We start from the raw sequence: 144179 nt of genomic DNA, 5'->3' as shown, positions 1-144179 counted from the left end.
ATTCAAGAGATCAGCAGGAAGTGGACAGACCTACACAAAAAGCATGATTTTATATTCTAGAAGTCAGAATTAAAGCCTATAAGGTGCCTTTTTTCTTCCTGATTTTAATGTTCTTTTTAGCCTCCTTGTATAGGTGATGAACATAGTAGCCAGAATGGACGAAAAGACATCTGCACAAGAGCTCACACTGAAATCCCGTAGTGCCGTAGCTACACAGAGGGGAGGTGTTCAGGTAGACATCTGTCACTTATTATGTGACAAAGAGCTACAGCTTGCTGGAATCAACATTAAAGCCTTCAAGTTCTCCTAGTCTGATGAAAAAGCATAAATACACCATTTCCAGTTTCAGATTGTTTTCCTCTAAAACGAGAGTCACATTTTTGGGTCATATTTGTGTCTCAGTGGAAACTGGGATGTACAGATATTCTGTAGCTTGCCCCTCATGATCCAGATAATTTTCCCCACTAATTCTTTAACAAACATTCTTGCCAAGTTTTATTCACCTCTATACTGACTTTGAACCAGTCAATATCATACTAGTGACGACTTTAAATAAAGAGGCTAAACAGTTGTAAGTTAAACATGCTTTCAAAAGCTACTAATAGTAGAGGGCCAGCTCATTGAAGAGATCATATTTGTATTTAAAGTTGCAACTAATATTTACCAATGAGAAAGCCATAGTCAAAACTATCATATTCATTCATGGCAATTAGATTGCAAATTAACAGCCCTCTTCTAAGCACATATTAAAAAAATATGGTAAGGAGGTGTGAATGGTTGCAATTAAACCGCCCAGGCACTCGATAACCTGCTCTCAAGTAGGGGGTTTTACATTTTAATACCCAGCAGAGGGCATCAGCTTACTGCAAACCCGACCATGAACATCTGGTGCGCCTCTTAGTTGCTGCACCCGCACCGTCTGAGCAGAGGGGGATTCATTATTAGGCAGGTTCAGGATAAGACGTTACCCACATCTGTGAGGTTGAAATAAAGCAGGCTCAGGTACAAGATTAGCACTTAAAATGAGAGAAATGGGTTTGTTTTTCACCCAGCCCCTCAAAAACCTTGCTGATTATTAGTTCTTTAATTAGAGATCAACACTATTTTTATACATACCTTTACAATTTACAGTGTTGACCATGAAACCCTGGTTTAGAGCTTCTGCCTGCACGCTCCCATAGAAATTCAGTATTTGGTAGCCAAGAAACACCCTCACAGCAGCGTCCTGCACTCATTAGCAGAACAGGGAACTTTCTGACATCCACAGTGGTGCTACAGCTAAGTAACCACGTGTCCTGTTTCCCAGACAATCAAGTGAAATACTTCGATACTATTTTACCAGGCTGCAACAATAGTAACTAGAAGAAGCCTAGTGTAAGCTGTGGTAGGCCATGGTGGGGTATGACAAGAGAGGCAGCCAGGGATGGGAAAAGGTTCCTTGGATCTCCTACTCTTACATTACTAAGCCGTGAAAAAGCTGCCCTAATTCTTCACTTTTCCCCCCACCTTTCTTTGGCATATGTACTCATCCGCAAATTATATCTCTAGAGCATACTAAATGACTTGCTCTTCTAGGCTCTAGTTAGGGCAATATTAACAATTTGAGTGCAATAAACTCAGCTCTCCATCTTGCCCACAGGTGACAGCGCTGTCTACTATAACCCCTGAGAGTAAAGAGTCATTTAGTGTCCACACAGAGACCCAGACTACAACTAGAAGTAAAAGCAATTCTTTTCTTGTTATTCTTCCCTTTGTTCTTGCATTTTCACTGGTAACTCTACAAACTTTAAAGCATTCATTCTGGCCACTGAATTAATACCATTAATTTTCATACTAAAAAAAAGGAATAAAGTACCAGCAATAACCAACTACCCATCCCAGGTGAGCTGCTTACCAGAACCATCAGCACTTAAGATCTTCTCAAAGACAAATCACTGGGAATTCAAAGATCCTACTCCATTCAAAGCTCTTAAGGCCTCATAAGTCATTTAAGAAACTAGAACTAAGGATTCCATTAGCACAATTACTTTGCTTAAAGGTAGAAAATCAGATTTTACAGACTTTCAGTAGCATAATGTCTCCTAAATTTCTTGTTCTATATCATCCTTCCCGAGAGTACCAGGTAATCCAGATGTATTGAAGAGAACAAGGTTTTACCGCTCTTCATCTATCTTCTATTGCAAGTTTGATGCACAAAAAGCCACTGACCAGCCAAAGATAAATCCCCACCAACAAAACCCCCAGCTGCTCCTTTCCTCCTGTTTTATAACCTGGTAGTTCTCTCACAGGGTGGCTCCATTGACAGTTTCCAGTCAGATGGGCTGGATCCTGCCAGCTGACTTCAGTGTTCCTGAAACCTTTCTCCTGACAACCAGTTCTCCTTCATAGTTAGAGTGATTATATTTCAGCTTAGTTTTCAGTTATTATTTTAGTGTTGCTTCCTGGCAGTTGCAGCTCAATCTCTAAGAAAAGAATAAAATCAGTTACTACTATGTTAAATGTGCTGTGTAGTATGCCTAAAGCCTCAGCGAGACTCCCCAAACTGTACAGGCTCTTCCTCTCATCACTGAGGGAAACCCAAATGTTGGGATCCCAAAATACAGTATTTGGGAAACATTTACAGGATTCCCAAATTATTGGGAATCTTATTCCCATCTTATTGGCTCCCTATAAAGACAAGACTCTGAGAAGCCTAAAGTTCCTAAAAAATGTTAAGCGCCAAATGTCTGTATCTGAATTTAAATATTTGGGCTTCCTGTTGGAGTTCAGAGATGGGGACAAGGCAGGTGAACATGCAGAGGATTTTCCTATGCTTTCTATTGGATGTGGTCTTAATAACCTAGCAGGGTAGAAAGCAGAGGGTAATTAATTTACAGTAATGAGAGTGGGTTATACCTCTAGGCAAACCAGAGTTTTATTTTTCTCAAGAGGAGGTATTCTTCCTGTTGTGTTGGGGGTTTGGTTTTGCTTCTAGTAAAAAAAAAACAAACAAAAAACAACAAAAAACAAACCAGAAAGGCACAATTTATTCAGCCTGGTCTGTGCCAACCACCTCCTCTTATGAGTCCCCTGTGTTGATTTCTTGCCTGTGAACTGCTGAGTCATTGAAGTAAAACACTGGGCTAGATCAGGTTTGGAGCAAATGAGAAACTAGGGCCACTGACAAAGGACATCCTAGAATAGCTGCAGAAGATGTCTGTGGTTTCTCCTCATCCAGTGTGAGGGAACTGCAGCACCCAGCTCTACATGCACAGCACGCCAACTGTGTACTCCCATCCCAAACTGGGGTAACAAGCTGAACCATGGTTTCCCTCACGTGATGCCTTAGCACATACTGATTCCTGAGTTTTAAGTGATATTTTTCCTCCAGGATGGCAGAACCTAACCCAGTAACTTTGTACCTGTAACTTATTTAACTTTAATCTACACAGTGCTCCAAATGGTCTAAGGATGGTTCAGATCCTGAACCATGTTGGGTAGTTTTTACTTCTTACAAGCCTCAGTAAATCTCCATGCATGTGTAAGTGCCTGTAGCACTGTATAAGCAGTTAAGCCAAGCAAACGAGTAGGAGTTGACCTCTCAGAAATACAAATGCAAATGACATGGTATAAGTTGCCACTCATCAGAGTGCTTTTGATTGAATCTGCCCGAGAAGGAAGTTGTAGAACCACTTTTCTGCTCACATGCATGTTCTGTCCTGGAGGGTATGATGAGTAAAGGGGACCTACTTTTCATTGACTTTTATCAGCCTTAACTATTAACTACTTATTCAGTAGTTAACTGGAAGGTTGGAAATTATCCTTCTGCATCTTCTGCTTCCATGTAATCTGAAAGACCCATTCATCACTCAGTTACAGCTGGTAGCTGTATTTTGGTACTACCACATGCAATGGAGATAGCTCCTGTAGCTCTTTCTCCCTTTACACCTCTCCCTTCTTCTGGCTCTGCCAGTTCCACAATTTTATTCTTTTTTAATGAGTTGAAACCCCTTGCCTACTACCCAGCACTAGCTGATGATGCTTCTCAGAAATGTCAGAAATTGCTACTGACATTTCAATTTTGCTTTTGTTTCCCCCTTTCTTAGATAGTATTCCAGAGAAGATTTGTATTTGAATAAAAAGCAAATAACACATCAGAATACGCATCAGGAAACATAAAATTGTTGGGTTTTTTACGATTACAACTTTATTTCAAATAGGGTAATGCAATTAAAGGATAATTACTAGAAGTGCAAAGCCAAGGTTATGATCAGAAATGGTTACCTTTTCACTTCCACGTCCTGTCTTACTAAATAAAACATTCCTGTTGCACCAGTTACTCTGCATATCTGCAGGTATCCAGAAGCAACTGAATGTCTGGCTCTACAGTTGGCTTTTTGTGTATAAACCACCACATTAGGAAAGGAGACAAGTATAGGTGGCTTTATCACTGATTAATGATGGTATAGACTCACTTCAGAATGAGATATTCATGAACAATATATTAGTAGTGTTTAACAAGCAGTATCATAACATGCTTTTACATAGGAGTCATGGGGATTTTCCTCCACAGTTCTGCTCTATCATACAAGGAGTGTTGTGGTGAGCCAGAAGTTGGTAAAAGCTTAGGATTCCTTTTTCAGAGCTGCTTTTGCCTCTGTGGGTAGAAATTCGGCGTTGCTGTTCTCTGGCTCATCACAGGGTCCATTCGATGGACAGAAGTCAAGCTGTGAGAACTACAGGGAGCTAAAAATGGTTTTCTTATGATGTGAGCATACACCACTAACTAGCATGAAGCATTAATTAGCGCTGCCCTTTTGTCATCCCCTGTGTCACTGCTGGTGCCACAGGGAATGGGGCTTTTTTATTCTTAGGGATAGTATCAGAGGATACTAAAGGGGGAATCTAAAAGCCGCTGATAACTGTGGGAGGGTTAGTTATAAAGGTGAGGGTGCTTCAAACTTTATTCAGATAGTCATGGGCTTCCACCCTTTAAAAGTCTGAATCTGGTGGAAAATCCTGCCTTATTGCAGGAGCTGGCTGGTATAAGGCTTGAGTGTCACAAACCATTAGTGAGGTTTTGCCAATCTGTTTTATCTAAGTGCATGAAATAAAACAGCAATCCTTTATTATTAGCTGCTTTATTTGACTGGTAATAGTGCCTAAAAGGGGCCAGGACTCCAATTTTCTCCACTTGGAACTGCTATTTGATGTGAGAGCGCATATTCTCATTTTCCCCATGAGTTCCAGTGCCACAGTGACTGAGTCATGATGGAGCAAGACTTATTTTAGTGAATGTCCAAAAACAGTGACACCACTTGGGTGACAAATGCTGGGTTTGTAACTGAGCACATCAGGTTTCTACTGCTGGACCCTGCAGCTCAGGGCTTCTCAGCAACTTGCTGCTGAGCCCTGGCCAGCTGCACACCTGAGGTAACCCTGCGGGGTTTTGACGACTGCCAGCCCGCTGTCACAGAGGATTAAATCAGCAGCTGCATGTTCTCTGGACAAAAAGAGAAACCCAGTAAGATGGCCAGGCAGGGGACTGCTCTTGTGGAAGCTGGAGCTGGTCAAGTGAAGGAGCAGCTCAAGAGGCGGCTGCCTGGAGGAGGAAGATGGTCCTCAGCAGGGCACAGCTCTGAATCCCCTTGTGCTCTTCTAATGAGAAACCAGGAGGTGAAGCTGAACACACAGAGAATTTGTTTCACAACATTAATATTTAAAACACTCCTATAAGCATAAATAAAAATAATATTTATAAATATTTGTTAATATTTATTAAATAATAAAATCAGCTTACTTCTAATGTCAGCCTTGCTTCCAGGACATTTATTGTGCCTGCATCCCACTGTACCTGAGGAAGACAAAGATGCTCCTCTGTGTACAAACCAGGTGAATGGGGCAGAATAGCAGATCGGGAAATAATGATCCCTATGGAACAAACAGCATAAAAGCAGCTGAGTTGTTAAAGCATTGCCCTTGTTCCCTCGAGATATGTCCTTTTCTCAATAATTGGAGGAATAGTAAATAAATAAATAATATGTCTTATTTGGCTGTGGTGATGGTGGAGGTCTTTGTCTGTAGCATAGTCAGGATAAAGTTTTGGATTGATCCAGAGTGCACAGGCCTATTTTCTATTAAAGTGTATTAATGCCAGATTCTGTGCAATTAGTGAAAAGTCAATTTCCATTACTAGTTAACACTATTGAGTATCTGCTTTCTTTAATAAAAAGCTATGTCCAGCATAAAGACTATAAATCGATAAGCAGCCACTTTCTAAATCCATTCTGTCTCCTCCGAAAACGCAGGAAGAGCACTGCCATTTGGAAGGCAGAATGGGTTTAGATGAAGAGATCCCTGCCCTCTGAGAGCTGACTTGCTTGCTGCAACCCCTGCCTTTGAACAGCCCTCCCAACGCTTCCTGCTGCTACTCAGCTTCTCTTTGGAAAAGCCTTTCCTGATTTCTAACTGTTGGAAAACAGTTTCTGCGTTGGCAGAAAGAAGTCATCTTGCATGTCTGACGCACATATATATGTGTGCTGATCCAGCAGCTGCTCTAAGTGCCCCGCCAAACTTGGGACAGACCTTGGAGGTATCTAACAGCCACATCTGGTAGCTGGTGTCTGTTCTGGACAAGCCCTTTTGAACACTGCCAGCGATGGGGCAGCCACAGCTTCTCTGGGCAACCTGTGCCAGGGCCTCACCACCCTCACAGGGAACAGCTTCTTCCTGATGCCTTATCTCAGTCTCCCCTCTGTCAGGTTAAAGCCATTCCCCCTTGTCCTGTCCCTACAGGCCCTTGTAAAAATCCCTCTCCAGGTTTCTTGCAGCCCCTTCAGGCACTGGAAGCTGCTCTAAGGTCTCCCAGGAGCCTTCTCTTCTCCAGGCTGAACAAGCCCAGCTCTCTCAGCTTGTCTCCAGAGCAGAGCTGCTCCAGCCCTCACAGCATCTCCATAGCCTCCTCTGGACTCACTCCAAGATCTCTGCACCCGTCTTGTATTCTTGCCCCAGAGCTGGATGCAGGACTGCAGGAGGGGGGAGTGTCTCACCAGAGCACAGTAGAACTCTCATAATGAAGAGCAGCCATTTATGCTCTAGCAGTGGAAGATCTGCAGTTCCTGTACAGCTGTCACCTGGTATTGCACAGTCACTGCGTGAAGTCCATAAATAATAATTACTTTTTGGTAGAACTCCATCTCCCATCGTAGGCTGTGCAGTGCTGGTGCTGGAAATGCTGCCCATGTGGCATGCATGTTTAATCCTCACGCTGTCTAGCAGAGCAGTCTGCAGGTTTCACACACAATTTGATCATGTTCAGTAGTTGCTTGGCAGACAGCTGAAAGTTAGCATATCATTATAGAGGAGCAGCAGAGAGAAACCTCTCCTAAGTGTGCTTTAGTAATGCTGTCTCCTAGCACAGATATTTGCCATCTTTGTGTATATATATCGGTTCTTATTTGAAGGTACATGTATTCAGTTCAGTAACAAAGAACCACCGGGGCAGCTCACCTCACAGAAACCACACAGCTTGACGAAATAATGCTGTACACACAAGTGGATTGTGTCTGATCGAATTTGGTCTTGGACTTGGGGCTAGTAGGCCACTGTCTTTCCAGGGGTAACAGGAAGAAATTGCATCCTAATGCCATGACAGAGATTCCTGAGTGCAAGGAGCACCTGAATGCTTAGCTGAAAATCAGGAGAGAAGAAGCAAAGGTTTGTTTGGCACTTGGTAAGCTTCTATGTGCAGGTTTCGTGTCTAGTTACCTCCCCCCCCCCCCCCCAAATGAGGAATATGATTAGAAATTAACAATAAATATAACTAAAAAGTGACGGGAAAAAATGTCCTGGATAAGAAACAAAGCAAGAAATGGAGAAAGAGTGAAAGAAGATTTATTGTTCTTCTCCTGATACCTGAGGTTTTACTTAGAATTGGTTTTCACTTGTGGCTCATGGATCTGCAGAAACCCAAAGGCTGCTTCTAAGAAGTTAATAAAAGCTGGCAAAAAGACTTCTGCTCTCAGTAGCCTTTTATTTGTTAATGACACCTGCAGAACAAGAGAAAAGGGGAAGAACTGGGTAGCAGAAGTTAAAGATTGCTAAAGGAATGGAAATGCACTTTCTTTCTTTACAGAGAAGCAAGGAAATAAAGCTTCTTTGCCACTTTTAATGATGACTTGCTAAACATCTGAGCTGTTGAATTGTTAGAATGAATGTAGATGGAATTCAGACATAGCCAAGGCTATTTGCAGAAATTTGATTTTTATAGACACATCGACAGTACTTTTCCCCAGAAGTAATACATTTTGACTTAGCTGAGGGAAAGAAATTATATGATGGGATTTAATTACACGTTTGTGACTAGCACACACACATAGTTACAAACACTGAGTAGTGGAAATGGAAGCAAAATGCAAGCTATCTGGTAGGTAAACATTTTCTTTTAAATCGTTGACTGAATTTGAAACATGAATAAATCGGAGGAAATTGCAATCTGCTTGTGGAAGTTCCAGAAAAAGGAGCTGAGCTCATGAGGTAAATTATTAATGCTGGTATATTCGCTTTGCTCCAGTTATTTGTAACGAAGGAAATGTGATTTGCGTGTGTATGGTGTTTTAATATTAACTCAGTTGCTGATCTAAAATAATGAGATGGATCCAAGTCTTTCATTGCCAGAGAAGAATTTTTTATGCAAGTGAAATCAAAATGGCAAAAGATTCTGCCCCAAAAAGGCTAAAAGCTGAGTTTAGCTGGACTGCCTGAGGACAAGAGGTTTTAGACCCTCCCTTTTCTTCCCCTGTGGTGTGACAGACACATGCACACATGGAAATTGCTCAGCAAGAGGATAAAGATGCGTGCTTTCACCTTGGCATTTGAATGCACGCTGAGATCTTATCATCTGCAGCAAGTTTCATTAGGAGCAACTATAACAGCATAAACAAGAGTAATAAAATAAATCATATACCTAGACACAGCTGAGCCAGAGTCAACAGCAGGTAAGAGTTAACATCCATGATGGAACGTTGCTGGGAAGCCTGTATTTCAGCAAGGATGTTGCACAACCTCTCTTCTTTCCATTTACAGCTCTTCTTTGTTATTCATAAATACAAATTTCCAGTCCCCTTTTTTACACTACCTATAAATAACTTCAATTACAACAAGGGCAGGAATAAAATCCTATGAAAGGGAATTGTAAATTACAGCTGCAGTTTTAGACTTGAGCTTTTTGTGAATTTGGATTCAGTGTTTCCAGAAACACTGTGATTTTAGTATTTGCAGCTGGTAACAGTGGCTTTGATCTGAGCCCCGAAGCCTCAGATTTATATCCCAGCATACACACAGACCCACTATTGCTTTTCAGGCTTGCTTTGCCCATGTGTCTCAGTCTGAGAAGGACCATCTTGGTCTAAGAAAGTTGTCTGGAGCTTCACAGACCCATCCAAATCCAGGCAAAGGAAAAACTGCTTTGTGTGTTGTTGAAGAATCATTGGCATCCTACTGGTTGTTCCATGTAATTACTGAAATCATCTTAGGGAGCAAATGGGAACGGCAGACTGGCTCATCTAGCTCTGAAGCTGCATAAAACAAGGAAAGAACACTGTCATTGTAAACCATGCACCTTGCTGGAGCTGATTGGTTTTTATTTTGAACTGGTGGCATTCTGCTAGTCTCCTTCTGGCATTGTTTAAACATTAATCGCCATGTGGTCTCTTTCTAACAAAATCTGAACATTCACATTTGACAGGTCTGCTGCTCCCAACAGGGATGGCAGAAAACAGTAGGGTCTGGAGGCTTCAGGTACCTGAGGTCGTTTTTCAAAGTGCAAAGCTTTGTGTTAAGCATTTCCATCAGCTGCAATGCATTTGCTCCTCAGCATAAGCCCCACGCCTGATGATGGTGAGAACATGCAGGGCTAAGCCACACTGGTACAGTCTCATGATGACTAATAGTAGCATGAGAATGAGCTAATACTTGTCTAGTCCAAAATATGGTCTCCCTGGGACATGTATGGCAGAAACAAGAGCGGGAGTTGGCTCTTTTTTTTGGTGACTTGTTCAAAGCTTGTGCCAAGCCCCCTGGCAAGATCATCTCCATGCTTAAAAGTGCGAAAATAACAGCGGTGTCAGGCAAAATCCAGGCCTAATTTTCATACCACAGAAAGAGAGCAACTCTTGTGGGGTTATATCCAGATAAAAATGCCTCTTTATTGAATTCAAAGGGTTCTGGACCTGAGGTGAAATCACCATGAAGTCTGGTCCAGCATCTTTCTCTTTTACAAGCCTGGCAGGGATGTACAGCTCGTATTGTCTTGGGGTGGATCCAGCTTTCAAACCAAGCTGATGTTCCCGAGTTGCCCTGAACAGAGGCCAGGAGTATGCTGGTTTCTTAAAGGCTCAGAAGTTTCCGCTCTCCGTATTTTCCACTGACTGTATTCCCCAGAGGCTCCTTTATGACAGCACTGACCACTGTCAAAAATTAAAAATAGGAAAGGACTGGAGGGAGGAGAGGAGGGAAGGGTATAACAACACATACCTGCAGCAGCCTTTGCAGTATATTCCCTCTGTGTCCCACCGACAGTGTCACGTGGAAGGGAAATTGTTCTATCAGTGACTATGTTAGATTCATGACCCTGCCACAACCTTGAATTGGCCTTTAGTTGTCGCTGGTGGGAACTGAAGAACAGCTCCTGTCGACATGATTGCTGCTCTCCAATGAATCAGAACGCGCAGGGCACAGAGCAGCACATTAAACTAGCAACAGAAATACATCACTGTACTTTTATATAGATGTATTGCTTTTGCCCAGGCATATAAATGATTGGGCTATCCACTTATTTTTTTTTTTCCAAGGATTATAAATTAAAAATAAGCTAAGGGTTTGGAAATTATGTTCTCTCTCTTCCCTCCTCCCTTCTGTCTCGTTTTCTTTTAAAGCTGGGTAGCTATTTTAGATCTACAGTAAAACATTTGAAAGGTAATCTTACTGCCTATGCCTACTTGAGCATCTTTTTTCTAAAAGAAATCTACCACTGCAGTTCTGTCTTCAGTGTGATCACAGTAACCATGTGCATCCCTGTGCTTCTTTTGCTGCTAATGAACATTTAAAAGGCTGTATCTTTTAATTTAGTAAGACAAGTATTTGAAATGGCAGAATCTATGCATGTCACGTGCTGTTCTTTTTCCCTAAAAAGTATTTCATAAAATAAGATTATTTCAATTACCCTAACCAAAGGTCACTTTGATTTGAAAGTCAGTTTGACATACAGCTGCATAATTTAACATAGTGCCTCAAAAAGGAAAATGTTACCATGAAACTACATTTAGTTTTTGCAACTTTGCTCACTAATTGAATCATCTTTAAAACCTGAATTTTAATTTTATTTCAGATTTAATTCAGAGATGGCATCACCACACTTGCAGAGATTGCAACAGGTTTTGGCCATTGCACGTTTCCAGCCCTTTGTAAACAATTTATCACTTACCAGCTTTGCAGCCAGATGTATAAGGAATAAGCAAGCTGCCTCCTTTACATTCTTCCTCCATCTCAGCTTTTTCTGGGACAAAATGCAGGACAAGAGCCTAGGAGTCCATTTGTTATGGCGTGAGGCCGAGGCAGGCAGGTATCGCAGCGCTTATTGCAGTGCAAAGCAACCAGCCCCACAGCTGATCTTTGGAAACCCTTGCACAGGCGAGTGGAACAACTGACCTTCATGAGGCAAGCTTTTCCTACTCGAATCTGCAGGACTGAGCCTCCCAGATTGCCTTCTGCTGGGTTTCCAAATGGGTTACAATGAGACCTAAGCTTTCTAAACTTTACTTTTCTTGGACCAGCTCCTGAAGAAGTTTGGTATTAACCACGTGTCTTTGCATCTGGTGGAATGAGTTTGCCGTCCACCAACATGTGACCTGGTCAAGGAAAATAAATGAGCTGGTTACAGCTATTTCCCCTCAACAGAGTCATAAACACCACAACAACAATTCCTACACATCTTTTCACCAAGTTTTGGATTATCAAACCTTACTGTATACCACTTGTTGTCAAAACTAGCAAGCTATAAATAAAAACCTGGCTGCAGTATCATCTTTTTAAAAGACCAGTGATTTCTAGATCTGATGATAATACGCTCACTCAACATTTTGAAGCTTTTAGCCAAACACTATCCAGAATAGGAGTGCTTCACCACACAACAGTGTTGACAATATTTAAAAATCACATCCTTTCTGGTCCTCTGAACAACAAGTGCCATACCAAGAAACAGAGATTAAAGGCCTGTTAGTGTGGGGAGGGTGGTAAAGTGCAACAAACCCCTAAACATTTAACTGCTTAGCAAGGAACAAGACCTCTGTCCTCCTGCTGTTGCCACCCAGACACTGTGATTTAGGTCCTTAGGTGTTTAAGCGCCTCTTAATAAATCTTTCTAAATGCTCTTGGCATAGCCAGGGTTTGCCGACATCTTCCAAGTGCTGTGCACTTCTGTACCTAGTAGCTTGTGTTGAAACCCTACCAAGGCCCACAGTTAACTCAGAGATTCCTGGCTAATGGGATGGGAGCAGCTCCTCTTCACTGTGTTTTCTCGAGGAAGGGAGCCACAGTTTTAGGAGAAAGGATTTAGAGGGATCATTCATGGAGACAAACGCCTGGCTTGCTTTGGAAGAAAGCATGGAGGTGGGGCCTCAGCCATCCTTTGCTGGCCAGTTCAGGAGTTCAGGCAGCTCCAAGCAGTTCTCCACTGAGCGTGCCGTCTTCCAAAACATGGGATCAGTGAAGTCTGGAGAGGCCAACTCTCAGGCTTGGACTCTGCTCTCAAGGTACTACCAACTAGACAGACTAGTCTCCCCGTGGATTTAGCCCTTTCAAAGCCCATTGGTGGGGTGTGGAGGGGGCAAAGCCAAGACCTGGCTTTTTGCTTTGGCTTTTCCCTTGGAGGAGGGAACACTAAGACCAAGACTAAGGCTGTGAGGCCAGCGAGCCTCTGCCAGCTCCAGGGGAAAACATGCCCCAACTTTGTTTTCTTTGTTAAAATACTAGGAAATTCTCCAATCTGTTCTTAAACAGCTCTCATGAGCAGCCACAGAAAAGAAAGAAAATGAGAAACTATCAGAAACTGCCTCAAAGCGGGGCAGCAGTAGCCAGTGAGCAGCAGGGCTCTTCTGTGCCCAGAATCATTTACATCAGCTTTAACTCAAATCTTGCCCCCCATCTTAAGTGAGGTGAAGTTATCACTTACTGTCTTGTAACCGCCAGTCCCCAAACTCAGATAAACTTCAAATACTTCCACCCTACCAGTACACTTGAAGGACACACAGAAAGTCATCACTGAAAGGTGCTAACTTTTCTGAGAACGTATTAGTTTTCTGACTCTTTGACTGCTTTGTCAGCCCAGACAGAAGACTGTTTTATAGTGCAGGTCTGGCATGCTCTTTGCTTATTGATGTTATGAATGTCTGCGATTTTATTTAGAGTTTAGATAGGTTAACACCAGATGTTGAGATTATACAGGGGAAAAAAACCCTTGCCAATACCCTCACCTCATCTACTGAACTGTTCCTCCAGCAGCCCATGTGAAGGGGAAGGTTGACAAATTTCTGATATCAAACCCAGCTGTCAGAACAACACGGGGTAATGGCTGTCCTTGTCAAACACGCCAATTAATTCACCAGCTTGTCAATGTAGGTGTAATTGATAGACTCCACAATCTGGCTGAGTAATGAAAGTTGAAAGCATTACTAAGACCATTTCACCTCCTAAAAGATCCAGTAATCTAACCTGAGCAACCAGTGCTGTGATGAGGGGTGCAGAAAAAAATCCAAAACAACAGTTTTGTGCCATAGTAAGTAGAGGTTTCATACATTATAAGGGTAGAAAAGGGTGTGAAAAGAATATGAAACAATGGCATAATATCGTGGAGTGACAGTGTTACCCAAATACTCTTTTAAGTAGAATAGAAAACATAATTAGAGGAATTGTTTCTCTGTGAGAATCGGTGTGTTCTGGAAGCCTTTATTTTAATGAAGGAGCTGTTTTTAGAAAAAAATGTGGCCACTGTCACCAAAGCTGCTGCTGTGGGAAAGCAGTGACAACTCAGCAAGGTTATTAGCATAATCCTGTGTCTGATTCTGAAATGTTTGTTAAGAACTTCTGAAACAACAACCAAAAAATTGCTATTGGAGTTCCCTGGCTGCTGTGCTAACTTAACCACTACCAGTATAGATTTTGGTTTAGTAAACGGTTTGAGGTCTTCTGGCCTTAGAAGGTGGGTTTTATGTTAGTTACTCATTTTATTAAAAACACCAAAAAAAAAAAAAAAAATAAAGGCTTTCTTCTTTATCATCATAGCATAGGGATAAGGTCTTTGTACCTACAACCAGACCTACTTTGGTGGCGTGTTCAAGCCAGAACAGCTCTGTTAAGTCAGCTCTGGCAGCAGACGAGTATTCGTAGCTGTGGACTCAACAACAATGTAATAAAATAGGTAATAAAATCTCCAGGGATAAATCCAAAAGCCGTACACACCAGGTACATTTCTATACTGACCAATGAAATTTGTCTCACCCTCTTTCTGCAGACTGCATTGGCTCAGCTGAGCTACCATGACGGCCTCTCGACTCATTGCTATCATTTAAACATGCTTGAGAAATACCCGCTTGCTGCAAAGAGCAGGAGGCAAAGTCAAGGGGTCTCCTCTGGGCTCAGGGATGGCACAAACCGTGCCCAGGAGCCCTGGAGAGGGAACTAAGCCATCTAGGATTTTAATGCATACTCTGAGAGTCTGAAATAAGAAAACACAGCTTCTAATGGAGTTTAGGACAGCATTTTATGGGGAGGGACTGAAGGATTGGTTCTTTATGCCGTTCAGGAGATGATTCAAAGACATTACACCCACTGGTAGTGATGAGAAAAGCAAGTGAAAAAGGAGTGGCAGTGCTGGGTAGCTCTAGCTTCCTGCTTCCTAGGATTTATGTACTTAAGGATGATTTGAATACTTGGTGATCAGAAGAGTGCAAATAGCGGTTGCATTAATGATTTCAACATAACCTCTAAATCCCAGGATGGCAGTAGAAATCTTAAGCTTGGTCTTAATCTTCTGACACTTTTTATTAAGAACCAAAGTAAGTGCTACTGCCTTATGACACAGCAGCTTACAGGAGTGTGAACTGTGGCATCATCCCTTCAGTGTATGTACACTCTGAGCTCAGGTCCTAGTCAGACCAGCTAGAGCTTTCCCAAAAATGAATTGCTGGACAGACAATCTCCTGTCCGATATTCTTCTGGCTTTTTTGTTGATACTTGTCTCATACTTGCACCAGTCTTTTTGTCTCTGGCTTTGAGTTGCTGAGCGATGCACATCATTGCCCACATTCAATAGGGTGATCACTGTTTCAGATATCCCCTAACAGGAGAAGAGCCCAAGTCCTTCTGTCTACTCAGAATGTTTTAGTCCAAAGTTGTGACTCTTTTTCCGATACATGCTTGGTATCTGTTAAAAACACTTGAAGGGCTACCAGCTCATACAAGTATTATGCATCCTGCACCAAATATGTGCCTTATTCTGGAGATTAGGACATCTGTGATCTATGTTTTGTATCACAGTATCACAGTATGCTAGAGATTGGAAGGGACCTCAAAAGATCATCTAGTCCAATCCCCCTGCCGGAGCAGGAACACCTAGATAATGTTACACAGGAATGTCTCCAGGGAAGGAGACTCCACAACCTCCCTGGGCAGCCTGTTCCAGTGTTCCATCACCCTCACTGAGAAGAAGTTTCTTCTCAAGTTTAAGTGGAACCTCTTGTGTTCCAGTTTGTACCCATTACCCCTTGTCCTATCATTGTTTGCCACTCAGTAGAGCCTGGCTCCATCCTCGTGACACTCCCCCTTTATATATTTATAGACACTAATAAGGTCAACCCTCAGTCTCCTCTTCTCCAAACTATAGAGACCCAGCTCCCTCAGTCTTTCCTCATAAGGGAGATGTTCCACTCCCTTAATCATCTTCGTTGCCCTGCGCTGGACTCTCTCCAGCAGCTCCCTGTCCTTCTTGAACTGAGGGGCCCAGAACTGGACACAATATTCCAGATGCGGTCTCACCAGGGCAGAGTAGAGGGGAAGGAGGACCTCTCTCGACCTACTAACCACCCCCCTTCTAATACACCCCAGGATGCCATTGGCCTTCTTGGCCACAAGGGCACAGTGTTGGCTCATGGTCATCCTGTTGTCCACTAGGACCCCCAGGTCCCTCTCCCCTACACTGCTCTCTACCAGGATGTTCCCCAACCTATACTGGAAGCTGGGGTTGTTCCTGCCCAGATGCAGGACTCTACACTTTCCCTTGTTATATTTCATCAAGTTATTCCCTGCCCAACTCTCCAGCCTGTCCAGGTCTCGCTGGATGGCAGCACAGCCTTCTGGCGTGTCAGCCACTCCTCCCAGCTTAGTGTCATCAGCAAACTTGCTGAGGGTACACTCAATTCCCTCATCTAAATCGTTGATGAATATATTAAATAATGCCGGTCCCAGTACTGACCCTTGAGGCACTCCACTAGTTACAGGCCTCCAACTAGACTCTGCCCCATAGACTACAACTCTCTGGCTTCTCTCCTTCAGCCAGTTCACAGTCCACCTCACTAGCTGATCATCCAGACCTCACTTCCTCAATTTATCTGTGAGGATGCTGTGGGAGACTGTGTCAAACGCTTTGCTGAAGTCAAGGTAGACCACATCCACCGCTCTACCATCATCCATCCAACGTGTTATTTCTTCATAAAAGGCTATGAGATTGGTCAAGCATGATTTCCCCGTGGTGAAGCCATGTTGACTGCCCCTCATAACCTCTTATCCTTGATATGCCTTAAGATGGCACCAAGGATAAGGTCTTCCGTCACTTTCCCAGGGATGGAGGTGAGGCTGACTGGTCTATAGTTACCCGGGTCCTCCTTCTTGCCCTTTTTGAAGACTGGAGTGACATTTGCTTTCCTCCAGTCCTCGGGCACCTCTCCCGTTTCCCAAGACTTGGTAAAGATGATGGAGAATGGTCTAGCAATGACTTCTGCCAGTTCCCTCAGCACCCGCTGGTGCATCCCATCTGGACCCATGGATTTATGGATGTCCAGATTGCTCAACTGGTCTCTAACCCATTCCTCATCGACTAAGGCAAACCGCTCCGTTGACCTCACTTCATCTAAGGTCTCAGGGGTACAGGGCTCTTCAGGACTGCCTGCAGCAGAGTAGACAGAGACAAAGAAGGCATTCAGTAACTCTGCCATCTCTGTATCTTCTGTCACCAGGGCACCCATCCCGTTCATCAGTGGGCCTACATTGCCTCTGGTGTTAGTTTTATCTGCCATGTATTTGAAAAAGCTCTTTTTGCTGTCCTTGACCCTTCTCGCCAGGTTTAATTCTAAGGAGGCCTTAGTCATCCTAGCTGCCTTCCTACATCCTCTAGCAGCAGCCTTATATTCCTCCCAAGTGGCCAGCCACTTCTTCCATGACCTGTAAACTCTCTTCTTCCACTTGAGGATACCCAACAATTCCCTATTTAGCCACGCAGGTCTCCTGGCCCTCTTCCTTGACTTCCTACGTGTCGGGATGCTCCGATCTTGAGCTTAGAAAAAGCAATCCCTGAATGCCAACCAACTATCTTGGGCCCCTTTACCTTCAAACAGCTTTGCCCATGGGATTTCCCCTAGCAATTGCTTGAAAAGGCCAAAGTTTGCCCTGCTAAAGTCCAGGGTTGCAATTCTACTTGCTATTCTATTGGTCCTACCACACAAGATGCTGAATTCCACCATCTCGTGGTCGCTGCAACCAAGGCAGCCCTCAACCCTTACTGCTTCGACCAGATCCTCCTTGTTAGTGAGGATGAGATCCAGCAGCGCTCCTCTCCTGGTTGGCTCATCCACCATTTGCAGGAGGAAGTTATCATCCATACACTGGAGGAACCTCCTGGACTGTGGCTGGGTTGCTGAGTGGTCCTTCCAGCAAACATCAGGGAAGTTAAAATCCCCCACGACGACCACGGCCTGTGACTGTGAGGCCGCTCTCAGCTGCCTGTAGAAGGCCTTGTCAACTTCCTCACCCTGATCTGGCGGTCTGTAACAGACACCCACAACAGTATCGCCCTGCCAGCCTGCCCTTTAATTCTCACCCACAGACTCTCAACTCGCTCGTCATCTGTCCCTGGACAGAACTCAGTGCATTGTAGTTGCTCCCATACATAAAGAGCAACCCCACCACCCCTCCTGGCTGGCCTGTCTTTCCTGAAAAGGACATAGCCCTCCATGACTGTGGCAAAGGAAAAATTAATACGCCTCAAATAAATATGAGAATCGTCTCACCATTACTCTTCTCCCACCTATTCCCTGAAGTATATTGATCTTTGATGTGCTTGCATTCTTGAGGCAATATGAAGACAGTATGTCTGAATCAGAGATGCAAATAAGTGATATTTGAAGCTGTTCTCAAACCTAAAGACAGTTTATTCTAGCTTTGCCATGTCAATTCCAAAGACAACTCAGTTTCTAAGTTAGCAGTACTCTCTTGCTAATAAAAGATAATGCCATCCCCAGAGACCAAAACCTAGCCCTTGTCTTAATTTTGGAGCTGTAAGGTATTGTAAGATCTGATACCGAGTGTCCTCAATCAAGGACAGGGACTTGGGAGTGTGCATTATTTTGCACTCTGCCCATCGTGTTCTCCTATTGCAGAATGAGATGGTCACACAGAAGCATTTCATAGTTTGTTGGTCTTCCTTATCTTGGGGTGCCAGAACTGGACACAATATTACTTAATTAATGATGATTGAGGGAGTGGAGCATCTCCCTTATGAGGAAAGACTGAGGGAGCTGGGTCTCTATAGTTTAGAGAAGAGGAGACTGAGGGGTGACCTTATTAGTGTATATAAATATATAAAGGGGGAGTGTCACGAGGATGGAGCCAGGCTCTACTGAGTGGCAAACAATGATAGGACAAGGGGTAATGGGTACAAACTGGAACACAAGAGGTTCCACTTAAACTTGAGAAGAAACTTCTTCTCGGTGAGGGTGACAGAGCACTGGAACAGGCTGCCCAGGGAGGTTGTGGAGTCTCCTTCCCTGGAGACATTCAAAACTCGCCTGGACACATTCCTGTGTAACATTATCTAGGTGTTCCTGCTCCGGCAGGGGGATTGGACTAGATGATCTTTCGAGGTCCCTTCCAATCTCTAGCATACTGTGATGCTGTGATTATAGATGTGGTCTAACAAGTGCCAAGGACAGGGGTCTAAGCACTTCACCTACTGTGCTCTAACACAGGCCCCCTGCTTTGGCCACCTTAGCTGCCATGGCACGCTGCTAGCTCATGTTCAGCCCATTGCCTCCAATGACCCACCACATTTTTCAGCATGGCTGCTCTCCAGTGCTGTACAATGGGGTTAGTTTCTCCGAATTGCAGAACTTTGTGTTTGTCCTTGCTGAATTTCACCAGGCTCCTGTTGGCCCAGTCCTTCAGCCTGCTTCTGTCCTTCTGAAACACTCCATGATCTTTGGACTGAAACTGAAAGGCTAATGTTGTTCTAATGTTCCCACATATGCTGTGGGAAGGCAGGATGTCACACTGGCATATCCTACTTCATAAATTGCATCTAGGATATACCTAGAGAAGAAAAAGCAAGGGGTGCGTGTGTGTGTGACAATGACACAGAATCTCTCCATCTTCTCCTAACTGCCCTGACCTGAGGTTAGTTGAGTCCGTTTGGCACAAGATATGTGGAAATAACATCTCAATGTTGTGGCCTTCAGTGAATGTAAGGTTTAACTTGAGGAAAAGATACCCATAAATTCTCCAAGTGATGAATGGTTGGCAGGTTCATTTCAGTACTTTCTGCTACAGAAGTTTAACATTTTTTTCCAAGGTGCCATGGTTTAACTCCAGCCAGCAACTAAGCCCCACTGGGCCCCACACTTGCTCCATCCTGGTGGGATAGGGGAGAGAATCAGAAGGGCAAAAGTGAGAAAACTCTTGGGCTGAGATAAAGGCAGTTCAATAGGTAAAGCTAAAGCTGTGCACACAAGCAAAGCAATATAAGGAATTCATTCCCCACTTCCCATGGACAGGCAGGTGTTCAGTCTCCAGGAAAGCAGGGCTCCCATCACCCATAACAGTTACTTGGGAAGACAAATGCCACCACTCCCAGAATCCCCCCTCCCTTCCACCTTCCCCCAGCTCTATATGCTGAGCATGACACCGTATGATCTGGGACATCCCTTGGGTCAGCTGTCCTGCCTGTGCCCCCTTCCCTGAACCTTGTGCACCCCCAGCCTGCTCGCTGGTGGGGTGGGTGAGAGGCAGAAAAGGCCTTGGATCTGTGTAAGCACTGCTCAGCAGGAACTGAAACATCCCTCAGTTAACACTGTTTCCTGCACAAATCCAAAACACAGCCCTGTAACAGCTACTATGAAGAAAATTAACTCTATCCCAGCCAAAACCAGCATATGTACAAACACCCCTCCCTAAATGAGCCCCTTTTCCCACTGTATATATCTTGCACTGTGAGCTGCTGCTCTGCTATCTATTGCAGCTGTTGTTAGAGGGCACTAAAAAGTTGAAATAATTGGTACAATTTTTTGTTAGAGCTACTTTTATCTTTCATGATACAAAAATTACCCTCTGTCACTTTGTAGTTATTCTTTTAACTAAAGATCATATTGAAATATTCCTAAACAAAAGAACAGCTTGTGGTAAGCAGATTTTTTTCCCCTGCTCACATTTTGATCATTGATTTTTTTGATTTGTGGAAAAAAAATAGCTTAAAAAAAAACCAGAAAAATTAATAAAGCCAAAGCCATTTATAAAGTAAAATACCTTTTCATTAGAAAGCTCCATGTACCTGCGCACTTTCAGGAGTGGGTATCGTGTGGACTGGGCTTTGGGGAGCCGAGTTTTCCACCAAAACCAGAATGAGTTAAGGCTTGTTCTGAATTGTGCCTCAGATAACTAAATTAACTGTGTGTCAGATACTGCAAATGACACAGATGAAGATTTTGCCCACAGATTTCATTATATTTCCTCTTTGTTGATGCCGGTTGAATATTGGGAAACTTGACCTAATTCAGTGCAGCCATAACAGCCTCTACTCTTTCAAGTGGGCTTCAGTGGACAAAAGATGCCCTGCTCCTACTACTGAGAGGTAAAGCAAGCAAGCAGACTTTCGTATCGCTTTAGCCTTTCCCCTGCAGCATGTGCAGAGTGCGCACTTAAATCTACAAAGGGAGGATGCCTGGCTTTCCCCTCCCTGCCTTTTCAGAGTGAAAGAAGGAAACCTTTAGCTCACTCATACCAAGCAGCCACTCTTCTGTGCAGCAGAAGACGGCTCCTGACTGACTGACACAGCAGGTGCTGCAGAAGCCAAGACAATTCTGCATTTCAAGTGACTGTTGTCACTACCAAAGCCTATTATCTGGGGTAATAAAGTTTAAGATTAAGGGGATTCTGCATGTTTGTGCTATTCTCCACAAAGATTATCTTCTAATAGACCAGCTGCTTTATTACACTTTGCCTACCCCTTCTCATTGTATAGAGAAGCCACACATATGAATGGGAATGCACTGAGGCAGGCCTTGTCTTCCAGCTGGGAATATCATATTGCTCTCAGTCACCGGCTGGGAGTATTAAGTTACCATCAGTCGCCAGCTGGGAACATCGCATCTTCCACCTTGCCCAGCAAAGCACATCTTGCTATTGTCAGGCTTCTGCCAAGGCCATAACCTGGTTGTGGGGGCTCCTGACTTGGGGGCTCCAAATGCAACTGCTGTGGCTCTGGCACAGCTTTAGCTTTACCTATTAAACTGCCTTTATCTCAACCCATGAGGTTTCCCATTTTTACCCTTCTGATTCTCTCCCCATCTCCCCAGGATGGAGCAAGTGGGTGGCTCTGTGGGGCTTAGTTGCTGGCTGGGGTTAAACCACAAGAATACAGGTCTGGGCAGTACAGCTAAAGTCTAAACGTCATGCATGTTAAAGCTCAGTTTAGTGGGCTAGATTTTGATTCTTCATTTTGCCTAGAAACCCAGGATCTTTCCCTTGTCGTGTCCAGTATATCACTACCTCCTCTGAAGAAGTGATGAGTCAAAATGATTAAAAATATAAATTGATACCAGCAGTGTGTTTTGACTTGCAGAACTATAAACAGAGGGTACAGAAAGTGCACTGAAGCCTGCATCACTCCCTGCCTGTCTCTGAAGACAGAGGAAGTTAAACTGAGGCAAGGCAGCAGCACTGCCTCAGCAGCCTGGCAGCTGCACACAGCGAGCATTGAGAAGCATCCTTACAGCAAGCCATGAAAACAGGCTGAATAAGAACTGGGAAAGAAGGAAACCTAAAAGAGGAACTTGGTACCACCACAGCAGAGCTCTAGAAGAAATGCTGCTTCGAGTCAGATTTAACTCAGCTGAGTTGTCTTCAGAACTCATCATCTGGTCCAAGCAATTCGAGAGCTCCTGACAGGTTCACAAGCTTTATGGCCCTTGTGTCTCAGCAGGACCGAGACAAGCTTGTCTCCTTCAGGCTGTTCCACTTCCTCTGGCAGACACAACCAAGACACCTCAGCTTCCTTTGTGATGCTGTATTGATTTTTTGCAGTCTCTCTTTCCCTAAGGAATTGACTGCACTAGATCAAATTAAGAACAATCTGAGCATTTAATGGGGCTCCTTCAATACGATGAAGTTTGATTGCTTGAAGTTGAAGTTCATGATAATTATTTATGCTGACAGTACCCTCACAGGCAATAAAGACTGACCCTTTCCTGAAGGCCTCTGTCTCTCCATCAGGGAACCATTTCAATCCTGCTCTGCTTTCCTAGTACACATGCTTCTTGTTATTAAATATGAGAATGATGATCAGAGAGCAAAATGTATTACCTTTCCACCACAAGCTGGTATCAGAACTCTGATTTTGTTTCTGTTCTCTGTTACCAAACAAGCCTGTGCCTAACTAGTGCTTAACAGTACCAGAGCTCTCCTCCAGTTTTTGAGATTAGCATCAAACTCTTCGACTCTATTTGGTGCAGGATCAGGCTTCTACCTGCTCTTCTGCAGTTCTCCAGTACCACATAAAATCAAATCCTGACAAAAACTGCATCATTTCAGCATTTTCTAAGAGGTCTGTCCTGAGGATTGCCTACAATCACGTATCTTTGAGTTAATGAACAGGTTCACCAGCAAGCAGGTATTTTTCATGAACGACAAGTTGAAAGTATATCTCTCTTACAACTTCTTTGGCCCTGTTATTAAAAACCCTCCTGGTTGGGTGTAATTAGAACAATCCTCAAAATCTGTGTGTACGCATAGTATCCCATAAAAGTATCTGCCTTTACCTGTGGATGCTTGTCAATGCACAAAGCATCAACAGGCTTTCATTTTTGGTGTGTATAGACACACATGCACATACAAAAGTGAAAGCATAGTGATGTTGTATGTATATACACAGATAAGAACACACACGTAAAGTAGCCCTCCAACTGCAGCTACTATAAATGAAGCAGTTTAGCTCTTCAGCCCTCAGCAAAGTGTACAAATTCACAGCAGCTGATGGTCTGCTGCAACAAATGAATAAAGAAGGCAGTTTTCTGATTTCTTTGTTTTAAATCTTAAACCAACATCTACATCCGTTCTGCTTTTCTCTGGAGCATAACTGTCAAAATACAGTGTGTTTTGGGACAGCTCTGGCCCTACATGCATCCTCCTTTTTTTATAGCAGGGAGAAAACCAATACATATGGCTTTCACACAAGGAATATAGTGCTTACCTGGGGTGCTGAGTCTTCCTCCTGTGGTGAAGAGGATGGTTATAGTGCTCTGATGCAGCTTCATAAAATCCTCATCTTTCCTCTGAGCAGCCAGCCCAGGACCCCTGCTGCTTTTGTCACACTCCTCCACCCTAATGCAAGCTTCTTTCTCTGGGTAAGTTCTAACTTAGTATAAGAGCTTTCAAATGCAGGAACAGCTGCCTTGTATTACTTGGTAATTCCCCAGCCAATGGACTGAGTGGAAAAATTAGTCCATTAACTCGTCTAAAATGTAAAAAAAAACGTTACTTAAGAAAGGAGTTTGTGTAACACTTGGAAAATGTGAAAATTAAAATGAAGCTGCATGGAGGCAGCAGACCTTCACTGGGACAGCAGTAATGCATGAGATGGAGCAGCACAACTCCATACCCACTTCTTTGGCTGGACAGAAAAGGAGCGGATCAAGAGAGAGAAAGCACTTTTGAGGGGTTCCCTTAGATGGCTATGCTTGTTCTGGGTTTCATTTGCTGCAACTTTGCCTATGTCTTGGTTCATCCATTTTAGATCGTATGTCAAGAGATCTTGTCTCAGCAGGTTGCTCTGAAACCTAATGATGGCTTGTTCAGTCCTCCTGAGGGGCCTGGCAAAACAAGTATGGAGCTGTGGCCCTAGTCCAGACTGGGGTTTGCATGTAGGGAGGGAGATGGCTGCTGGGAGCAGGAGGGCAGCAGCAGCAGGGCTTGATGTGATTAAGGCTTCAAACCTGCTTCTCATTTAAAAAACTAACAAAAAGAAGACACGAGGGAGGCAGAAGGAAGCTGCTGTTCCTTTAAGTGACAGAGCCTGTGCAAGCTGCTCTGTGGGGCCGTTCAGGCCGTTCACAGCCCTGCCCTTAAGTTTTTCAGTGATACTGAACTCCGGGTGACCCTCGCAGACAATGGCTGCTTTAGCATAGGTTTGACAACAGCAAGAAACTCCCGAAAAATAAGCACAAGCTTAAAATACATTTCAACCCGGGAGACCCGCTCCAATAAGGAATCCAGTTCATCTCCCGTGTTTGCCTTGATTAGCATCACACTTCTTGGCAGTTTGAAAAATGACAGTTTTCAAGTGATTTCCAATGCCTCCCGCTCCAGTTTCTACCCTGGCAGGGAACCAGGCAGGAAACACAGCGGGTGGCCTTTAAAGGGAGCAGCATCCCTGCTCATTTACCCCAATATCTAGTTTATTTAAAGGTGGGCTATGGAGTAATCCCAATTTAATTGCAGTGCCTGGGACAAATGTCTTTCCTCGCCTTGTAGCTATAACATATTTCATTTAAAATGGGTACAGCACACCTTGCAATGTGGAGTACCCAAAAGCTGCCCATCAAAAACTTATTTAGTCGTCCTTGTGTTGGAAAAATGAAACAACTTTCTGGTCATCACCAGGAAAAGGGGAAATTTCAGCAAGTGCTGAAGGAGTTATTTGTTCTTGAAGAGGTACCCACAGGACATATGCAGAGCAGAGGCATTTCCACAATTCCAGAGCACTATTAAAGGATTTCCCATTATAACAAACCACCTGGAAATTAGCCCTTATCCTGCCAAGGTTTTAAGACAGCCCATACATCTTACTGCTACACTGAATCTGGGGTTCAGAAATCCCAAATGCTCACTGAATTTGATGGAAAGTAGGTCTTCTTTCAGCAGGGAAGAAGTAAGTGTTTTACCTAGAGAGGATAAAGTTTGCTTTTTCTGGCCCATCCAGTGGTGGCATACAATGGAGTCCTCTCAAAGGGTGAAGACCTGGAGGTGGTGAAGGCAAAAGCTGTCAGCCATGCTGTATGGACCAAAGGATGAATACTGGTTTGATGGGTAATGGAGAAGAGACCCAAATTATTATTCTCTGGCTCTTTTTAAGGATATTTTTCTCAGTTTGCCAGGCTGACTTCTTGCAGGCAGCTGTCTCACAGCATGAATTGTTAAGGTTCTAATGTACCTGTCCACCTTTAATACCCTCTCCTCCTGTAAATGTTTTAGAAGATGGTATGTTATGAAAAGGCTGGTAGGACATTGGAGAAGAACAACAGACACATGAAAGGAATTGCATATGGCAGTCAGTGTGCAATCCAGGCTTCTCTGGAAGCTTCAAGTATATTCAAGTAAAGGATTTGTATGAAGTTTCAATCTTCTATAGAAAATTTATGGAAAATTAAATGTTTCAAGCTTTAAATACCAGGGGGTTCAAGGATATGGTGTGTGAAGCAGGACAAGACACACTTTCTCTGCATGCTATTGTCTGCAAACTGGGTTCTTCTTTTCCTTCCCCCTCTCAGATAAAAGCTATAGTTAGATGCCAACTGTAAATGGAAATATTTACCTGAAAGCAGGTATTCAGATATTTCAGGCAATCCTAATGCAGCGCTTTGCTGTGACAAACCAGAGATCTGAATTCTGAGAAACATAAATATGAAGATGTCTATATCCTTCTCTTGTTTTCTGATTAAATACACTTCTGCTCTATCAGCATGGGGTTCGTTAGGCCCAATGACTTTTGATGAGACAATGTGGTGAACTTGCCATTGTCTATTTTTTAAGTGCCTACATCTTAAGGGGAAAAAAAGGCTGTATCAGCTCTTTAAGTAAGAAAACTTGTGAAATTGCTTATTTTAGCCATCATTTGAATGAGTAGTAATTATGCCTTTAATAGTAAAATGAGGTTTTAATGCTGATTAATGAAACTGCTAAACTGTCAAGACTGCTAGTTACACTTACCAGTCTCTGGAGATCATCCCCTAAAATAGTTGCCATTGTATGTGTAATATGGCTTTTTTTTTGGTAGGACCAGATGTGAAGCATATGGTGACCTATTACAGTACGGATGAGCTGTAAGTCCTAGCTGAATTATATTGCACAAACTACCCAAATGGAAAGATAACATCCAGTGATTATTATAGGATCATAACAGCTTTCTAGAGCGTAGGGGACAATAATGGTCTTGGGAAATTGCCTAACTCAGTTAATCATTCCTGCTTGATAGTGTGATACGGATACTTGTTTACATCTGTTGATATCCTAGAGGAGTACCATGCAGCTATGTGTGCAAACATACTGTAAAACACACTGCTGCTGCCTTCTACTTGTTCTCTCTCCTGGCCATGTCAGTGCTGGAGGGAAGTCTGTGGGACAGTGGGTTCCAGCAAGAGGAACCCGTGGTGCTCCCCAGCACTCACCGGAATTGCCAACCAGAGCAAGCCTCAGAGCTACTGCAGCAGGAGGAACTGTGTTCTAAGACTGAATGGACACTGTACCATCCAGACCACACAGAAGGAGGCAGGAAAATAAGGATCATGTAATGGCACTCACTGCTCTTTTATGCAGAGACACAAACGTAGTGTTATTTGGCACATTTTATTTCCTTATGGCCATTTGGTCATTGGTGCAGTGTCCTTGTTCACAGGCTGGTGAATGGCTACACTGAGCTCTGGAGGGCCAACACAAGAGTGCTCCATGTCCCCTGGCAGGAGGAATGAGGGCAAGACTCTCTCCTGAATAACTATATCTCCCCATACCCATTAACTTGATCATTATCCAATACTATACTCACTCTTCAGTATGTTGGCAGATACTATCACACACACAGTACACAGTATGCTAGAGATTGGAAGGGACCTCGAAAGATCATCTAGTCCAATCCCCCTGCCGGAGCAGGAACACCTAGATAATGTTACACAGGAATGTGTCCAGGCGGGTTTTGAATGTCTCCAGGGAAGGAGACTCCACAACCTCCCTGGGCAGCCTGTTCCAGTGTTCCGTCACCCTCACTGAGAAGAAGTTTCTTCTCAAGTTTAAGTGGAACATAACGTATCCCAAGCAGAATATAACGGACTGCTTTTCAGTTTTGCTACTGCAATACTCTGTATTATTCTTTGGTATGATTCTGTCATTTTATGAACAGTTTAACCTATTTACTCGTGTAAATGGACAATGGTTGAAGATTAGAGGCTTCATTTGCTATGAAGAGCTACTATCTTGTCTCAAAGGAAAAAGAACCAGTTGACCTAGACGGTAGGTCATCTACAAATGATACTCTACTACTAATGTATCAAATTATCATCACAGTGTCAGCTTATCTGTATATTAACAAATAGGAAATAGCATGGCTACACACCAATTTTAGAGGCCAGAAAAGTATAGACAGTTATTTCAGTAACTAGATACACAAATTAATGAGCAGGATGATTCAGATGGTTCATAGGTACATGCACTGTGTTTCATATAAATTTCTAAAATCAGTGCTATAATTGCTGCTGGTTAAACTCACTTCAGAGAAGATGTTCTTGTCTGAATGTATATTTGAAAGAGGGAGTAAATTTAGCATTATCTCCTTCTATACACATTTCCAGTAGCATTTCTTCCTTTGCCATATTCTTGGGCTTTAAGATTGTTGCATCAGACAGAGGTGCTCTTATAACCCATCAGGTCTTGTCATTTCTTAGCACCCAGTCCTGCATCCCTCACCCACAAGAGCAATAGCACCAACTTCCTAAAATCAGATCCACAGAAATGCTGAAACTACTTCCTGCAATTCTGTAATCAGGTAAGGCTGATTCATTGCAATATAAGTCCTCTTCAAATTGTCCTGAAACAGAAACTGATGTACGGCCAATCTTTCTATGACAAATAATGCTCCTACAGTTTAACTGGCATTGATACAAATATTCAGGCCTGTAAATGATCCTAGTAAAAGCCACAGCCACAACTACTACGTTCCAGATAGATAATTTGTTCCTTGGAAAAGTCTGTTTTCATAGTAGTGTAGTTACAAAGCAGCCTCTGAAGCGCCACAGTGACGGGAAAGCACATCACACACAGAAGGTAATGACTACTGACACCACACCAGCTTTCCTCTTGTTCCATATAAAAGCCAGCAAACTCTAAATCATCAGTGCAACCAAGCTGCTTACCTGCCCCCATTGTTCAAGCATGTCTTTACAGCAGGAAGTTAAATCTAGCAAATCACAGTTTAAGAAATAAATTCACTGCATAGCGTACAGCAGTCTGACTGGCTTCTCTGAAAATAACTGAACTAGGCTTAAGATTTCAACATAGTGCATTTCCTACCCACGGAACAGTGACTTGTGAGCTACTTCACAACCAACACCCCCTGCCCCCAACCCTAACAAAAAGAAAGTCTGAGGTGGAATGGTCTTAAAATTGTTCCTGTCCTGGGCACTCTGGCACACACCCTTATAAGCTTTACCAGAAGAAGGAAGATGTCAGCAAACAAGTCACCAAATACTTGTTATGTCCATCATTTGCAGCAGTTACAGCCCACATACTTAAGCCTGAAAATCCAGTATGTCTTTAGAATGCCCTTTCTGTCTATTGGTTATCATTAGTTTAAATCACAGCTTTAATGTGAAATGCTTTGTGGGTTTTTTAAATTATTTTGTTTCGACAAATTAATATTACAAAGATGGTGCATTCTTATTGAAAAGTCTTGCCAAATACAAAGCTGTGAAGAATCAAACAGCAGCATGCTGTGAGATCAGGAAATAAGGATGCAGCTCTTATTTTGGCCACAGGTCACTGTTGTGACTGTAGCCATTAGCTTCATTTTTGTCTCGTGGCTGCTCCAACAGTAAAACCAGCATAAGGTGCTCTCCCTGATCCTTGCTTGACTTAAGTTTCACAGTAAAGAGACTCTCTTCCCATGCCAGACGTTAACACCAAGTCAAGAAGGTGTTATCCTTGCCTCAGGTGCAACCGTCATGCAAGGGAGAGCAGCAGATTTTCTCAGTAGGCATTTGCATAGCTGATTGTTTATTCTACCTGCAAATATCCACTGTTCTTAAACCTAAGTGATTAAGCCTTACTCTACTAAGTAGTTCCAAAGCAATCCTGGAGTAACAGGTAAAATTTTTTGCATAGGACATGTCAAGAAACTGGATTTATTTTTTTTTTACATACCTCTAGCTACCATAAGGTGATTTCAATGCCACCAAAGCGACGCAGTGTCCAATAGGATTTTTCAAATGCCCCTGGCAACATAAAGGTATCTGAAAAATCTGGTCTCAGTTTGATAATAGAAACCCAAATCAAAGATAAAAAAAACCCACTTGAGTTGCATTTTAAGCTGATACAGCTATTGAATTTCAAAGTTTTATATCTAGTATAATTGATTATGAATAACAAGCCTATGTTTTGTAGTTTCAAGTCTACAGTAAATTCAATAGCACTTTGTACAAGAACTTGTTCTGTTGATTAGGAGACCTCAGTCAATACAATTTAGCTCCTTTTAGGAACTGCCACTCTCACATTGAGTTGGGCTTGAGCCAGATGCCTTGTAGTGTCAATACGATGCTCATATATGTTGCCTCCAGAACTCTCTAGATACCTTGTAACACAAAACCAATAACAATGTGGTGGTACTGACAGAGCTGTAGTCTGTATCTTACAGTAATATAAAGATTTTGTACCCGTTTCAGACCTTTTAAAGAATCTATGACAGTGATCATCTTCAGAGACCTAATACATCACTGATGATGCCTGCTGAAGAAAAAAAGATGCACTTTAATGCTTTAAGATGATTGACAAAGCTTTTGCTGTGGGTCTAATAAGAGATTGCTTGTTCTTTTATCAACAGCTTGGTTTTACCTGCTTACCTCTATTCTTGCTTGATTAAAAATAAAGGAATTGGCTTTGATTTTTGCTTTCTGTCCACCTGGAAGTCTCCCCTGTCACAAACTAGCCTGTATTCCAGGATCTTGGCATGAATTTCCTAGCAGCAGCTTTGTTCTTGGAGTAACAAAGGAACTGGTTCCTCCATCTATTTGCAAAGGAAAGTGTACAAAAATGAAAACTAATTAAAGAGCTTGAATACTGCCCAGGAGATGCAGATTCAGTTCTTAGGATTGTGAGATGTCCTGTGTGATCCTGGGCATGTCAGTCACTTTTCAATCTGTTAACCAAAGAGATCCTTTTTCTCCTACCTTTTCAGCATCCCACCTCTTCAGACTCAGCCTTACATGGCAGATGCCCTGTTATGTGCACAATGAGTTCTCAAACCAAACAGCCCCACAATAATTTTGGGCAAAACTACCTGTACTGACAATTAACAAAAAAGTAAAGTTGCACTCCTCTCCTCCATCTGCAGTGACTCTCAGCAGCCAGAAGAGAAAAAATACTTTGCTCAACTACTCACATGACAGTGAATGTTGAAAAAGCTTGTACCCAGGGTGAAAAAACTTTTGTCATCCTCTTCCTTTTCTTACAGACCATTGCTGAAAGCCCTTCGCAACAGACAGATATGCCTGAGCCACACTAGTACTAACAGTTGTATAAAAATACATTTTAATGGGATCTGAGGTAGGCTTTAAGTCTTTTATTTCGTACCTGTAAATCTATACTTTCAAGTCTGCTTTTGAATATTTGTAGTTTATCTAAACTCCTAGGACTTTTGCAGTCCTGACTCCTCAGTTCATAAAGCTGACAAGTCATCTTATACCACTGAGCCATATACTTGATAAATACTACCCACTTTTTGAGGAAAAGATGAATGCAGGCCACTCATTCAGTTATCCTAAACTGAGGTACATGTTTTTGTCACTTTTGTCCATCAATGTAAACTCCAGGTACAAAGTAAGTGACTAAACTGTGTCATAAGAATTACAGAGAAACACTGCCAAAAAGAAAAGAAGGACTCCTCTGATTATTCTCTATAATCAACATAAAGCAAATCCAGCCTGAGGAAAACTTCCTTAGAAAATCTTAAGAGCTAAAACAAAATGAGATGCATCCTTATAGCCACATCCTAACTGAATCGTTACAAAACTGGGTGACTCAAGCCGGAGATGGAGGTATGGAAAACAGTAACTAGATGGGGAAAAAAATGAATCAATATGGATGACTGAAAACTGATCTGATGCACTAAACACACATTTCTCTTGCATTTACTCTTGATTAGGCTGACAGGACCTGAAAATAAAAATGTTAAAACCTGACTTTATAATCCTCCACACTGCACTTAGGCTGCACCCAGGTTGCACTCATTTATTAGAGTCCCTTCCTTTGTGCAGGTGAGAAAGCGCTCTCATGGCTGGGTCTTCCTGAAGAAGTGCACAGGGTGTCCTATATGCACTGACAGCTGAGGCAGCTGTCCAAGCCTGATCATAACATGATTTTACCTGAGTAGCATGTGAATGTAAACTAGTAATGATGATGGTGCATAAAACACTGGTTACTGCAAATGAGGAATCTGCAAGGAATTTAGGATCTACATCTCAAAATAGAGCAAAAGCAAAATACACTGCTTTGTGCTGCAGGCTTTGTTCCATTATCTTTTACAACTTCTCTTTCCAGTAAGAAGTTATCATGTTGGGCAGGGAAAATCAGGATCCCTGCCTGCCTGTAACTGCTAGGAAATATCAAGTTTAAAAAAAAAAAGAAGAAAAAAAAGGTGGGGAGTGGAGGGGTGAGAGAAAAGGGGTGAAAATTCCAGAAATGTAATTCAATCAGGTATGGTCAAAAGCAAGGTCTCAAAGAAAGCTCTTGGGTCAATTTAACACAGAGTGGAAGCGCCACAGAGTTTGGAAGTCTCCCTGTGACTTAAATTACAGATGGTTTCCAGGAGTTTCCTTAATAAAATTTGTCTAGGGAGAAAATATTGGTGTCAGTGAGGGGAAGAAGTCTGATTTGCGGAAAATGGAAAAGAGAAAGGCAGCCTCAACCAGGAGTTAGCCATCAATCTATTTCTTAGACAGAGTCTTGGCAAAACCCATTCTCCTGGTAGAACTTGCCTGGAGTAGACCAGATTGATTTGACAGTCTCTTAGCCTAATAAATGCTTGACCTCCAGGTCTGCTGAATTCACTAAATTCACTATGCAGAGAGAATTGGGAACCAATCACCTCTGGGGAATATCCTGCTCTGCAGCCCTCCCTGATAAAGGCCTTGACTGCTTTCAGCCTTATCGAGATGACTAGATGAAAGCTGCTCTCAGAAGAAGAAAGGTTAATCGACTATGCTGCTGTTAATCAATCACTTGGAAAGATTCAGCATTTACAATAGGTAGGTCCCTCTTCCTGCCAAGAGGTTCTTGCATGTTAACCAGGGACCATCTCCTCCAGTTTGAAGGATGAGTAATAGACAGAAACACAATCCAGACAGATGCCAGGTGTCTGATCCAAAGCCAGATGGAGTCAATAGAATGACTCCCAGTGAGTTCAATGGGCTTGGATCAGACCCCGGAGAAAGACTTATTATCCAAGGTTTATTCTGCATACAGATACTGAGCTACTTTTAGTAGTAAAAGATCCTTGGAAATCAGCAGATTCATCCACTTTTGCCTCCTTGTGAAATCAAACTTCTTCTAATTATACTGTGTCCCATTTATTCTGATTGTCAGATATGGCTGACATCCAGCGAAGGCAAATTACCTGCCTGTGACAGCACAGGCAGACATGTATACATTTCAAAATCTAAAGAGTTCCGAAAGAAAAAACGCCAAACTGCCAATGTTTTCTTGGCCTTTTTGTAATTGGTGCTAGCCAAAACGATGGCTTTCTCAGAAGAGGAAAAGCCAGATCAATTTCTGAAAGGATGAAGGAAAACTGAAGGAATAAAATTAAAAAGATCCTGCCATGGAGAAGAATAAGATCAGTGCTGAACAAACAGTGGTATGCAAGGCGAAGCTGACAGAGCCAGACAGAACAAAACACAGGAGAAAACACATGCTTAGAAAGCACTGGTGAAGATTAGGTATTTCTCTAAATTGAGAGCTGTATTCAGCACCAGCATCAACTGCTGACAAAACAGTGACTATCCTTGATGCTCATCTAACTGGAAGTAGAGAGACTTAGCCCACTGTTCCAAGGCCTCATATCCCAGTGCAGAACAACCTGCTAGCACACCTACAGCTATGTGTACCAGTTTATGGCTTACTGCAGAGTCTGGTACAAACTTATGCTTCTTCAAAGCATTGCTTGTGGTTATTTTCTCACTACCAGTCTTACCCAAGGCAGACTCCTGGCTGAACTCAGGATAGCCTTTACTCATTTGGCTGTCTGCTGCCAGAAGGCTTCAGGCTGCTCAGATCCTGCAACAAAGCTGCTGGCTTAAAATTTTTGCTTTAGGAGCAACCCAGTTCTCACTACAGGCAGACACCTGAAGTAGAGACTAACAGGCTGGTGCCATAGACTGTACCTGCCCTAGCTAATGAAGAAACACCAGGTCCTTCAGAAGGCTGAAGAGCAATCCAGATGCAGTGGCTGTTCTCTGCTTGTCCTGGCATTACAAAGCGTCCCAGGCAATGGATAATTCCTGCTTATGCAGTGACAACAAACAACAGATAAGTGGAAGATAATGATCTAAGGTGAGCTATATACATGATTTCTACGTGCTCTAAGAAAATGCTTTATCTGTGGAAGGACAGACATCTTAAATGTACCCATGTTCTTTGCCAGTAAACAGTTGTTGCCAAAACCAATTCCCTAGTCTTCCCACTGTAGGCTGAAAAATTCAAAAAGACAGATCCTGCACCTACATCTAAAATGAAGGCCTAGTATTTGGTGACTTTTTTTCCCTTCAGCTCAACTGATAAAATAACCAGCACTGCGAGCAAAGCAGTGACTACTCCATATGACAAGTCCACCTACAAATCAAGAACTATATTTAAGAGGTACAGGAGCTTCTTTCCCAGAAAAGACTTTTGGTATAGGAGGCTTATCCATCTGAAAATTTCAGCTTAACTCCATAGTTAAGTTTAATGCACACTGCATCAAAATACACAAGCAGCAGTCCTCTATGCAGCACTCTGATGCCAAAGCCTAGAATTTCTTTACAACCTTTGTATCATAATAATGTCAAAAGTTAATAACCTGCTAAGATAAATGGGAACACTCTGTGGCTCTCCAAGTCTTGTTTCAGGTTACTACAGATCAAAACAGCACCTTATCTTCTCATGTTTGAATCTGGACTTTCACAGCCATACCTTTTACTTGAGAACAAGATGCAGTACTGTTAAGTACATACCAACAGCATCAATAACAGCAGGTCCTGTTGTGTTTGTCATTCTGCTGGCATAGACTGCTCCTCTGCCATTCAATCACTGGTGGTGGATCCTGCTGTAGCCACAAAACTGACAACAGATCCAGATAAAAAGTGATAGATTTAATCTATGACTATTCATTTCTTAATCCACAGCGGATGACCACAAGGCACCTGCAGCTTGGTACTAATGATCAAGTGAGGAAGTACAAAGGTTACTGCCTAATCAATTTTTCCTCATGTCATCTGGAATAGCATCCTACAAGGCTTAACTGCACAAACTTGGTTGCACTGAATTACAACATCTGAAGACAAAAATCTCTTCTGTCTAAAAGGAATGGGAAGATGGATGGCAGAGAAACAGAAGGGAAAGTCTGAGTGCTTTATCGACCCAACTGACATCCTATGAATGGTAAGCAATAAAAATTTACTGAGAAATAGAAAAGTTCTTACTTACCCTTATTACTGCCCCCCCGCTGTTAATGCCACAGAAAAATGCAGAATTCCCTTAACCCACATATTTAAAAATCTTGCAATTTTATTTGCATATAAAGGCCACTAGATATAATGTCACAATAAATTTAAAGAAACAACTGCTTTTCTAAATTCCATTAACAAGGTAACATAAAACAGAACAAAGCTCAATAGCATTTACAGTGGTAGAACAGAAATACCTATCTGCAACAATATTTTGTGCTAGCGAGATTGCATTTACACACAGTGCAAAATAAGAAAAAGGAAATAAAAAGACAAGAAGAATATTTAAATATAAAGGACAACTAAGCCTTATTTTAGTTAGGCTTGATTGTATCCATTTGACTCTATACATGCCTGAACTACGACAAAGATTTAACTTGGGCTCTTGAAGGCCTTGAGCACTTGGAAAATGTGTCACATCCTTCATAATTTAGATGTGCTGTACAGCATAATTTTGTAGATGCTGTACCGGCAATATTAAATCCTAGCTTAGTTATAATGCACAAAAAATACATATATATATAAATTCATATTTAAAAGGAGTCCGCATTTACATTATTTTTTTTTTTTACTGCATGAAATACCTGCTCTTTGCAGCTTTCACCCCCAGTCTTTTAAAGCTAAAATAATTTAAAAATAAACAATAAAAGATAGCTATCACATACAGGCTGTGGCTATCTGTCAGTCTTTAATGTATAAAGCAGGTAGAAACAAACAACTGAGAAGTCTATTTACCCCTTGCTGCATTCTACTGTTAACAGAAACATGTTTCAGTACATGTAAACGTATCAAGAGGCAAATGGACCCCAAAATACTGTTTGTGCCACTAAAAAAATTGATATAAGTGGAGATGAAAAACTAACATTTAGACCTAGGGAAAAAAAGAAGACACTTAAAAAAACCCCGACAATAACATAAGTTGTGCAAATTTGGGTGTTTTTAAATGCTGCCTATCTTTTAGCTTATAATATAATAGTAAAATAAGGTCTCTCACTTCTTAAAAGAAAGCTTGGCTGTCCTTTTGAGAACACTATAACAATTTACAATGGCAAATTTAGTGAAAAAAAACAACAAAATTGATTTTACAAATTCACAATGCCTCATAAATTCAAAATGAATGCTGCATTTCCAAAAAGCACAACCTCTAACTTTTCTTGGGTTTTTTTGCACCAGCAATTTACAAAAAACAGAGATAAAACCAAAACCCCCAAACCCTCCCCAAAACAAAAAACCCACCATTCCCCCAAATTCTCCTCCCCCAATTTTGAAGTAAGCATGTAACAGAATGTAAGTTTTATAATTAGAAAATGGCAGTTTATAGACCTTCCCAGTTCCAAATGTGCAGTAGTGCTTCATGATCCTTGAGGGGTTGGAAGGTCAAATATAATTGGGGGGTTGGTTGGTTGAAAGCTGACTGTACACGTTGAAGCATTGATGTACGTTGTGTAACCGTCTGTCATAATGCCATAACCTGTAGGAAGAACGTGTCACACTTACTGCAATATAAACAAGTGATACTGCCCGTGGGCAGCTGCACTGAGAGCTTGTTGTGGGATCAATGCTCTGGAATAAAATTAAATTAATCCCTTCAAAATGAAAGCTGCCACAAAGGCTTGATTGAAAAAAAATAAGAGCCACAATGTACTGTATTTGAAATAAGAGCTGATGTTTTTGGTTTACGTTCAAACTTCTTTCCCCAGTGGAAAATCCTCTGCTGCAACTGGATCAGAAACAAAGACAAAACCACACATGTACTTTTTCTAATTACTTAATTAGCAAGCTGGAGTCTGTATGCCTGTAATGCATGTGTAAGAAAAAGACCCATCAGGAGCAAAAGCTTTAGGAGGAACTCTGGTTTTGCCTACAAAAACCCCTCCCTGTGCAATGAACCCCATGCTAGTGCTTATCATGCAGCTCCTCATCGCAGGACTGCCAAGCTGGTGATCATGTTGGCTTGTGAAATCTCAGAAATTCATTAGCAGGTAAAAAATATACACAGATACATATTTACTATACATATACTACGCATATATATGGTTCTTTATACACACCCACATGTATATATATGTGTTATCTACCACTGAAATTCATGACTAAGGAATCTGCTGCTATAAATACAACAGAGCACAAGAGGTCAATGGACGACCCCTAGTTTGAGCAGAAAATTGAGGTGAAGGTTAAACAGATGACTGCTTTTTATTAGGAAGGGATCTTGGTAATTCATTCCCAAACAAAAATAAAAGCAAGAAGTAAATATTAATCACAGGTTTTTCAGCATGCCAAGGACTCGACTCCTCAGTAACACCATGGCATCAGTTTTAGGAAGGTAAAGACTGCTCTCAACCTTCTGAATATCTGGCCAGCAATGCCCTTGTTGCATGTGTCTAACGAACCAGCAGCAATGCTGGTTCTCTGCTGGCCTCTATCTTGTCTCCCACTTGCTGCACAGGAATAGGGTGTAACAGAGGGTTGTGCAGCCTAGTAATTTTGGGCAAGTAGAGAAAACTATAGTGAACCATAAACTGAGTTACACCTGAGCCTTAATTCAGCAAATGTGATGTGAGAAAACGAATTAACAGAAGTACAAAGATACTGAGATGGCCGAAGCAATCCTTACAGAGATTCTCTCATGGATAAGGAGATAGGGACTCCCATTCCACCAGTGTAAAAGGTGAGCAAAGCTTTGCCATTATTTTCAACTGACATCCACAAAAAGCCAACAAAGACAGGAAAAAATCTAGGAAGATTTGGCACCAAATGTACTTAAAAATATAAATAAATGTAAATAATAAAAACAGCTTTATGTAGGAAGAGAACTTCCCATTACAAACCCATGGGGGAAAATGTTCTTCTTTTAAACCATAATGATACAGTACAGATCACTGCTGCCTGAAAGCTAAGATAAATGCAGCTACCCACAGTGTCTATCAGAAAGAATAATCACTTCAGAATTTCTGCACTATCTGCCTATATTACTTTATTTATTTAGACAGGCAATTTTGATTTAGATCATCTCATGGTGGGAAAAATCTCGCTCATGGTTGTTCCTGCTTATCAACCAAGAAAAAAGCCTGCATCACCAAAATGTGTGGATAGTCTCTTGTTGATCTAATGGAATGTGGCGCATGTTCATCTCAGCTGGAGTTGGAGGAGAATTAACTGCACTGTAAGATAATGCTTTTATCACTTGCCTTTGTCTTTCTGTACTGAAACAAGCCATTCTTATGTCTTCTGTGTAAGCACCAAGTGGAATTTTAACTTTTTTGTTAGTATTCTCGTAAGAATTTATATGAATGCTCACTTTTAATATGTAATGCCACCTTTACTATGAAATTTAAATTACAGTGCTACCTGGTTCCTCGGTGCTTCCTCATGACAATGATCTTGTACATTAAAATACCTTACTCTCCCCTTACTTAACACTATTACAAGTTTCATTGTCCAATTTGCCTATGAAGGCTGTAGACAATTTGCATGTTTTAGCTGCAAGTCTTGATGTATTCATTTATTCTTATATGCAAGGAATAATATTTATACAAAGTATCTGGTCTTTTTCTGGGTGCATTAAAAGACTGCTACTCGCCACTATACTTAAGGTCATTACAAACTCTTTATTTACATTAACCAGTTATGAAATTCATTGTATCAAGTCACATGGGCTTCAGAAAAACCAACACCATTAGTTGAGAAACTGTCCTTTTTTATTTTTAAGTCCTCCCAATCTTTAAGCCTATGGAGAACCTAGTTAGAGTCAATGGAGACACCTCCAAGGGGGACAATATAAAGCACTTAATGTGTAATTTTGAATTCTAGGGTCACAAAGTCTTGCATGCGCTTCCAGGCAGAATTCCTAGTATTTGTCTCAGCCATATGAAAGCTACAAAATTGTATTATTTAAGTATCTCCTAAATGTATTTAATATCTTAGTCTCTTCCAATGCCACAAACAGCTCGTTTCAAAACTCTGCCTGATCTGCTACTGACAGTGGGGAAATACCTCTTCTAAAATGAGACTGTCGGATGTATTATAGGATGCTTTTAGAAATGTATGCAAAGTGAGTTCTGGCAATGTCCCCTCCTGATGTCTGACTCAAGATGACCTCCTTTTTGCTTTTCTTTAAACATAGGAGGTGAGCTGAGACACTAAGTTATTTCAATTTTCTTTTTTTTAACCCAGCATCTTTCTTGGCTCCTGTACTTGGAATAATGGAGATAATTTTCATCTTGGCTTGCAAGTGTGGGGAATTTCATCTGTTTCCCCAACCAAGTTTGTCAAAATTTGAATTGCTTTCAAGTAACCTGCAGAGAACAACCTTTGCACAGTAAAAGATGTAGGTGGCTAAATGCAGCACAAGTTCCTGAAACAGTCTGCTTTAATTCTGGCATACATTTACAAAGTGCTGTGGTTGCTATCATGTCCCTCTATTCCCTCTCTACTTTAGCCCAGTATGCCATTATCATAGAACCACAGAACCATAGAACAGGGTTGGAAAGAACCTTAAGATCACCTAGTTCCAGCCCACTTGCCATGGGCAGGGATGCCTCACACTAAATCATGTCACTCAAAGTTCCATCCTTTGCAGTACACCATCAAAATATGCTGCTTTGAACTCAGCCTGAGAAGGAAGAGGGGAGTAGAGCTGCTCCTTACCTTCATGAATCCCACCAAAGACATGGAGTTTGGGCCTCACTCGCCTCTGCACCGTGTTCAGCAGCTCCACACAACCCACTCTCTGCAGCTCCTTTGGAACCCAGTCTCGAAAACCTGATGGCAAATGCAATCAATACTATTAATTTTATCTATTCAGGTGAGGTTTCATGTAGTCTTTCAGGAAGTAGTAATTCACAGAAGGTTTATTACATTATCTGTAGTCATAACCTCTCCATTAAAGCACACAATGGCTTTTAAGAAATGCTTCACTGTCACTTTGTCTTCCTTAAGATTTCCTCTCTCCATCTGCATTAATATTTTTCTGGATGTGAAATTTTTTTTAAAACTATGGGTTTAAACTCATTTTTCACCTTGAAACCCTGGAACATTTATTCCCGGCACTGCTAGAGATTTTTCTTCCCTTTCCCCTTACAGCAGTCAGCTTTTCAAGCCAGCTACATGGTTACTCCAGAAATGAAACACCTCAGGAAGATCTACATCCCCATACCTCTGACACACCAACGATTTAAAATACACTCTCCCACAACTTCCAGAGGAACCCAGTCTGCAAGTTGTCAGGTTACTTATGAGCCCCAGTCACCAACAAGGAGCAATGTAGCAAAATAGCTTCCAACAAGCTAATAAGTGGCTATGCTGTCGCTTAGTCCTACCGGTAATAAAGAAAAATGCACAAAACTTGACATCAGTTATTACGTAAGTCTGCTGCCTAGGCTAGCACTGGTAAGGATCAACAGGGCAAGATGAATGAGGAGGAGTAAAAGGGAAATCAGGAGCCACATCCAACTACAGCACCATTCTACTGACTTTAGAGTAATTACACCCTGTGCCAATTTTAAAACAGGTAGTAAAAATGTGTTGTGGCATCAAGTTGACTGAGTTATGGAATGAGCAGGAAGTCCAGTTACAGCTCTACCTCCCTTAATATTTATACTTAAATAGAAATAATAAATATTTCAGTTGGTTTTGCAACAACTGAGCTTCTGCCTTTTATAAATACGGCTTATCAGGATAAGAAATGTTAGTAAAGTTTCATGGGTGCTATTTTAAATGGGTTGCTCATCTATCTGCTCTGAATTGAAATGCATACAGAAATGCTGTGATGCTGCAGACACTAATGAGTGCTTTAACTGAACAAATGTACTTAAATTTTGGTTTGGGTGGAGATTATGAACTTCAATTTGAAAAAGTTGGCCACTGTACTTTACCTACAGACACAAATTAGGCATTAGTACAGTGCGTAAAAGGATGGGGTCAAGGTCTCAGCCAGCATGATAATATTGGCAAGATATTATTATTAAATAAAATGTCAAACTAACGGACATGGAGTCAGATTTTTGATCTTCCCTAGCTTGAGGGTAACAAAAAAATTAGTTTTTATTAAGAAAACAGCTGGAAGCTCAACAGATCTGCTAAACCTTATCAACACTTTACTCTTCCACACCAGAAAGGCTTTTTAATTCAGAGTTTTGAGGCAGGAGTGATTGTAGTACAGCTTACAGCATTATTAATTTTGCTTATTTTGAAAGTAAAAATCCTACGCAAAGAAATCACACACAGCCTTTGTTTCACTTACCAAGGGGAGGTCCATGTGTCATTAGTAGATCAATTCCCTCAGGAATAAGGTTCCACTTGTCTAGCAAAGACTGACCTCTGGGTAGGTTAAAGCCCCATCCATTAAACCATGGTGTCCTTTGGGGGAAAATAAGATGAACTGCATCAGTATAAAATCAAAAATTCTTGCCTTCTCCCATTTTTCTGCATTAAAACAATTCTGAGATTACTTGCAGACAGCCTTTTCAAAGGGGATGCCTTTAATACAAACTGGCTTAAATACATATGTACACTAATCTGTATGTTTGAATTTAGATTAATATTCTACATTCTTTTTATATGTCAGGAGTATTCAGCCCTGGGGGTGTTTACTCACTAGGTAGAAAGGGAAAAATAGTTAAAATGACAGTCTAAAAAAATCTAAAGCCTTTCTTCAAAGTTTGGGGATGTTCATACGTAAGAATTCTTTCCTTACATTACCTACCAAAAAAAAAAGGCAAAAAAACCTCAGTTTTTGGAGACAAGACTCAGTTTCTCACTTCACAGGGTTGGGCAGCATTTCCACAGGAAGCCTGTATGATGCAGTGGGTACAAGCCTCATTTGTACTGCGGTGTTCCACTAAACTAAAACTTGCTCCTTTTAGCACTTTTTATGTTAGAACACTGTCACATAAATTGGCTTTGCACTCCTGTGCTTCCTAAAGGTCTTCAACCACACCATGTTTAGCCTCACAACAACCTTTTTAAGAGATCTCATCATTTAAAATTAATTTAGTATTTCTTAAGGAAAACTGAGATCATCAGTCTCCTCCACTATAGCACAGCATTGTTCTGAGACATACCACAGAATCACAGACTGGTTTGGGTTGGAAGGGACCTTAATGCTCTAGTTGCAAACCCCCTGCCATGGGCAGGGACACCTTCCGCTAGACCATATGATTTAGCTATCACCTAATATCCATCAACCTAACCATGCAGTGACGATAAACAAACCTGCTACGAGTACCTTTTCAAGGTGTAACAGCCAAATTGAATAATTTTGATGCAGCTGAGTTATAATAAAGCCTTTCCTTATCAGGTAGCTACACAGAACAACAGTTCTGAAGAGATAGTGTAATATTTCTATACATGACTAACAACTTTCTATAGCCTATTAGTATTGTACTAATTTAAAGAGTTTTTATCCGTGACTATGTTTTCCTAGAGCTCAGGCAACAGATTTAAACTTATGTTTCTAGGCAGAACACTCCTGTCCTAGCCCTACTCATCTGCCGGCAACAAAATTTGCAGGGAAAACCCAACCAGAAACCAACCTTAAAAAAAAAGCATACCTGTTAAGAAGAGAGTCTTACATCATTTCATTACACATAATCTGCCTCCAGTACCCTCTTAATGCATTTTTTTTCCCAGCATCAAATATGCATTTAAATGGAAAATTCCTGCTGAGATTACATCTCTAATTTTTTTTTTGTAATTATTTTGTTTTCCAGAGACAACAGTTTGACCAATGAAGATTATACCCAGTTATATGCACAGTCTGAATCCCTGACAATCAGCAGGATGGGAAAACAGCAGGTCCTGCTGATATGAGCAGGAAGGTCACAACTAATAGACATATCCCATATAGTCCTACTGAACTAATAACTACACCCACATAGGAACTTGTTTAAGCTAGCAGACTCCCTGGATGCTGGATAAATGCTAAGAAAAGATGGGAAATTTAGATGTCAGTTAAACATTTCATGTGTGCTATGAGTTCCTCATGTGGATAGCAATGAAACTTCACCTATAAAAGCTCCTATGCTGTAAATAAGGCCAGTGTACCTCACAGGACCTTTGCATGCAACTTAATTGAAACTGAAACATGTGTCTTATCTTTAACTAAATCACAAGTGTTTCTGCTTTTCTATGATTGACCTTTCTGAACATGCATCTGAATGTCTTTTCCTGTAATGTTCCTAGGTTTTACCATATTGAGATTATGATAACCTTCAGTGCTGCAGTTTGAAGTTAAAATATGGTTTGGCTAAACTTTTAGCTGCTTAAAAAAACAAACACACAGCACATAGGTTGAACTTGTCACTGTCAATGATTCTTTCCCTACTTGCATTTCTCCTGCAGATAATACTGTAGTCACTACACCACAGTTAAAACCTGAAACGTGAAACCACACCTGTGATCTTGCTGGAGCTCTTTGGAGACTACAACCACAGAAAAACCTGGTTTTGTCTGCAGGTTTTTTTAGTTTATTTCTCCTGAAACACTAGCAGAGGAGGAGGAGGGGAATCTGAGCTCCAATATTCTTCATTCACCAGCCTCTGTAATTAGCTGTGACTAACAGGCACCGCATGGGAATCCACTTGTAAGAAAACTTTCAAGAAACCTTCTCCATTATGCAGCATGTGCACAGAAAAAGATGATCAAGTACTTCTTTAATATACTAAACATTTTCATACAAAATCAATAAACTAAGGAGAAGAACAGGCATGACTGGAAGAACACCTGGATTACAGATTAGGTTTCAGACACTTAACACATGACTCTGCATTTCACAAGCCAGAAAACCAAAAGGAGAGAGGACATGTTCAGAACATTACCAAGATGAAGAACACCTTTATAGCATGGATTCAGACTTAGGTGACATAACAAAGAAGGTCATCTGATGTTTGCACCATGCCATACTGCAGTGCAGACGAAATGGAGCTGATGTACTGTGAATCCCATGAGTGCACAACAGAATAGCTGTTCACCAACTACAAACGTGGACAGGCAGGTAGCATCCTATCAAGGGGTATCAGGTGTATTTCACTCCTCTTAGTGCCCCTTTTTTGTGTAAGTAGGAGTTAAGAGTCACTCTCAACTTCTAAATGATTTAGGGGGGGAAGAATTGCGCGTACAGTTCTAAGCCTTCCGCAACATATTCTCATGCTGATTACTTACTAAGAGAAACTAATTCCTACCTAGGAAGAAATATCTATAATGAACTTTGGCTACACCCACACATGGTAAGCTGCAATCAGGTGCAAATAATTGGTAAAGGCTATTAGTCATTAGCAACCATATTTATGATCTGACCTATTCTTCCCTATGAAGCTCTCAGGAAGACTTAACTCCTAAAACGATTCATTTTTACATGAACACTTCATTTTTAAGTAGCTGGTAAGAAAAAAAAAGCTATCAGCTGATAAGTAATGTCACAAAGGAGATGTAGATGTAAAAATCACAGGGATTAGTAATGCAACATTACATATGATTTTGTCATTGTATGTTTGATGGACCAGAACACATCCTCATACCTGATGTTTGGCACGACGTCACAACATCCCTCATGTGCTATCAAACCCTCACAATAACACTTGATCCCTAGCTCACCTGACAGTTCAGCCCTCCCTTGACTGCAAAGCTTCCTTATCACTTAGGGATAGCAGTTATGCTGGCACCAGATGTCATACACGGAATATCCTTATGAAAGGCAGACACCTGGCCCATTCTTAAGTCTCTTCTGTTCTTCATTTCTAGGCAGGAATTCCCACAGATCCCCCTCCACCTGGTGTTTTGGAAGGCACATTTTCTACAATTAAAAGAATGTTTATGCTATAAACTGTGTGTTACCTTCACACCTTGTGCTGCAAGAGACGTAGACATCACCTGACAGAATACCAAGAAGGAGGGGATCTCCAGCTTCACAACAAAACTCACTCTCCTTTTGCAGATGCTTTGGGAGAACACACAAATCCATCTGCTTTTTAGCAGCAACAGATGCTTCTTCAGCAGGTGATCGGATTTCCCTTCTCCCAGGTAACTCTGTATGGGCTTACTATTTTACTATTACATTAAGGGGAAAAAAAAGCGCATTATTCTATGACACAAAATCACTACCACTCCTTGCTGTGTACACATCAGAAGCAACACCAACACGTGGGCAAACAGGAGATGCAAAGGCCTGGCAAAGTTCATCCAGGTAATACAGAAATTACAACTCCTTCTGAACCTTAATATTTTTAAAGGATGACACCTCCTACTACCTACTTTCATCTCTGCTCTGGCTCATGAATTTAATTACCTGATCCTCAGAGTTCAGCAACTCAAAAGGTAAATGTACAATGAGACCTCTTAGGTTCAGGTTTTCCTTTTACCTGCACCAGTAAATCCATTTACACTTCTAAACAGGATTAGAAGAAATAAATTATCTCATGGGTTTCTAATCCCATGAATTCATTCGTTTTTAAGGCTATCCAGTCTTGTAGGAAAGCTTTAATTTTATCCTTAATCCAATGAGTAAAGTGGGCAGGAAGCAAAAACCTGTCTGTTTCCTTCCGAGGGAGGGAGTGTCCCAGAGGCATCGCAGCAGGAAGCACTTCTACACAACTAATAACAATAATGAAATGCTCTTTATTTTCCTCAGCATTCAAACTGAACACATAGACCTGGCTCAGGAAGGAGAGTTCCATTAGCAGAACAAAAAATGGGGGACTCCTAGACTTGCTCATTTACAGGATGAGCTCACAAACATATCCCCAAAGTATCTGCTCCAGTCCCAGAGGAAAGCTGCAGCGGGACTAGCAGAGAACAAACCACAAAGGGAGGGGGGAAAACAAAGAAGTGACCTTTGCGCCCAGAAAAGCAAAGCCTTTCAATCCTCCTCTCTCTGGCCGGCACCGGTGTTTGCCCGGGCATAGCAGCACACACGTGCCTGTCACTGTGCAGTCAATGGTCAGAGTGTGCCTCTTGGGAATACACAACAAGGGGCTGCGGCATGAGGCCAGGGGAAGGGGGAGAGCGTGTGTAAGCCTGGAAACAAAAGGCTGAATAGGGCAAGTGTACCACGTACTAGGGAAGAACATTTTAGAAGGTAAGAGCTTCTATAAAGTCTCTGAAACTTGGCTTCAGTGCTACAAAAAAGCTTTTTTGTTTGGTTTTTCTTTTAAGCTCTTTCTTATAGTAAATATTCAAATGCTGTTTCATAATGTAGCAATCAGGACATTTTAAAGGCTAAGTGATTTCCTAACTAATCATTATATATCATGTTGTGGTATCAGTAAAAGGCAGAGAGTCTGGTGGCTTGAGCTGTCTTTCATTCCCACTAGCATTTACCTGCTGTGCCTCAGTGTCCCATTCAGAAAGTGAGGACAATAATACACAGCCAAAAGAAGCATCAGGGTCTGGTTCCTTGGGATTTTGCTTACCCTGCATCTTTAAACAGCTGAAGCTCTCACAAAAGTGGGTTACCAGTACTGTCATTATTTTAGCAGTGTTACTGCATGTATCTCCTTATTACTGACCTGCAAAGAAGTCAGCAAGTCTCTAAAACATATTTCTGCTACTTTTACAATGTTAACAAACCCTGAAGACTCAGCAGCTGCTAGATTTGGTTTTGGTGTTTTCTTGTTTTTGTTTTGCTTTCTTTTTTTGGGGGGGTGGGGGGAGTGTTGGGGGTTTTTTGGGTTGTTTCTCCCCTTCCCCCAGGTTTTCTCCCTCTCTTTCAACTTACATACTACGACCTCTAAACACTTGCTGGTTGTCTAAATGAAAAAACTTTGTTGAGAAACACAATTCCCTCCCATCCATGGTGTTTGGAGGCAGAGCCCACACTGTGGGTTTTCACTATGAAGCAGTCCTCCACAATGAAAAGCTGCAGCAACCACCTCACCACCACGAGTCACCTGCGAGCTGGTATGCTCCTTGCACCAAGCTGTTCTCAATTTCTACCTCAGACTGTACAAACTCATCAGTGGAGGTTTTATTTAAGCTCCCGTAAGATAGACATCCATGTTTGGATCCGTGAGAGCTACAAAAGAAAAAGCTGCCATTCAGCACGTACCATGGATGTGCTGATCTGGACCAGATGGTCACCTAAACCAGGGAGAGATACAGAGGTAAGCAGAGCTTTAGCCAACCATATGGCTAGAAAATGGTATGTGGTAAGACCTGCCTGCTCCATCTTGAAGTTCTCTCAGCCTCTGCACATCTCTGCTTTGCTGCCTCCACGCTGCCCGAGCTGTTATTGACAAGTTACTGAGCTCTGGTCTAAAGCCTACTACCCTGACAGAATACGTTTCAGTACTTGGTTTCTGTGATGGCCTGTACAGACCACTGGCATCTTCTATCCTGTGCCTTGAAGGCTTAGTGATGTGTTTTGGCAGAGGAATGCCCATTCAGTTCACATGTTTTGTGCTAACAATAACACCAGAAACACCAAAGACAGTCTTTAAGACCACCAATCTTCTCTGTGGAGGACATTTTGTTTTGTTTTGTTTTGTTTTTAAGAAAACAGAAGAAGTTGAGTGAAGAAACACCTAAAAATACATCAGGGATAAAAAAACATGCGTGCAGCGGAGCAGACAGGCAGAAGATTATAAAATGCTGGTAACATCATGGAGGATAACAAGACACGGAGGACAGCAGGATGCAGAGCATAGGGCTCCCTGAGAACAGGGGTAAAGAATACTCAGCAAAGCAGAGGAGAGAACAGTACCATCAAGCTACTGGATGTTGGGAAGGAGAGGAAGGGAGTCGAAGTTCCCAAGTTTATGACTATGGCAACCTTTGCCTGAGTATCTGAACTGTTCGTCAAAGAGGAAATTTCCTCCAAACCTTCTGAGGTTTTCCAATCCCTAACTGTATTGCAATTATTTTATTTAGGGCTTTACTTAATGAGATCTGGGAGATATTTTAATATCCAAAAAATACGAAAATAATTCAAATTTGACTCAAGGGCTAATTTCATTCTACTTTTATAAAAGGAGAGAATTATAAAAGCCTACTACTAGAACCAAGTATCAGCCCTTATATATTTCTGTGCTGTGTATAGTTAAGGATGGTTTGAAGGACAGACCTGGTCTAAGTTAGCACCAGCTTCAGCAGGGTCCATACACTACATGAGTTTCCCTGCATGGTGATGGGAGCACTGTGACAGCAACTCAGGCCTGCAAAGTACCATGCTGGACTGATTTGCAGAGCCACTTCTCATTCCAGAGGGGGCACATTCTCCCCTTCATTCCCACATTGCATCCCTGTGTAGGGTATATTCACCCTTGAAGTGTCAAAGGATGCTGCAGTACTGAAAAGAGAATGAATGCCTCAATTTGTTATGGTAGAGATTTGTGGCCTTTGTAGAAGCACAGAGAATCACAGAGTATCTACCTAGAGGAAGAGCTCTCTGGTTCGGAAGCTCACCACAACATGAACAGAATGTCCATTCTGAGGGACAGGCTGGGGGGGAAAAGGAAACAAAAGGATAAAAAAGATTAAAAAAAAAAAAAGACTGGTTGAAATCTTGATTCAGTTTTGCTCAACATCTGTGCATGCCAAATGACGCTTGAATGCTTGGCTTCTTCTAGTAAACATGATCATAACAGCCTAGTTGTGTTACATCTTAAACTGATTTCCTACATGCCTCTCAAGAGGAAATGTAAATTGACAAGGCTTCCACCCCAGGTAGATCTGTAAGAGGATTTGACTAGTAACCTGTTTCTGCAACGACAACACAAATTAAAGTAGAGCAAAAGCAAAAGGGGCGTGAAGGCCTCTCCCCCAGCACATACTGATTTGTATGTATTTTCATTCCACTGGAGAGGTGTGTGTGTTTTACATGTAAAGAAGCAAATTCTGTACTGGTGTAATTACATCCAGTAGCTTTTGTTGAATATTTCATATACGTATAAAAACAGCATTTGGAAAATAACCTGTAAAATTCAGTATAACAAATAAAGCACTTAGCAGAAGTTATGCCTGCCTACTCTGTTGGTGAATTTGGTTCCTGCTCCTAAGGAACAGCCTCTAGAAACTCCATCTTTTTGAATGCTACTTTAAACAGAGTTCTTTAGCATCTCCAGGGAGTCTCTGTAGTTCCTCCAAAAGCCTAAGCTGGTCAGAGAAACATGATGCTTATTCATTAACAGATGCTGAAGCTACAAACCAGAGGAATTCCAGATGTATTTTTATGTAGTGTTTCAGCACCTTTACATAACTTTACATCTGCACCCTGTACTGCTCTTGAAGACAAGATTTCAGTATTTGTGCACTTATGTTCTGGATGTCTGGGTTGCCCTCGCTGGTCCTGATCTAATTTGCAGAGTAACAAGCCAGTTTGCTGTTTATGAGAAATAAAGCACAAACCTAAATCACAATTTCAAAATGTCTTTTCAAGTACTTTACAGGTAATAATTAATTAATCTTAGAACAGCCTACATAGAGCACTGTTTATAGAAGTACTGTGTAGAACTAGGTTGACTACACCAAGAATAAATTTGTTAGAATATATGCCTAAACAACTTGCTTAAAGTGAACCAGAGGGCAGACACTGAACGTGCCCTCCATGATTTTCACTTGCAACAATTAGTCGATTATTCTTACCTACTGCAATGATTTAAAAGCGGACACTGCTTATTGCCACTGCTGTTTACCTATAAACACCCTCACTATTTTTATTTATGTTTTGCTCAAAATGCTGCTTGGCATTCTTCAAGAAGAAACTGAAACTTGCCAGAATGCCTGGAAGGAAAACTATGCAAGGCTTACATGTATTCGTCTTCCACGCACACACAGCCCACAATATTTAATTGTAGGAACTTGTAACATAATCTTTTGAAAATTTACAGGAAAGAATGGAAGCAGTTAGCTATAAACAGGCCACAGGATACTCCCAGTATTTCTTGTTTGAAGCCTGTGCTACCTTCAGTTTCAGCTTATTCTTGAAGCTGGATATAAAGTTGCTTACCCTCGCTAACCAGAAGAAAGAGCCAAAGCAATCAGAGAGCTTCCAGTGTTACAATACATACTTATTTGGAGTTAAGGTACAGTATAAAACATCACATCTGGACTTTAAGAAATAATACTGGTTTACAATTGAATTAAAAGTTTTACAAAATGTTATTTCTTTAAAGTGACATGCAGATTTATTCAATTTTCTTCATTTATTACAGTCTCTGCTTTGTGCAGAAATGTAACATCTGACCTACTCAAAATGTTACCTTCACTGAAAACCGTGATCCTGCTTTGGAGTCTGCAGGAAGGGAAGGTTACTAAGTCCTGTTCAATCTCCATCAAAAAATGTTGCTAGTTATTTGTCAAATTCTGCCAACAAAGAAACTAAAAAGAACAAGTCATCTGGGGGAAGGAGTGATTATGGATCATCAAATGCATGTCACACCTCTTTCCCAGCTCAGGAAACCTCAGTATGCAAGCTCAGGAAACCTTCTATGCAAGCAAAATTCACATCTATAAAAACCCTAAACCTGATATTACACGCATACAACATGCACATGTATATATATGCATTATACTGTAGCAAGGAGTCCAACAGGTAAATTGAAGAAATGGTGCAATCCACATCAAAGCCAATGAAAACTCTCAACTGCTGTAGTGCTCAAGCATGAACCCAGTAAGATAAGCATAACATTTTCAGATTATTACCTGGAGGAGCTGTCTTATGTATGAGCCAATTTAGCAAATCAATTAAAGTAATGCAGATACTTGATCAACAGATGAACACAAAGGGGAAAAAATGACAGAAGAGACTGAGAGAAGAAAAAACATATTGGGGTCATAAGAGAATCAAAAGCATTTGGCAACACAGAGGTAAAAGGAGCATTATTATAATTGAAAAGGATCTGTTTAAGCACGGATCACTCGCTTTCAAGATCATTAAGCGATGAGCTCAGATTACATGCGGGTCAATTTACACAACATTTAATTTTAGGCTCACCCACCTTCATGTTGCTCTTTCAAAGAGGTCTGTGGGAGACGCAGATTGCCACAAACTGAATGAAAGTTAATTTGACTCTTCTGGTGAAAAAAAAAAACAAACCCTAATCTGAAAACTTTAGTTACAAACCAGCATAGCAGAATTTTTACCTCAGCTCCAGTGATTCCAACTGATCAACAAAACACTACTTATGCCCTTTCCTGTTCTCACCTTGATGGAGAGTGGATTTTGACATCCCCTCCCCCCCCATCTCTCCAAAACCTAATTCCTCTCAAGAGAGTGTTAATGGCACATAATTAAGTGCAAGCAAGCAGCAGGAAAAAAAGAAGCATTTCTTTCTCACTGACCACCAGTCAAAACTCCAGGTTTTATGATAAACCCGAGCTGCCTCCTAGTAAGACTGTAACTGACCAAACTACTCCTGGAACCAAAAAGCACCAGCTCCAGTCAGAGGCACCATCCAGTGGGTAAAACGACAGAATGATCTGACGTTTCTGGCACTACAAATGCCATGCTATAGGTTCATAATTGCATATTCATGCCTTGGGATCATACACATGCATATTTTAAAAAATTACACATTCAAAGGAAAGTTGTGAGCTTGTATTACAAGTTCTCACCTGAAGAAGATTTTTTACTGATGAGTTACAAAGCCCTGAACTGGGCATTTATAATAGAAAGGCAGACTGACATTTAAATAGAGTGGCACCAGAATAATAGCTTTACATTAGTATTTTATGGGAGGCTGAATAACCACAGAGTTAACATACTGTATTTTCTGGCAATAAAAAATCCTTTGAAAACAAAAGGTCATTTTATTTGATAATGTAAATGAATTAGATTTGTATTGTATGGTCAAGAGAATAAAGAAAAGATTAATTCTTCCAGAAGAAGTCAATATATCAGAATGGTGGTTTGGTTTTAATTCTTTAACTATGTTGTAAAGCCTGTGGTTGATAAGCCACAGCCGTATATTGCTCCACACTGTAGGTTTTAACACAGGCTCTGGACTTCAGTCTGATCTGATGAAAATCTGAAACTTGCAGTATGCCATTATGTGGGCAAACTATTTATTTTATATTCACCTCCTTGTCGTGTCAGTGCAGAGGTCATCTGAAGAGGGGGCCTAATTAATCAAACTGTCAGAGCCAATGAGGAGCAGCATGTTAATAGGACTTTTATTTCACCCAGGAAAGCAGTGGTCTGACAGGAACCAGAAAATATGGCCTTGATGTTGCTGTTTATTAGCAATGCTGAGATCAGTGGTAATAGGTGCCAAGCAGCCTATGTTCGATAAAGCGCCGCATGTCAAGAACCTGCGCTAACTAGAAATTAGAATGACAAGACACAGGAATCTCAGTGTATCGATAGCTCCCGGAGAAGAAGTATGGTTTGGATGTGATCACAAAACTGGAACCTGCACAGGACCCTTCTTGTTTCTTCAATAGTCAAGAAAGAAAAAAAACCCAAAACCAAACCAAAAACAAACCATCCCCCAACTGCAAAAACCCAAACGCTCCAGCTATTTTCTCCACACTTAAAAGTGAGGCTTTGCAGTACTTTACTCCTATTTGATATATATAGGCAAACACGGTGGGATTAAACACAAAAAAGCTCTGAATCTGGTACAACACTGCTGAAATTGAAGGAGTGCCTTGATGGGATCCCATGGTGGTATAAGGCCAGCACATTGGTGTGACCCTACATCTCTGTTACCCTATGAGAGAAGTGGCAGGACTGTAAATGGTCTAAGCCTAGTTTACCAGCTGGCACTAACTGATGCAAACCAACACAAAAGCCACACCAGATGAAGGAAGGATGGCACAGGTAGCAGTTAGGTCTGGGCACCTCTTACCTGTATTAGACTGGGCCCTCAGTGACTTAAACCCCAGCCCCACAAAACACCATGATAATGCTAAAATAAATGCAGTGAAGATTTCATTTCTTACCCAAAGCCCTTCCATAAAATTGATGTTAACACAAAGTGCATACCCATAGTAAAAAATAAAACAAGCATATCTAAAAGGGAGTGAGTGGGAGAAATGAGATGCTCACAGTTTTTGAAGGGCACTGGACTCATTTTAGCAGCAGCCACGGCATTTGCTGTGTGGGTGATATATGTAAAATTTTAAATTAATTATTTTAGTAATGCACCCCTACGTGATTTCTCAGTCTGCAATGTATTTTATACTTCAGGCCATGGTAGACTTTATAATTAACTACTTTCTGACGCCATTTTAATTATTTTTTTTTCCCTCAACACCATTATTTCCGAATGAATAGAGAGCTAACATTAAATAGCCTTCTAAATAGAGAGCTGCAGGACTCTACTCTTGCAGGATGAAGCACTCAGAATCATGCCCCTAGCAGTGTCCCTGGAAAGGTTTAAGCAAATAATGTAGCAGCTGAAAGGAAATGTTGCCAAAAGGGAACCTCAGACACTGATGGGGCATGCAAGCCCCCTCCTAAATCGGAATTTTTCTTGGTGGAAGAGGAAAGCTGCTGTGTTTATGACTGCTGCCATAGATCCAAATATCCCCATCCTGAATGATCCTTTTTTTTTTTTTTTTTTTAATTCCTTGAGAATATTCCATTGTCTGGATCTTCCTCTTAAAGCCAGCAATATTACCAAGAGTGGCTATTCAGGGCAGGAACTGCTACTCTGATGGCAAAACTCACTTAAAGCTTTACCATCAAACTACAGCTTTAAAGATAACAATGCACCCATACCATAAAAGAAACACGAGGAATAATTAAGACACTCTTCCCTTCCTAATCTTCTGCTATTGCCAGTGTCCTTTTGAGTAATTAAAATTGCATTTATTTTCCCCTACAGTTTCATATATTCTAATTTAAACATAAGGCTCTCCCATTATACCTCACTGGAAATACATCAGATTGAAATCAGAAAGTTAAAATGTGGTCCAAATGACTACTTTTTGGAGCTTTAGATGGCTGTTTTCACAGCTAAAAGAAAAATGTTGGTGGGTTAAATCCTAATGGTTATGAGCCGCATTTCCACATTTCTCAGTGGCAGCAGTGATGAAAACATGTATTAAAGTCAGTCCACCATTAGCATGTGAAGTAGCACAAAAATTTGTAACAATGTTAAGTATCTTTCATAAAGTACCGAAGAGGGGTTTTCTGCCATTGATGGATTACTTAGCCATTAACATAATATTTTATTAGTGTTAGGATTTTATTACCTAAATTGTACTATTAGTTTATTAAGGAGGGGGACGTTTGAATTTTTTATAATGTCACACCTTCATTTACTATCACTGTGTAATCAGAGTATGAGCAAGCAACTATTTCTTCAAAGGCTTTGCCGAAGTGTATTCTTTAAATTGCTTGGTTAACCTCATAGAGACACCGCTTTCACTTTGAAACAGAAGAAAATCTGCACGTTAATCCCAATGACATCGCTATCGGAACCTTATTTACCATACGATTAAAAAACATGGTCCTTTCTTACAGCATCATTAAATCTAAGCCTCATTTAACTACTGGGACATTTTTACAATGGGTTTACTGACATACTGTGACAAATGTCTGTGTAACATTCTTCAGCAATAGCCCTGACTATAGCCATAACCACAGTGTGTATAAACACTACATAAGTATTAACAATGGGCTGTCCTGAATAGTAGGAAGTGAAGTAACACTAAACACATTTTTACTAATCCCCACATCTCCAAACCTGTGGTCTGCTTCAGGTTTTTTTCACTGGTTTCTGTTTTGTTTTGGGGGGCTGCTTTGCTTTGTTTAGTCTTGGTGGGCAAAGAAACCATTCCCCTTAAAATTATGAGAATCAAGATGCTAAACTTTTTAAATATTACAGGACTCCCTTTGAAATTCTGACCCAGGCAGAAAGGTTTCCTGAAATTTAATTCTTTTGAGATAAAAGGCTTGGCAGCAGGATGAAAGCAGCCCTACCCTTTTTTCCATGTCAGAGAAATGAATGGAATGGCTTATGAATACATGTAACTAACCCCATTCAGGAACCACACTGGTGCCTGTTTGTCCTGAAATAGTTAGGTTACTGTGCAAAGCAAAGTAACTGTTAGGCAGCATGAACTTGATCCACAAGAACAATGAGGGCCAGAGCAACATTTTTAAGGACTTAAACTTTTCAAACTTCAAGTTAATGCAAAGAATTAAAAGACATTTCTGTCTGAATCATGCTTTCGAAACATCTTCATAAACACTTAGCCACTGTAAATTACTCTTGCAAGAAACAGAGAGCAGGAGTACTAAACTGTATGACAAACTAAAACTGAGCAGGCGCAACTGCTTTCCTGTTGTTCATGGCCAGCCTCTGATTTAATTTCAGATCAAATGGTATCACAAAGCTGGACATGGTAAACCTACAGTATATTCACCAGAGACTAGGGCCTGACATTCTGTCTAAATGAAATTTCTCAGTTGTCCCAAACACTTTTAATCTTATTTCCATGCTAGCAGTTTGAAATGTCACTATGTATTGCCACGACGACAGATGAGCAAGGGCACAAGAAAGCAATGGATCTGGTTTCTCCAAGGAACCATGCCTGGCAAATGCAAAAATTTACTTTTGCCCCTGGCTGCTGGTACACTCCCAGGTATTAATGATAACAGGGGCAAACTCTGCAATGTGACTTGGTGCAGGCTGAAATACAGAGCACAGGTTAAGAAAACTTATGTGCATATATACGTATGTATGTATGTATGTATATGCATACACAAATTATTAAAACACCACCACTAAGGGTGAGATCTTGCAAATAATTTTTAGTTTCCCACCACAGTGGGAGACTGACAGCAGTAAGAAAAACATGCAATACAGAAGATGGAGCCATGTGGCAATAATACATATTTTGTGTAGATTAACAGATGGAGGTTTGGACAGTATTGATAAAATAAAGGCAACATCCTTCAGAAAACTTTTGCTTAAGAGATGATGCCTCTTGTTCACCAGGATTTCAGTATCTGCAATGACTTCCTTCCAGTTAGAGCGTGAAAAGACCACAGTACCATTTATCACTACCCTAACAGATGTATTTCTATGCACTGCAACAAATTGTTCTAAGGAGAAGTTCAAGATCAACCTCTGAACTTGGATTTTTCTTTTATAATTCCCTTCTTCTTGCTGTAATGAAATAATAATCTGTCTTTAAAAGGCAACTTCATTATATAGGCTTGCTCATGTCACAGAGCTAGTAACTACTAGAAGAAAAATAGATGGGTTTATATTACCAATTAACCCCTAAATATTGCTTACGCTCTTCCCTTTGAGTAACTGCTCACTCTGAGTAACACTACAGTTCACCTCATTGAGACAGCAAGACTCACCACTCAGATCAGTGACTTTTTCCGAGCAACGCTGAAGACTGAGTAGTGAGGATTTGTATGCAGCAACCTCCATCTAGAAACATCCAGCTCCTATACCACTGTGGGTGAAATGCTGGCCTCATTGAAGTCAATGTTCAAAATTTCACCCAGTTTATTTTTCAGTAAGTTATCTCTCATTGCTCTTCTCTTTCCTATTGCTTTGCTTCTGAGAGCGCAGAAGAAATGAAAAGGTGCATTTCTGTTAGTAACATCTACTTTAAAACTTCACATTTTACTCTCTTTATAAGGTCTGCTGCCATTCATTCCCTGACACAAGCTAATACTCAGCCTTCACCTGACTTTATCCTCCTAAGAAATCATTCTGACTATCACAATACCTTCTGTGTAAAAAAAGCCAGAGGTCATCATAGCCTCTCTTACTAGCATTAGAAACTAACTTTTGAGTAGTAGAGATAGGGTAAAAATAGGGTTCTGCACCACATTTTGGCTAGTTTCCCATGAAGATGTTAATCAATACAACTACTTTCTCCAACAGTACAGAATTGACACCCCAAATGATCAGAATCTTCCATGACTGAGATATACAACATATTTGGGATGTATTTTCAGCGCTCAGTAGGGGGGTACATCTGAAACCTTCCTCTTTCAGGGATGCAGGAGATTACCTGCCCCCAGGAGACCAGTATCTCACTTCCTCAGAAAGTCCTCCTCATTCAGGAGACACGAATTAAATAGTCTTTCAAAACCAAACAAAAAACTAGAGGAACAGCCTCACCATCCCCTACAGGCAAGGCCAGTAATTCTGTTCATGCACACACAAACATACATATGTGTAGTATATTCCATATGTATTTTCTCTCTCTCTCACACACACACACATACATACGAACAAGATACGCTGCATCACATCCTACACATTTATAATCAAGTAAATAAGTACATAGGAAATTAATATGATTTGGCATGTTAAGGTACTTTGACAGAGTTGCGTATCAAAACACACAAGTCTGTATCAAACTTGGTTCAGCAAATGTTACAGCAGCTCAACTTCTACCTGTAAATATGATTTTTTTTAAAAGGGAGAGCAGTATTTGACTTTGTTTCAGTATCTAATTGCTTAACTTCAACTTGTCTTCAGATAGATGAATTAACAAAGTATTCAAAATACAAGCTATTGCTGGCTGTCATCAGAAGTGAGTTCTCCACAGTGATGAACACTTCTCAGTGCTTAAATCACTGTCACACTATCCATAGGGAAGTAAGTTTACCCATGTTGTAGCTTTATTTCTTGCAATGCATCAGGAACAAATATGACCTGTTATTATCAGGTACAATGAATGCAAGTCTATTAGTACTAGAATCCTTGTCAGCTTAATTTAGCTGTTCAAAACTCAAATTTTTGTACAAGCTCATTTGCTGGGCTCCTTTATAGGCAGTGGGGAGACACATGTCCTTGCAAGGGGTACAACTTGTCTCAGACTGATGTTTAAAGCAGCTGGGATGCACTGCAGGGGCTGCTTTCTACCCCCTTTAACAAAGAAAAGGAGCTGAAGAACTCTTGCTTAGCTTCAACTCTCATCTTTTAAATAAAAAAAGAAACAACAACCAACCCCACCAAACCTCCAAAGCCAAAAAACAACAACAAATATACTTTACCTTAAGGAACATCATGCATTATATAAAATAAAGCTTCTCCAAAAACGTGGTGAGAAAAGTGTTTGTTCACATGAGCAAGCATGTATATATACAGTACATAAAATCTGACACCTAAAAAATATATATACCAACTTCTGGCAATACTGAAAACCCTTCAGCATGTTTCTTCTTTGAAAGTGTGCAATGCTTATATGAAGGCAGCAACTGTGATACTGCTTTTAAGCTATTTTAGTAAGGGCCCTTGACAAGCTTCACATAAAATATTCAGCATTGATGCTTTCAAGTCCACACAATTTAACTTAAAAAGCTCTTCATGTTCAGCCCACATTATAAGTAGGGTTATTATAAAGGTGGTGTGTGGATTAGATGCTTTCCTTTATCTTTTCCATCTGCCTTTCTAAAGCGTGAAAATATTGGACTGCATTACAAACACAAACAAAAACTGAAAACCATTTCTTTTTAGAATCAAGATTATTTCGAGAAACTTTCAATAGCTTTCAAAGAATTTAATTTACTGTTTCAAATAAATTATGTTTACATCTCCAGCAAGTAACAGTACATCTGAGAAGCTGCTGGAATTATAAGGGTCCTCTATTTATTTAGTCCTCTAGTATGAAACTATTTTGACTATGCTTTTCATTGGGAAGGCTTATACCTCCTGAATTAACTTCCAAAATTAAATCCAGAACTGAGGAGCCAAGGCTACTGATATCAGGTGGAGCTGGCTTTCATCCCATACCTTTTATCTGCATAATGACATGATACCTGCTTAACGTAAGGAAGTTCTTAAAATAATACACTGAAATACTGGAAAACTTCTATGCTGTGGAAAACAGCACCCACATAACTTTTCAGACTATAGGTGCAACGAAGGACTCTTTGCAGACAAACATAAAGCAAAAACCATTTTCAAATTCTTACAGGCCTGGAGACTTCAGTGTATTTTTCTAAGCTATTTAAATGACAAAGTTGGCATCAAGATGGAGATGCAGTTGAGCTTGTATGCTGTGTTTCATAATGCAAATTTGCAGTCCTTAATCAGGCAGAATTCCAAGTGCATTATTTAAATTTTTCTGATCTGTTGTCTGAGAACTCCAGGATCAAGCATGTAATTTAAAGCCTACTGAGATCAGTGGAAAAAGTCCTACTGGCTTCAATACACTTTGGATCAAACTCAGAGGATCACAGTCAGAAAGCTTTAGCTAAGGACTAAAAATGCAGCTAGTGAGTTTTCCAAAGAACCTGATGCAGCCTTTCTGCAGATGCTGAAGCCACTATTATGGAAGACTGTTGTCCACATGGATTTTGAAAGCAGATTCTCAGTTGAACTATGCCAATTTTGCTAGCTTAGCATCAAGACTTAGTTTTTCTCTCAACTTCTCTACATTCCTATCCCGAACTGTACTTATCAGAGATTTTCTTTGTTCTTTCCTTCTTTGGAAATTGGGTGTCTTTTTTTTTTGCTCTCCTTTCCCCCCCTCATTCTGTCCCCTCTCTGTTCGGTACCCTTGGGAATTTTATCCTTGACAATAGAACTCCATGATAAAACAGAGACTAATAACACTTTTAACTTCTACTTGTATTATGCAAAGACATTTTAACTTCTGTTGAACTCAAGCTATAGGAAATGGTGATTTCAAACTGGACTTGATACATTATATGGACACTGAGACATTTCCTATAAATATTTTAGATGGTAATTCTATTCTTCCCAAATAGAAAATTACTTAATTATCAGGGCCTTTTGCTCAGTCTATTCATGGAAACAGATACTTTTTTAGCATATTTCAAAATATTAAATTATGAAAAAACAGTTCACAGAGGGTAACTATCAGAGATAATTATCTGATAGATCATTAAAATGACCACAGTATACATTTACTTATAGTAAGTGCCATGTTTTATAACATGGTACCAAAATCAGATAGCACTTCATAGCCAAAAAGCCTCCTTCAGCACCAACACATTGAAAATCACTGCAACCTGTTACTCCAGTGCTGTTAAAATCCAGACACACTTCTCTTCACTGTATCAATATTGCCCAGCAACTGCAATAAATTTCCTTGCCTAAAGGCACCCAGGTCAGTCTGCGGTCTCACAAGAGCTATGTATGCACATAGGTAAATAGGATTTGCCATTTTAATGTTTCATAATCTACCATTTAACTTTTAAACATATGTTTACCAAAGCCTCTACAAGCACAACATCGTCTTTTAGCTGGAGAATATTAAGCATACAATGCAAGGTTTATACAGTAACTTCTGCTTGACTGCAAAATATATCAAAACAGAGTGAGTCCCTGTCTGTACCGCGGTGAAAAACAGTCTCCTGTGTTTACATGCCAGATTTGACAGTCAGGAAAATTCATCTCCCACTGAAACAAGACACTTGCACATTGATTTAACTATAACAAGATTTAATTCCAGGTGACTATTGGCAAGACATTTCCTGCACGGATATTGCAAAACATATTTCATTAATAATGATACTAAACATTGGAAATCCTTGAAGAGGGAATCAGAAGGACCAGACCAAATGCTCATTGAAGTTAATGGACAGATGAAGTGAGCTCGGGATCACACCTTGCTTACAAAGCACCATGTTTTTTAGACCTAGCAAATACAGAAGCCTCTGGGGAGACCTTATTGTGGCCTTTCAGTACTTCAAAGTGGTCTGTAAGAAAGATGGGGAGAGACTTTTTAGCAGGGCCTGTTCTGAGAGGATATGGGGTGATGGTTTTAAACTGAAAGAGGGGAGATTCAGGCTGGAGGTGAGGAAAGAATTCTTTACAACGAGGGTGGTAAAACACTGGCTCAGGTTGCCCAGAGAGGTTGGTGGATGCACCATCCCTGGAGACATTCAAGGCCAGGCTGGATGTGGTTTTGGGCAACTTGATCTAGTTGAAGATGTCCCTGCTCATTGCTGGGGGGTTGGACTGGATGAGCTTTGAAGGTCCCTTCCAACTCAAACTATTCTATGACTCTATAACCATCAGACTAGGGTGAGAGGAATGTCGATATAATTGTAATCAGAAGTGTGAAAAGTTGTGCTATGGAAGTCACAACCCCCTCCACCCCCAGTATTTATTCCAAGTAGAATAACGTCTTTTGCTCACACCAATATCTATCTCACAGTCATCTGAAGAGCAAATAAACATACTCAAGACCAACTTTTAAATTAACTTACATATCACACCTCAAAAAAATGATTAATTATTCCTGAAAGGACAGTTAAGAACAGCAAAAAAAGAAAGACCTAGATTACTGCAACTGTGCACATCAGGTATGCAGCAGAAAGCATTACACAACTCCAGAAGTAGGGAAATACTGAAGTTTAGCCTACTAATTAGTTTACTAGATATACAGTTTTAGTTTGAAGTGAGTGGATGGCTTATTACCTGTTTGTACATAATAGTTTTCACTATTCACGATGGAAGAATGCTGACAGCTTCACTCTTTTATTGCTTGCAAAAGGCATTCAGTCTCCAAAAATAGTTTTGGCTTTACTGATTGGTTGCCTTCTTGTGCAATTTATTTTATATTTTATACTAAGTTTCCATGGGAAAGGATATTTTGGAATACTCATTTAGAATAATTAACAACAAAAATTATTAAAATAAAAACATGGTGGAATGCCATTCAAAAATCTGCAGGACATTGTTGGCATAACCTTCTCATATTGTGTAACTAAACGTAAAACTAAGTGTCAGAAGCAACTGCAACCCCTAGCACAACAGAGGAGGAGGAAAAGACTACCAGTAGAAAAGTAGCTTAACATGTGGCTTCTGTGTTCTCTTCAGGAAGGTTAGCATAGACTTACAGCAGAAATTACTGAAATTCAAATCACAAATGGTGGTGGGGAGACAAACTTGTATTTCTCATTTAATTAACAGATTTTCATGTTTTTACATAATAAATTCTAGTTTATATCAAGAAAATTATTACTGTTTTGGACACCCCATTAATTTTAACATTTACCCTCAATCTGTAACTACCCACCAAAATCTACACTTTCAATAATAAATGAAAATTATTACTATCCTAAAAAATAAGCAATGTTTAATTGCTCCTAAAATTAAAGTTCAAGCCACTGAACTGGCAGAAGTACCCAGATAAGCTCTGAGAATCACAATCTGCTGAAAAAGATTTTTATAGGATTAATTTCTGCTTCTGGAGAAGATAACGTATTTTCAATTTTAGCCCACACAAGTAGTTCATTTTAATGTTTGATTAAAATAAGTAAAAAAGAAATAAGCTGAGAATCAGAAAATCAAATATACCACCCGCAATTTATGAATAAAAGCTAAGTTTGAAAGACTAGGTCTATTATCTCTGCAATCTTGAAAGATTGGCTTGACCACTAATAACTGATCAGTTGAAAAACTGAGACAAAGGTAATGCTTTGTCTCATATGAAAAAATTTGCTTAACACACTCATTTTTTCTTTATGTATTTGGAAGTTCTATGGTAGAGAACAAATCTTAAACAGTACTCTGTGTTCATTCAGAAATTAATTCTAACAATTTGCATCCAAATGAAGTAATGACAAAAAAAGCATAAAAAGCACAATTTATTACTTTATAACCAGAAAAAAATTAAATGTATATACAGAAATATAAAGTATAAAAATGTAAAATTAAAATGTAATTACTCTGATGCATACTAAGCTGTGCTGTTATTAAATAGGAGACAGTAGCGTAACTTCCAAAGATAACAAGAACATTGCCAGTCACAATCAACTTCCTTCAAATAAGTAATTACTTGTAGCTTCTGTAGCTTTTTAAGCAGTATAATATCAAAACCAAGAGTAAAGCTAATTATAAAAATCACTTAAGACATGAACCAACCCAACCTGGAAAAAAACAAACCACTTTCTTTTAAAAATGGGTAAGCTGGCAAATGGGCAACGTTTAGTTTCCATCTGCTCCTGAGGTTTTTCCATAAGTAATACTGTCTACCTCATCTTTCTGCATCTCCTTTATGTTGCCATCCAATGCTCTCCTTCCCACAGCATGCCCTTGCCCTGCACCTTGCCCCTGTTTATCTACCTTATCAGCTCAGGAAGAAATTTGGGCAAAAGTCTTCCTCTGGTCGCCGATATCTCTGGGAACTGAACCCATTAAGATATTTCTGACCCCTACTCCTGCTATTTTAACTGTCTGTTGTACAGGAAGGAACTGATAAAAATAGGATTACAATGCCCTTACAGATGAACTAGCAGGAGGCTTGATTGTGATTGATGCCTAAATAAATACACAATAACAGGACCTACATTTCAACACCGCTTTTGATAGAAGGCAAGAAGTAGTGTTGGTTTTCACCGCCTGGACTGCAAGACTCTTTTCTCAAATACCTGGGGAGGGCCTTTGATTGAAGATTGTATCTTCTACTTGTAGTCTTTTTAAATAAAGCACAGGAGGTGGTTAATAACAGGTAAGAATGAATATTAGTATTATTTTAAGAGGTACAAAGGTGCATTTCTTCCTACAGGTGCTTATGTATTGCCCACCCCAACCTCAAACGAGGGTCTGAAGTCCTCTGAAGTCCAAATATTTTCCCCACAGATACTCAGCACCAAGGTGGGTCTGCTGGAAAAATAAAACAGCATCCTAACAGCTCTGCGGAAAACAAAGGGGCTGAACTTGGAGTTTGGGGTGGGGAGAGGAGGGCTGGGATTGCCCGGGTCTTTGACAGCTCATCACTTCCTTAGGAGAACTTGTTCTCAACTGGCATTTGGGTACAGACTTAGTCTATGGAGTGGTTTCAAGAGTAAAGGCACATTAGCCAGCTCATTGCTGGGTTTGGATAGCAGCAAGAGAACATGGTACTTGCAGCAAATCATTTCAGATGGTTTTCCATAACTCCATTGACTGCAGTACAGACTGAAGCCTGACTGCATTCTTTTAATCCTTCTCAATAAAGTAATTATTAATGAGTGATGCATTTACTATCCCAGATGGGAATTTCAGGAAGAATTTCAGGAAGTAAACTCAGTGCAGTTTTTATTAACCTTCCTCTTTTTGGAGAAGAGGGATTCAAGTGTCCTGAAATCACACATTGTCAGCTCCCACTTCAAGTAACACAGCTATCTATTTCACTTCAACAGTATCTCAAATACGCCCCTTCTTATCCTGCAGAAAATAAGACACCTACTTAGCTTTCCAGTGCAGTGATCCAGCAAAGTACTTAAGCACACAAACTTCCAAGCAGGCAAACAGTCCCGCTGGCTCCTCTGAAATCACTCAGGGAAGTAAGTCTGCATCTGCTCACTACCTTGTGCTGGATCATCTTGCTAAAAATAAATTCACAGTAATACTTGACACTTCCACAGTGCTTCACAGGCTGAAGCTACTGTCCACATGGCAAGCAATGAAGAAAGCATATTACCAGCCTCATTTTACAGGTGAAGGAATTAAGGCAAAGAAACCAGTTACTTCCTGCTCCCTGTATATTGAGACAGTGTCAGAGCCGGAACTCCCCTTCCCTGTTCCCTCACCCATATGCTCCATCCTTCTGGCATCCAGGTGGCTCTCTAACTGGAAGCACAGTCAGCATATGCAGCAGCTGCCTAGCAGTCTGCAGGTCTGCAGACTTTAAAAGCTCAGTTCTACAGTCTGCAGCAATTAATGCAGATCAAATACTATAATTAAAAAGTCCTATAATTCAACTGTGATACATTCCAGCATTGTAACATTCAGGAAGCAGAAGGAACAGATCTTCTTAAAGATACATATACTTTTACTTGCATAGTAACTGTCTCTTAATTTTGAAGGCACTTCTGACATACGTATGCAACCAGCTGTCATGAACTAGACACCTTTCTAGAGCACTCATTCTCCTCTACACCAAGAACCCATGAGCAGAAAGTTCACCTCCTGAAGAAACCAATGCATGTACTGTATCTCCCTCTTGCACACTTCTCTTTCCGAAATACAGCTGAATTAAGATTATTACACAGCAGTCACTTACGTGCAACTGCCCTTTACGTACATGCGTAAGCTCAAATCACATAGCTTTGTAATGAGAGGGCGCAGCAACTTAATGGAGTTCTCGAGAGCTCGGCACACTAAGAATACACCACCAACTTAGTAACACTGTTTGAAACTTTCCATTACTTGCTTTATAGAGAGAGCACCCTAGTTCAAAAGGGATATCCTTATGTTTACACAAGCACAAAGATGCATACCAAGCTTGTCGCTTCATCTCTCACTATTTATTACTAGCAGATCTTACTAATTCTGTTCTGAGTCGTCACTCAACAAGGCAGTAAATCCCACTTTAGTGTACCTAGCACTAGAACAAAACTCGATCCAACCCCCAAACCAAAGTATGGCAGCAAGAAAATACAAAGCATCTACCCACTATCAATTTGGTCAGTTCAAAATCTGGAGTACAAGTGCAGGAGTAACCCAGACCCTCCTGCAGGCAGCACACGCTCCCTGTTTTATGCTCCAGGGAATGAATCATAAAGCCAGCTGACTTGGAGGAAGTCTGTGTGAACAGGCAACACTGCAGAGCTCAGACCCTGTGTTGTGGAACTGAGACTAAGCTATCTCTCAGCTGCCTTGCTCTTCCCCAGTTTTAGTGGGATTTAAATGCTTGCAAGGTGACATCCAAATCACTGTGTTTAAAGTCATTTAATACAGCATCTCAGTGCTTAATATCACTAGGGAAGTTGCCCTCTTCATCAGGTAAAAGCAAGAAATCCCAGCTCAGAGCAGCCAACGACACATGAGCACCACACACAAGCGATTTCTTCATTCAGACCTCAGCACTCCCCAGCCCTAACCAACCAAAAGACAGTAACACGTCCTTTGGTTTTATGGTACTATAGTTCTGGATCAGCACAGGTGTAAATCAGGACTGTGACCCATATTTTAATACTTTTCTTCCCACTGTTATAATGATTCAGTTGTGATTTGAACAGCATGCCATTCCAACCAAGCTATGAGAAATAAACTCTCCACATTATGTTTTACAATGTAAAAATTGATTTTTGCATAGAGCTTGTAAAATCAAGCCAAATGCACCTAAAAGAAACTGAAATTTCCCAAGATTGTCTTTATTCAACTGCTGACACACAGCTTGTTATTCCAGTTCATACGGATGCACATAGTTTCTTTCCCCTTGCAATTTAAAGTATCTTTGAATTTGAATGAAATATAAATTCAGCAGGCTACTAACCAAATGATGCATACCCCCAAGCTACACAGCAAGAAAGCACTTAAACCCAGGCTGAATTTAAGCAGATGCATAAATCTTACAAATTTCACAAGGGTGAAAGTGTGCATTTAAAATTGAGGCAAAAGTTTACTGTTGCTTTTGCAAACAGGTGAATGACATTTCAAATAAACACACTTATATACAAATATAAAATTACAAAATAACAAAGCTCTGCCCATGATGACTGCTGATAAACAAGCAACACACAATTCAAAGCTTGACATATTAAGAAAGGAATTCTATTTGGAGTGATTTTGTTTTTAAAACCAGATCCTGGAGAACAGTAAGAAACATGGTGCTGACCTGCACACCCTGAATTAAGGAATGATACTGAGAATTATCTCCTAGTAAGTCTAAATTCAGCACAGAATAAAATTACAGTGTAATTGGGGTGGGGGTGGAGGAGGTGTAATTGCTCTAAGAAAGGAGAATTACAGCTACCCAGCTGCTAAGATTTCAAAGTGCTCAAAAATCACAGCTCTATTTCATCACATTTAATTTTTGTAAATATATTAAACTCAGTCATGTCAGTAGATTAAAATAATATAGTAGACTGTATCAGACCAGACTTCAGCAAAATGTGACACAATCTCTTTCCAAAAACTTAAAATTGGCTTGCCTGTGAGGAATATTGCATAGATGAATAGTGGTTAAAGGGCTATAAACAGAGTGCAGCAGCACAAGGGAGGTGCTAGTGGATTGCCACAGGGATTGGTATTAGGATCAGTTTTGTTTAACATCTTTATTAATGATCTGGAAGAACGGGTAAACAGTAGTTTAATTAAATTCACAGATTTCAATATAGTGAGAGGTGTTATAAACACGACAGTGGGGAAAGAAATTATGCAAAAGGAGGTTAGAAACACTGAGAGAATAAAACAGCATTCCTTCTGAAAAAATACAGGCATATAATATATCTGAGGAGAATTAAAACACGTAAATAATCAGTGAGAGGAAGAAATCCAAAGCCCATTAGGCTAATACAAAAGACCCAGGGGAAGCAGCTGACCGCAAATTATGTATGAGCTTGCAACATGAATGGGAAAAAGAAGGAAACGATATAAGCTCCACACATGGATGTACTGCAAGACATCAAAACACAGCACGACACATGACTAGACTTTCTGGAGAAGCCATGAAATACATGGTTACCAAAATACATCGGTATTTCAACTAGCCAATATCCACTCAACATACAGGATGTTAGTGACATCCATGCAGGATAGATAGTGCGGTTTGGTTTCAGCCTCTAGAAAAAATAAAACAACCAAACCCAAACCAAACTAAACAAAACCCAAACTAGGCAACCAACCAGCCAAACCTCAATACCCAGGAACATAGAAAAACCTCACCGGAAATAAGAAATAGCAAAAAAAAATCTGAGGGGATTACAAACACCGAATATATACTGTAATTGACACAGGGCCTGAAAAGTAAAAGAAAAAAAATGTCACAAAAGGTACGAGAAACCTTCAGGCCCATCTCATCAAACATGGTGCAATTTGGATTTTTAAAAAATTGAACATAGGAAAATTAGTTACCATTACTAATACCTACTACACCAACGAACCATCTTGAAAGGAATTAACTAAAATTCATTCATTCATTAAAACTGGGTAAAACAGACAAAAATACAACACAGGAGACAATCCTACAATAGCAGAATGACTTAATAGGTCTTTTTAGTCTCTAACTTCAATGTGTCCATAAGAGACAATAAGCAGAGAGACAACCTTCTGCAAAATTAAATCACCAGGAATCAACTGGAGATTGAAAATTAAATCACAGTAAAGTATTTTCTTCTTTGGCAGCATTAGCATTAATCACATGCAAAAATAAAATATTAGTTAATTTGATTCTCTGTGCCTTCCAGACTCTGGCTGAAATGAATCAATGCAGGACGAGTGATTTCTCTGATAACTGGGGAAATGATAAGGAAGGATGAAACAATACAAAAGAAGAAGAAAAAAAAAAACAGTAGAAGTAGCTCGTGAAAATAAAATTACCAAAAGAGGACTAGAGAAAACCACCTGAGGGCCTAATTCTTCTGAATTCCTAACATGAAGATTATATGTAAAACTTTAGCGTGGTGGCTTTGAAACAGCACTATCTGGAGATGGCTAGAATTGGAAAGAAAATCACGCTGGACAGTGCAAAACTACTACTAATTTAAGTGGCTGTTATTACTAGTCTGCAAACCTCTGAAAAATGGCTTTACTATACTGCACCTTCACATGGTTAGCCCTCTGGAACGGCTCAGGTTTGCTGCAGGAAATAGGTAGTAACTCAGCATCCCATCTTCTCCTCAAGCCACACAACAAAGTGAAGGCACAATGAGTTTAGGAAGCGCTCTTAAGCACAAAGCCTTCCATATAAGCGGCTAAACGATGGCAGAAAGGGATCAGTTCTCAGCATAGCCAACAAGAACTCAGGTGAGGACTTCACTAGAAGTCAAGACTAGGCCAGTTTTGCCAAGGCTGGGAATTTAAGCTTGTGCACTGAAGAAACTCAAGCGTGTGCTGTGGGAATACAGAAAAAACAAGGCATGAATACAGTGAGAGGCAAGCACAGCAGCTGAGACCAACCCTGCTGCCTCAGGACCAGGGTTTTTTCCCAGACAGAAGCCTAAGTTCTTCAGCTCAGTGACAGGCTTTAGTGAGCTGGCAAAGAAATACATAACATAACAAAAACTTAAAAAAAAAGAAATAAAACCAAAGGAACTGTATAGAAAAAATAACTAGGGATCTGGTGTGTGTGTCTTCTGATACATTTTAAATAGATACTTTCCTCCTACAGGGAGGAAATTCCGTATTTAATTAGAAGCATAAATCATTACGCTTTTATAGTAAGTAATATCTTCTACAGTGAAGCTACATTAGATTCTCACTACATATGCTGTTTATTGTTCAAATTTTATGGTAAGTTCTAATAATAGAAGTGTTACAGTTTGAGTTTTTTTGTCTATATTCCACCAACTCTTAGATTATTTTTTTTACACATACATCAGCAGAAATCTGCCTGGCTTTCTATCTACTGCAGAAAAATATACTCTATCTTAACTGACCCTTTAAAAATTATGGGGATAGATTCACCTTTAGAACTCTATATAAAATAGTTTAAAACAGCCCCCTGTGATCAAATCTCAAGTTTTAATGCTTGCATTTAAAGGTAGGGCAGGTTCTTCTCATCCAAGACACACCTAGCAAGTGGTTCTGCTGTGACAGGATCCATCCTGCAGCTCTAGTTTGCTCTCTATCAATGTTCAGCCACAAATGTCACTAACTTAAGCCATTTTCTATCGGACTGCAATTATTTTCCTTTCTACTTTCCCTATCTTACAGCAACACAATCAAGACGTAAACACAACGAAAGTGCAGCAGACACATCAATGATTTCATTGCCATTTAAGACAACCCTAGCAAGCTCTGTGCCATGGACTGATGAGGAAAGCACATTAAGCACTTGCAACAGAACATCCAAGTAGACCTGTTTTGCAGCCTGATTAATAGAAACAACCTCCAAGGACTAATCACAAGTCGAGCCCTGTTTTGTAGATTAATAGAACAAAGACACAAGAGAATAGGGAAGGTTACAGGACTGGAATATAAATAAGAGAAGGTGTACACTCTAGGTAGTTTGACTGCTAGTAATTATCAGCGACAGGCACATCCTTACAGCGAGGCCTCACTGCTCTGCGCTAAAGCAGCTCACACTTCCAGATGGAAAATCAGCCTTTGCGGCTCTGAATATTTTATTTGTATTTTACCTCCAAGATTTACGAAACAAACCCAAAATCCTTCTCTCAAACAAAGCACACTTTCACACTTTAAGTATACAACTTAAATTTCTGCTGATATTAAAGAATTGCAAAATTTGCAGGAAACAGACTTTTCAGCTATATATACATGGATCAACAAAAACAGTACTGACATACAATGAATGACTGTAACTCAAAACATTCTTGCCACTGTGTCATGGTTTAAACCCAGTCAGACAGCTCGTTCACTCACTCCCCCCCTTCTTTCTATCCCCCTACTCCTGGAGGGACGGAAAGGAGAATTGAAAAGAATTCAAATCCCACGGGTTGAGATAAGAACAGTTTAGTAACTAAGGTATAACAGAAATCACTACTGCTACCACCAATAATAACAATGATAAAGGAAATAACAAGGGCAGAGAATACCTCACCACCAGCTGAACGATAACTTGTCCCCCCAGCCTGATCAAGCACTGACTGATACCTCCTCCAATTCTGCAGTCCCCAGCTCTTCCGGCTAGCTTTCCGTTACCTCATGGGCATGACGTGCTGTGGTATGGAATACCTCTTTGGTCAGTTTGGGTCATGTGTCCTGTCTCTGCTTCCTCCCGGCTTACCCTCCTCCCCGGCAGAGCATGAGGCTCACTGGTGCAGTGCAGTGTTTTGACTTTCGGCTCAGGAACAGAGCTGATAACACAGATGTTTTGGTCTGGCCAAGGACTTTGTGAGCCTCATGCTCTGCTAGGTAGGAGGGGAAGCCGGGAGGAAGCAGAGACAGGACACCTGACCCAAGCTAGCCAAAGAGGTATTCCATACCACAGCACATCATGCCCAGGAGGTAATGGAGAGCTAGCCAGAAGGGTTGGGAACTGCAGGGTTGGAGGAGGTATGGGTCAGTGCTTGGTCGGGCTGGGGGGGCAAGTTATCGTTTGGCTGGTGAAGTGTTGTATTCTCTTCCCTTGTTATTTCCTTTATCATTATTATTATTGGTGGTAGCAGTAGTGATTTCTGTTATACCTTAGTTACTAAACTGTTCTTATCTCAACCCATGGGAGTTGCATTCTTTTCGATTCTCCTCTCTGTCCCTCTGGGAGTAGGGGACAGAAAGAAGGGGGAGAGTGAGTGAACGAGTTGCCTGACTGGGTTTAAACCACGACAAGTGGTTACAACAAAATGTAGTGAAGATAATGGCAACATGGAATGCTTAATCTGTGCCTGCTTCAGAGTTCAAGAACAACTGCAGGTACCACTTGTAGCCAGTGCTCCCTTAAAACACATGCTATCTGCTATGCAAAATCCTGAATGAACTAAAAAAGTTCTTCTAACTTCCGGAAGGGTCAATTTTGTTATCTCTTCAGCTACAGAGAGAGTAAACAGTATTTTCAGAGTGATTTCTACTTGACTTATTTTCACATTTTCTAAGCTTCCCCAAAAGCTGTTTCTCTTCCACTGCCATACACACAAGATCATAAGCAATGTCATTCTTGAACTTTATAAATCTAGGAATATATGAACAAGGATCTTCAGATTAGGCAATGGATGACATTCTTCCTTAAAATGGTACTTCCTAGGTTTCTCAACAAATAACAAACCTGATTTGTATTCACAAAGAGAAGAGGGAGAGAAACTTACTAAGAACTGAAAAACAAGTTCAGGTACTCATAACCCTGGAGGTGAAAGTGTATTGGGGCATCCCATATTAAAAACAGGAACACTTTAGAACTACCGCTTTCAGACTAGCACTCAGTTTGCTTTTCTTCTCCCATTTTCCTGCAATGCAGGGCATGGAAATGTCCCAAGCAGCCCAGATGGAACACCAAGAGAAGTGTTAAAGAGAACACCTTTCTAACAGTTTCTTTTTATTCCATTCCCAGTTTTGGAAACTAGATGCGTTAAAATCTGTGCCAGGAAGGGGAGACCCTTTCTTCTTACATAAAACTTTCTTATATAAAGATTGAGGCAATACACAATCCCTAAGCCTATTTCCAGGGTACAAACCCATTAACCTCAATCAAAAAAGCAATGCAGTCAGCAGCTGCAAACATCAGCTTTTGTCATAACGCACAACAATTCACATTTGTACACAAATAAACTGGTTGTTTGAAGAACCAGGCCACACAACTTCGTCAGTCCTACCCATCCAGCAAATGCTGCTGAAGCATAAAAACGGAAGGCAAGAGATCTCCAGAAGCAGAGGACAGACAGGTTGGCACATCTGTGGGTACAAACTCCAGTACTTACTAAATTACTTGTAAAATAAACACAACAACATGTTTATTAGATTATTTCAAATCATCATGAGCTCATTTTCTAGGAAGCATAATTTATTTTGTCAAAGTGGCCATAGGCACAGGGTTTCCAACCATGCCATGCACGTCAGTAGGTAAGGCAAACAGCTAAGCACATATATTTAAGGATACTGTGTTTAGTGTTTATCTAAAACACCAATGAGGAGAAACACAGAACAGTTACTAGGTAATAACTCCCATTATCTACTCTCAGGTACACTGCACATGCAGGCTACAAAATGATGACCACATCTGTGCAAAATTAACTGAGGAGGTAGCAAGGCATTGCAGTTTGTGAGGCCTTCTGTACTTAACTCAAAGGTTTATGCAACTCAGCCACATCTACAAAGGCACAATGATAAGTTGTTGGTATCTTTCTGCTTGTAAACCACTGCTTAAGCCGTCTCTCTGCGTGCACAAATACACACATAGCTGCCAGCCATATTAAAATTTTGATATTTAACTAGTAGAGCCAGCATTCTATGTCAGCAACTTATACTTCAGATGCACACAAACCATAACATAGATTAGTACCTAAACATTTTAGAGGTGGTTATAAACACCCAGAGGTGTCATTGATTTTCCAACTGAATCTGTAAGCATTGACCACTTCTGAAATAAGGTGCCAGATCTATTCTACTGAACGCATTCTCATGAAAACCTGATGAATGTAGCTGTCACTCCTGACCTTTATGTCTATGCTGAGATTCACGATCAGTGTTCTCTTATTTGAAGTGCTTGTGCAATTTCTGCTTTATTTCGTAGCCTCTGTGAATTACTTTAAGTATTTTACACACGTCAGGGTAAAGTTAGCACTCTGATCAATAAGTATTAGATAAATATGACCCAAATCATCTTGAAGACAGTAATGAGAAATTGTATCCTTCACAGGGAGCTAACAAAATCTAGCCACTTGCTAACCGACTTTTTGTATTAAAAATAAATAGTTTTTCAACCATAATTTCTCTTCCACTTCTATCTCTATCACCACCACATCATATGAGCTTTATCATCAGCTCTACCTGAAGCAACGTAAATTCTTCCAATTTCTGTCCTGTTTGTCCTGAATAGATGCATTATGAAGCAAGCCACCTACAGACTACACCTATTCTATGCACCTGACACTACACAGAATGAGACCTACCTTCTCCCAGCTTCCCCCTGAATCTCTCATTTGTTCCACCAATTCTTGTAAAGAAACTTTAAAGTATCCCTATTTTTCCAACTACAACTTAATGGGATGTAGCTGGTAATTATGTATTTAATTAAAGCTTATTACGAATATCACTGAGTCATTGAAACGACCATGTCTCAAACATGACATTTAGGTACCTTGTTGAAGTGGGCGGTTGGTAAGTGCACTGTGAAGGTATCAGCCCACATAGTTTCTTCTCATTCAGGGTCACAACTCCTGACTTAAGACATTATCCACACATCCAGTGCTTTTAAACCAGCAGCACAGCTGATGACTCCCCAGCAAATGCACTGATGTGTTGTTTAGATCTAGATATCCCACTAAAACATACACACATACATACACACATTCATACACATTGGGCTGGATGGGCCTTGTTCTTCTAGTGATACACGTAGTCCATCTACCCCTACAGCAAAGTCTTGGTCTCCCACTTAATTCCTTGCTGGGGTCCTAAGGGAGCACCCAGATGCTCCCTAATTCTTGCTTAGGATATATAGGCAACACAGGAAAGAAAGTAATGGGGCTTGAAGAGCATCAATACAAAATCTCTTCTGGTATCAGCTTGTCAAAGCTCAAGCCCCTCTCTTACTGCTCCATTCCCCTATTGTGAAGGTGGCTGTCCTCAAATGAAGTAATTTTCAGCTAATCTTAACAGTATGGTATTTTCAGTTTTGTGCTTTCTTCCCTTCTGCACTAGATGACCACAAAGAGGTATGGTACACATACAGATAGAAGAAAATGGAAAAGTAGGAGTCCTGAACTGTGGAAGCTGCACAGAAGGATTTAATCAAGCAAGCATCAACACACAGCGCTGAGCCAAATCCTGCGAGGAACAGCATATCTCCACATTTGCGTTAACTCTCACCATCCCTCCTCTTTCCTCAGCTCCCATTTTTCCAGGGGGTTCAGACCTTATCCCAAGATGAAGTCTGCAGCAGCAGAGCTAAAAATTCCAGGAGTTTTGTAGTATTCTAGCTAATCCCCACTCTTCCTAATTCTAAGCACTCTGTTATTCCAGTGATCTGCACAAGGAAATCAAACTTCTTGTTTCTGGACAGCTAGCAAGTGAAAAACACAAAAGCAAAACACAACTACCAACACAAGCACAACTGGCGGGTTTATTAATGCACAACTTGTGTATCAAAATGACCTTGCTGCTGAGCAAATCACACTTCAACAAGCGACCACCATAAATAGTTAGCCCCTTAACAGCACAGCTCATGATTATTCTGCCTACTGGAGTTTTTGCTGAATTCTAGGAAAATGGAGCAGAATTAAGACGCCAAGCAGATTCCTACTATCATCTATTTGGTACTGCTCTGAAGGAATTCAAATCCCTGTTTCCACACTAGGAGAGATTTAAAAGAGTTAGGAGAGCCACTGTTTTATGTCTGTTTTAATTGGCTAGACTTCCACCCACAAACAGACAAACACAATCTGTGTGTTACACTAGTAATGAATACTCTGAAGGTTAAGAGGCTTCATGATCTGCCTCAGTGCCTGGATGCAGAGCTTTCCAAAGAATTAGCTAGAACTGGTTAGCATCATAGTATTAAAAATTATGTATGAGATATTACATTTAAAATTACAGCATTCCACTACTGATAGTATAAAAAAAAAAAAAAGGAGAGAAAAAGAAAGCTTTTAAAAGTTAACAGGATTTTTTTTTTTTTAAACTTAGAATTGAATCTGATATCAAGGAGACTGAAAAAGAAATCAGTGACATTCCCAACAAGGCAAAAACGTAAATAAACCACTGCAATTCTAGACCAGGGGGAATACATTCTTCGATCCTAAAACGAGAGACCTCAAGGAATAGTGCCAAGAAAAATGAAACAGAAGCCTACACCTTTAAACACAATCATGCTACAGTGGTGGTGTGCTTGTTTAACACACAGACAGAAGACTTCAGCCTTTGCCAATTCCTTTCTCAGTTGCCGACGTCAACTGCATAAATGCCAGAACTGCTGAAAAACTGGTACAACACCAACTATCTTGTCCAGCCTCCCCCTGGCTTCCTCACTACTAAATAGCAATGAAGAACTTTATTGCTGAGTAGTCCAATTTCTATTCCTCCCTTTCTCAGGCACAAGTTAATTGCCAACTAAGACTATGAAAATAAAAGAAATTAGACCCATTCCAACCCATCAGTATATCTGAATCCCATCGTGTGAGTTGCCAATTGGTTTTCCAGTCCTCACACTCAATATCTGTTGTTAATTTGCTTGCTATTTCAAGAACTTGAAGACTGTCAGCAAAATCCATGATGCATTACAAAATTTATAATTGAAAAGCAAAAATATCAAGATCTGACACTTTTCTGACAGGATAAACACAAAGTCTGAAAACAGTGATTGGTTCAAGGGAGAGCTACTAACTTGGAGCTACTTGTATTAAAATATCATTGCAAATGAAGCAGAGAAGGAAAGAGTGTTAGAAATAATTTCAAAGTGATGCAAACCCCCAGAATTTACATGGGGCCAAAAAGCGAATAACAAAAACTGCACCAAACAGTGTCCTTAAAGGAGATGGCTGAACCTGTCCTTACTTTCTTAAGGCTGTATTATCTATGCCAATTAAAATTTTGCTTCTGAAAAAGAGTTGGGGCACTTCCTCTGGAGTTACTAAAAACAGCAAATGAAAGCCTTGGCTTTGCAGAGGTGAGAAACAGTGAGCCCTTTGTTCTTGACCTCTGTATCACCCTACAGATCAAATTCCTGGACATAGGAAAAACCAGCTAGTATTCATTAAAAGCAACTGGGAGGCCAGCTTTGTGCTTCTGTTCTTGAGCCTGAACAAGCTACAACTTGACAAACGTGCAGGATATTGCTCAACAATGCTGCTGTTCCTGTCCGAAGGGAAGAGTTTTATTCCTGGCCTTATTCAGGATGAATTGATTTTCATCACAATGATGCAAATCACAGATTTCAGTCATTATTTAAATAGTTAATTTTAATCTTTTACATTTGCGCTTTTCAGTTATTTCCATAATGTTGATTCCATTCACCATTAAAATGTATTGATTTATATTGAATTAGCTTTTATATTAAACATTTTCTTCCCTCAAAAAGATTCTTCTCTCTATAGTCATCAAAACAAATATATATGCTGAAAGCTTGGATCTTCAGTTTTACTTTTCATTCTGCTTGCTATGGGCGAAATTTGCCCATTTATTAATACCTAAAAATAATGTAAATGATTGCTTTATTGGATTATTTTTTGCTTATGGCTTGCGTCTTTCTGTGGCATTTTTATGGAGAACAGGATTTAAATTCCATAAATAAGCCTAGTGCCTCAATATTCATGAAATTAACCACCATTAATTTCTACAAAAACAAAATAAAGTTTATCAGAATACTTTTTCATTTTAACTATTTCTGTCTTTCAAACCATCAAAAAATAGTTAACTGTAGAGCTGAACAGCAGAACAAAACAAAACAGGAAAAAATTATTCTCCCTGAACAATTATTTCTGTCAAAACGTGGTTTAAACGAATTCTGGCTCCATTTAACTGCAGTTCTCTGGTGGTTTGAACAGTTTTAAGGCTTCATTAGAAAACAGGCATTGCTAGAATATTTGTATTCAAACGGCTGTAGCATACTTGAGTAAATTCAGTCCTTAGCATGGATCACCAATTCCAAATATAATTTAAAATAACACACGTATTTTAAAATAACATTTGAATTTAAATAAAACTTATACATATTCAGCAACCGAAGCTGCAGTAAAAACAGACTGTCTCTCCTTACTCTTTTACAGACACATCAGTGTGAGTTATGCTTATGTATACTTCACAAAGGGAGTACTGAGATTTAAAAATTCATATATCCATTACTGTCTGTATTTTTTGTCCTGTTCAGTAAGTAGCCTCAATCTCAAATTTCCAAAGTAGAAAATGTTTCCATTGGAATCTAAAAGAGATTTAACTGCATAAACTATCAATAATTTCCCCACCAAACAAGCCAGATTCGGAGGACAAAGTCAGAAGGAAAGAGGGAAATGTTTTTGTGGATTGTTATCTAGAGACCAAATGGAAAACCTTCAGGCATTTTGCTCCTTAGAGGTACATCAAAAATCTCATATTTAAGGTGTAAAAATGTCAAGTTACATTCTCCAGCTCTGAAAATGAGCTGAGCTCTCAATGTGATTCATGTCCCACCTTTGCTCCTTTCTGGTTAAGGGGCTGATACTCTCGTTTTCAACTTCCCTCCAGCTAATGCCATTTAATACTCTCAGAACCATCAGGCTAAATTCAAATTTTCTGCTCCTCAGAGGCTGTTGATATGCACCACCACACACTCCAATTGCAAATACACATGAATGCTGCCATGTATTGTAAGTTATTTTCCACATACGAATTCTACCAAATTGTAAGTTAGGAGACACTACTTGAATTCTCTTAGGTCTTTAGAAAGCTTTCATATGTACCATGAGTAATAACACGTAATGAATATTGACTGGTATTTCTTTTCTGTAGTTACACTGAGTTGGAAATTTACATTTTCTAAATAGATGACTTACAGCCAGTTTTCCCACTATTCTGGCAATTACTTCTTAGAAACCCCTGACAGGCTGAAACCTCCAGAATCACAGCTGTTATTCTTGGTTTGATCCCTCTTTTTAAATTAAAACCAGTAGCTTTATCAGCAAATGAGATTTTTTCCCCCTGGAAATACTTGCAAAAATGCACATAAATTGAATATGCCGCGTTATCTCATTTTTAGAGTTGGTGCATCTTCTGGGTTAATGACCAGGGTTCTACTTCTGTGGCAGAACTAACTGGGGTAAGGAGGCCATCAATACATACACCCCCCACCCCACCCCCCCCAACTTCTCTTCCTCTGGGGTAATCTGAAGATTTATAGTAGTAGAGTGAGACGTGATGGGAGGGGAAGGAGAAAAAAAAAAATCTAAGAAGTGCTAACAGGCTTCTCTGATCATTCTGTCTCAGTTTCCAGACACAGAACAGATTTGAAACAGATTTTTCTAGTATCTGATGCGACTTCTTCTTTCTCCCTCAAAGACAAACTAAAATGCAGAAACTGTCTGAATTTTCATATTTTACAGGAAATTACATTGCTTGGGGGAGAAAGAGAGACAAGAGACTGCATCTCTATGCTCCAAACACAGACTAGCTGATCTAAGAAGCTATATGCAAAATGATAGCCTCAAATCTGTATCAACAGTTGCTCAAGACATGCTTTGGTAACAGTTTCACAGGTAAACATAAACAAAACATCCTTGAGGAGGGAGAAGCCTGTACCTGGTTGGAGCTCAGCATGCCTTTCTAGCAATCAAGCTTCATTTCCCCTTGATTGCTACTTGGAAAAATCCAGTTATTAATGGATTATAGAGACAAAATTAAGATTTGTCTCCTATGACTAGGTCAGAACACACATGCCATCCACTTGATATGGTTAAAACAACTCAGTCCCTTGACATGGCACCCCATAATATTTCAGAACAAACATTCTAAATCCACACATATAGCTGCAAAATGAAACTTCCAAATGCAGCAGAGACAAAGGAATAATAGACTGCCTATAGGCTATTACTAAAAAAAAAAAATCATTTTAAATGTCTTTTAAGAGATGATTCCTAATCTGAATTAAGATAATCTTTCCCAGTTAGCTGATACTGCAGGTTTTAGAAGTTGGTTTGAGGTTTTGGGGGGATCTTTTTAACTAAGCAATGTCAGGCTGATTTAAACTACTAGCTGAAGGCTACGACTTAAATTTAAAGAATTAGTAGCTTAAGTCACACATGTGAGACAGAAAGCTAGATCACAGTTTTCTAGCCAGTACTAATGTACAAAATACCCAAAAAAGCACTGTCAGAAGCATCAGTGTGTGTGGTGTATGCATCACCAAGGCCTGCAGGCCAAGAAAACAGTCAATAAAGATGAGATGTAGGGGAAAATTTCTAGTATCTTTATAGGTTTCCTCCATTCTTTGGTTAAACCCCTGCCATTCTCACTTCCTTTCCTACTTTCACCTTTAAAGCAAGCCTGATGTCAAAAATGTAAGTTATAAGCTTACAACAAACCCTTCTTATAGACATGCATAAACTAGCACCTAAGTACTTCAGCTGACAATTGAGAATGCTGAGTAGCGTAATGATTATCACCACCAATGAAGTTCAGGTTTCTGGTAGAGTCTGAAAGGACTGTAGCTGGTTTTAGTGTGAGAATTTAAAAAAAGTGTTACCCAAAACTCCACACAGAGATATCAGGCACCACAACTGAAAAACACGTAGAAAAAATAAGGAAGTCTCCTTAGTACAAAACTGGTCAGCGCATGCTTGGCACAGGGGTGGAATGAGATCAAAACTGGGTTGAATTTTCCTTATCACAACCTTACAAGCAAAAGAAAACAATGCCTAGAACTGATCAGACATAATGCTTAACTCACCTGCTGCCTTGTACCTTGTGCTGTGTGGGTGTTAAATGCTGCCATACTGATCTATTAGCACAGCAGACATAAATACCTAAACAGTGCACAATAAACATAATGCAGCTTCCCTAATATATACTAAGATGCAGTTAATCCACAAGCACAGTGTGGATACTGAGTCCACAATTTTTTAAGGATATTCAGCAGGCAGAATAGAAATAATTGCAATTCCTTTCACCTTATTTCACACACATGGCTAAATAGAGCCTATTTATACACCAAAAAAAAAAGGGGGGGGGGAATTGTTTTAGGGTAGTTTACAGCTTAAGTTTGACACTGATCTGCAGGGCAATGCAACAAAGCAGCTTCATGCATTTTCAACAGGAATGATTCCTGCTGTGGGTCAAGTAATAAACAGCAAAGAAAGTTTAAACTGAGACTTACCACGGGGCACCGTATATTCGGAATCCTTTAACTGTTACTTCGGAATCTTGTAAGTAAATACTATTTGTCAGGAGTGACTGAACATTGTCAAAGTCCTCTGGTTTCAATTTGGACACAGAGGGAAAGCGGTAGTAATCTTGTTTAACAAGGTCTGCCATGAATTCCTTATCAAATGTCAGTTCATGATTCCCAGCAATCACTATTTTATATTCATATGGTAGGTTTCCTGAAATAACAAAAAAGAGGACTTAATTAGCACATTTTCCTCCCACTTCAGCATTGCTGGCACAATAAGTAGACAGCTAGCAGTGACAGAATGAAATATCCCAGGTCTATGTGCATCTCCATGCTGAGCAGAAGTTATTAATGCTGCTCCTCTTCAGTTGAATGAAACTGTGATAAATGTAAAGTAATATCACACAAAGCAATGCCATAATAAAAAGCATGTACTGCTAAACAAATCAAGCTGGTAGGCACCACACCAGCTCCAAAGGTGGCACAAACCACCACTGCTCCCTTTCTTTCAGCTGAGGACATGCCGATTTAGGTTAGCCTAAGATTAGGCAACTGGTGCTGCTGTTTTTTAAATTTTGCCTTTATTTTGATACGTGTTCAGATGGCATTTATTCCAAACCTAGCCTGTTTTCCAAAGCTTTAATTCCCTTGCAATGCAGTTTACAGTAGTATCTCATTTCTGTAAGAAGCACACATGTAGAAGAAACCATGAAACCCAGATGTCTACGTGAGACGTAAGGTGAGAAAAAGGAAATGTTGCTAATTAATCTACCGTGATGGTCAGAGAATAGGAACGCAGGCTTGACCACCCCAATTCGGAGCAACTATTCCTGTTCTTTGGAAGGAAAAAGGCACGGATCAAGCTCATGGAGCCAGATTTTTGGAATTCAGAGACAGATTTTCAAGCACTCATTACCAACAGTCAGTGCCAAATCTTCCAAATAAACATACTGGGTGCTGAACTCCCTTAAAAACATGGTCACATACTGTGGTGTCTTCATAAGTTTGGTTCTTTTACAAAACCTGGCCCACTGTGACTTGCCAAAAAAATGACACCTAAGTTTGCTTCAAAGCTAATTTCTACTGCCTTCACCAACAGCCTGATTTCCTAGTCTTACAGTAAATCATTTATTTTGGTATTTAATCTTAATTATCATTTAGAAAAGGATGGTTTTGTTTTTTTGCTTGGTTCGGTTTTTTTCTTTTTCATAAAGGCAGCAAAATATATGTGGAAATGTCTGTGGAACACCCTTCTAGTTCTGGTACTTCCAACAGGTGCCCTGAGGAACACAGATGCTACATATTTCTCATGAACACAGTTCTCCTAAATAGATGTGGCTTTGCTAATTTAAATCTTGTCTTTCAACTTTCAAAACTGCTTGGGTTTGTGCTGCTTTTTTGTTGTTTTTTTTTAAAGTAAGTTTCAAAGCAAAGATGCAAGTATTTACGATAAGATTAACTCACCCCTAAATAAGACTTACAGGGAACCAGTCAAAACCCTCTGGTTTTCAGTATTTACAGCAATGAAACAGGAATTAAAACAAGTTATGCATACAAAAACCATCTCTGCAATATTAGGTAATTCCAGATAGAAAAAACAAAAACCTACAAATTCTCTGGGAAAAAAAACAAAACAAAACAAAACAAAAACCCAAACAAACAAAAAAAAAAACCAAACAACAAACTTCCAAGCAGAAATCTTCACAGGCACGTCACATATGAACAAAATAGAGATCATACATATTCATAACTCTGCAGCGCTGCATTAGAATAATAGGTGGGGGAGATGCAACAAATGCTCCTCTGCAGTTTATGCTTCACTCCTTTCTCTCTTCCTTTCCCTTCCGCTCTGCTACAGGCTGTTCTGAAATTCATTTTTATTTAAAAACTCGATGCGGCAGGTACCTACAATCCCTTCTCTCTGTGACTCCTGGGCACAAGGTAAAATTGCTATTTTCTTCTCTCTCAGGAACCATAAAAGATACCACCAGCATGAAATTTGATATACTTGTCATAACTATCAATCCCCCAAAACAAGCTAGATGTGATAAAATTCTCCGAGAAGTAGGATGGAAAAGTTAAATTCAGGTTTCTGCCAAGCTGTCAGCATTTGCCAGTCTTAGCAGAGAAAACGTCTCATCTCACTGGATAAACGTCCAAGTTTTACACTTTCTCCCATTTATTTTCATAAATTAAGTCTGGAACATTTTTGCTTGAAGTCAATGTTTTTTTTTAATCTTGACACCTTGAAAAAGAGAGCTCGCCTTGAAGAGACACAGGACATGAACAGATAAAACAATGGTGGCATTAGCGATTATTAGAACGTATATACATATGATATTACACATCTTAACTAAGCACCTGAAATCCATAGGGAAAACCAAATAGTATTTACTGCAATTACAGGTTCCACTTGGTCACCTCTTGAGAGCCAGGATGGGGAGACCTGTGAGAGAAGAGGGGACATGGCCCTACCAATGAAACTTCAGCATTCATCAACACTGAGGAATAAGGCAAAACATGCCCAGGAAAAACCCCACAGGGACCAAAGCTCATCAACACCTACATGCAAGCTCTAGCTCAGCACACCCATTGCCTGTGAGGTGGAGAGTAACCAGAGATGGCTGCAGATGCAATGGCTACAGCCCCAGTTCCCCCATCCAGCAACGAGATGAGACATGCTTCACTGGATGGGCACCAAGGTCTGACCCAGGTCCCTACCTAGCTCCCTGACTCCATAACCACACTTTGCTGGCAACGAGCAACACCGCTCATCAAAACACAAATGCAGCAAAAGGCAGGCCCAAGCAAAGGGAGCAGCAAGAGGAAGTCAAATCCATTCCTTTCCCCTTCCCTGAGGAAGGGTTATATAGCACTAATCACAGTAATAAATTACCTGCAATCACATGAGCTATTTATTCATCGCATTTAGGTTTTCCTTTCCTGAAAGGCCCTGTGGCAGTGCACAACATTTACTGTCTCTGATACAATTTATGAAATATTTTTGAGTGTTTTCTTTTGGCAGCCCTGCCCTTTGTCTATAATCTGCTGACCCTCTGTGTTTAATATGGAAGCATGAACAGTCACACACAGAAATCTCTTACTCCATGGTATTTTAGTTTCATTTTGACCAGATTAATCTCTGCACATACACCTCTGCTATCTGTACAAAGAGATGCAGTTGCACAGTACCCAGGCTGAAAGACATTTCCTCACTTTCTTTCACTAAACTTTTGTGAGCTACATTTGGTCTTTCTTAGTCTGATTTCCTAACTTTTAAATTTTCCATCATACACCAGTAATATTATTAATTCTAATTTCTACTGTGAATCTAGAGAACAGATAGAACTGCAGGAAAAGAGTTTGGACTGTTTGGTAGCACAGGTACTTCACAACCCCAATTACGAACTCCCAGGGTTATAACCGAGCTCAAATTCAAAATAGTTAAATGTTTAACAGGTGAGATCAAGAGGCTAAAATTAAAGCTACTAAAAATGATTAGGACACCAAGTCTGTGGAGTTACTTACACTGGACTCATTTGAAATCCTAAATATTTATGTATGTGAATACATGGGGGTGTGCAGGTGTGTATCTTCAATATATATTTGTATTTTGGTTAAGATGTTTTACAACACCTGTCCTCAACAGTAGAAGCAAGATGCAGGCATTGATCAAGAAAATATTCTAGAAGATGGTGGGGTGCAAGGGTTGTTGTTTTTTTTTTTTTAACCTACATATGTAGGTGTTCCAATGGGATTCTTAAAATTCCTAGAAATCCTTCATCTGTTGAACAACCACTCCCATTTTAATAGCATGCTACATATGTACTTCATGAGCACAATTTAGTCACACAGCCCAAGTTCTGTAGAGCTGCCAGACATGAAAAGGAGCCTGGCTTGCAATGAATGTTAACTGCCGAGTCCCTGTAAAAATAGAAAATCACATTATTTTTTAAATACTGTCACCTAAAAAACCCACAAGGAAATAAAAGAAATAATGGGATATAGCTGTCTATGTCGTGGTAGAAACCTGTATTTACACACAAATGCTATGCAAGTACTTTTGATGTGAAGCTGTGACTATTCATAAGCATGCATCAACTATTCAAACCCCACAACACTTCCATGAAATCTAAAGCATTTCCATGCCCATTTCAGAGCCTCACAGACCCTTTGGCCATATGTTGAGAAAAAGGTTGAGAAACCTTGAAGTACAAATCTTAATCCCTTCAGAAAGAGGGAGAGATGCCTATGCAAGTGAATCACCTCATATTTATGGTGTATCATATATGCTTCAGAAGTGCAAAACTGGTCGTGGAGCATTCACATATAACCAACCACATACACATCCAGAGATGAACACTGAAGGAGCAGACCTTGTGTCATTCCTTCCAGTCCTGGGCAGCAGGCAAGGGCAACCAGCACAACCAGAGAATGCTCAGCAGCTCTGTAACTCTTCATGCAGGTTTGTCATGGAAAGCCCACTTCATCTCATGGGCATGGTTACTCTCTCTTCCCAGCATTTACAAGCACAACTGCAACAAACATAGGCCCCTTCCAGCTTTTTAAAAGAAAGAGTGTCTCAAAGACTCTGATTTCTCCTTTGTCAGCAGCAAGTCAGTTATACTGTAAGAAGTACAGCTCTATAGACTCAAGCTTTTGGTGAGACTTCTCTCACCAACAATCAGCTGCAGGTACTGAGATCCAAAACTGGGTAGGAAAAACAAACATCTTTTCCACAATGAGACTGACCCACTGACTGTGAAAATATTTTGACTATTGTAATCAAACAGCCTTCACAAAAAGTCCTCACTGGAATAGCTAAAATTGATGACAACCAACATACTGGCTGAAATATAACCCATGAATTTCTATGCATTTTACCTCAGCTTCTGTAGAAATCTACAGAACAAAACAGTTAAAACCAAAAAAGCAGGCAAATAAAAGACAGAACATGCACAAAACCCAGAACATGCTTCTAAAGAAATATGAAGAACTGAAGTACAAGATCTCTCAAGATTTTCTTAATGGAAAGTATTCCACCAGCTTTTTAAACTATCAGTTCAGATGCCTCTTCGTAATTTTTTTTTCTCTCCAAAAGACAATTTTGGAGAAGAAAAAATAAAGGCAAAACACACACAGGCAATACAGCAAGAGGAGCAGATGAATGGAAGTTTAACTGGTTTGCCTTTATGCAAAGAAAACATCAGGCCACAGCACAGGGAGAAGCAGAGGCTGAGACCCTTGAATTCCTGTGATAAATCTAAAGCTTGTACATTAAAGCTCCCCTTTGTTGAAAACGCTGTTAGACACAACAAAACAGAAATGTGAGGTAAGTGCAAGCTCTGCCTCTGACCTTTCACTCTGTAACCGTCAGGCTTCATTAATTTCCACAAGGCCTGACAGCTCTAGCGTTAATACTCACACTTGCGGATCGAGCCACACAGCAGGTTCAGACTGCTACCTTCTCCTCTGAAACTCATGCATTAGGATTTCTTCCATGCTGGCAATGGAAAACCAAGTCTAAGAAACATTAAACACAAAAAACTACGTTACAATAATGCCACGGTTGAGTCATAAACCCATGAAAGCAAGGGAGTACTGAGTGAATCTTGCATCAGTGCCTCTAACTTGGCTACGCGGTGCCAACCTCCTGCAGCAAATATGGTCCTCTCTGAGCCACTGCAGAACCAGCATACTCAAAACCAAATGCTTCCACTCATTCTCACTCCCATAGGTAAATACTGGGAATTTTGCACAACACTGGGCTGTAACATAGCCAAATGCAGCATGAACCCTGAAGCAGGGCTGTACACCCTGCACAACCTAATGCTCTGTGGGTCTGGTTTAATGATGCTCTGACACTGGTGACAATTCCTTGCTTTTGCGTATTTATGTCTCAACCACAACATTATTCTAATGTAACTGTTTGTGATTAATACCCTTCTCCTCTCTGTTAAAAGAAAAAATGCAGCACAACATAACTAACAATCTTCTGCTTCACCTCAGTGTTCCACAGCTTCCTTAGCATTATTCTGTCGTGAGCTGGATTTTGATCTCAAATTTGTTTTGAATTTCACGGGGCTACTATTACTGAAATGTTTTTCTTGAAAAAGGGAAAGCTTCACCGAAGTTTTATCAGTTAATACATGACAGTTATTTGTTTTGAAACAAACAGAATCAAAAGTTTTTTGTTTAGTCTAACCTCAAAACCAAAAAAAGCCTACAGATTTTGCAGCCCACAACACTGCCAACTTTAGGTGTAAAAAGTCTCCCAAACTGACTTTAAAATGATGAAATATGAAACAGAAGCAGCACAGACTGCTTGCTAGTCCCTGGAAAGGCTTTTCTTGTCAGGCTTGTAATTCTGTAACCTAAGAAATGAGGCTTTTAAGAGAAAAAACAAACACCCAAACACCTAAAAGAAAAAACAAATCACCTAAAAAAAAGAAAAAAATCATCAAAAAAGATGACAGCTATGAAGTTTCCCTTTAAATTTAGCACATTCTGAACACAGCACCCTCTCTGAACACTGCAATAGACTGATTTTCCCCCTTCATTCTTAAAAATGCTTCTTGCAGAAATAACTGTTCCTGCTACTCTTCCCTTTCCCACAGCCAAAGCAGTATCTGAAGGATCACCACAACTGCATTGATGCCAAGTGCACACTTCCAAAGAGATCTGTTAAGTGAAATAGTGTTCACTTAAGAAAACAGATAAGGTTTTCAGGCAGAAATATCTTTTATCTGGCAGAGCTGAAGGGTGTTCCTCTAAACAGGATTAGCCATATTTACACTTAATAACGAGATCTGCGTCTAAACCCCTACAGTTTAAGGTGTATAAGGCTCGTGTACTGCCATATACATAGAAATATATTTTGTCCAACATAATTTTACATTTTGTCTTGTGATCAAGATCTTAATGTACCAGGGCTGACAAGTTTTAGACCAATTTCAGCCTGGTACAGTTTCAGCTGGCTTGGATAGGGAACATAAACTCTGCTAGTGGGGCTAACTATAAATGTTCTCCTTGAACCTGATTAAGACTAAATTGAAAAGGAACATTTTTGGTTACTATTACATTAAGCTAAAATACAGAAATGAACCCTAATACTATCTAAATCTAATAAGAAAAGCCATCTCTAGTTCAAAATTTTCAAAGCATTCTCTATAAATGCATCACAGATCAATTTACATGGTACTTTTGCCAATAAGCAAAACGAAATCACAGGTTCCAATTGGCTTAACTCATATTGGAAAGTGCGAAAGCAAATGCTAGAAAATGCAATTACTGCAAACAAACTCCATTTCCTCCACTCAGGAGGGAATTTCAGGGAACATTTTATTGCTCTCAAATAGTATTTCTAAAGGCATCAATACACAATTCTATTTTCTTTTTGGAGCCCCCCTACACTATATAACCTAATCCTCTAGAAAGAAACTCACCAGATTTTGAAATAATATATAGGCTGCTGATATTACCTTGTGAACACACTTATTGTATCAATTTAAATGATTTTTCTCCATGAATCTTAAGAACATAAAACCCAACAGTCGCTGTCTGACACAAACAGATCTGGACCTATTTCCCATAACATACCCTTTGTCTCTGCTACTTACAATTCCAATTAAGTCTTTTTTTTTTTTTCTAAAACAAATGAATAAAAGCCATCAAAAAGGAGGTCATCTTGAGAAACAATTATACAGAAAGTAATTAAGCCAATCATAATTATCACAGACAATGTCTTGGTATTTTCATGTACATGTATTTTCACATTGCAAAAAGCCAGTAAATGCTAAGGACCTATCTTAATTCAAAACAAATATTTAAAACAATCAGGAAGCACATATAGTCACCAAAAACATTCTCCTGGCTTTTTCCACTCTGAACCAGTTCCCATTACTTGTTTCCTAATTTTTACATGAAAGTCTTGAGGCTTACAATGCACAAAGCAGTAGGCACACACCTCCCTCTCCACCTTGTCGCCTGGTAAAGACTAGTCAGTACTTCCAAAAAAATCCCTCCAAATGCCTCCCAGGAAGGTGGTCAGAGCACTTTTTATGAGAAGAAAAATCTCAAATACATAATTTATTTCTGTCATACTGTATATTTTATGCAACTTCTCCATTTTTATACATGGAACTGAAATCCTTCCTTTCAAAACCATTATGTTTGAGTACACTGTTGGTAAACTAATTCACATAGTCGTAAGAGAAAAAACAATAAGGGGACAGCAAAAATAATCACAAGAAAAATAAATTGGAAGGAAAAAGAAGAAATGAGGCAAAATATTTTTTAAATATCCCACAGGTTTTGAAAGCATGGACTGCTGTCTAAAGCAGGACAACAGCTTTTTAGTAACTGAGAATGTAACATTCTCCAGTGTGCTGAAGCAATTAGCTGCTTTGGAAATTTTACCTTGCGATCATGTTTTGTGTCTATAGGAATATATGAAACAAGTTTGATTTTCAAAGGCATTTTTAATTTTTCCACTTGTCATTTTGGATGGCAATGTTGATGTTTGTTGGGAATCATTTCTTCCTTTTCCTAGACAGAAGAGGAGAAATCTAAAACCTGAACTAAACTCAGCTCAATATCCATATGACGGCACTATGTGCAGTATTTCAGTCCATAGTCCTTTCCTGCAAGTTTTACAGAGGATAAAAACCAAAGAGAAAATAAACAGCAAATGCAAAGAGAAATTATAATCAATTAAAAATATTCAGGCAGGTCCTTATGAACCTCCAGCATTTTTTCTGAATCCCATGTTTTAATTTTTTATTCTAAATAAACCTAAACATTCCATTATGGTCTTTCAAGATGAGCTTGGATACCAGGAATCTCCTGAGCCCTGTAAGGAAATTCCTTTTAATAACCCAGTCCTCAGAGACATCTCTTAGCTACCAAGAGACAACCAAATCACCCCAGCTGTATCATGTTGTTACAAGGAACTGAATTCCTGTTATGAAGGGTTGTTGGTTTTTTTTTCTTCCTAGCCACCTAGAATTGCTTGAGCAGAATGTCACATAGCCTCAAATACCTTCCTTGTCAGTTTAAGCACATATAGTAACCCCGAACACTAAAATAAAAGAGCAAGAGAAGGAAACCTTAAGCCTGATAAAGTCTAGAGCGATAACTATGGAGTTCCAAATCTCACCCCTGCTACTATTTCTTGACACCTCCTCTCTCCTCCTGGCTTTGCAGAATTCCAATTACTATATTATTTATGTTACAGCATCCCAAGACCTCAAGATAGACAGTTCAGACTGAAGTTTCCTAAACATCCAAGGCACCGCACCTGCTTCAGCTTTCAATACAAAATACATCCTAATTGTCCTTCCAAAGAAGAAAGGACAAAAGAGATGAATGAAGAATAGTGTATGTAACGTAAATTCCAGTCTGCAACATAGAGTGCGTGTGATTTATTTGTGACAGTATTCAGGTGAAACTCCCATCTTTTCCATCCCTGTACAAGTACATAGGCCCTTTGCGCAGCTGTCTCGTCTCCTTAATAAGGCACCTTAATAAGGCATATCTCCTTAATAGTAAGCACCTAACCTACTAAGGTAGTAAAATGTTTTTAAATCAAGTTAAATGGATATGTGAGACTTAAAGTCCATCTACCTGTGCATTTGAATTTACAGTAATGTTTTCACAAGGTGCTGCAAAATCTGATGATACAGCATCTGTACTTTAGTTTTGTGTTCAGAAGCACACCAAAGATTGCGGTACATGAATAAATACCTCTCTGTAATTAAAAGCTAGCATTAGCTGTTGGGGCATGCAGCATTTGCAGTGCTTTGCATCTACCGTGCTTTCTGCAGAATGGGGTCTCTCCTGACTTGCCCGTTTTAGCCATTATTTCTAGACTTAAAAAAAAAAAAAAAGAGGAATTAAAAGCCTGCTGCAAAAAGACATGCTCTGCAGACCTCACGATTTGCTGAATAAAGCAACAACTATAGTTAATCAGAGCTGGTGATTAAGATAAAGCACTAAAAGAACAGCTATCTCAGTCACTTACACAAACGTAACAATTTATTTCTTATTTCTGCTCCTTTCAGCTAAGGTTTCGCCCTTTCACCTCGAAGGCAAGCATCAGTGTTTTTCCAGCTGGCTTCCCGGAAGCATTTGTTTCGGAATGGCTATATTGCTTCCACTAGAACACTCCCTAGTAACTCACTCAAATGCCAAAACCCATTTTAACACGGGTACCCAGAGCTGCCCAGCACAAGATCCATGATCAGATCCATCTCTCCCCTCCTTCCAGGGCCACAGTAACTGCCGCAGCAGGACATCCCCTTGGCCATTTTTATTTAGGCAATCCCTCCCCACCTTTCATGCTCCAGCTAATGGCTTGGTATTATAATTTATAGCCATGAGACTGCAAATGCTGCATGGCTTTCCCTACTGTGCTAGTCTGAGAATTACTCTGCATGGGGTTTTATGAGAGGACATTAGTCTGGGACCTCTACTCACAGGACCACAAGTATGGCTACAGCTACATCATTTTATTCCCAGCAACCACCAGATCTCACAGCAGTGACAGAGGAGAGCAAAAGCAACAACCTCCTTCCCCACAATGCTTAGAAGACATCTCCTGCACAAAAATACAGGAAACTTCATGGCTGCCTTGCAGCTTTCTGCTCATTTCTCAGTAGTGAAGGCAAGTGCCAAATGCTGCTTAGGGAGCGGAAAGCTTTAGAAGTAACATCTGAGGGAGAGCAGCTCAGGTAAAATTCAAGAAGTATGGGTAATTTTATCATCTGCAGCTTTGTTTTAAATTAAAACTCTCTGCATTTGCTGGTTACACAAAGAAAAAAAAATCAATGGCAACATTCAGGAGAAAAGGAGTTACTGCACTCTGATACCCAGCGCAGTCTGTAATAGTGAAGCTTCTGACTCATTAGAAAAGATGTATATAATTCTGAGGTCTTAAAGGTTCACTTATCAACAGTTACAGGAAATTCAAAGTACAGAGTGTTCCTCAGCGTTCATTTCTTAATTTTATTAACTTGGGAAGAGATAAAGCTCTGGGAAAACCAGGTGAATCTCCACTACTTTGCATCTTTGTGCTCATCCTTGTGAGAGCCTCCATCTCTCCTCTGGATTGACGTTATTTATGCTTTGGCTTTGCATCTTCTTGCTTCTCTCCTTACACTGCTGTCCCCTGTTGTGCTGCTGTGTTCCTCTACTAAACGTACCATCAATAATAAGTGAAGGTTTGGTAACCCTCATCTCATAGCCAACGTGCAGGATGAGACAAGAGACCAGAAGAGCACAGTGAAGTGAGGTGCTGAAGGGACCTGAGCCTCAAGGCAATCTCAAATCCTGAGAAGCTCAGTCTCCAGTGCTGTGGAAGGGTCACCATGAACCAGCCCACACATGCTAAGACCTGCACGGCACCACAGGACATGGAGCAGGCCCTCCCGGCCCTGCACTGGGGCTGACCATGAGAAGATGCTGCCTGTGGGTCTTGTAACCATTGCATGGAGCAAGCATCATTATTCACACTATCATGCAGGACACAAAGCAGGACAAAGAAAACACAAATTCCTGTAGCTCTGGGAGAAGGGGTTATCTTTTCCTTTTCCCACCCAACCAGTGGTACCAGTATGCCCATGAATATAACACCCAGCCTCTGAAATCAATATATGCCCCTAAATATAGTCTATAAAGATTTTAAGCTCTTATAACATTCACAACAGGATGGATAGGAGAGGTGGAGGTGCACAGGTCTTTCTTTTGCAGCCCTTTTGTGCCAAGACACATCGTTCTCAATGCAGAAAATTCACGCAGAATTTGTCCAAGCTGAAACACTCAGGTTCAGCTCAGTGCAACAAGAGGGTCAATTAACAAGCCACACAGGCTGGTTACAGCCAGCAAGAAGCAGCAATCTACTTTTCTTTAACAAAAAAAAAAACAACTCAATAATTCGTGGAACATTTATTAACCCCCTAGTATAGGCAATTACTGTAAGATAAAGGTCTGTCAGTCTTGCATTAACATAAACTGCTGCATATTGCTTTTCTACAGCACAGTAATGTCCACAACAGTGTGAATAAATGCTAACATTTCAGTTTTAAGCTTGATTCAAGTCTCCCCAGTCTAGCATTTTTAGCAGATTCTACTCTCAGTGGCTGTCTGGCCACAAAAAAATCATTTTATACAAGCCAAAAAAATGCAGGCTGGCATTTCACTGATACACTGTTTTGTAGCTCTGTTTAAGGTAATCTCACACATTTCCTAACATGCAGGACTGAAAAGAGGAAAGGGGGTGGGAAGCACAAAACCCAAACATCATTCCTGCTGTCTGTTAGGTTCTGTAGTCACATACAACATAAAAAAAAACAGTGGCGATTAAAACAAATAAAAAAAGGCTTTGCAACAGACAGGACACTGCCAACCAGCTTTAAATTAAATTACACAGCCTGCTAATCTTTACAATGAAATAAAATTTCTTTCAACACTACACATTACACTAAAATCTGCAGTGCTTTCTTCCCCCAGCCCCAACCTTTCTCTGCTCAAAGCAACTCCTCCACCCCGACCCCCTTGTTCTGTCTAAGCAGCAATGTGATGCTCTATAAACAGAAAGACTTCTTATTTTAATTAGATATTGTTAATAATGGTGTGCATGATGGGAACATTTAGGACAGAGGTATTTCTGCACTTCATATTTTTCATGCAACATTAAATTTGTAAGTGACAGAATAAATTGATGGCGTACAAAGAATACATACTTTGTCTGCTTTCCTTTGAAATCATTCGCATATTATGATATGTGGCTGCAGTAGCAATGCTGGAGGAAGAACCTGATGACAGTGCCTATAAAACTTCCTCTTTGGGTGGCACTGCTTGGTTCATGCCTGGTCAGTACAACAACCATAGATCTCTGTCCTGCTCTAAAGTGGTTTTATGGGAAAAGGGGAACTGAAAGGAAGAATTATTTCGGTTATTTTATAAATTTGTTTTGGTTATGGCTTGTTATTTGAAACATGAACCCTTCCCTTCCCCCCCCCCCCCCCCCCCCCCCCCCCGTTAAGACAACAGCAGTCCAGGGAAACAGATCCAAGAAATAACTGAGCAATTATTGTGATTGAAAGTCCATCCAAGAATTGTGCAGTACTTCCCACCAGCTTCTTTCATTGAAATTACCAAATGAATATGCTAAGTTCAAACATACACAGAGGCACTCAATGAAAACATTATTCTCTTTGAAAGTACATTTCACCTAGCCAAGTTTTCTAATAGCTGTCAAGTAACACCTTAATATTTGGTCTGACTGACTCACAATGGCAGGTAGTACACAACTTTTAGTATAGAGGTTTTTACACTATCTCTAGTAAGTTAGTGACTGCAGGTTAAAAAAAATCAAATTTTCTCTGTATGCCACTAACAGTAAAACAGTTTCTAGTGAAATGCCTTTATAGAAAGTTGCCAGGCATAACAAAAGCAAAACAAAACAACTGGTCAGATGTGAATAAACTTACAATATTCCTCACGCACAAATTCCACTTTAGTCAGTGGGAAATTCACTATCTTGTCTCACTTCAATACAACCTCTTCTATTTTACCTTGTAAGTTATACTTCTAGGGTTTTGTTTTCCACAAAGCGTCTAGTATCTGTCTCAGAGCAGAGGACAAATATGAAAGAGCAGCTACTACCACCAGAGCATAAAAGGTGTAATTTTGCACATTTTACCACTTTTGCTTTCACATTTCACTGTAGATTGCTACATCAGGAAAACATTAATCAGCTGATGACCAAAAACCCACACGGCTGCATTTCCCCACTATTTCTTAAATACAATAAAAAGTATCATTCAAATTATTTCTGTATTCCTCTGAAAAGAAAAAAAAACAAAATTATTAATATATCTAAAACCAGTTTATGCAAATAAAAGCCAAGCACTAATGATAATTTAGTTGAGCCACAGGGGAATTTAAACTAAGTACAAATTCGAATTTAACCATTAAATGTGATGTTAAACACAGCTCAAGTTAGAACAAAACCAAAGCCGTGATACTGCAATAAAACCTAAGTAAACTTGGAAGAAACTTTTAAAAACTACCGTAAAGACAGAGTGATATATAGAAGCCAGAGACCTAATTAAGTAAAAAACACCCACCACATGACAAAAACTTGAAGGTTCTAGATTTCATCTCATAAATCTGTTTGGTTTTTTTTTTAAATGAAATTGCATTCCAAACTTATAATTTTCAGCATCTAGAATTAATAAGCAAGTAGACACAATAAAACTGTCTGTACAGGCTTGCAAGGGCACCTCCAAGTCTCCATAATTCTCCAGTTGAGAGCATCTCTGAGATAGGCAGTCAGCGTTGTCCGGATGCTGCAAATCACACAGAACTCCCAATGGGATCAGAGGGACAGCAGAATGCCAAACGCCAACAGAAGGGTCAACTGTCTTCACCAGCCAGCAAACTTATTAAAATACGTGTATCCCATTCCAGTGTCTGAAGCCTAAAGAAGCTCCTCTCCAGAGCCACTCACAGAAGACATAGCTGGTTTCAAAATTAGACTAATAGATTTTCCAGGGAGTTGCTTCCCTCTCTCCCAGAACAGCTGTGCAAAACTCATACATACTTAAAGGATTAAAGCTACCTCAGCATTTTCTTTCACTTGCAATGAATGCAATTTTTTTTTTCAAGTGCTAAGAGGTTTTTTGTTCATCAAATGGTATTTTATGTTTAGTCAATTATTCATTCTGGCTATAACAAGTAGAGCAATACAGGGTTCAAAATATGCTCCAGATGGTAAAAAACACAAATCAGAAATAAATCCATTTATAAAAATAGGAAGATTTTAAAATTAAAAGCCATGATTTTACATTAAAAGCCATGATTTTACTTTAAATTATTCATAAGCTTTCTTCTGGTTCTAAATTAGTTCAGAATACTTTGAGCTAATATCCCTCTGAATATGGAGAAATTTAGAGCTTACTGGTTTATTTCATAAGAAATTGTCACGTCAGATGCTAAAATAATTCACATCAGAAATACACTTTTACAGAGCGAAAGTCCCCAAGAGTAAATATTTCGTCACAATCAAACGTTTTTCAGTGTACATCAGCAAGAGGAATACACTCATACAAAACCCTAAATGAAATATGCATGGAGGGGAGATAAAGCATAGATAAATTGAGGGAATAACTGAGCCAGACCAGAGAGACTGAGAAAGGATACAAAAGGAATGTGACCCTGAATTTTTAAACGGTGATAAGACAAGGGCTTGATCTTAATATTACACATTTTTGTTACAGCTCATTTTTTTCCAGATTAAATTATACTATCTTTAAGATCAAACACTATTTTGGCAGTTGTCTGGCTACAGTTTTGGATAGCATTTCAAGTTTCTACAGCACTAATGCAAAAATCTAAGCATAGACTGGAACCAAGTGTCTGTCCACACCTCCAAAAGCACCACCACATTTCCAGTGCTCTTCCCATTTTGTCAATCTATTCCATGTAACAGCCAGCATTTCCAAGCTGGAGCTGCTATTTTCAATAACTAAACATTCACATAAAAATGAACTTTAAAACAACTGACAAAATGTTGCTGAGGCCCACATCCATATATGCAGAGTGTAACAAGAAATCACCCACATTAAAACAGTATAATCACTCTTCTCACTTTAGCAGGATGGATGAACCACCATAGGAAAAAGAAAATTAAAAAAAAAAAGAAAGATGGTCAATTTTTACTTTAGCTCTATCAACAATGCTTATACTAAAGGCAAACACATCTTACAGGTAAAGAAGTATTTGTTCCAGTACAAACTCACTAAATCTTTCACAAAGCTCCTCAAGTCACTATCCCATAGAAATGAAAAGAAACATTCATTCCAAACAAAAGCAAGACATGAAAGGGAAAACCTGAAACAGACAAAGTGCTAAATCCCACACCAGGCAAACTCAGGGGAAAAAAAAAAAAAGCCAAATTCTACTCTCAGTTCTACAGACATAAACCGGCAGCAATTTCACCTACTGGATTTATTTGCATCTTCCACTGCAGAATTCTGCCTTTCTCATGCAGCAATATGCCTTATATTAGAAATTTTGCATGAGAAGGGGAAAAAAATGAACACAGTAAGAGATAACCGCTAGAGGAAAAAAGAACAAAACCGGCTATCTGAGAAAAATGACTAAACCAGATGCAAATTATTCACACAAGTAAGGATATGCACAATCAGTCCCATGCTAATTGAGCACAATAAACATATTGTCACTCATTAAAGGTCTATCTGCCTGAATTTATCTTGCTTTATCTTCAGTTCTTATGAGTTATTCAATCACTTCCCATCACAGGGAAATATCGCACTATGAAGACAGAGCTATAATTAGATATTCCTGTATTTCATTTCACATGTATGACTGAATGAGAATGGATGGGGAAAATAAGAACAGTCATAATAATAGTATTTTGAAACATTCAAGAAGAAATATATTGGGCACAGAATAACATCTTAAGTCTTCCTCAGCCCGTAATGCTGTGTTTACTGCTAGGTCAGTTAAGTTACTGTAAGAGATTTTTAATGAAAACAATTATAATTTTAGAATAACTGTGTTTAAAGCATTTAACAGTCACTAAGGTCAAGTGATCACAGCAGTTACAAGACCCAAGGGACATGTTCACACCAAAACAAAGTGAATAAATTACCTCAGCTAGTGTGTGTAATCACTAAGTGACCACAGAAGTTATTCAGTGTAGAAGCCCAGATGACTTTCATGCAAAACCAATAATGAAAATTTATCAGCCAGAGGGAAAAGGCAAAAGAACCAGTAGAAGTTGCAGGAAGAGCTAAGAGCTAAAAGTGTGAAAGAGGGCATGGAAAGCATGTTCCGTGATTCAGTGGTGGAGACAAGGAAGAAGGATGAATACTAATGAAACAGGTGGACAAGATGCTCAACATCTTGCTCAGGTGAGACACCCAGAGAGTTGCAAAAGGATGCAAGACCCATGACGCATTGTTTCAGGGTTGACAAGTGCTCTCAGTCCTGTGTAACTCTGGCATTTGTAACACCCAGTGAAGTACAAGCAAGGCAGGGGTGCAGAGTAATCATCTTTTAACTTTTCCTTTGACTTTCCTGCCAAGAAAATGATGGGCAGGTTTTGTGTCTTAGTTATCCTATTCTATAATCCTAATGGACATGAGGCCCTGTTTTTTTGCCACGGAGTAGGTAAAATAAGCTGCAGAATGAAGCCTAACTTTAATCTGACTTCTTTCCCTCATGGTATAAATTATACAAATGCCTTGTCTTCATTACCGCTTTCCAACAAGACTGCCAGTGGAGAAAACCATGCAAATAGCAGATACGAAAACCTCTTTCTATAATGACAATGTTACATTTTATGGGAGTTCTCAGTGCACTGCTTTGGAATAAGGTTCCTACCAAATATGATGAAAAATCACGCCTCCCATTACAGAGCAGAAGAAAAATGAATCCTGCCTGTTTCTGCCTGCCACTGGCATGTATCTTTTTAACTATTACATGTCATGACCTCACAACCTTGAAGGTATCAATCTTCACAATATACGTAGTAAACAGAAAAACACGATTACTCCCATTTTGCAGATATGAGCCTGAAATAAACTCCTGAAAGGCAAATGTACATGCCTGCCTTCATAGCAGTTTGATTCCAGATGGCAGAGGACAGCACTGGAGCAAGTATTGACCAACGCGACACAGTTTCACAGGAGAATCAATTTGCTGCCTCACCTTATGCCAGAAACCTAATAACTGCTATTGTCACACATACAAAAATGCAAGTGGACACTGTGCATGTAAAAAGACAAAAGTTGAGGAAGATGATTCCTACTCTTCCCTCGGCTCATGTACGTACTCACCTGCTTCTCCTACCACTTCTTACTTCCCAGTCCTGCTATTACATTCCTAGAGAAAGAATAGTTTTGGGCTTGTAACATCTAGTTCTGCCTTCCAGAAATAAGAATGATAGAACTAAATTACACTAAGGTGGCAGTATCTGGAAGCCCCAGTCCCAATAGCAATAAAAAGAAGGAAAAACGATTGGGCTGTGGAACTAAGAGGAGGTCAGGATAATAAAAGAAATAGTACGGAGAAAACGCAAAGAAGGGTGAAAAGACAGAGAATATGGAAGCTCTTCTATTTAAAAATTCCTTTTGTAAATCCAAATGCTCTTATTTGTTGAAGGATCAGTCAACGAACTCCAGTGGAATAAAATGATGCTATTAAAGGAATGTAGAGATGTGGCCGTCACAGAGTAGGCAAGAAAAACTGTGCTGATGGAGGAGTCTGATGACAAAGCTATGCTTTCAGAAGTTTTTCTATAATGCTGTAAATTAATTCTAAAATTTCTTTAAGATCATCTGAATAAGTCACCTTCACCTCTGGGTATTTCTAGTGCAAGTAGTGACATGGCAGTACACAGCCAGCCTAGCAGCAGCATTTGTAACAGGAGCATCCTTGCACAAGTTCCCCTCCTTTATTTTGTTGTTTGGCTGTTGCAACTTAATTGGCCTCAACTGCAGTAACATAGTATCAAGGCACTGCTATCAAATACAGCATAATATGAAAGGCATTCTACCAAAGAGGCATTGAGTACCTGCATTCAAAGATCCCATGCCAGTATTCTAACTCAAAGGGGCAACCATGTGTATACCACCCCAAAAAATTATCTTCTTCCAAACAGTATTACTGATTTTGCCCAAAAAATTATCTCCTTCCAAACAGTATTACTGATTTTGCCATCTTATATTGTGGGAAGAAGGACTTTCATGCTTTCCAAATACATTGCAGCTTTCAGCACTCCTCTAAATTACAGTAAACCCAAACCACAGTGAGCAATAGTTTCGGCTGTGGCTATAAAACCCCACAGCATCAACTCATGGGACACTGTATGCATTCATCTACAATGCCACCACCCCCTCAGCAACATAAGGCTACACAATCCTGGCTGTTGAATGACAATCTTTTCCCTCAAGATAATGCAGAAATACAGTAAAGTCTCTAAATTTGTCTTAATTAACAGAATCATACTGAGCCTAGAAACAGCACATCACAGGAGGACAAGTGGAGCAAAGGTGGGTGGGGGGATTTTGAAGCGCTCTAATTCAATTAGGAGGCAGTGACTGACACTTGGACAGGAGAGGTTAATTGGGGTCACCAAAAGGCAGTAATTCCTTACCTAACCAGTCATTAAACTTCTTAACCTCTGAGGGCAGTCCCAGCTCGGTGAAATCGCCCGTGTGGAGAAGGATGTCCCCATAAGGCATCTGGATGCCATCTGTTCTGGAGTGTGTGTCTGAGACGCAGACAAATCGCGTGTGGCCCGCTGGTTTTGGAGTGTCATATGGGATAGGGTCGACCCTAAAGCAGACACATAAAGATCTCGTAACAGTTACAAGGTTAAAACCCTAGCATCTATTATTTCATCTCTACGTAAGTGTGCATGCACACAGACACACATCCATTTACACACACCATGCTGAAGGAAATGACTGTAATGCAACACTGCCAAAAATCCAGAAGGACCACAGTGCTCCTTAAATACTCACCTGGTAAAACAGGGAGATTAAAAAAAAACACAAGATGTGGCCAGTTTCTGATACTAAAGTTAACTTAAGCACTGGAATAAAAACAGGTTCAAGAGACTTCTAATTCAGCTATATTTTTTCCATCACTTGCCTTATGGACAAGCATGGGCCATGAAATAACAGGTCTCACAGGTGAGCCAGCAATGTGATCACCTCTCACAATGATCACCTCTCATTTGAGGTGATCAGCTTATCACCTGATTTTGTCCAACAGCACAGGCACTCCTGCCGATTCCAGCAGGAATACTGATTTACACAAAATCAGGTATATTCAGGAGTGCTTTGATGAAGACAGAAATTGCAGAACTGAGTCTAACAATAACTTCTTACACTCGTACAAAATTCTGAGCTCGTATTTCCAAAATCTGTAAAGTCAGGAACTGATGTGGTAGAGATTAAGCAGTCACAGATTAAACATTTGTTGTTTTTTTTCCTAAACCAAGTGATGTTAAAAATTTATTTCTACTGGTAATTTCCAAGCTACAGCAGTTAATTTGATCTTATCAACTATACATGACCCATCACAGAAGTTTTCTTTTAAGGTGTTCTGGTTCTGTGTTTTTTTTAAATATAAGGAGTATAGGGAACAATAAAAGAGAAGAGCTTTATGCATACTTTGTGGTTAGACATTGCAATTTTTAACAGAATAACTTAAAATACACAAGCCAACACACTGCCTACTTTAGAATAGCAATTATTTCTCTGCAGAGTTACTGTCATCTGAATAGCACAGCATCTAGATTGCCACAGAAAACCTCATCCCAGCTTCACAAAACTTCAACCCATTCCGTTGATGTGCCACTTTAATCATGGTTAGAGCTTAGCTTCAGCTAGAAATTTTGAGGTATTTAGGGTCAAAATAATAGTCCATCAATAATAGTCTCAAATCATGACAGCAGTGAAACCAATCTCTAAGTGCTTTAAAACACCTAAAATAATGCTCTTCTAAGAGTTATTGGGACAAACTGGCATAACAGATACTAAAAAATTGGTGCTTGAAAGTGAAAAGATGAAATACGTTTTATTAGTTTTACTCTCCACACTGAGTAACTAGCACACATCAATGCAAATGTTTTTGTTAAATCCGTGTATTTGTAATGAGATGTTGAAGTATTCCATTATTTACTTGAACAGTATTTACTATTTTTAGTAAAGTAAATTAGTATTTAGTGTTTACTACACACCGAACCGTGTGAAAACTTCCAACAGTGTCTTTAACTTAATCTCCCCCCCTTAGGTGAGAAAAACCAAAACATTCTCCAAGGAGCAATTCAGCATATATACTCAGCAGTGTTTTAGTGGTTCAAAAAGTCAAACTCCATATGGATATGTACTGGTCTCCAGTGGAAAAAAAAAAAAACCCACATGAATGCACTGAATAAGATTTTACTGAGCCTTTTGTATTTGGTAGAATGATTACTAACAGCTAAAATTTTAGCATGGGGGGGGGGGGGGGAAGTTATTTGTTAGACTGCATTCTTCTAGGTACCATAATTAGTATTTCAAATCAAAGTGTATTTACCATAAATGTACCACATTTGGTTGCCATGATCCAATGAATTAATTTACAAAATTAAGACTCTACAAGATCATTTTACTGCAGGCTGGAGTGGATGAGAAGGGGGAGTTTGGTAGGTACTTTGTTTTGGCATTGCACCTCCTATTCTACCCAAAGCACCAGGTACAATTAGTTGAGCCATACAACTGGTTGCCACTACAACTCTGACAATCAATGGATTCTTTTCCGCAAGGGTCAGAAATTACTAAGTTATTATTACAGAGGAAAATTCATTCAACCATTGAAATCATGCTGGCAAGCTGAACAGAACTGTAATTATAGGCCACAGTGCTTTTCTATTTGGTGTCTTCCTCCCAGACACTGACGGTAAGCCGAAACAGAGTAAACGTGGGTCTCTCCCAATCACTTCCACACTTCCAAGTACCTTTACTCCAGACAATACAAAAAATGAACACCAGCTCTCCTCACATGCCTTGTTCAGCTCGTCTCTGCCTCAGCACTGCTTGCCTCTGGGGAGCTCAAGTTTGTTTGTACGCAGCAGCTATGCTTTTGCTAGTCTCTGCAGTTTGTTTCCAGACAAACCCTGTTTTGCTTTAGGCAATCCCTACTACAGTGTAACACCAAAATCTGGTTTAGGAGTTTTCTATTCATCCAATGACTGCCTTACAGAAAATTCTATCATCAAAATTCATTAAGTTCCTGACCCTTCTTTCTCCTCTTTACAAACACTATGATGTTGCCAAGTAACCTTTTTCCTACCTCTTAGCTCAATTTCTTCTCTTATTCAGTAGCACTTGCACACTATGTATTTGAAAGTGAGATACTGAACGCTATTGTGCTCAGCCCATCAATTTATCTTACTGAAAATAGTCCTTCAATAGAAACTTAATAAAAGTGGTGTTATTGCCGGTCCTAAAGGCTCAAGTTTTCTTTTTATCCACAGCTACAGTATGGCAAACAGTAATGCAAGATTTTCTGTTTCACTACATCACGAGAGGACTGGACTCTGAACTGCAGCAAGCACAGCTTTCCCCCCCCCCCCCAGTTTTTGTCAGGTTTTGGTGACAAAGGAGGTAAAATAATTATTTCAGCCTTGCCCTCCACCAGTCTGCTGAATCAGAGCACATACCCAAGAAATCCAACATACTCTTTCCCATTTGCTCAAACACAGTGCATCCAGCTAATTCTGACACTCTCCATCACCACAAATACTTCATTTTTCAGTCTTCTTAAGCCATCAGACCAAAACACTTTACAGATTACTTGATGACTGCATTTGGGAAAGCATGCTCATGAAAAGATGCAATAAATGCTACTCCTGAATAATTTAAATGTTCATACATTGGGATTAACACAGAAAATCAGGAAATGAAAAACAACCTGAGAAAACAGCCACGTATCAAAATGAATGAAGATTTTTTTTTTTTGCCTTAAGTTAGTAATGATTTTGGGCACCTAACTTCCTGTACAGACAGCTTCTAATAGGTAGTTACTTATCCTAAGATCTCTTGCACCTTAGAAAACCAGGCACTTGGGCATTTTTTCAGAAGGTTATATAAGGCCCAGAATGAAAATCCATAAGGCAGTTGATCAATGACTGCTTTATAAGATCATGGCAGCAAAGAAGATCTGCCACATTTAACGCGTTTATGGTAAGGGTTTAGGTATCAGAAGGGACTATATAATCATCATACACTTCCATAAGGGCTTTGTTTATCAGGTAATTAATTACTTGGCTTTACTAAACTGCCCTTACCACCAGTTGTTCTCATAAAGAGGGAGAGTCCCTCAGGCACAAACCTCACATTTACAGTTTACAGCTGCTCCCAGGGAATACTGCTTCCAGGGAACACATGCCTTTGGAGCTGTACACTGTCCTCATCCATCAGACAGCAAATTTTGTCATGGCTTTATGCTTTAAAAGCAGAGATGAAGTAAAATAAGCAACAATGAACAACACAGAAGGATGTCACACTATGCAACAGAAAAATTAGGTAAGACACAAACAGCATTTTCCTGAAAGGATTAGAAAGTTTTGGTTTCAAAGGATAATTCTGCATGGGTGAGTCTGAATGCTGAAAATACAGAGCTCTGGCTTGGTTAGCCGGTCCTCGGGAATGCCTGTGCTAAGAGACCTGAACCCCCAGCCTTTTCACTTCCCTGCTCTCTTGGGTTTTGAGATATGCAAACCCCAAATCCCCTCTTACACAACAATTCCCAAGAAACCAATTCATCTGTGAAGATGGAATAAAAATCTTAAACATTAAGGCAGGAAGAATTTCCAGTTCCTTACGCTGAATAAATCACTTAGATGAATGCAGCCCTATGCCAGACAAAACATTTACAGATGCTGAAAAACCCTCCTCCCTACCCCAAACCCTACAACTCAAACCAGCACTGCTGCTTACAGCCCACTACTTGTAAGCTGGTTCTGTTGGCTTTGCTACAGGTGAACAAGTCACCAGTTGATGCAGAAAACCACGTAATTTAAAATCAACTGTATCCCAGCCAAAACCAGCACAGCTCATAATGCTGTATTTTTGTCTGTTTTGCAGCAGATACAACAGGAATCCTCAGAAAATTACACAGCCACAGACTAGAAGTAGCAGATGCTGACCAGCCTAGACTTGAATATCTAACATTTAGTTACTTGCCATGCCCCATCCCTCTCAGTGTTCAAGGCCAGGCTGGATGGGGCTTGAAGCAACCTGGCCTAGTGGAACGTGTCTCCCTGCCCATAACAGGGGGTTGGAACTGGATGAGCTTTAAGGTCCCTTCCAATTCAAATGGATTGGGTCAGAAGGGATTCTACGATTCTGTGATTTTAATCTTTCCCAGGCTCACCAGATGCACGAATATTCCCATGACACAGAGGCCCACAATCCTCCCTTGGCTGTGCCACATCATATGCTGACTTTTCATCTCTTTTTCATTTCTCCATTGGATTGTACCTATGACTGAACTTGTGGGTTTGGATTTTTATGACATCTGAATCAGTATTCATTACAGACTCACTTAAAGCACAGACTTCAGGCCTGTGTACCACCTAAAAATCTGTGTGTGTTTTGCCCTTCCTCTACTGGTTTGGGAGTCATTTGGCAACATGCTATCTAGTAACTATTCCATATTAAAACCCAATCTATCTAGCTTTTCTGTATTAAAACCGTATCATATTAGCTTTAAAAAACCCTCCTACTCACACTTGCTATGAATAGTCAGGTTTATTTATTTACAGTTCAGCTTCCTCTTGCAAAATCTTTTACTCTTCCTGCTACACCTATTTTCAAAATTTGTAAACCAAATACTTTTTCAAACAGCCAGTTAGATTGGTATATTTAGTTTAGGATTAAAATACAAACATTTGCTGCAAAACCACTCTTAAAAGCCTGTTTCTAAGTGCTGCTAGTTCATCCTCCTCAGCTAGGGCAACAAAAGTTAATTTTGTTGAAACTGGAAAACAAAAGCAATATATTTTCTACATCTTCAGCTTTTCTCTCTTTGAATTCATACCTCTGTCAACGCATGCTCCCTCTGGCATGGGAAGTTCAGGAGAATTTCTGTGAAAACTCCTTGCAATGTACTCCCAGTAGCCACATCTCACAGCTTTGTTATATTGTGATCTTTGTTACAGTCAGTCCCAAGTCCTGAAGCCCTGGAATTGGATGACGACGCGAGACCTGTGCCTAAATTATTTTCGCTAAAATATGTCAGTAAGTCTGTCAGCTGAAGTAAAAGCATGAAATGCATCTGTATGCCCTCCAGACAGTTAAGAAACGGAATGAAAATAAAAGATGTCTAATTGTTCTTATTTGTAGAAAGATCTGAGAACTACCAGGCCAAGTTCATGATTTTAGAACCCATTTTTAATGCCACATACCAGAAGGACTATATCAAAATCAAACTGTAATTGTGTCTACATTTTTAAACAAAAACTTTGGTATCTTAATTTAAAATCTTCAGTTCACAACATTAACATGAGTCTTCACATGATCTGGAGTGTCATTTAGCGTAAGCTGATCAAGCCGATATGAACATGAACACATTACTAAAGGCTTTACACACTATCAGATTAAAAAACGAAAACTCCAGCATCAAGTGTGGAGCAGACACAGTGCCGTGTTCTTCATTAGAACTTAGACAAAATCTCTTGAGCTGCTTCACTCTCCCAAAGCTACAAGCAAGCAAGCCTTCCATGCCTAGGTTGCTCTGCAGTTGCACAGAATCCCAGACTGGTTTGGGTTGGAAGGGACCTTAAAGCTCATTCAGTTCCAACCTCCTGCCATGGGCAGGGACACCTTCCACTAGACCTGTCCAACCTGGCCTTGAACACTGCCAGGGATGGGGCAGCCACAGCTTCTCTGGGCAACCTGTGCTAGGGCCTCACCACCCTCACAGGGAAGAACTTCCTCCTTATATCCAACCAAAATCTCCCCTGTTTAAGTTTAAACCCATTCCCTATTGTCTTACCACTACAGTCCCTAATGAAGAGTTCCTCTCCAGAAAACTTGTAGGCACCCTTCAGATACTGGAAGGCTGCTGCTCTGGATGTGGTTCCCCAAATTTGTAAGGCATCTTGGAAGATCCAGGTATTTTACTTTTTCCTTTACTGAAGCACTCTTACACTCCCCACACACACACGCTGCCCATCTTCAACACCCCATAGCCAGGCAGGCAGGAAAAGGGCAGCCCCTTGCCCACCACAATGAAAACACCAGTGAGAGGGCCGCCGCTGGGCATACACCAGAGCCAACAGGTCAAGACCAAAGCTCTTAGATGACAAAAATCCAGAAAAAGTCAAATTGTGCTAAGGGAGGCTATTAGACTGTTGGCATGGTGACTCTGGGGAGACCTTAGTGTGGCCTTCCGATACGTAAAAGGGTCCTACCAGAAAGATGGGGAGAGACTTTTTAGCAGAGCCTGTTGCAATAGGATGAGGGGTGATGGTTTTAAACTGAAAGAGGGGAGATTCAGGCTGGAGGTGACGAAAAAATTCTTTACAGTGAGGGTGGTAAAACACTGGCACAGGTTGCCCAGAGACGTTGGTGGATGCAGCATCCCTGGACACATTCAAGGCCAGGCTGGATGTGGTTCTGAGTAATCTGATCTAGTTGAAGACGTCCCTGCTCATTGCAGGGGTGCTGGACTGGATGAGCTTTGAAGATCCTTTCCAACCCAAACTATTCTATGATTCATTTCCTCGAGTCATCCTACCATGACTACCAGGGCAGACGCTGGTTTCCCAGGCACAGCTTTCGACCCCAACCTTCAATGAGACTCTGTATAATGAGGGCACAGTCACAGGAACTGATTAAAAGCAGTAAAACGTACATGCCTGGAAAACGAGATGGAGAATACCACATCCAGCTGACAATAACCACTTCAATTTTTGCGCTTAAGACCCTTGTACCCTGGGTGACAACAGCCACCACAGGTTACCGCAGCTTTCCTCAGCCAACAGGGGAGCAAACAAACTGGAGATAAAGTTCTGGCAGGAAACCCATCAGAGTGACTAGTAACAGCACACCACAGAGGCAGCACTGGTTGCTTCAGCCTAACCATCAGAGGTGATACAGAAGCCAACACACCACATAAGAAAACGTCTGCAAGTCACCTCACCAGGGCCACCCTGCACCTCTGCCTCCGCTTCCAGGAGCTCCTTTCCCACAGCCACCTTGCATTAGAGAACTCACTGGTTGCCCATCCACAGCTAATGCTGGGAACCAGAAAGCTCAGCAAGCATCTGTCACTCCTGGCTGTCCCACAGGAGGCATCCATCCAGGCACACTGCATAAAGATCCCTGGTCCTGAAAATTCACTGCATTCAGTCAAGAGTTACTGTCAATCCGTAACTTGGATTTTAAAATTCCAAACAAAACAGGCCTTTCACAAGTATTTCTGAAGCTGTAGTGACTTTTATAAAGTGGTTTGGCAAACAGATTAAATTCTCTATATTTATACCTGACCTCCTGATTTTAAAAGGGAAACTACAAAAACTGTGGTGAATGGGACAGGCATATTATCCGATCACATTGTACCACCCAGTGAAAGGTGGACAGTACGCAAATTCTTACAGCATAAATTCAGCCCATGATAGAGATACCCAGACAGAAAATATATACATGCACAGTCACAGAGCTGATTTAGTGATACAACACATGCTGAATGACACAAAGCCAAATACTCATTACCTCTCAGTAAACACAATGAATGCCAAAATATAGCAGTGATTTAGCTGGCCACTGTCAACCATTAATTGTTCAAATCATAGATATTAGTGCTTTTGTTAACTTGACTCTTATCTTCCAGTATGGTCAAACACCAAGAAAACATCTGGCGTCTGCTCTGACTAAAAAGAAAGGGATTCAAATACCTCTCAACACTCTCACTGGTAGATCTTATTTGTACAAGCACATATATCTAAGAAAGCCACGCCTCTTCTGGAAACCTCCATGTACATGTGTCACCCATCAAAAGCTTAGAGAGAGTTCTGGAAACCGTAAACCAGAGGTCTGAGATTTGTTTCAGAAATGGCATTAATTGTGCCTCGGTGCAATGTGGAAAGAAAAAAAAATAAATTACATTTACAAACCCACAGGAGGATTCAATGCACCACTCAGCAGCTCACTCCTAGCATTTCCAACAATTATAGTTGCAGGGAAATGATGGATCTTTTTATTACAGGTTTTGGAGCTGGTTTACTTCCAGTGAGATTTATGAGATTAAACAGAAAAGACCTATATTATCCACTGTCACCATTTGGACAAACTTAAGAAAACCCTCCTTTATAAGGAATTTATAATAATACATCTTCTCAGCCCAATATATACCTCAACCAATAAGGAGACCAAACTCTGTTAATCCCAGATGCTGGTCAGTTATAAAAACAGAAAGAGCTAAAATCCAGTTTTTCTATGGTGTTCTTTGGGGGCAAGTAGTCAGCTGGTCTTTCTTCTGAAGTACCTAACCACCCTCGACATTAATGGGAATTGCTTGAGTGCTTTTGAAAATCCTATTAATCATACCGTTGCAGATGAAATTTCTTTTTAGTCAATGAAATACCTTCTAAAATTTGTAAGTGGCTTTTGAAAAATTAGAGAAGCAAAACAGAACTGAAACAGTATCAACGCCAGTAAAAGCATCACCCTAAGGCCCAGGTAAATGTTTCCTTTAAATAAAACAGTAAATTGCAGGTTTTATGCTGGTATGGTTTCAATTAAAAGTCATTAAGAAACACTTTTCCCACATTCTTGTGTTGTGGTTGTTGGGAACTGCTATAAATTATGCCTTCCCCTTGCCCCAAAGAACTCATTTGCTGATAAGAATGCACCTACTAGGAAAGTAGGTCAGTAAGCTCTCTCTACACCAGAAACAGATTTCCATTTCCCTACTATAAGATCTACAAACACTGACTCAGCATATAAAATGTATATTAAAACATATTATATTATATAACATATATATAACATATATATGTTATATATATATATAACATATATATGACATATATATAAACATATATATATAACATATATATGTTATATACTCAGAAAGTATAATTTGGTGTACCAAACCCAAAGAGAAGTGCTTTTAGATCAAATTTTAATTTAAGGACAATGAGATCTGAAAAATACACACTTTTCTATCTCAGTAAGAACGATGCTACATTAATTTGTGGTCTCCCTCCAATCATTTCAATTGCACAAGTCAGAAAAATGAGGGGGACTTATTTCTAGGGTGAAAACCACAGTGAAGGCTTTAGAGCTCTTGCTTCAACAGTATAACAATTTTTCAAACTGTAATGCAAAAAAACTCCATCCCCAAAAAAATAAAAGCAGACCTCCAGGACAGATTCAATTTATTTTTAGTCTAACCTGACAGATCAAAAATACCATCTTTCTCAGCAATTAGGACAATTTTGGTCTCAGGGACAAATGCAGAAAACAGATGAGTTACACAGTTCTGTCAAAAAACAATTATATAAGCATGTATTGCAGCGTATACTCCATTTTCGATGCCCATTTTGTTAAGAAAGAAATCTGGAGTTTCCTAAACCGTACAGAATTCATAAATATAACTCAATACTGTTTTCTCGGAGATGATAAATTCAGCAAATAGGCAATAACTCTTATGTAATAAAACAACTGGACTTGAAAGAGTTTTGAGGAAAACTGATTACCATTTCAGAATTTGCTACCAAATCTAAAATCTTATCTTTATGTTTCAGAGACAAATAGTGTTTAGACACCCACAGGATTAAGCCTAGTGTTTGCACAAAACCACTTGAGGTTGCTTCTGATTTCCCCTACCCCCAGTATATATTTAGTCTTATTTCTACTTGAAATTTCATTGACTTTCAGCTCGGGAAATACAAGTGGTGGTCTTTAATCCAAGTATACAGTGCAAGCAAGAACCTCTGCACTTAGCCTTCTCAATCATTTTACGTACCTGGAGGTATCACTCTCTCCAGGGATGAGATGCAATTCCATCTCCATGCAAGCAAAGTGCTACTTCTCTCCTGAACGAGAGTGCTAATAAATATGACTCTCTCTGCTGTGCTGCCTTATGATTTGACTTCCACATGGGTGATGGAACTGGGTCCAAAATTCTGTTCAAAGGAAAGACAATTCATGCTGAGCAAACACCACCAGTTCCCATTTTTAAGTTACTAAGGGCATAGAGTGCCATCAGAATCCTATGAAATTGTTACTGATGTTAGTAGGATATTGGTGAACAAACAGAGCAGAACATGTAAGTCAAAGAAATTTCCTAGTATTCATGCAGCAGGAGATATTATTTTTAAGAAATAATTTGGCAGACTATGTTACCTACAAAAATAATTCATGGATCTGAACTAGGACAAAAATCTGTCTCTGTTAGAAAGTACATTCTCTCCTGCATTCTCTCCAAGCTCCATCAAACTTTTTAGAGATATTAGTAATAAAATGCTTCCCATCACAATGCAGGCATCTAACACTATTTTTCTACTAAATAAAACCCTTCATAATAGCCCTGCTATCTTAAAAGGCCTTTTGCTGCTCAGCCTCATGTATATGAATTATCTCAGCCCTTGTCAGAGCTTTCAGCTCTAGCTCCTCTTAAGGTTTAAGAAGCTTTCTGCAGGGAAGATGATAAAATACAGACAGCAATTTAGCTTTCCTTCAATAGTTAAGTCCTTGTTTTTAATAGAAACAGAGGAGATTATTAACTAGCTTCTACCAACACCAAAATACAGGCTCTTACTCAGCATCCAGGTTATTAAAAAGCTCAGTACTACGTTAAAACAGTTCCCTGAAATCATGTCAGCTTTCACGTCATATAGTCACACAGTTGGCCTCATATTGCCATACTCCTAGTAACTCCATGACGACAAATTTTGATACCAGTCATCTTAAACTCAGCCTGAATTCTAGATTTAGATTGGTGAGAGATCTCAACTAGTCTCAGGGTCTACAGAAAAAATATGAATTTACTTTGTATCATTTTCTGTGAAATACCAGAATCAAGTTCTGCTCTTCTATATACTCTCAGTCCTTCGCAGTAACTTCATTAGAGGCAGAGAAATGTAAATTCTAATGGATAGAATTTTTCACATTTATCTTTCTACTCATTATCTTTCTAGTGCAATTGCCTTCATTACAACTAGTATCATTTCTCTGACATACACGTCTGACATGAAACCCAGCTGAACTGAATTCAATCAACAAAATGCTGCAAATCCTTGGTTACTTGATTGGAGAGGGCTGTAGCGTGCTGCACTGTAGATACTAAATGCAGGTTCTTTTATTTGTAAAAGATTGTGCCAAATACATTCCCAGCTAAAAAGATTACACCAGATATCTTTCTCCCTCTTTTTTCTCTCTCTCCGGTATTAAACAAATTAAGACATGGAAACTGCAGGTCAAATAGTACACATTCCACAGTATTTCAAGATACAAACATTAGTTAGAGGGAGAAAAAGCTTAAAAGATAAAGCTATGGTCTGTGTGTGTGGAGAAATAAAATCTCATGTCTGCACTAGCAGAAACACTGCACAAACGTAGCTTCAGCTGGAGATACCCCTTAGAAATGCACAGTTCATTCTGACTCATTTTCTTTCCCCCTTTATGTTCTTTTACAAATCTCACTCATTATTTAGTGTTCTCATACACTTTCTCCTAGGCAATGAGTTACTTATGTGATAGAGGCTGCTGAACTCAGCACCTTCTTCTAGAAAATAAGTAAAAAATCTTATGGATAAAACCCAGCACTGAGTATTTTTGTTGCACCATAACTATAACTTATCCATGGCATTTATTTGACAGACATCACGTTAAGACAGTATTATGAGAAGCACTGCTGCATATATGATCAGGAGGTTTTATCAATAATGCAGTTAAATAGGCAGAGGGTTTGTGGGCAACCACAATGTTATAGGTTATCTAAGAACATTTTTGGTTTGCTTACATTTTGATCATAAAAATTAATGACTTAAGAGTCCTCAGTGGGAATATGTGGGGAATTCATATTTATCAGAATTGTTACTGACTTCTGCAGTTAGCAATTATTCTGGATTAAACCATTTATCTCCAAAGATGGATACCCCAAAATCAAATAAATCCAAAAATGAATTAGAGTCAAGACTGAAATCTACCTGAGGGATACTTTTGGAAAACTCAATTTAAAAATGCATTTACTTTTGCTTCAATGCCAGTAACAAAGGCAGGAGAAGAGAGGGAAGAAAAACAGAATCATTTGGATTTCAGTATTATCCACAACTCAATTCCAAAGCCAAAGAAGCTGAAACCCCTCAATATGCAGCTTCTCTATGTGCACAGTAGTAAGGTATTACCATGTGTGACTCAGAGGTTGTTGCCAATTGTACAAACCTACTTAGTAATCAGTTAATATGTAACAGAAAGCAAGACCCTGAAAGCTTTGAAAACCAGCTGCTTTCCCATCCATACACTGCATACTATCAACATTTTGGTTCACGTGGCAGATGTAAAACTGCACTGCCGAAAGTAATTTCTATGCCAAATACAAAAAGCAAATGCTTCATAGTTTGAAATTTAGAGAAAAGAATATCACCACAAAAAGCTCCAGGAAGGAGGGAAACAAGCTGCGCCACATAACATTTTACAATACAAAATGAGATATGGGCCATGCGATTTCACTTATGTGGTTCAGTTATAAGTGATGCAAATGCAATCCCACTGATTACACTTCCAAACAAAAAGCGGAATTCCATTACTTCAACCAATGCGTTAGACGTGTAGAAATTATGAAACATCCTAGCTGCAGCATAACAAATAGAAACCATCATTTCACATTTAGATGGGAACAACCAAGGTGGGTGAAATTCATCCTACTGTGGTGGCTGCTGGGAAGGCATAAACTGAAGGTCTCATTCACAGAGATTAATTCCACCAAACTTGTCTTAATAAGCCTAAAGGAAATCAAAATCCCAATAAAGTAAAAATAAAAACCCACTGAACAAAACACCAACCCCATGCTTTTTTTTTTTTTTTAAATGCAAATGCATCTTTTTCATTTTTTTTTATTTATCTGCTGGTCTCTTGAAGCTTGAGAATACAAGGAGGTTTCTCTGAAATAAGACAGGCTGTGTGAACTAGAAGTACCATAGCTTTTTCTGTATGACTCTCCAGGGAGCCTATTTATTAGGCATAGTCCTGTTTTCTGATTTAGCTTAAAGCACTTTTCTTAGACAATATGTGTGTCTACACCAAGAGGAATTTGAGAGTACCAGCTGCAAACAGCCTTTTCTGTCAGAACTATCTCGAATCAGTTTCCCTGTATGGATAATATACTTCAGTCTTGGTTTTCATCTTCATACTCGGTGCTTAAAAGGAAAAGAAACTTAAATGGGTTTAATATGTACTCAAATAATAAAAACTTAAGGAAAGCTTCAGCTACTTATAAATTCACAGTAAAAAGGGCAAACTGGCAAAACCAAAATACATAAACATATGGAATTATCAGGGTGCACTCACCATCAGCTATACTAATTTGGGTGGCTTCTTTTATTTTTAAACAATCAAAACCATTTTTGCTTTGCCTAAGTATATGTGTAAAATTGAACCCACCTACCCATCCACAGTAATTTTCCTCAGGTTGCAAACAAAATGCCAGTTCTTTCCCTGTCGTTATGGAGCAGGAAAAGATACCTTCCAGGGATAGACAATAAGAGAATTCCACAACAGTTCTGCAAGGCTGCGGGGAATTGCAAATTTTTAAAACATATATGTTTATATGAGTTTTCAAGAAAAAACCCGAAATCATTACTAATCATTCTGTAAGATATTAACTAAAACTTCCCAGCATCTTTGACAGGCTTATAACTATTAGGGTATTTTCTGAGCAAGGAAACAAGCTAATTCAGTAAGTTGCATAACTGTTTTGTTCGTTATTGTTTGCTGCACTATTTTGTTCACATCAATACTTTAATGGTCATCTGTATTAAACAAAATTAGCAGTTAAGACTGTTAGTTCTTTGACTGAAGTGACTAATTTCTTGCAACCTTTCTCCTTTTTCCTCCCTCCAAACTTTTTGGCAATCAAGAACAAACAAACTGTTTCATAATGAATACTGCCCTTAAGGGCAAAACCGGCAAGAGACTTCAGTCTGTTCCAGAAACCCCTTCTGGAATTGATTATTTCATCTAGTTTTACTCTACTGGTTTACTTTGGCCTATAAAATCTTGAGCTCCTTCATCTTCTGCAGACTGTGAGCACTTGAGACAAACCATACCCCTGAAAAGCAAAACCGTGTCCTTTCTGGAATTAAGAGGCTCTGGTCAATCTGCTTCTGGAAAACTGTCTGCTCCAAGCTTTTCCTCAAGACTGGCTTTGTCTGCAGCGCTGCTGTAGAAACCAAACCTTAACGTGCAGAGGATTTCCAGCAGCAGCTACTTGTGCATTAAGAAACCACCTCCACCACTTGCTTTTTTCCACTGGTATTACCTATAGCAACAAGGATCACATCTATTTTTCTCCTTGCCAAGTAACATGTTAGATTTTTTACTTTAAATAATTATCTTTAACTGATTAAGAGAGTATCACACAGTTCCAAAGAGCTATGCTTGTCTCACCCACACAAATGACATTTTCTTCTCTGAAACATCACAATCTCCCCAAAGACTATTTCTCACTGAAGAAATACCTTGCTGTTGCTATGATCTGATACCTGTATACCCTTTACAGCGTGTCACCAGGATAGCAGCAAGTACAACTTAGTTCAACAAGCACAGGTGCATATTTTCTGTAGAACAGCTAATTAATGTGGCTGACATTCACGACCATGTTGATTGATGACATTCACTGTGGCACCTTCCTTATACACTGCTCTCCCTCCCGCACACGAAACACAGAATCATAGAATGGTTTGGGTTGGAAGGGACCTTTAAAGATCACCTGGTTCCAAAACCCCCCACCACGGGCAGGGACACCTCCATGATCCAGTAAGTCACTCTGCTCTTGACCTTTGCTAAAAACCCATGCCCAGAGAATAGTCTGAATTACAGACTTGCCACTGAACTATTTCTCAGGCTGAGGTGACCTGCCAAGTGTCCATACCATCAGCCCCAAGACATCAATAAGCAGGGCTATGCCTAGCTGCGCTGGACTCGGACAAGCCAACTACCCGAAGGGAATCTAACCTCTCGGGAATTTAACAAGGTCTCCGACTCATGGCATGTGCTACTCACTTTTCAGCTCCCAGCCTGATGGCAAAAATGCAATTCCAGTCCAAGAGCGATGTGAACATGCTTGTATGCAAAAGGACAACTGCAGTATGGCACAAAGGGAATTCGGCCCTGGGACATTAAGCATTTCCTGCCACCAGTTTAACTAGGTGTTAGGGCTGCACACTAAGAATACAGTGTGCAACCACTTTATCAGACGAGAGGCTCACCAGGACACAGCAGCGTGCACCTGCACCACAGAAACCGTGTCCTGAGCTGCACATTAAAAGGAGCACCTCTGCAACAGAGACAGGCTGAGAGCACTGGGCTTGTTCAGCCTGGAGAAGAGAAGGCTCCAGGGACACCTTAGAGCTGCTTCCAGTGCCTAAAGGGGCAGATAGGAAATCTGGCTTTTGGCAAGGGCCTGTTGGAACAGGAAAAGGGGGAATGGCTTTAACCTGACAGAGGAAAGATTGAGATGAGATCTTAGGCAGTAGCTCTTCCCTGTGAGTGTGGTATGGCCCTCCCACAGGTTGCCCAGAGAAGCTGTGGCTGCCCCATCCCTGGCAGTGTTCAAGGCCAGGCTGGACGGGGCTTGGAGCAGCCTGGTCTAGTGGAAAGTGTCCCTGTCCATGGCAGGGGTCTGGAACTGCTTTAAGGTCCTTTGCACCCAAACTGTTCTGCAATTCTATGATTTTATGTTTTGAAGTAAGTGCAGGGAAGTGCTGTTGACTGCATAAACTACGCTGGAATTTTTCACACCAATAAGCAAAACAGAGGAAAGTGTTAACTGTGCAGACCTGTTGTCTCCTGGATTTTCCCTGATGGTTCCCAGCCTCTGATTTCTTTATTTCAAGAGTGCCCCACCAACCTCTGACTCATGGCAGAGAACAGCCTGTAGTAGGGGCCAATTGCCTTTACTATCCAAGCCATTCAACGATCTGGTAATGGCCACTATTTGCAAGACTAAGTAAAATACACAAGCACAGACTTATTCTTCCTTAAAAGTCAGTGTATAAAGGTTTGTCACTGGGTACTTGACAGAAAAAAAGGGAAAAAAGGCCTTCTTCCTCTTCCACTAACCCAGAACCTAATGTAGAGACAGGCTGCATCCTTCCAACCACTCCTAGTTTCCAGGCGTGTATTCAGTCAAACCTCTTCCTAATCCCATTCACAGTGCAGCTGCACTAACAACTGCCTTGAGCCAACAAGTCAAGATTTCAGACATCACAGCATAGAAGGGATTACTCACAGGACAGCCATGAAGACCTAGACCTAGCTGTTCTCCTGTGCCCACCTTGTCACTTCTCATGGCACTACTGCTGACTTGGATGGGAAGGTGAGTATGAGCCCAAAGTGAAGCAACAAGAGCACTGGAGCATGGCAGCAGAGGCAGTGAGCTGCTCCTTTCAGCAGAAGCTGCATGATGAATCAACAGCAATTTTCCTAAATGTTAAGTGGGTTTTTTTCCTTCCTACCAAGACAAAAATAAGAACCTCCTTGGTCTAATGAGAGCTTTCTCCACATCCAGACAGTTCGATCTTGCATCATATGTTTAGCTTCTAGGTGAATCCTTTTGTTATAGACAATGAGGCTTGGACATGAAACAGACTTCCTACACAGACAAATTAAAAGCAAACAAACAAAATGAAAGAATAAAAAAAAAAAAAAAACAACACAAAAAAAACAAACAAAAAAAACCCACCAGCAAATCAATTAACTTGAACATACTGAGATAACAAGAGCCCTGACTGGAGTTTCTTTAATGTGCCAAGGGACTGTATTTCACAACCTTCTTCACACCTTGATTTCCCAACACCTCAGTCCTAACCATCCACACGGGTGTTGCTGGTTTGAGGTTTTTCTTACTCCATCTTCTTACATTTTTCTTGAACAAAACCTTCTTTACATGGTCTTAGGTATATTATTTTGAACTGACCATGCTGCATATGAAAAACAGAGTTATGGTCTGCTGTTTCACAGACTTTGCTTTTTTCTTTATTTATTTTTCTGCAACCATTTCATTTTTTTTTTCCTGAGGGACACACTGAAGTGCATGCCACATTAACTGCCAACTCCATGAGAAGAACATTTCAATCACTCATTACAACTAAGAATCAGACCACTGAAGTCCAATGGCCAGACACTGTTTCATGCCCTTCCAGTAACCCTGCAGCATGGCTATCACTGCCACTTCTTATCTTATCGCCATTTCAAACACTGTCTGCTATGGTCAGACAAAGAGCCAGACCTAAACAATGATGTTAAATGAAGACTTCCTCCCAGAGCAATCTTGAACTTCTAATGAAACTTACCACTCCTTAGCAAGATAACAAACTATAATGGGGGGGTTTCAGGCTTTAAAATCCAAGTCAAGAGAATGCCAAAAGAAAGCAAGCTTCCAGAGAATGGCAAAGCTATTACTATATGTGAACATTCTCTTGGCAACAGGTAAGCATCAACTACATGCACATGTACACGGAATCATAGAATGGTTTGGTTTGGAAGCGACCTTAAAGGCCACCTATTTCCAGAACACTGCCATGCGCAGGGATACCTTTCACTAGGCCAGTTTGCTCTAAGCCCTTTCCAACCTGGCCTTCAGCATACATACACACACATAGAAACAAATATACACCATGTGGTGGGTTTTGTTTTTTTATTCTTTCTTTTAATCACAGGAAAAAAAATAAGAAAGAAAAAAAAACCCCTCAGTCAACTAAACTAAAGGAGGCTTTTTTTTGCTCATTAGACTTTAAAACGCAGCTGAAGTGGCTGGAGTTTTCCAGAGTAAAGAACTAAGAGTTTTTTAATTTCATTAAAATTCAGACAGTTCTGCACTAGAAGGTGATGTCAGTTAGAGAAAACTATTTCTGCCGTTTTTTTATAACAGTTAAAGATCTGATCTATATGAAACAAAATAAAAAGACTAAACCCAGGAAGGAGCAAGACTTTTGCTTCCATAGCTTTTCCTCCATCTAGCTGCTTTCTGTGAAGAGTGTAAGCATAGTCTATGTCCTCATTAAGTGGATCTGTTAACACGATTAGCATTAGAACTATATCATCAAACCTCACCAAAATAGATTTGGCCTCTGCTCAGACTAACTGCCCCTTCTTCCAGGGGAGCCTCAGGTAGAAGCTCTAAATGAGGATTAAAGATTTTCAAGGAGAGAACATCCTGTCCAGGACTCCACGTGATGAAGACCATTCATTCTTTACTCATCCCATCCACACAATTTTAAGAGGGATGATGCTGACTTGCTGCAGGTCTCCAGACACAGCTGTACCAGGGAAGGTTAGAGGTGCTATCCTACCGCTCAAAACGGGGTCCTTCTTTGGAATCCTGGCACCAACCAGATGTGCCGTGCACCTTGTTCTACACAGTGAACTTTAAGCCATCCAGTACCACAAGACACATAAGCCAACAGTTTCACAGCTATGCCACATGAAGTACTTCTGCAAACAAACTACAAAGTCAGCCATCCACTGAACACAAGGCTCCTACTCATCCGTGCAGGTATGCAGACAGATAACCTTGCCTTTCAGCAGCAGTGCCAGCCTCTGAAGCCACCAATTCCACCTTGCTATGGCTGGTTCCTGCTTCTGCAGGCTCCTGTTGTGCCAGTACAACTGCCTGCAGAGACAGATGGTGAGCAGGACGGGGGAACTCAACTGGGCTCCCCTGACTTTCTCACCCTCTCACTCCAGGGGATTATGTTACCCTAGAGTAATCTCATCCTCTCACCCCAGTTATGTTACACATCCAACACAGACACCTGAGAGAACAGAGCAGCAGGGCAAAGGAGTGAGGGCTATTCAAGCTGGTAGTACCACCATCCCCCCCAAAAAAGCAATCACAAAACCATGGCTTCACACACTCACTGTCATCATGAATTTAACAAGCAGTGGCTTGAACCAGCTCCCAGACCACAGTGGATGTTACAAGGGATGTCAGTTTGAGCAGCTTAAAGGAGCCTCAGGTTGCAGGTCTTCATGAAACCACAGAGCAAATCAGATTGCTGACCTGTTGAGGAGTTTAATATAGCATCTGAAGACAGTGGTGAGCCTTGACTGGGTGTGCAAATGAATGCTGTCCTAGTTTGGTTTCATCATGTATTAAGCCATATAAATAAGCCAGAAATACCACAATGGAGAAAAAAAAAATTACACATAAATTGCCCCTTTTAGCAACGTAGTTAGCTTAGGAAAACATTCCACTGCATCTTACTGTTTCTGCAAGGATAATGAAGACTTAAAAAATTTTTGATTCCACTGAAACTTGTGGCAAAACTGCCATGCACAGAGGTTGTACTTCAAACCATTTTCCCAGAAGCAATTACAAACCAGCCTTTCAAATGTATATGATGGGGTATGTATCTCAGTAAAAGCACAATTACTGAAGCTCTACCCTCTTTATTATTTTCACCAACATTCAGATCAAGTGCTGCAGATCAGCATCACAGAAAACTCCTTTAAGATCCACTCCAAGAGAGTCAGGAGCAGCCACCTACTTACTAAGTGCAGGAAGCAGAAGAATAAGCAAGTAAAGCTGTCAATACAGGGAATTGTCTATATGCTATTCCTTTGTAAAAACATTAAGCATTGTAGAACCTTAGCAGTCCTTTTCAGGTAATGTGTAACTACTAATAGCTAATATAACTGGAAATTTTAAGTCAAGTATCACATTAACCAAAACAACACCAATAAACAGAGAAGTCGTCAGGCTTAACATAAAAATGAAGCACACTAATGAAACATAGCAGTTTGTTCATACCATGTGCAATCTAGAATCATGCATAATGCATCAGTGCAACTGCTAACAGCAGGCTCACAGAAGATAATTTACACTTGTTTTTATGGACATGAGGAACTGATCTTTGAAGTTGTCCCTAATGAGATTCTGCCTGGCCCTAACAGCATCCTGACAGACTGTGCTGGTTTTCTCCCCTGCATCCGGTGCATATTTATAATGCAGGATCCAGACCTACTGAAATTGCACATGTGGACTGGTGTCCCCCCATGCCGTCGCAAAATCAGATTCTCACAGTGGGGAAAATACCTACTAAAACGTCTCAATTTACCTTCAAGTCTTTTTTGTAACTACCCTACCATCTTTACTGATTGCCCAAAGATACATGGGGGTTAATGAATAAGGGTTCTTTTTCCTTTGTACAGATGAACTCCTAACTTCATTAAGCTGCCGGGTCACTGGCAGTTGTAATCACGCACTGCAGAAGACATGTCCAAAACAGAGTCATAAGGCTCCTCAGAGCAAACTGAAGTGTAGCTGTGCAATGCATCTGAACGCTTTATTTCAAGAACACAAGCAGCAGCATCGGACAAACAGAAAACATTTTTCACTATGCCCTATGTAGTCACTGCTTTAATACTACCCCCACCTGTTCTTAAATGCTTTCGGTTACAAGATCTGCAAGAACCACTGAACCATTATCACTAAAATCTCACGTTGCAACTAATGCCAATAGCCATGCCACCTCCAACTAGGAGATACTATGGTGCGACCACCAAAAATTGGCAGTGGGTGAAAACATGTAATGTTCACGCTCCATGCTCAAAGAACACAGTTATATATAACTATATATATAGTAACACAGCCCTTCTACAGTATTGCACCAAAAATTACTGCAAAAGTTAGATAAACATCTAAAAACATTTGTTTAAATGCTGCCTAATGTAACTTTTCTATGAGAGTACTTGGAGCAATGCTGCTAACAAGCGTCACTGCCCTCTCAAAGCTAGCGTATTGACCCATGCTTGTCAACAAATTAAATAAGGACAGCCTAGGTTTTACTCTATCTTCCATACTTCTCCCAGATACAGCCACTCTTATACCATGGTTCTTGATTATCACTGTTTCCAGTCAAAGTATTCAAGTAAAATAAAGCTGACTTTCATTTACAGTAATACACTCAAGCACAAATTAAGGCTGTTCAGGAAACTTTTTCATGCTCCATCCAACTGTTCCTTCTGCGGGGTAACAGCCTTTAGGAGGGTACTAAAATCAGAACACTGGGGGGTAGCAACTCCAGCAGCCACCCACGGAGCTGATATATAATACACTTAAGTTATACCATCAGGGAAACATTTTAATTCTTAGCTTTTTGCCTTTTTCTGCTAGGAAACTAGAGAGGAAAACTAAATCCATGAACTCTTTGAACATACTTGTCAGCACTGGTGATGCCCTATGAATGCACAGTATATTGTTTAAGATTAGATGACTCAGGGGATAGATAGCAGGATACCTGATTTTTTCATTTAGAGCTCGTTGTCTAATCTGACCCTAAACAAATGGAAATTCTACCCCCTGACAGCTGTTTGGTGCCCTAAAAAAAAAACCAACACAAAGGACTGTGCTTTATTTCCTATAAAGACATTCATGTAACAAAGCCCTCCACGGCAACTGGTAAGAAACTCTAGTTTGAATGGAGGCAGAGACTAATCTGCCCTCCCGGTTCCACATGAAGTCCCTACAGGTAAGAGATGATAGTCATTTGTAAGGAACTTATGAGGGAAGCTCTAACAGTAACTACAATAGCTCTGTGTGCATATGTGGAGAAAAAGAATGTGTTCCCAGTGCATTGACACTGCTCACAAGCACACCAAGACCAACAGAGGAAAAATTGTAAAGAATATATATTAAAAAAAAAAGCGTGCCTTTAAGGCTGCCAGGTTCTGGGCACAGCACTAAAAGGTTCAAATGACCTTGCCTCAGTTTGTGAATGTACAACCTCTTGGTCAGCACTGCCAGATTCCCTTGTGAACAACTACAAGGCATTAAGTCTGGAAGCTCAAAATCTAAAATAGCTTTTGTTAGGAAAATAATAAAACACATACAAACCTGAAAGACAGACTCTGATACTATGGCTGCAGCAGTAATGGGCTATATATTACTGCTACGTTTCATGTTAGAGCAAGATTGCCTTTAAACACATATGCAGACAGTAAAATCCTAACAAATGAAATACAGCTGCACGTGCAAGGTGTGCTAAGAACTGTACTTTAGGCCAACATCTTCTCTCCGGTTATTTGAGATTATTTATCCACTTCTCATCTTCCATTTACTCTGTATTAGTCACCTCTAGTCCATTCCTCTTGCATTTTATTGGACAAGTGTCTGGACCCTAATGAAATTGCACTGCCTCTTTATAAACAGATATCCAAAAAACTGCTACTTCTTGTACCAAATCTTTAGACCCTTATTTAATTTACTTTAACTAATTGATTAAAAAAAAAACTCCACCAACTTCTGGGCTATGTGCTTCAGATTATACCTTTTAATTCTGCACTGAATAAAATGATTCATAAAAGGTCTTTCTGTAGAATGATGCCTTTAAAACTTTCTAAGAGAAATACTGACTGAAAACAGTCACTCTTGCATATCACAGTATTAAATGATGGTATGAACAGACTATCAAGGAAGCCACATGATCCAAAGTTAATTTTCAACTTACATTAATATTCCTCTGGAGGATATAGACCGAATGCAAGGATTCTTTTCAGGAAAATGTGCTCTATATATTAATGATACCTAAGATGAATGAGCCTGAAAACAAAATCCTACTAAACACAGACCATTTAAATTCCTTGAAACCAATACCGAAGATTTCCCTTCTCCTCTTCCTCTGAGAAAATAAAGGCTCTACTCAGATACATTTAAAAAACAGAAAAACAGCCTGTTTTCTTGAAGGCATAGTATTTATGGTAATGGATAACTAACAACAAATGATAAAAAACTTCAAGAGTCAAAGGAGTCAAAGGTCTTCATTTTGTTGCTGAGAGGATGTACCAGGTTTGAGAGAAACAGTATGTGTGATCCTCCATTAACACAGCAGCACTCTCACAAAGCAGCCATGCAAAGTAGCCAAGCAGACCACCAAAGGTCAAAATGAAATACAAAAAAGAGGTAAAGAAACCCATATACCAACTGTAGAGGATTATCATCATAACCATTTTAATTCTCAGAGAGTGTCTGAAACTTGTATTACAGTATTTGATCTGTGCAGCCTCATTATACTGACAACATTTCTACCAGAAAAACTGCCTTAAGAAATTTTGCAAACAGTCAAAATACCCTCAAAATACCCAAGAAGTTGCAATGAGTTATAACTCTCCCTCAGTAACCCAAAGAGGGTCTCCTAAGTGGAAACTTTAAAGCTACAGAATAACGTTAGCAGAAAAAATCTGTCTCTTGTAAACATGCCTTCCTTGCAGATCTGCAAACATCCCTGTTTAACAAACAAAAGTGATGGAAAATCAAACTAATGTCAAGAGAAAGACAATCAAAATGAAAACAATTTATTTAAAAAATTTCAAGACATTTCAAAGATTACACCTGAGGCTTTGATTTAATTTTTTTAAATGTATAATTATATATTTATTTAGTTTTCATTTATTCACTCCTTTCTACCAGGAGGAAAAGTGAATGCCTGGCTGACTTGAAATTTACAAAATCAATAAACCATAAAGATGAATTTTCCCTCTTAATATATGTTAATTATCATAATCGTTATATGTACCTTGTTAACAGCCAGAGAAAAGATGTCCCTGAAAGAATCATAGCCTAAAATTAAGGGAACCACTTCAGCTGGCATCTCTGAGTGACTGGTCCTGTCCCACTGGAAGCAATAAGAGTGTCACTAATCACTGCATTTAACAAGTACAGGACATGGCTCCTTTTTATTAAATATGCTGGGCCCCATTAAATTTTCATTCTGAACAATTATTTTCCCCGAAACTACCATTTTACCATTCACAGGAAAGAAAATAACCCTTTGGTAATTCTCACTGCTGGCTAAAAGTGAATGTGCTTTAAGAAACAAAGAAGCCTGGAGTAATTAAAAAGTAATGACTTTTTTCTTCGTGTTCTCTTTATAGAAGGAGCATAGGGAAAGATATACTGGAGTAGCACCTTTTCCTTCCCCATAAACTGATACAATAGCTAAACATCCAGGAGTAATGTGCTGACCCTGATGCTCCCAGTCACTACACTCAATTCCTTATACCAGAGAAATTGTAAACGTGGTAAATAGCCAGTTTCCTGGCTTACAAATACATCAGATGAAGTCCCTCTATCATACTCCTTTCTCCTTCCCTCCCCCATTCCCTCTCCATCTGCTGCCCTCCTGGGAAGGGAGTGCTACACTTAATGGCTGTGTGCTTTTGAGTCTTATGTGCTGGATATAAGTTAATGCCCAGTACAGTAAGAGAGGACTCTGCTGCAAGGAAGCATCCAGTACTGTTTTTCCCTTGTCAACATCCAGTGGAATCTCTGCAGCCCTAATGTCAAGCAGCATGCAAGGAAGAGAGGGTCTGGGAATCTTTAATGTCACAAAAACAAATCTTGCACACAGCACAATCATTTAAATAATCTTTTGGTAAAAACAGGGGAGTTGGGATTTTCTTATTTGTATCTCCCCTCAACATCATGATTTAAATCCAGAAGATGTGCCCATTATAAAACAGTGGGGAGTACGCAGGTGAACTCTTGGCAGCATTGAGATCTACAAGTAATAACATGGGCTTGATCCATCAGAGTGACAAAGACGACGACTGTATTTGGGGATTACGTGTTAACTTGCTCTCCAGTCATCCTCTCTGCACCACCCCCCCCCCCAAGAAGGCTCAGCAGCAGCTGCATGCAACAGCAATGCTCATCCACTAGCACTTTGTCTCAGCCAGCCTTTCCCGCAGCAGATCCTGCAGGACACATACAGCTGGTATGCTGGGAGAATCTCCAAGTTTATGGAGGTTAAGATCAAACTTTATGGTCAACTCTTCAGGAGATAAATAAAATGACTCAACTCCAGGTAACTAAAGGTTATTGCTTGGAATCCGGACTTTCAGTTTACTGCTCCAACCACTTGGTACTGCTCTGGACATGCTACCAGCCACTGTGCATGTTACTGGGTACCAAATTATCATAGGCTGTCTTTTTATTTGAAAAAGGCATCAAAATGAAAATTGTTAAATGACAAAGAGTCACATTTACTACAGACTAGAACTGGTTTGACTTCAGTGTTTTTAAACACACACATTAGCAGTTTCGGTTTATGTCATCTTAGTCTGCAGAACTGATTTTTTTATATTACTTTTTGCAGTTCATGTATTTGCTTATGTTGTGGTGGACCTGGCAGTGCTGAGTTAACAATTGCACTCAATCTCAGATGTCTTTTCCAAATTTAACAATTCTCTAATCCTATGTTTTGGCTACAGTTTTCTCATAATTAAAACCACATACAGTATCACAAAATTTGCCCTCTACAATATAACACCTAAAAATTGCAATCCTAGTGGCCTACATCAAAACTGAAAGCAAATGGGCAAGACCTGAATTCTCAAATCCCAACAAACAAGCTCTTTGCACCTTCTGAAATAACTTTATCTTCAAAGAAGTAGCTTTACAAGTTACATCTCACTGTTAAGAGATGCATGTTTGAAAGTAATCTCCCTGCCACACTGCATTTGTTATGCATAAGCATATTTATTTTCTCAAGTTATGCCATGACATTTTACAGAATTCAGACCCAAAACTCTTTGAGTGTTCTTCTGTGAAGGAAACACACTGCCTTTCCATTTCTGAATTTTTCCATAGATACCCATGCCAGGCAACCAACTTGGTAATAAACCACCTCTGAAACGTCGACTCAAAGTCACTGTGCAACACCGAGTATCACCACCACCATTCAATCACTTCTGAAATAGTCCTGATTCAAACGTAAGTAAGCTGAATATAGTAATTTAACATACAACAGACATCTAAATCCACAGTTTATGGGGTTTTCCTTTTGCCTATTTGTCCAACAATATATTCAAACAAGGATTTGTAAAATAAAGTAACAAGATGTGTGGTAGGAAGGTGCAGCACTTTCCTTGGCCTTGGAATAGCCATAGGTCACAGGTATCACCACTAGGAGGGAAGACCAGCCTCATTCTGCCACAGCGAGAAAACCAGGAGACAAAAATTCAATGATGTGAGAGAGGGCCTGAAAATTTTGGGGCCTGCAAATTTTGTAAAGTATTAACAAATTTTGTAGAGTATTAACTCCCTGCTTGGAAATGTATGCTCTAGAAGTTGTTTCACAGGATGGACTGCACTCTCACCCTTCAAGCACTAAACAAAAGCAAGAATCTTCTGCTTCCACAGCAATATCCCTAGTGCTCTGGCATTTTAAATGAAGAAATTGCAAGCTTCCAGTGACAATACAACAACTTGATTGTAAAGTTTATTCATCTTTCTGGTCTAACTACTTCACAGCAAAGAACTAACTTGGTGAGCAATCTTGCTCCGGCACAAGGTACTGTAGTAGGGACCAGGGCTGCAAAAAGCATTCCTTCGTCAGATCCCATCACACATGTCCCAAAAGGTAAGAACACACTGTATATTGTACCAAGATGTGAAACCCTAAGTCAGCTGTCACTCAGTATGACTGACCACTAAATGAACTACAAAGCAACAGTATTAATATGGCATCACAGAATGGTTTGGGATGGAAGGGACCTACCTTAAAGCTCATTCAGCTCCGACCCACTGCTATGGGCAGGGACACCTTCCACTAGACCAGGTTGCTCTAAGTCCCATTTGACCTGGCCTTGAACACTGCCAAGGATGGGGCATCCACAGCTTCTCTGGGCAACCTGTGCCAGCGCCTCACCACCTTCACAGGTAAGAATTTCTTCCCAGTATGTAACCTAAATCTCTGCTCTTTCAATTTAAAGCCATTGCCCTTTGTTTATTACTTGCTCTTATAAAAAGAATGAAATCATGTAATGAAAATTTCTGGCAGCCTCTTACCAGGAATACTAGAGATACAGGGTTTTATCACCAAGTTAAACCAGACATGACTTCTATCTTAAGACAATGTGGAAATATAGTAACTAATAGGTTAATAGCAACAAAAAGTTGTTTTAAACCCATCCTATGTCGTTGTTGTTGTCAATAGCAATAGATAAATAATAATAGTAATAATAATAGTAATAGTAATAATAGTAATAATAATAATAATTATAATAATACACTTTCCATTTTCACAGCATCAACCTCCCAGGGACATCAGAACATGTTTTTAAAGGTGGGTTGGTATTATTCTTTTTCACCATGACAAAGAGAGGTCAGAAACTTGAATTTTTCAAGCGAGTTTAGCATAGTGTGACTACACTACATAAGAACAACACAAGGGGACTAAATTTGAGGTTTAATTACAAAACTCTGATTCCTAACCATTATATCCCCACCGTATGAACACTTTCAGCACTCTCCACTCCAGCATCTCAAAAGGCTTTAAATGTAAGTGTACCCTCATGAAGAAGTTTTTACTCTCATTTTACATGTAAAATTTATGTTTACAGCTTATGCTTAGATTTTATTTTATTTTTGCAAAGTGAGTAACTAGGTTTTACACCAGGTTGTAGACTGCTGAGCTTCAGCAGCCACCCATGCCACTGACAGACCAGTGAGGGAAATGTCAAGCAAGCCCATAATCTATGAATGCTAGTTCTTTCCCCCTCCTCCTAAATATCAAACACACCTTACATGAAACAAAAGTTGAGAGTATTACAAATCAAATGCATGACTTCCTGCTAATCTCAGTGGGCGTTTATAAAGCCCATTAAACACAGGATGGTTTCTCTCCCCCAAAAAAGATATGCAAGATCCTGTTTCACAAGGTTAGTAGTCTAACAAGATCTCTGGGTTTTATCAATTTAAGGCTTCGTCACAGTTGAAGGTTTTCTCTTCTGTGATTATAAAGCTGTATTTTTATATTACCGTCAGTATTATACACATTTACACACACGTATATTTAAATACTTTATTCAACAATACACAGGTATTTCTACTAATATAAAACTCTGTTTATACTCTTTGTTTTAAAATAAGAATATTCACATGGGGAATTATCCAGAACAGAAAAGGCAGTAAAATTATATAGTTATAGATTGCTCAGTGTATCTCCATGTATGAATAAAATCATTTAGAAGCCTTTTGCCTGGCACAGAAACCTCTATATCTTTCTTACTCCCCTGCTACTGAATTTAAACCATACCAGCATTTGAACATGTACTCCAAGTATCCTAAGAACAAACCACCAAGCCATTCTGGTGAGACCAGAGGAAAGCTAATGACCCCCCCTCCAAGGCTCAGCCTGCAGCAGCACAGGCTACAGCTATTTCACGTCCACAAAACTCCCTCATCCTCACCAGCTGGGCATGTCCAAATAGGTATATTCCATGACAGATACACAAAGTTCATTTCACTCTATCCCTCCTGTCCCCACCGCCCCCAAAAGTAAATGGGGTTTTGTACCGAAACAGGAAGATTTTTCCCTCTGGTTAAAACCTAAGTAAGTAATTTTCCACTTGGATTTGTCACATTTTCATCTCAGCTCTTTTCCATTGATCTGAGGACAAAAATGGGTGAGAAGGTTCCACAAAACAGAGCTTTAGTAATTCATGTTAATTAAAGTGGTTTAAAGACCCACCGTGGTAGGACACTGAAGCTGCATCCTACTGCTGCTCACTGGCACTGGTGGCACCACTGACCCCATAAAGAACATCTCAAGGGTCTGAACAGGCTAAAAATATTTTCCTTTCCCTTCTTTTAATAAATAAGTAAATGAGTAAACATAATATTTGGCAGCACTACACTGAAGGGGCAAGAAGCATTTGCCTCTTGAAGTCACAAATCCTGACAAGAAACAGGAAAGCACAAGAATAATGGCATAAGAATAACGATCATCAAGAAGCAAAGGCAGGCATATTATAATTGTTATTATTTTGCAGCTGCCCTTTAAAGCAGGGAACTGAGGTGAAGCAGTTAATTAAAACTGAACGTAAACATGACTTGTACAAAGCATTCGAATACAAACATTCAGTAACATCTTCAGGAAGTAAGTGAAACCTGTGGGTGGGAGCACTGCTTCAAGATAACAAAATATTTAACACGATATCCCTTTACCTACAGAAATTGTACAGTAAAATCTGCCTTTAGAACACCTGCTCAAACATTAATTAGTAGAGAAATAAAATACAAGATTGGGCAAACTGATATAAAAATCATACTATACCAGAGCTTAAGGAACTAACAAAACTGCTGTGCTAGAACCAGAAATGGCTCAGTATACGCCAAGAATCCCATTCTCACCCTTGCACACGAAGATGCATATCCATAAGGAAATTACTTTTGAAAAAATTATTTCCTTCAGGAAAGAACATTGTCCTTGAGCTGCACCCAGCTACTGATTTACGGTATGCAGCAGGACCCAGTAACAACATATTGCCCTGCTAGTTACATACATGTTACCACACTCAGTTCCCATGTTGCTTTATTCGTTTCCCATCATCCTATATAAAGTAAGTTTTTTACTAAAAAAAGAATGAAACGTCCACAAACAAACTAAATAAATAAATGCCTTACTTTAAGATAACAAAAAAGAATAGCTGACTGTAAAGCAAATCAAATTAAGCAATCCTAGGAGCTGCAGCAATGTGGTAGTAGTAAAGATACAACAGCGTAAAAAGATGATGGTTTTTGTGTTAATACTGCTTTTACTTATTTTCTGTTGAGGTTTCTGGCTTGATGGCACCCTCTTTCAGAAACATGCACAATGCTTCTCTAACAAAGTATTGAGAAGACAAATAAGGCCCTTTCTGAAGCTACCACACCATAGAATCATAGAATAGTTAGGGCTGGAAAGGACCTTAAGATCATCTAGTTCCAACACCCCTGCCATGGGCAGGGACACCTCACACTAAACCATGACACCCAAGGCTCTGTCCAACCTGGCCTTGAACACAGCCAGGGATGGAGCATCCACAACTTCCCAGGGCAACCCATTCCAGTGCCTCACCACCCTTACAGTAAAGAACTTCTTCCTCATATCCAATCTAAACTTCCCTGTTTAAGTTTTAACCCCTTACCCCTTGTCCTATCACTACAGTCCCTAATGAAAGAGTCCCTCCCCAGCATCCCTGTATCTCCATTCAGCCGCCTTCTTCTTTGCTTCCATTGCAAATCTGAGACTAACCCCTTCACCATTTTTCTAAATTTTTATCTTCTTTTTAGTATACCGTATCATTCTGTGAAACCAAATGGCTGATTCTAAGAAAGCTGCAATATTTCAGTTAAAAATTCCTTAAAATACTGTCGCTGTACTGTACTTCATAGTTTCAGTACTTACCAGAATTACACAGCTTCTCCAAACACGTAAAATACCTTTTAAGACATGTCAAGTCAGTTGCATGTAAGAGGTACACAAATTGCTACAGAAGTAGCTGAATGTTTGTGAGTTTTTGAAAACAAGCATGAGCTATTTTTACAATGTTGAGCATCACACTTGGCTGGTCCTAAAATCAGCTCCCACTCAAATCAATGTCAATAACAAGGGGTTCTTTAAAGCTGCTTTCTCCATTTCTTTTGTTTGTTCTGAATTCATTCTCTACAAAACATTTGTACTTATTGTCAGTCTGGAGTGCAAAACCTGCAACAGAGATTAGCTGACAAAAGGTCTGAAAAGTAAATCAAGAAACAGAAATTCTGAAAAGTGAATCAAGAAACCGAAATGTTTCTAGAAGGGTTACACCATCATTTTACTAATAAATCAAACACAATTTGAAAACTTTTTCCACCTTGAAAAGCCACATGCATGGCAGCCCTCTCCAGCATCCCTCACAAAGTTGCCTTTAGGGAGATTGCAACCACATGAAATCCTATTAGAAGGTGCTGAACTCCCACATTGTGACTCTTCCAAGGCTTCTACATAACAAGAATGCAACGAAGTACCATACTACTTTCCTCCCCTTATTGTGCAAAATCCTCATCAAATTCAATAGAATGACATCCTTCACAATTCTGACTAACAATGGCATGGAGGAGGTCAAGAGATGTCTTTGTTTTAGTTCCATGTGCTTTTCACTCTATTAACGCTAAAAGAAAAAGAACATTCACAGAAGTAGCCGATAAAGATCAACTCTGACTGAACAATGGGAAGGAAATTCAGAGTTAAAACTGGTACTTAGCCCTTAACACAAACCATTGTGCCTACGGACTGTGCAGCAGAGTGATCCCACAATGCCCAGGAAAAACAAGGTGAGCTAAGAAGCCCTCAGCCCCCCAGTTCCCATGCTGTTGTTGTTTAAGCTGGGGCCAGGGACCTTGTTTTAAGGAGGTTATTTGTATTTCTTGGGAGGAAAGACTGTTTTGTGCTGCGAGGTGCATTGGGTGGAATGCAGCATGGGGCACACGTTCCACTGGCAACCAGGAGGAAAAAGGATTCAGTAATGGGGGAACGACGACAATTAGTCCCAATTAGGCCTATTTCGCAGCTGAGTGTAAGGGCTGGGAGAAAGGAGTTTAAATTTTCAAGCAATGGGTCCCTCAGGCAAGTTGAAGTGACATCAGGTACAAGTTTCAGGGAATGTGCCGTACTAGTCACAGTTAGGTAAGTTATCTCCAGGAGATGATGGAGTGGTGCTCCTCAATCACACCACAGGAGAAATATGATAACCATTTCGCCTATTGGCCAATGTAATGATAACCAATTTTCCCAGTTCTCAGCCTGCTCCTTCAGCAGTGTGTTCGACCCAGACACACACACAGACACACACCAAGGCAATGCCACCAACAAATACTCACATATGCACATGCGGCGGCTGGAACCTGCTCTGGTTGATGTTGTAGTGTGTGAACGCCTGCGTTGGGTTGGAGCTGTATTCATCCACCGTTATGGTAACTTTCCCTTGTGAAGGAATTCCATGAGCCATCCTTTCTCCTTATGGACATGAGCAGCTCACAACTTCCCAAGGCCAGGGGCGGGGTAGGGCATCGTGTTCCAGGCAGATCCCAACTCCCAGCAGCTCATCAACTCCACAGACCTCTGCCAGGAGAGAAAGATGGCACACACTGCTATATGAACTCCAAGGAGATGTAAATGTACACAGACATATCACTTTATCCTTTCCCAATTTAGTTTCAAAGAACTTTTTCTGTATTTCTGATGTACCCATCACCCAGCTCCCTAAGCATTACTATTCATTTTTTCCAATTACATCATTTAACTCCATCATCATTAAATGCACCCAAAAGATGAATGCTTAAAGTAAGGCTTTATCTTGGGGGAAAAGAAGTAGGAGAGGAGAGGAGCAGGGGGAGAGAGAATCTATGCTGAAAGCTCTCCACATCTACTACTCTTTATTCTAAACATCTTGTGCTAATTTCAACTATGGGCATTAACAAGTGGACCCAGTTTCCCTAAGGACAAATGGCTTTCCACAAATGCACGCTTTGTTTTCGAGGCCCTGTTTCAGCTTTACAAAGTAAGTTACATCCGAAAGACTTAAAAAAGCTGATGCAAAGCCTAAGATTTTACAGTGGCAACAGGTACACCCAAACACCTCTGAATCAAAGTATTTCTGTGGCCAGCGAAAGGCTAGCATCTAGACAATGTTAAGAAAATATCTATGGTGCACTGGCAATGAAACTGATTTGGATTCATCACCAAGCAGTAATGATTTATCTGACAGATTTAAGTGCAATTTTACACATAAATATTTCTGCAGAAGAAGAAAAAAACATGCTCTTCCCTCTCTATACAGCCCTCTTTCACTTCTTCAAAGTGCTCTTAAACACGCTTCGCATTAAGACTGGAAGTGTTCTATAATACAAGCGTGAGGCCAGCAGCCAGAAAATTCCCAAAGCTGATCTCAGTTGAGTTCCTTTCACAGAATCCAAGCTTTCATTTCTTCAGTCAAACTCAGGATACCTCAGCCACCTTCCTTTCAGAGGGACTTTGTGGAACTGATCAGCTGATGTTTGAAGAATACTTTCAAGGTTAGCCACTCTTTAAAAGCCCAGTTTAGGAGGCAGATCCTCAGCTGGGGCATGCTATCCCAGCTGCAAGGACTTGCATGAAATCATGGCACTTTACATGAGTTGATCACACACACACACACACACCCCCCCTTCAGTTGCCACACGCAACAGTGGATTTTTCCTGTCTGGTGTGTAATTTACATAAGTAAATCATTGCTTGCAGGGAAGACAGGACAGAGAAGAGAATGACTTGAGCCCTGAGCATCAAACTAAGCAGTATTTTTCCAGCGTGATTTTCCTGGACTTCTCTTAGCTCCCAGATAGAAATGTGTTTGCCATGTGTAACATTAAACATTCAGAATCTTTGATTTGTATTCAAAATATATTTTTAATGCAAAGACTAATTTCCAGTTTGGCACAAAGCACAATAAAAATGCCCTGCAAATGGCAGATGGCCTGCTATAGGCCATTTATTTTACTATTTTACAACCTCAGGCCTACGAAGGCTTCCATATGTTAGTTGGGTTAAGACACTCTGCAACCTTCATTCCAGTAATTGGGTTCTATCCTTTATCTTCTTTAGCATTGGGGGAGAAAAAAAAAAATAAGATGAAGCCATTTAAAAACTGAGTCACTTGTGAGACAGCACATGTCCATAATTAAGGCTGTGGTCTGGTCTTTGTGCTATGATAACCCCATCTCAAAAGACTAAGCACAAATAGTTTCAGGAGTAAAATTAAGCAAGGTGAGCTTTACTAAACCAAATCTTTGCTGTCTGATGTAAAATGCGTGCAACTGCTCACGAATTGTAACACAGTGGCTCTCATACCAAGTTTGCAGCTGTTTCCTTAATTTCCCTTACAATTATATTTTAGTGTTATTTTGCATAACATAAAACCCAACACCTGCTTCGAACTGCAGTCCGGTTCCAAGGATTGTAATTCTTCTGAGACAGAAACTACCAAGAGTGTGCAACACAGAGCAGCATAATCACCCTGCACTGAAAAGTAAATACAAATGAAAACATCTTCCTGTTAGAGAAATTACTGTCATTAACCAGAATGCTAGCCATGGAACCTCTCAGGGAAAAAGCCCCAAGTTTTTCTTTTACACAGCAAGAACTTCAGCGTTTGCATATATTAAAAAGTAGTGTGAAAATTACATTTCTAACGTTATAGCCTTTTCTCTTTTGCAATTAAAAGCCACAATACAAAATCACCCATTAAACAAACAACAAAAATACGCCTGGGCTTTTAGAAAAGCTAAACCACGTTATTTTCACTAATCTAGCATAAGAAAGGTCAGAACATTAAATTCGATATTATAGTTCACTCATGGAAGAAAAATCCAATTTGTTCATGAGAGTGAATTATACATAAAGATAACAAGCATATTTTATAAGGTTTATAACAATCCACGTTTCAGAAAGAAATTACAACTGGCATAAAACAAACGATAACAGGCTACTTGAATAGCTGTATTGAGGACTTTAAAGTTGACTTTCGGTAAGATTATATTGCTATTACTTCTCATTGTTCCAATCTTTAATCTTAAAATCCCTATACTTAAATTAAGACAAAGCCCAACAAAGCATCCTTTTAAAGTGAAATTAAACAACAAATGTGGGGCGGGGGGAATAAAAAAAGTTAAATTAACCTGGCTTCTGTGCCAATACTCTAATTTCCCGTTTAGTGCCCAGTACTTCAGCTCACCTACCAGAAGTACCTCATTATTACCCGCTTTATTGTGAACTTCTTAGTAGAAAGATATCAAGAAGGAACTGAACCCTTCAAAATTTTAAAACCAAATTTAATTTAGGCCCAAGGTTCAAAAAAGAATAAAGAAGTAAAAGACAGTTTGAATCTCTACCGTTCTTTCTCCAACTGCAACCACACTTTGAAGATTACGTACAGGAGATGAGCACAAAACAATAAAAGTTGCATTATTTTTCATATCTGTCAAGACAGACACAAGAATCTTCGTATCTTCTGCGCCTTATGTGGCAATTTTAAGCCATTATATTAATAAGCTAAATGAAGATTATTTCTGTAGCATGCTGCTGTTATCCTGGGAGCAGCGAACCTTTCCCAGCGTGGATGCGCACGGCCGGTGAGACAGGCAGGGCACATCTGTCCACATCTGCTCCGTTCCACAGGTACAACCCGTGTTCTCCACCAAAGGGCTGGTACCAACTTGGGCGCAGCCCACTTTAAAACAGCGCACCACTGCCACGAAAAAAAACCACACCAAAACGGGCCCCGAGAAGTAATTGTACAACGTGGCATCGCATTCCACAGAGCGCTACGCACACCAGCGCTACTACACACGCGTGTGCACGGGCACACGGAACCGCGAAAAAAGCGTTTCTCCCCTCTTTCCCCCCACCCAATAATATATCGCCGTCTTCCCCTGAATTTAACACTGGCCTTCGGGCTGTGGAAGGGGATGTGGAGCTGCAGGCTGGCGGGAAGGATTAATTCCGGACACACATCCCCACTCCCAGCCCCGTCGCATCACCCTACCCCGCCGCAACCCCCCCGCATCCCGCACCCCGGTGTCTCACAGCTTGTCACCCCACTGTCCTCCATCCCTGCCGCGCTGCAGTTTGCGGGCAAACCTTGATCCCCCCAGTACCTATGCTCCGTCCGCGGCCCCGCCGGGCGCCGGGCTCGCCCCCCCCGGTGACTGATGGCGCTGGGTGGCCAATGGCTCCGCCGCGGCCCCGTCCCGGCGTGTGCCGCAGCCCCCGAACGAGCCCGGGCTTCCCCCGCCCTCGGGGGCAGAGCGGCGGGTTTGTGCCGTACGTGCCGCGGCGAACAAAGTTCATACCGCAGCCCCCCATGGCTACACAACCGATATTGTATGGCGGGGGAGGGGGGGAGCCGGGGGGTGATGCTCGGGGGAGGGAAGCAATAAACTCCGCGGCGGGGAACCGGGACACGGGTTTATTCCGGCGGTGGCAGCCGCGCCGTGCCCTGCACCTCGCCCCAACCCCCGGAAGGTCTCCAAGTCTTGAGGCCTCAGGGATCACGGTTTCAAAGCGGGTGCTCCCGCCGGCGAAAAGGAGATGGGGGGGGAACTCCGCCGCGGAACGGCACCTCCGTACTTTGGAAGCGTGTCGTCCTCACCCCCCACCCCCCCCACCCCCCCGGCCGGGACCCCGGTCCGCCGCCGGCTGCTCGGCGCAGCGCCCGCCCGCCGGCCCCAGCCAGCACAAAGCTGCCCGGCCTACCCTGCCGGCCCCGACCCCCGGCCACCGCCGCACACCGCCGCCCGCCCCCGGCACGCTTCCAGCGCCGCAACCCCCCCCCCGCACCACCCGGCCCAGGAGCGAGGAGACAGCGGCGGAGGGCAGCGGGGCACGGCCGGGGGGCGGAGGGCAGCGCGGGGCAAGGCTCAGTGCCGGCGACATCGCCGCCTCGGCTGCGGAGAAGCACCGCCGCACCGACCCGACCCGACCCGACCCGACCCAGCGGGCTCGGGGCAGTCACAGAGAACGGGCGGCCGGTTTTATCCTTATTATTGTTTGCAGAAGGCTGGCCCCGCCGCCGGAGCTGCTGCCCGCCTCTCCCCTTCCCCGCTCTCGCCCATGACACGGCACCTCTAACCCGCCGCTTTGTGCGCCGCTGCCCCCGCCGATCCCCCCCGGCTCACCCACACCGACCCTCGGCCGCTCACCTTCCCTCCGCCGGCGGGCGGGTCGGGGATGCCTTCAGCGCGGGCGGCGGGGCCGCTCCATGGGGCTGCCGGGGCAGAGCCTGCGCCCGACCCCGCGGAGGTGCCCGTCGGCGGCCTGGGTGCGGGGCCGGGGCCGGGTCTGGGTGCGGGGAGGCGGTGAAGGCGGGCGCGGTGCAGTGAGCGGGGCTGCCACTGGGGTCAGGGAGCAGGCACCAGGAAACGCGGCGGCCACGGAGCGCTGCTCGCACGCACACACACACACACACACACAGACAGACACACACACACACACACACACACACACGCAGACACACGCACCACACAGCTCCTCCCGCCGCTTCGCACTTCACCCCCGGGCAGGGAGGGAGGAATCGCTGCTGCATTTCCCAAGTGCGGCACAGCCTCAGTGGAGAGGCCGGCGGGAGCCAACCCGGGTCAGGGGGGGAACCGGCTGCCACAGCCCTGAGGCCGCGGGGAGGGCCGGGCCGAGACCTCTTCTCCTTTCTTGTCTTCCTCCCTCCATCTCCGGGCTCGCACCCGGTACCCACGGCCGGCTCCGCGCAGCGCAGCGCTGCTCAGCTCTTCCTTTCCCAAAATACACAATACACTAAATAAAAACCAACTATTTAGAAAAATAAACCCTCCAAACAGGTTTTCTCGTCTCCCGCACCTTTCACCGTTGGGTGCTCTGCTCCTTCCGTAGATAAACTCCCCTCAGCAACCAGAAAAAAAACATGAAGAAACGCTACTATAGAGGTTAGCCTTTGAGGCTGAGACTTGTCTTAGGGCAATTAGGGCTTTATATATGGAAAGGAAGAATCGGTGAGGTTGCTGGTGTATACTTCTTTTTGTCGTTTTTGTTTCACAATCCACAGCAATTGTGTCAACAGCCACAACAGTAGCGAAGTAAAGATGAGGGTGTTTGTTCTTTACTTTCAAGACAGCAAACTGAAGGGGGGACTTCCACAGTCACACAATGGGGAGGGAAAAGAAAAGGGAAAAAAATCTAAATAATTCATAGTAATCAGGCTGACGGAAAATAAAAGCTCCTAACAGGCCCCTAAGAGTAAGTAGTGTCCTAGGTATTTTAAATAAGCAATTTTGACTCAGGCCAACCTTAGACTATGCATGGCAACTAGACAGGTTTTTCTTTGTTGTTGAAAACAATAAGGGTCCCCAGTATTGCCAGGGAGAAACCCACTAGGATGGATTGTCCTATTTAGAAGCATGACAAACCAAGAAAAATCAACCTGAAAAAAAAGATTAAATGGCCTATTTTTTTCCAAATTTGCTATTAGACCTTTCCTGACCGGTTTTTGGTTGTTTATTTTTTTTTCTTACTGTTGCCATTTTCCGTTTCAATAGAAGCAAGGACTGTGAACCACCAAAGGAAAATTCCTGTTTCAGACAAAAAGGCCCACAGATGAGTCATCCTCGCACCAAATCAAAGCAATATTTCCAGGGAAATCTTTGCCTGGAATGAAGTCTGAGGCCGTAGTTTCACAAATAGGTTTAGCTGACTTACTCCGACGCTGCTGTAAAACAAGCAACCCGGCATTCATCCCTTGTGTGAGAACAGGGAACTCCACTGGGGAAACTGACCCAGTGAGCACTGGGGAAAAGCAGCCTGGTGTGGTCAGGAAGGACGCCTCCTGTACTCTTGTCCTGACACATCTAGAACCCCCAGCACTACAAAAATGAGCTGCTAGCACAGAGGGGGGAACGGGGTAAAAGCCTGGGTGGGTGACTGGACTGGGAATTAGAAAGCTCAAAGACCTTCTGTCCAATACCTTGTGTGGTGAGACATGAATCAGACACTACCCCAGTGTCTCAGTGCCCTGGTACTGAAATAAGCATTTACCTAATTCACTAGTCCTTATATAAAGTGGGGTACATGGCCTGGGGTACTTGGTGTTTGCCTGTATGAACCCAGAGTGGGACCTGATTCTCAGATCACATCTTTGTCACAATACTAAATGTCCAGCAGCAACACCAAGCTGTAATACAGCATTTGGGAGCACTGGTTTTAATATATTACTCAACAAACTCTGAAGCATTTTCTGTCAAGAGCAGAGAACAAAACTCTTGCATTTTACAAACTGCTTGTTTTCCCTTTCCCCCACAACAGTATGCTTTCCAACGACGTACCCACTTTAAAAATGTGCTAGCCCTGGAGTTGCTAAAAGAAGGAAAAATATTTTCCTTAAATTGATTAGAGACTTTCCTCTGGAAGAGAGTTGCATTTTGTTGCCCTTCTTCTCTAATTCACGAGAGCAGCATCAAAGTGCAAGTCTAAGTACAGGAAGAGAAAAGGTCTTCATTTTGGCTGGTACGTGTATTTATTAATACACACTTGACGAGGATCTCAGGAATAAATTTGAAAACTAAAACAAGCTGTTTATGGCGAGTGTCACAGGACTGATTTTTCTAGTTGGGTGAAATTCAAAGCAGTGAACAAGCAGCTTTTGTTTACTTTAATGCTTCCTATTCTTACTGTTAAAAACATAGGTTATACGTGAAACCTGAGTCACGTTCAGAGTTTGTGCTCGATTTTGTGGTTTTTTTTTTCACTTTTACAAATCCAAAGTAAGTATCATCAAAGATACAGACACAGCAGATGCACATTAAATATTATAAAGCACTACAGTGTCATGGAAAGCATACAGATTCTTCATGATCTGTTATACCGTCTCTAATACACTTCCTAGCACAAGGCAGAGCTAACAGCTTCTGAGACACATTCAAGGGAGTCCTGAATGGATCATGGACACCTATCTCACTTTGCTCTTTACTTTTGGAAAAGTCTCCCTAAGCAATACAAGAAAGTATTATTTAAATTCTACTCTGAGAACTTATTCCTTAAATAATAAGGGGGGTCTTGAGTGACCTTTTACACAACAAGGAATTTAAAAAAAAATATTCTCTAAACCCCTTTCAAAGTGTGTATCATGACATTGGTCTGTGGTCATAGTACTGCCCTGATGCAGATCCTGTCTGGTCAGGATGTACCATGTCATGCAGTGCATGACTGTGCTCCACAATTTGCTGCATGTTGCTTGTTGAGAGTACTCTCAGAATAAGATCAAGCATATTCTATTGCCTGACCAAAGGAGGGAAGACCCGATTACAAGGCCACGTCTCACTGCGTAAGATGATCAACAATGCTACTTCAAGGGTGTTGCCACACCAGCCCCACTCCTCTGCCACTTACTTCTGCTCCCATACTTCAGGGATACAAACCACAAGAAGAACAAATTAGGTTTTTGAAAACAGTCTCCTTCCAAAAAGGCAAAAAAAGGGTTTGAAGGCATATCACTTCCCCAGTCTGCTCTGCAGCGGTCTCTTGAATGCTTATGGTGGCATAGCAGCGAGTGCCATAGCCTGCAGCATGGGACCAGGACCAGCACAGGGCATGCTGCAATTTCAGAGAAAGCAAGGCCAGTGTTTCACTCTATCTTTTAGTCTGGATGCAGCATTTCAGCCTGCAGAGACTGGGGCATGCTGGTACAGTACTAGGCAATACCTATTTTGATTTGTTAACATTTTAAGAAAGTAGAGTTTGATCTAGCAGGCAGTAGCACGTCACACTGAAAGTCACTGGACCCGCCATATTTCAATATAGACCACTGTGATTCTGCCAGAAACTGTGTCTTAATGGGCTTATTCCCCTCATCCAAGCAGAAATTCTTCAGTAACTGTGGAGCAGAAGACAACAGGAGAAAACTGGTTTAGGCTTCATGCCCCACTGAGCAGATACTACATTCCAAATTTGCAGAATATAGTTGGGTAGATTAAAGGTTCTCCATTGCTCTCTTCCCCCATTTGTAGCCCATAAGTCATAGAGCATGTAGTGTGCATGCTGGCCAACAACAGGGAAACCACAGGAAAACATAGTATTAGCTGTAAAGAACAAACTGAAAAAAAAACAGGATTCCAATTTTGAAAATACACACTGACTTTTTAGCTCTTGGAGCTTCTTTCCCTTAAGAAAATTACAACCAGAACTAGCAGCTAATTAAATCCTAAAAACTGAATTAAAATGATAAAATACTGCCTCTTGGCTTTTGATTTTTGTAATCTCTACCATTAGGAATTTTCATCTGACTTCTCCTCTCTCAAACCTGGGCCCATACACTAACTTGTTCAACACTCCAGCAAACACTCCATCTTCAGGTAGAATCCATGGCCTCTCCATGGAAGTGCCCCAGCTTTTGGAGAAAAATGACAGTTCTCAAAAGGAACATGAGCCTTCTGTCAGAATCTGCAGACAGAGAGGAACACCTCATTATAATGCTGATGGAGCATCAGATAGGACTACTGAAAGCAATATCACTAGTTGCCCTCTGGGCACTCTTTTTATATTCGATGGACCAGAACATGGTCACGGGATAATGGTTGTCTGCTGCCTTTCCCCTATTAAACTAAATTAAATATTTGATTGGAACTTTCCTACTTGCCCTCTGTAAGAATAGAAAAGTGATGCAAAAAAGCTGTAGGTGAATCATTTGTCCTTCTAAAACTTCCCAGTGTAACTGCTAGTCAAGATACCTAGAGAAGAAATCATTCCTATTATTTAGTTTTGGTTTGAACATTCCATCAAACATTCTTTTTTCAAAATTGAGAAGGATGTAAGGGCTATGTTATTTCTTCAAAACAGAGCACGCAGTGACTTCAGTTTTGTATGTACATAAAGATGTAAGTACTGTTTGGTGCACAGCATTTATTGCAAAGGCATTACTGCAGGACCTCCTGCATACTGAAGGCCAGGGCACACTACAACAAAAGGTTTTTGGTGGTCACCTTCTGGTCAGTGAGCCCTGGCAGGGAATACACATCCGTGGGAGTAGTGTGAGGAGCTCAAACATCCTATTTATGGCATATCAATTTACCTGTGTAGGAGAAGGTGGATGCCTTTTTTCCCTCAAGTGATCGTTGTATCACTTAAGTGGCTTACGCTGCATCAAGTCAAAGCCAGTGCATGAGAAAAACTTCAGTTTAATTCAGCTGCAGTTCAGGCACTGGAAGCTCATTGCACCAAATAAGTCCAAAGCTTGAAGTTCTGTCAGGAAACAGGCATTTACTGAAACAGTAAAGAGTATTACAAACCTCTCTTGACCTTTAACTTATTCAACAGCTCCCTTCCCTCTTCATCACTTAGATTATCTCACCCTGTGGCAGACACTGTCCACACCACAGTTCTGTTCCTGGGGTGTAAGATGAACTGTGTCCCTGTGAGTTTTGAGCAGTCACAGTGATATCAGACTACGCTCTACCCATGTCCTTCCAACTTTAGAGAGACTTTTCAGTGAAGTGGGTTTATATCACATTGAGTGCATTCTTTCTGCAAATGGCAGACTCCATGAACTGAAATTCCTGCAGACAGAGAAAAATATTCTCTGTTCCTAAGAGAAGATCCCTATTGCACGGAAAAAAATCTGTAAGGAAAGCAAATTGTAAAACTGAAATAGATCTTAGCTCACAGTACAAGTAAAGCAGTTTGCATGGTGGTGTAGTACAGAGAATATTACTCCTATGTTATCTTGAAGATTGTTTTATTTTAAAACTACAGATTTAATGGCATATTCATCTGATGAGGATGACTGTTTATCAACAGTTACTCAGAGTTAACCTCTTTACATCTAAACAAATAAAGCTTCACTTCATGTCTTGCTCAACTAACCTCACACTTCTGACATGGTCTCCGAGCACATGCACATCTAGTTCCAGTTTATGGACTACAAATTACCTTTGGGTCAGGAGTGTGGTCCCTTTATAGAAAATTGTTGGGAATTGTAGGATGAACAAAATGGAAAGCTTTTAAAGGGGTCAGGCATTCCAACATGGAGTTCTTTCCAATCTGACATGAAGTTAAGAATAAGACTCCATAAAGGAAGGAAAAGATTTTCACAGTCATTCTCACGAGTGTAGTCACTTTGAATGTCCCCAGTAACACTGCTGATCTGAAGGAACAGTTAAACCTAGAGTCTGAAGCCAAAATCTTTATTACGTGCTAACTGTCATAGTTATCAGACTCTGCTGAACAGAAAATACAGTTTGGGATGCTTATGAATCCTCCCATTCTGTGATGAAAGAGCGAAGCTTGCATTCGCATTCAGTGCTGTCTGATAAAAGACAGGCTTCTGGAAAGAACTAGATACGGTGTTATGGTTTAATCTCTGGTTAATGATAATTTTTATTCCTTGACTGGATGTTTTAGAATCAATATTCCATAGCAGTTACCGTCTAGATTTTTAATGTATTCAGGCTGATAACACTTGCGAAGAACTGAGAGATTCTATACTCTTTGTCTCAGACACCCTAGGAAAGAAAATCATGTATTCTAGTTATTGCCTAGCATTTGTGTTCAGTGTTGGCAAACTGGTCCCTGCATGTCTTTGGGGCATATGGAAATTGATGATGAAAGTGTCTAGTATAACTAGAAGTATAATTTGATGAAAACTGAAGCAGTGAACTGTGAGAAACTGCTAAATCAGTGTCATCAAACTCTGCTTGAAAAATAATGAAACAGAAATACCACTAGGGCATGAGAAATGCAGGGCGAGGACTGTGAAACCAGAGAGTAAATACACAGATTAAGGAAGCACACAAGATATCCTTTTAATTGTTAGTTTTGAAACACATGCACAAAATACAGTACGACTTCCCTGTTCAAATTCACTTGACGGAGACAGTGACATCATGTTTCCTCCAAACTGTTCGAGCCAAAATCTTGGCACAAGCTCTTCCAATAGAATACCACACGTTTGGCCCTGGCACTCTTGCCTGTCTACGCGTAACCATGTGCAGAATAAGAAGAGCACTGTGGCCCATGCAAATCCTAGTTATAGCTCAAGTCCCTTGGGGCAATAGAGAAAGACCAACATAGAAAACATATTACAGTTGTAAGGCAATAATATTGCTAAGGAAAATAAATGTAACCTCCAAAGTAAAATGACATTTATTGCCTAAAAGTTAACAATTCCTGAAGCTGTAAAAGTACTCTATAAATACAACCTGAAGATGGCAGTGAAAAGATCGTGATATTGCTTTATTCTTACATTTTGAATGAAAATGAAACAAACCTACACAGAAATCTGAAAGCAAGAGGACAAAGGCAGAAGACACTGTGTGTTTTGAGGGTTTGCCTACATCAGTAAACACACTCAAATTACTGAAAAGAACAATGATTCTATTCAGTTGTACCATGTTTTGAGATAGCAACGTGTGCTTGTATTCTCAAGAAAGGGATATAAACTTGCATATTCAAAGACTTGCCAAAAAATTTGTACAGAAAGATCACAGGGAGGCAGAGACAGCTGGAAAATTGGAGCAGGGTCTCTGATTTTCATGCCAGTGTTACACCTAATGCAAAGGGAATGCAGATGATGAACTGCAAGCTATAAGTTA

At 40.5% G+C, this 144179-nt stretch overlaps 1 protein-coding gene across 3 annotated transcripts; it reads right to left on the bottom strand.

The window, feature by feature from the left end:
* Positions 1-35289: 35289 nt before the first annotated feature.
* On the bottom strand, positions 35290-137178 carry MPPED2 (metallophosphoesterase domain containing 2). Of its 3 annotated transcripts, XM_057411009.1 has the most exons (8): positions 137063-137178; positions 136773-137010; positions 131919-132159; positions 99664-99845; positions 80463-80688; positions 41491-41606; positions 39897-40010; positions 35290-36717 (listed from the first exon to the last, which is right to left on the bottom strand). In XM_057411009.1, exons 3-8 carry the CDS (start codon positions 132044-132046, stop codon positions 36599-36601), a joined length of 885 nt encoding a protein of 294 aa, XP_057266992.1. In that variant the 5' UTR covers positions 132047-132159; positions 136773-137010; positions 137063-137178; the 3' UTR covers positions 35290-36598. The 3 variants fall into 3 exon arrangements, with proteins under 3 accessions (XP_057266992.1, XP_057266993.1, XP_057266994.1); XM_057411010.1 differs by lacking the exons at positions 136773-137010; positions 137063-137178 and adding an exon at positions 135729-135852; XM_057411011.1 differs by lacking the exons at positions 136773-137010; positions 137063-137178 and adding an exon at positions 133045-133077.
* Between the last annotated feature and the right edge of the window lie 7001 nt (positions 137179-144179).

This window comes from Pezoporus wallicus, unplaced genomic scaffold (genome assembly GCF_028554395.1).
Source record: "Pezoporus wallicus isolate ANWC-B61680 ecotype Strahan unplaced genomic scaffold, APGP_CSIRO_Pwel_v1 contig_5958, whole genome shotgun sequence".
NCBI lineage: Eukaryota > Metazoa > Chordata > Aves > Psittaciformes > Psittacidae > Pezoporus > Pezoporus wallicus.
Note: the sequence above shows the minus strand (reverse complement) of the source record. Positions and strands in the feature narration are given on the sequence as shown.

Coding starts and splice junctions, on each gene's coding strand:
- MPPED2 (XM_057411009.1), bottom strand. CDS start 132,046: ATGGCTCATGGAATTCCTTCACAAGGGAAAGTTACCATAACGGTGGAT. Junction 99,846..131,918: donor CAGCCGCCGCATGTGCATAT/GTGAGTATTTGT, acceptor TGTCTGCTTTAG/GGTCGACCCTATCCCATATG. Junction 40,011..41,490: donor GACACATGGACCTCCCCTTG/GTAAGTGAAACA, acceptor ATTTGCCATCAG/GTTTTCGAGACTGGGTTCCA.